This window comes from Orbicella franksi, chromosome 5, assembly GCF_964199315.1.
Source record: "Orbicella franksi chromosome 5, jaOrbFran1.1, whole genome shotgun sequence".
Taxonomy (NCBI): domain Eukaryota; kingdom Metazoa; phylum Cnidaria; class Anthozoa; order Scleractinia; family Merulinidae; genus Orbicella; species Orbicella franksi.
The window spans coordinates 1,992,198-2,136,376 of record NC_138149.1 but is presented as its reverse complement, the minus strand read 5'-3'; the positions used below and the strand labels follow the sequence as shown (position 1 = coordinate 2,136,376).

Genomic DNA, 144,179 nt, shown 5'->3' with positions numbered 1-144,179 from the left:
CGTGAATTTGATATTTTCCCGGCGAGAGTAGGCTTCTAAGTAAAGATTTTTAGTGTGGATCTCGTCTAACAAATCCCCATTTTTCTGGCATTTTGTCGTGAGCTCTGCTAATTGAGTTTCATAGAGTCGATGCACCTTCTCCATAGCTTCTGTCTTATCCTTGAGTTGTTGTCCAGTAAAGTTGATCCCTTCTTTTAGATCGTCAATATCTTTCTTCGCTGTTGTTTGGAAATCTTCTAGCCTTTGGGTTCGTTTCTCTAAGTTCTCGAGATTGGCTTCAATTTTCTTCACGGCGGATTCTATTGAATCAAGCTTTCCCAGCTTTGCTAAGATTGCTTGTAGAGTTGCACCAACATCTTGTGTCATACTGAGAGCTGTCATTATTTCGTCTTCGTGATGCGTTGGCGAGGAGTATGGCTTCGTTTTTTTGATTTCCGGCGAAAGAGATGATTCGTCGGAAGAGTCTGAGGATATGGTTTTTCTTTTGCTCAAAAACTGACCGAAAAAAACGGCCATTTACCAAAGACAGAGCAGAAAGATCGGCGGCCGGCAGCAACGCACGTCTTTACGTCGCCATTACTCGACCCAGTCCCCGAGAGAGCCCTTCCTGGTTTCTAGAAGAAATCGTTGTTATTGACGAACAGGTGAATCACACTTGGGCATTTACCAGCACCCAGTGGCTTGCCCTGGAGCGAGAAGACGGTCGAATTGAGCGAATCATTAAACAGGCGCCAAATGAGGGCACTTTTAGACACGAGATGCTAAAGCGTTGGTGGAGAGGTCTGACTGAAACCCGTCTTTGGGTTTCAGTTCTAGCGAAGCCGAGGAGAAGCCGCTTTACAAGAGTACAGCGAGCGTCGTGCTACCTGTCAGTGCTGCTTACTGCCATGTTTGCTAACGCGATGTTCTATAAGTTGGAAGGTAAATCTGAGCAAGTGCTACAAGTAGGACCCCTGAAATTCTCGTGGGCCCAAATCATTATCACTTTTAAAAGTGCACTTATCGTTGCACCCATAAACATTGTGACAGTATTCCTTTTTCAGAAAGGAGCAAGTGAGACTCTGTGTTGTCGTAAAGCAACCTACATGGCCTGGTTCTTCTTGTTTAGTTCTTGTGTTGTTTCTGCTTCGTTTACCATCTTCTACAGCTTGATTTGGGGAAAGAGCACCAGCGAGCAGTGGCTAACGTCAGTGGTTGTATCACTGGGGAAGGATGTGACAATTATAAAACCTGCTAAAGTGTTATTCACAGCGATATTCCTCGCCGCCATTGTCAAATGGAAAAAGAGTAGATCTGAAGGACGCCAAAGCCACGAAACAGCTAAAAGTAGCCCCTCACAACAGTGACTGTGGAAAATGAAGCTATCTGAAGTCATGGAAGACATGAGGAAACAACAGCTAAAGAAAAAGAACTTGTCGCTTCTTTACTTCGAGCTTGTCGTTTACGTCCTGTTCATCTTCCTGGTGATGGTCTTGTGTTATGGCAACCGGAATAGTTACCAATATCACATGACAAAGTCCATCCGGGATGGGTTACCAAACTTTGAAAAGGTAAGTACTGTCAACAATGAAACAAGTCTGGTTTAACTCCAAACTGAGTAATCATGTGGATTCGTTTGGTTTTTCATTTGTTGAGCTGTTCAGTTCAACATATTTTACAAAACGAGCAGTACGAACAGTAGGCATGATGTTCAAAACCAAAGCGAAATGTTCTTCAATTAATTCAACTAAGTTAGAGTGGTTTTTAATTGAATGTCGAAAAGTAAATTGGTTTTGTCGTATCATGCTACACGATTGGCTTAAAAAACTCGCGCCATTTTGTCATACATAACCAATCGAGACTCGCCCGCATACGTTTTCCCGCGCGTCGCGTTAGCTTCATGTATTTACTTCGATTATCGATTGGTTCGTTGGTCTGTGTCCTTTGTGACTGGCTTAAGTGATTACCTTGGTTTTGGTTTTACGATATTCCATTGGAAACCGGTCTATGCTGTTAGAGAGGTTTTCAATTGAGCATTGAAAAGTAACTGGCTATTTGGATTAATGCGGAATTAATAGTGATATTTTTATTCTGGAATAAGGTCAGTCGAACGCACCCTGAGAATGAGTCCAACCTATTTTAGTGCTTAGAACGTGGCGTCACAAGACATGCGGAATGGAAGCCATTTCGGCTGGGGCCATAACCTTGGGGGAAGAAAGGAGCAAGTGAAATATTACCCCAGTATGGACCTCGTGTTAGTTCAATAACATTCGTATACCGTAAATCCTCGAATCAGCGCTCAGGGCGCTTATTTGAAATTTAGGAGAAGACGGGGCGCGCTTATTCGAAGGGGGGGGGGGGGATGGAGGCGCTTATTTAATTTTTCCCAAATCGTGACCTGCATGATCATTTCTTTTAATACATCATCTGCGCGTAAACAACAACATAAGCTGTTTATTGACATAAAAAGCTGATGCTAAAGTTTAAATCGCGGCACCGTTAGTACTTAACGTGTTCAACGTGTTCACTTAACGTGTTCACAAACTGAAGCAATGTACAAATCTAAGCTCTACATGACGAAAACTATACATCCTTTGTTGTCTCATTACTCGCCCACAAAATGCGGGGGAGGGGAGGGGGGCGATTATTCGAGGGGGGCGCTTATTTTAAATTTCGGCCGATAGGAGGGGCGCTTATTGGAAGGGGGCGCTTATTCGAGGGGTGGGGGGGGGGGGCATTAATTCGAGGATTTACGGTATCCACGGGTCCACTTTGTTTTTCTCTTTCTCTTTTCTCTATGATAGGTTAACGATAAGGAGAAGTTCTGGAGCTTGTTAAATGACGCTTTTATCCCAGGTGTGTCTGCTGGCCGACGGTACAATGGCCAACAAGAGAATCAAACAGTGTACATTGGAGACAAGCACTCAATCCTTGTTGGGATGGCTCGAGCCCGGCAACTAAGAGTTAACCGAGTAAGTTTTAGTCTCAAAGCACAATGTTTTGCAATGGCAATAATCGCCACTTTAATTGTGTCCGGAAGAAATTGCATACAGAGGCTCAGATAATGGCTAATCCATGGCGGTCTTAAAGGAGTTACGTCTCGGCTTGCGCATCTTGACAAGTTTTACCTAAATATTTTAAGTGCGTCCTTTGTAATCCGTTTTAATCTTTTCCATCCTTTACCATCCTTGTTCCTTTACTGTTTATTATTATCTCTTTGGTGTTTCTCTACTTTAATAAGCTACTAGTATCCGGTTTCTTTCAATTTAAAGGTAATTTTACATGTGGCCAAAACTACTTAAAATACCGTGATTGAGCTACTTCAGTCACTATTCTGTGAGCTGAAGACAGATAAACAATAGCCTCCTTTTGGCGCGGAAATACCCTCGGATATTTGTCCTTGGACATTATCTGTTCCGAGAAGCGAACGGTTCTCCAAGAATGTAGTTTGAGGAACACTGTGAGCTTTGATGAAATAGATAATGTCCAGGGACAAATATCGGAGAATATTTTCGGGCCAAATGAAAACTATTGTGTTTATTATCCTTCAAATATTTTTCGCAACACGCGCGGATTTGAAAATTGGAGAATATCACTCGGATATTCCCCAGTTTTTACTGGGATGAGTATTCAGCGCGTTTAGACCAGTCGCGCGCGAGTGAAAATACGTGACGGATTATAAATATATCTTATTAGATGTTTTGGTGGGTAGTGTCGCTGTATATTTTTACGACTTGTGCCGTATTTTGACGAGCCCGTAGAGCGAGTCAAAATACAAACAACGAGTAAAAATATATAGAGGATATTACACGGTGGCGAGAAGATATGAATTTTATGTTCTTGCCACGAGAACATAAAATTCATATCTTCGAGCCAACGTGTAATGTTCTTTTTATTATATGGAGAAACCAATTGAACAAAAGCAAAAGGCGGGAATCGTGACGTCATTGAACGATACGACACTCACAAAGGTGACATACGGAAAATACGCCACTCGGGTCCCGGATGAAGTGGCGTATGAAATCTACGAGTGGTTTAGTTCCCAGTAAAACACTCTTCTCCATATAATAAAAAGCGATACTACACACCAAAACATCTAATAATAGAACTATTATTGAATTCGGTCTGTCACGTTTACTATTGCTTTAACTAAAATTGTCCAAAAGCAAATATACTTGTTCCTTCAACATGTTGTTGGACCCTTGAAGTGTGAGAAAAGCAGTCTATGAGTTATATCTACTTGGAAATTTGTCAAAGTAGGTTAATTCTGATTGTAGCATTAGCTAGTATGTTCTGATTAACCTCTTTGCAGTAGAACAGAGCCTTCTTTAAGGCATGAACAGCTATTTTCTAATACTGGTTTTGTAAACATTTCAGCATCCTGTAAAGTTAACTATATGACGAGAATATTTCCGGTGTGCTACGACGGATACGGGCTAGAAAATGAAGACAGAACCCCCTATAGTAAACCAGCCTGGAAGCCCACCGACAACTCTTCGAGTCACGAGGAGCTACTTCGACTTTGCCCGAAGCCCTGGCGATACCAGAATCCGGGGGAGAGTGAAACTGTGCCCAAGTGGGGACAATTCTCATTTTACCCTGGGGGAGGATTCTTGGCGGACTTAGGATACGACAACGCAACAGGTGTTAGCATTATTAAGAATTTAAAAACTAATGACTGGCTGGACAGACAAAGCAGAGCTGTTATTGTGGAATTCTCAGTCTTCAACCCGTCAGTAAATGCTTTAGCTATTGCAACGTATTTCTACGAAGTTGGGGCGTCAGGACACACGGCAACGTTCAAGAGAATTGATGTTCTCTCTTTGCCCTACACCCAGACCGCCGCCAAACAGTTGTATATGATCTGTGTTCTTTTATTTATCATCTTCGTGCTGTGGTACCTTGGACGAGAGGGTTGTGTGAGTAAGAACTTTATTATGAGTGAGTGAGAACTTTATTAAAGTGTCAAAAAAACCTTATATCCTGGGAATAAAAACACCATACTAATTAGGGGACACTGCTAAAAAAACTATACTAAAACTAATATCAATACAGTAAAAAAATAAATGACTTGAAGGGCATTATGTGCAGCATAGGATGCAGGCCTTACAGCCGGTGTCCATTAAGCGAGTTATATCCATTTTGCGAATATAGTTTGTAAAAGCCTGCAGTGTCTTGGCTGATCTGTCAACCATAGACAGTTTGCCCCATAATTTGGGTCCTACATAACGCAAAGAGTGCTTCCCATAAGTAACAGTGTTGTATCTAGGAGTAGAAAAATCTGATTGTCTCAGGTTGTATGCAGAAATATGCTCATTAATAAGTTACAAGCTTTGCAAGCGAGGTTTCCGGTATTTTAAATCCTTCTGGAACTGGGTAGAACGGTATCAAGTGTTTTTCTCCGTGCTAGCTATTATTATGTATGTGGTACAATCGGAAAAAGTGTCTTCGGTCATCAGAAAATTACAAGAAAACGTGGATGGTCATGTGAGTTTCCGAGAAGCTCTGGTTTGGCGCGAAATAGATAATGTCGTTCTTGGTTTGTTGGTGTTTGTAATCTCTGTGAAACTCTTGCGCCTGATAAGATTCAATAGACATGTTGCTGTGTTTTCCATAACATTGAAGAACAGTGCGAGACATCTCGCATCTTTCAGTGTTATTTTCTTAATTCTTTTCATTGCCTTCTTGCACTTTGGTATTCTGATTTTCGGAGCTGGATTTGAGCGCTATTCATCGTTTCTAAAAGGTAGTGTTTTCCAAGTACAGTTGACTCTGGGTCGAGTGAAAGCAAGGCCAGTCAATCAGTTAGAGCTCACCAACAAAATGTTCGGAAGAGTTTTCGCAGCCATGATTCTGCTGAGTACTACCATTTTGCCGATGAACTTCTTCATCGTCATACTGAACGACGCACTTGCAGAAGCAAAGAACACTGTAAAGGAAAGCCCACTTTACGACCCAAGCGTGGACGAATGCAGCTGGAAGAAAACAAAGCAACGCCATCAATTTTATGATAAGATAAGCAATAGTTTACGCCAACGGAAACTCGAGGAAACGTTAGCTCGGTCTAGGAAAACAGAAGATGAAACTCCCGAAGTTAAATCCAGGAACAGTAGAGCAATTAACTTTCATGTAATCAGCCAGCAAATTAAAGCCTCCAGGAAATAAAAGATCGAAGCATCAGGAAATGTGAAGCAAAACAACTCGAGAAAAGAGTCCTTCTTTGATCAAATGAGTAATACTATTGTATATCTGAAGCGTGCAAGGAATGAGCATCGCTGCCATCTTAATAAGAAGGAAAAGAAAGTACGTTTCTCAACTGAGAAGATTACAGGCGACCAAGAAAGATCTGTTCCAGCGCTTGGCCAGTATAGTCCAAGAATATTCCAGGGAGGCCGAGCAGGAAGAGAAATTTGAGTTGATTATGGATGAGATGGGTGTTCATAACTCTTCGGATCCCATAGTAAATGTTACAGCAACTTCGAATGAGTCATTCAATCGAACTCTTAAACAGTGAATAACGAGCGACCAGTTAGCATTCCCGACATCGTTGAGTGAATGAAGAAAAAATCGAACTGAGACCGTAATAAAACTTTCATTGTACATATTGTAACTGACTGAAAACAAAGAATGATTTCCTTTAAGTAACAAACAAAATATGCTTTGTAAAAAAAATTTGATTTGGATTTCTACTAGTTCGTCCAGAGTATGCATTCTAACTTATCCACTGTACTCCAGGAATTGTTCGACCTCATTAAGCTTTTAGTGGGATCTTTGCAGACATAACCACATTTGTAAATAATTAAATTAATCCTGGTACGGACTGAAAAAAATGTAAAAACTTGACCAAATAATTGTGTAATTTCTAATCATGACAGCATTGTAGCTAACGACTACGTTGCTATTGACAACTGCCCTGTATTTCCAGCCTTATGGTTATTTTGAGCAAACGATACTTTTTAATTTTTCGCTTATTAGTTTAACTTGTGTATAAATATTGAGTAGAAATAAAGTTGTTGTTGTACTTAATTAAACCACATTTTGTGACGAACTACGATTTTGCCCAGTGGGCCGCCAAAGCAGCCTTACTCGCATTTTTTATTATCTTCCAAAGAAACATCTAAGCAACGCAAGTGTGAACATTTTTTGTTTATTTTGAATCTTTCATTCACTTTTTGTTTTCCATTTAATTGATTATTTCTTTGCTTTGCCAATTTTGGTTTTTTGTTTTGTTTTTCGTTCTATTGGAAGATTATAAGGCGATTTTACGTTACAACACGAGGTGACAACCGAGATAATGTCCCTTAAACACGCAAAAAAAATTCGGTTGATGTTCAGCCATCTTAACCAACCCACATTTGGCTTCAAAGGGAATGTTGTTGTATTCCTTGTTGTTGTTTTGTTGTTGTTGTTGTTGTTGTTGTTGTTGTTATTTGGCACTGACCGAACTAGTGTACTTCAGGAAATTTTGTTAACATTTCCCTCAACGACAAATAATTTTTTCAGGATCTTCTGAAAACAACGAAGTCTCCTAAGGATTATGCGCTGAACGTTTCTGAGCTGTGATTTACATCACATTCATTTATCCGAGAGAATTGATTTTTATACGAACTCGCGCGATTGGATGATTCAACGCGTTTTTCTTTTGGCGTACTTGATGAACTCTCGTTTATGCTACATCTTTATGGCCATTTTCCGCGGCTAATATGAACACGGAACGCGCACAATTAGTAACAGCATCAACATCGGCGCCATGTTGTTCGAGAAGTCTCACAATATTAGCATAACCATTTTGCGCGGCGTAATGTACAGGTGTCATTCCACCGTGATTATTTCCCAACTCATCAAACCCTCTGTCTCTTATGACTCGTGTCTTCGAATTTAAGCAGCTACGGTTCTGAAGTAGAAACAGAACGTTCTCAGTCCTGCCAGTCGCCGCAGCGTGGTGAATTGGAAATCGGCTTTTCCAGTCTTTAATATGAATATCTGCTTGTAGTTCTTGAAACAGCAGCTTGAATACCACGCGCGAGTTACACCGCGCCGCATGATGCACACCATGTTGGCCGTCGTTGTCAATATCATGAATGCGAGCTCCCCTCCTTGCCAGAAATTCGAGAACCTCTCGCGTGTTACCTCGGCAAGCGTGGAGAAACGGCGTTTGACCGGAGAAGTCCCTCGCATAAAGATCCACTCCATTGGACAGCAGAAACTTTATGAAACAAAACAAAACCACAGACCGCGTTCGTACTGAACAAGAACGAAAACTGACAACACTTAATAAAGACTTATCAACGTAATAAAGACAGAAAACGACCGAAAACTGACGATAACTGGGTCAGGAATATTTCCTCCTGTCCCTTAGATAAAACCGAGACTCACGTACTGTTCTACGGACTAAAACACTCAGTGACGCCTAACCGGATACCGACCGAGTCTATTATATCTAGTGTTGAGGCGGTTCTGTCTCGTCAGCGAGACTTATCAGAATCTGCCAAGGATAACATCAGAAGCAGAATTGCCTCCACGGTACAATCAGCCCCTATACCTGACAATAACTTGACAAAAGACGAACAACAAGCACTGAAACGATTGAAAAACGATAACAACATTGTCATACTACCAGCCGACAAAGGACGTGTCACTGTTGTTATGGACAAGACTGACTACTTTGACAAAATGGACGCACTTGTTAACGACAAACAAACTTACGAAGAACTTAAACGCGACCCGACGCCAGCACTTCAACGTAAACTTAACAGCAAAATACTTACGCTTAAAAAGACTGACGCTATTGACACTCAACGCTTCTATCGACTGAGGTGCTCAATACCTCAACCACCGAAACTTTACGGACTACCGAAACTGCACAAACCTGGTATACCGATGCGACCTATAGTGTCATTCTGTGGGTCCCCTACGTATCAACTGTCTAAGTACTTGACGACCATACTGCAACCCCTTACTGACAAATCAAGACGCAAACTACAATCTACGGAGAACTTTATTGACGCTATTAAGACAGTACAGATACCTGACGACTACAAACTTATGTCTTTTGATGTGAAATCACTGTTCACCAGTATTCCACTTCAATTGGCATTACAGTGTACCGAGACCGCTATACAACAATCTACTGTTAAACTCCGTTACCGACAAAAGACATCATGGACTTACTGAACCTTTGCCTTACATCGACTTACTTTCAGTACAACGGTAAACACTACAAACAGTTGCATGGAACAGCAATGGGGTCGCCTGGTTCTGTTGTTGTCGCAGAAATTGTGATGCAACACGTGGAGGAACGCGCCCTTGCAACTTGCCGACAAACGATACCGCTTTGGTTACGCTACGTTGACGACACCTTTACCGCCGTTCTCAAAGAAGAAATTGACGATTTTCACGACTACCTAAACGAACAGAACGCCGACATCCAGTTTACTAAAGAGATCGAAGAAAATGGAAAACTTCCTTTTCTAGACTGTTTGGTAAGCCGCGACAACAACGAACTACGAACGACAGTGTACAGAAAACCGACGCATACCGACAGATTACTTGACGAATCATCCTACAACCCGACTTCACACAAAGCCACGACTTTAAAGATTTTGACGAGACGAGCGCAACTAGTTTGTGACACACCGGACAGCTTACGTGACGAAAACAGATAACTTGAACGCGTTTTTCACAAAAACAACTACAACGCTGACTTTATTAGACGAAACATTTACCGACCTACTGAAGCTGACGCTACGAACAGGAACCCTACACCTGTTACTACAGTGTCTATACCTTACATTAAGGGCACTTCTGAGACCATCTCACGGATCCTACAGCCCTACAACATTCGTGTAGCCCACAAACCTACAACTACGTTACGACACTTACTGACCAACGTGAAAGAGAGAGACGAATTCGAACCTAACGACAGACAGGGAGCAGTTTACAAGATCAAATGCTCCGACTGCCAGGCTTCCTACATTGGTGAGACTGACAGAAACCTTAACACGAGACTGACTGAACACAAACGAGCCACGAAATATGGTGATGCCAACAATCACATTGCTGTACATCATCAACTGACAAACCACAGCATTGACTGGGACTCTGCTCAGTCCTTAACCTACAGTGCAAACTATTTTCAACGACTGACTCTGGAAAGCTTGTACACTAACCTAGAACAAGCGCCTCTTAACAGATGTCAACAACTACCGGCGCCTTACAAACGACTTATCCATGACAGAAACGAAACCGACAAACGGACTTCTAACAGACCGACTAAACAATGCACGGACAAAAAACCGACCTATTTGACTAACAATAGACGGATCGAAACCCACCAATGACTGATGACAAACTTTACACGAGTCTTCTAGCCAATACCATCATGGCTATACTGACCAATCACGTTCAACGGACCAGACTTATAACATCATTGACTGACAGACACCATTCACTTGACTCTGAAGATGACTTCCGCTCAGGTTGTCGAAACGTCAGTCACCAACAACACTTCTTTTCAGAACTACACTCACCTGGACGATCACATTATACGAACTACTGATACTCCTGGGTTCAAACCATTTACTGTGAATAAAAAATATGATAGTAAAGGCGGTGGAAAATTTCCTTTTTATTCCTACCGATCACTGAAGATACCGTCGAACCTCCCGCTGGGGGTAACCCTGCGATGGAGTGACATCCCATCCAGAGGGGAGTAGAAATACCCCTGGTCGCTTCATGCTATAGAAACCAGGATAGGTTCCGGCCTAATGAGCCACTAGGTTCGTATTCAGACTTTGCAACTAAAAACTAATCTTGATCCATCGAAGGAGAAATTCTGAAAAATGCTGCAAACCTTTATGAGTTACATAAGTATCATACGAAAACAAACCATGCCACTGTGGGATTCATCTCGTTATAGGGATAATATGGTCTCAAAAAGCTGAAATATTAAATATTCACGCCATGAAATGTCTCCCTCCGTCTTGTAAATATATCTTTTAGCAATGAAATGACGTAAAAAGAGAAATATTTTTTGGTTCTTTGTACACTCAATACGTGACAATTTTATCACTTTTTTTGTCTCCTCTCGCGCGGCGCGTGACACAAGGCACCTAATCGATAGCTTGGTTTACACCGCTAGGTTACAAAAATAACGTTACGTTCAAACAAAATGGCAATTTTTATTTTAAAGCTATGAGAACGTACTTCTTCGACCCTTCACACGGAAGGCGATACGGAAAATTTTCAAAGAATCCAAATGTCACCCGTAAAATATCGCAGCGCCAGAAATTGCACGAAAACTGCACAGATTGAATGGTTGTCTAACGAAAATATATCGCACAATTCAATCATAGGGGATGCAAATAAGTCAAGCAATGGACTAGCGCCTATACAGCCGCAATAACGTTTCATTTTATCCCATCTGCAATACAATTTGCACAGAAGTTTCCCCTTTAATGATTTTAACCAGGGAAACAAAAAGGGTGCTTATTCGTTTTAAACAAGTTCACTTTCCAATACAATCGTGAATTTTTCAATGCATATCGCACTTCTTGCTACAAACTGTTTCTTTACATTTCCAGCCATTCTTTTACGTTATTTTGTGGTCTTATGTTTCAGCGTCGGAGTTCTGCAAAAAACAACCTTTCACGCAATGATTTCAAACAGAAAAAAAAGACTGATGTGATATAATCCATATCCAACAACAACCCACCATGCTCTTACTAAATCTTTCGACTGTTCTTTACAATAACTGTCTAATTTCTCGCGCGCTGATTGGCTCATTTTTATCATCAATAAGAGTACAGACGGGTAAAATTTTAATCTATGCAAGCTTTCAACGGTTCAACTGTCAACTTTTTAACCAATGGCATTTTATTGACTTTTTTATGTTGCCAATCAAAAAGCGAGAAAAGCTATTGAGAATCTTCGCGTCATTTTGAATAAAATTCACTTATCTTTGTTTACGGCAAGTCTACGGCGTCTTTTCCCTCATTTGTTCCCTGCATATGAACATTTTGGGGTCTTGTTATTGTAAAAAACAAATTGACGTCAGTTCTTTTATTCGTCTGTCCTCTTATTGATGATAAATTGCGTCATAACATTGCCAAAGTTCACTACCGAACCACTCGCCTACGGTTCGTGAAGGGTTAGTACTCAGCGCTGATGAAAAGCCCAAAAATAATTTTTACACCAGGTTTTACACTGACATTTCTTGTTTAAAAATGTCAGAATCTTAGGCGTTTCGGTGTTTTACCGGGTAGCGAATTTGCCGATTGAAAAAGTGTGCGTAAATAAGAATTTTGAAGAAGCGAATTTTAATGATTTTAAGCGGCTCATCGTGACCTTGAAAATTAACCCTCAGAAGTATAATTGACTTGTAAACCTCTCAGCAATAAGTTTCCAGGCTCAAACTGGAGTGTTAGTGTGATGTGAATTGAACAGAGCGAAGTTTATGATAAGGTATGAGTCACTAAATTTTGCATGTTTTTGACCAGACGTGGGACCGTCACGAAGTTTTGATTTTTTGACGGGTTTAAAACTATTTCACGAAAAAAAAAAAACCAACCACGTTTCTAGGCTTACCATGGGAGGAATATGAAAAATTTAGATTTTTCATCATGTGCAACATATCTACGATATGGCTCGGTCTTAGTGGACATTCCCTCTTAATTTGCCGATGCCCATTTACTCTCCTGGGTGGAGGGAGGCACCGTGACCAAGAACACAGCACAACGGATTCAGCCGTTGTGCTAGAACCCAGACCCTTCGGTCTGGGTTCGAGCCCTGGCTCTTGGTTTGAGCCAGGGCTCGAACCAGGACCCCTGGATTGAGACTCCACTAACCATGCAGTCACTCTGTCTTCATACAAGTTGAGCCAGCGACGATTATTACAAAGTGCGACAGCACACCATTTTTCGATTTATTTGAATGCCCTGGTTCTAAATCCAAAAAGGTTTTAATTCTCGACTCTAAAGAATGAAAATGAAAGAAAATAGTCATGAGGTTACAAAAACATTTATATGAAATTTTTAACATACTTTATTTGAAAAAAAAAATTAACTAGGTAATGATAATTAGAAACAGCACAAATAGGAAAGAATAATCCCTACGATACAAACGTGTTCCTTTAAGTCTAATTTATGGAATAATTTCAAAATGTTCAATGTTAAAGCTGTACACCTGGTTCAAGCCATTGTCTCGAATTTTCCTGGGAAGATTATTCTATCTTCCTTTGCATCAGGATAAATGAAGTTTGAGACATACCTGTTCTAGTGCTTGACAGGTAAATTAACTTTCTGTTTTCTCAAACGGTCCTTTCAAGAATTTTTGGCTTGTTTTCTAAGTAATAATGAATTTATTGTGAATTGACTGAAAAACGACTCATGTTTTGAAAACAAAACATTTAAGAGCGTAAATCCGAAAATTTCGAGAATCGGCCGACAGAAGCGAAATAACGAATTTTTACTTATTTGACCAAAAGAACCCATTTGGCTAACTATTTTCGGAAATGATATCAAAAGGTTCGATTTCCTTTTCTTTTCTTCGAAATTTGCAAAACTTAAAAATTCGGCCACAGGGCCTTCAGAGGCGGCCATGAGGCTTGAAATTTGGCACATGTTTAATATACTCGTATGGACGTACCAAACGTTGTCTTAACATGCCCTTTACACAGTTTGTGGGGCATCTCTTAAACTTTACTCGGGGCTAAATTTTGTTTAAAAATGTTGTTTTTTACAAAATAGTTACCCTCGGAAGCTGAACCATTTACGGACCTAAAGTGATAAGGCTAATATTAGCAAACTTTGAACTTGTCAAATGCTGTCTGTTATATTACAGTCAAGTAAATAAATATAACCAAATAAAAGCGGGTTCTTTATTCTACTTGCCTGGAAAAAATTACAGGTGGCCCATAGAAACTGTTCCGTTGAGAGAATTTTCCGTGAGGTCACTTTGACGCATATCTGACTTAATTATTCAATTGTTAATTATTGCGCAATTGCTATTGTTCCGAATATTTTTTCATTTTATACATTTCCACTCAATCTTCTAAGGTAAAGAAGTGCAAACAAGTTTTTACAACTCAGCTTATCAATACACCAATCTGTTTGTTTTTTCAATAGCATTAGTACTTTATCGAGAGTCACGCAAACTATTTCACACGGTAGCGAACTTGACTATGGCTTCGATGGATCCTTTCTGACATGGATCTTATGCAATACAGCTAATACTTTTGTTATAAGGAGTACAGATAGCCACTCAAGCAATGGAAATACAAAATTTGTGAAACGTGAAAGGGATATCTTTAAAACATAGACAACAACTATAATTAAATTAAACAAGGAACGTCGCGTTAAACTTTACAGTATCACTACCACTAGTAAACACTTACTTGCTTTGCTGTAGCATTTTCATATGCAAAATTTCCATTCACAAAAGAGTTTGAGATATGGTATATTCGAGAATCGGTGTATATTAGTAAGACGTTATTTATGTTCTTACTTTATCATTAAATATTTCCCTCGAGCTTCGGAATAAACTGAGTACACATTATTAAATTAAACGGAAATCCTTGAAAACGTAAATTAACAGATTCATTCCTTGCTTTGGAATTCTCAATAGGCTGGTCACTTTGGATCTTCATCGCATTGCTACTTTTTTCATGAAGTTTGCCTTGATGAAGATACGATTTTCAGGCCAGTGAAAATACGTGTTCCTCAATCTCACCCCTAAATTGTGTTGCGTGACAATGTGATCAGCAGTTGATTTACCTGAGATGTCATTGCCTCTCTTAAAATATTAAGAGGCCTGTTCTATTAGATGCCAATTTTTTATGTTCTTTCAATCCTTCCTTTAACCGGCAGTCCGCCGCTTTCCGCTATGTTTGTTTTTTGTAAGGATACGACGTCGGTACTGAGAAAATAGTGTGCTGTATTACAGGGCACTCTTGCTTTGCGTGACCTCAAAAATCTGCTAGGAGAAAGGACGAAGGAAATAAGATAGGTAGTGATGCTTTAGTGCCTCTCAATTCCAAATTTTTCTTTTATTAGTCTCCTGTCGTTGATGAGTATACCTGCGTGTCTATTGTCACGTAACAACCCTGAAATGGCAAAATTGTTTGACGGTTCACAATACAGGTTGACGTTTTTGGATTAGCTTTCTAGAATGCAAAACTTTACTCAGCAAGCTAAACCGTCTTCAAATGAGAATCATCGTTTATGTAGGTTCATCAATTTCAGTAGAAAGTAGCAGTACGCAAAGGAAGTGTTACACACACTAAAAGCAAATCAGGGTTGAACGCATCAAGTTTGAAACTGAGTACGCCACTCAAAGTAGTAAATATTTATTGAGTTAAAGTTTGGTTGTCGCTTAAACGTTACTGACTGTCAATAAAGAGATTTAAGTAAACATCTACAAGGATGCTTACATTCCAGTACAGGTCCATGCGATCTTAAAGTAATTCCGTATCGCCGACAATTTAATAAGGAAAAACTGGAAACGACATAAGTACATCCAATAAGTAATTTCTACTGAACTGTGGGTAGATTAGGTTGTTACAGCCCGTTACACCCGCACGGATAGACTAAGCAAGAAACCGAACAGACTTGACTTGTAATGGTACCCCGTGGGTACCCCGCAATAGTATTTGTAGCGTCACGTGACTCGCGTCGTTCCTTCGTGTTTCTTTGCAAGAGTTGTAAAACGATGCATGTCGAAAGCCGTGAAAACGAAGTGCTGTGTAAAGCTGTGAAACCGTAATAAATACGTTGTGTTACCAGAACATACATCACACTAGCCAATTATATGATCAATATGATCGGGAATATGATCAAAGACAAAAAAATATTTGTAAATAAAGTAAACAACTTTGAGCGAAACATTAACAGTTTAATAGTAAACCTTTAAAGGCAGAATATAGACGGAAATACTAACTTACCCTCAGAAACCTTTCAGCTAAGTTCTTTTCATGTTTCATTTTATTTTAATTCCGTTTTGTTATCGCAACTGGGAGATTTATTTAAGTCAGTGAACTCTGATACGATGCGCTGTAAAGGAGCCTTCCTGAAAAATTCTCTCAACGGAACTACTTTTACGGGCCACCAGTATTATTTTCTAGACGGAAAGTAGACAGACCCTTTAGTCATACTGCACAAAATCGGTGACAAAAAGGATCAATCTAGCCATGTATATTTTTGCCTTTTTTTTTTCAACCAGCTGGTCACGTTCGCTACCGTGTAAAATAGTTTGCGTGACTCAGGATAAAGTACCAGTGCTATTGAAAAACCATTAAAGAGATTGAATTGGTCTATTGATAAGCTGAGTTGTAAAAACTTGTTTGAACTTCTTATCTTGTATTTATTTCAATTCTTTACCTTAAAAGATTTAGTGGGAATGTATAAAATAAAAAAGTCGGAAATAATAGCAATTGCGCAATAAAAAATTAAAAGTGAGATATGCGTCAAAGTGACCTTACGGAAAATTCTCCCAACGGAACAGTTTTTACGGGCCACCTGCAATTTTTTCCAGGCAAGTAGAATAAAGAACCTGCTTTTACTTGGTTATATTTATTTACTTGACTGTAATATAACAGACAGCATTTGACAAGTTCAAAGTTTGCTAATATTAGCCTTGTCACTTTAAGTCTGTAAATGGTTCAGCTTCCGAGGGTTGACTATTTTGTAAAAAACAACATTTTTAAACAAAATTAGCCCCGAGTAAAGTTTAAGAGATGCCCCACAAACTGTGTAAAGGACATGTTAAGACAACGTTTGGTACGTCCACACGAGCATGTTGAACATGTGCCAAATTTCAAGCCTCATGGCCGTCGCGCTAATTGTTTCTCCGCATCTTTACTGCGCACGCAAATTCACACGCCACGTCACTCATGAGAGCGCGCGCTAAGTAATAAAATAAACAATGATAGGGCAGACGGCCATTGCTATAGCTTTGCCTACATTTAACGATCTTGGAAGCTCGGTGACCCCTACTTTTCTTTCCAGAAAAACATTTTATCTCCACATTGTCCAAAAAATCAATGTGGGAAGTTAAAAAAAAAAAAATCAAGATTTCTGTCTACACGACATCGAATTCTGCCATCTTGCGGCCGCAAGGCGCGTGAAACTATGGTCGCTAAATATTAGCATTTTAAAAATGTCATATAAGAATACTGTTTTACGTAAATTAATTTTGACGTTGTTTAGTTTAGAACAATAGTGAATAAATAATAGTCTCATAACAATACTATAAAGCCCAAAATTAAGGCAGGCTCTGGTACAAGCTGTAAAACATCTGAATTTCCTTCAGTTCCGGGCTTTAACTACATAACTTCAAACAATATCTTTTCTGCTAAAGTGGATCTACAGTTAGGCTTTTTTGCTTGTTAGGTTTAAACAAGGAAGATATCATTAATTATTCATCACGCAGTTGTGCGTATTCGAATTAAAGAAACCGTCTCTCGTCCACTTTCGTCCAACCAGAAAGGAGTTTACCCTGCAGCAGAACTTCACAGGTTGAGACTGTAGCGTTTGCTCCCAGAAAAAAGAAGCAGAACAAAACAGGTAAAGTGAGCGTAAATTATCAAATACTCTATTTTCTGCTATACGAAATGTATGGTTGAAGTTTTCATATATAATATATCTAGCAGTTTCTTACTAGTCCTGGCTTACTTTTCAGTGTTTACCACAAGAGGAAGTCGCAGTTTGCAAAAGCAAGACAAACCCCTCTGGTAAGCCCTTCCATGTATTGCATGACTGTAAAATGTTTTTGGTGAAATAAGCAATCTTGATTATTTTCGATTCAGAGTTATATATAATGTTTCCAGTGGTACTATTTCATATTAATTGATTGTTGCCTAAGTATTCAGACTTAATTCTTGAAAATAATGGAATTTCCTCTTTGCAGAAGGCACGAAAAGTTGTTCAAAACTAATTCGGTTTTAATGCTTAAGGCATCAAAAGCCTTTCAACAATTTATTTGTAATGTATGCATAGGTTAATAGAATGTGAAAATAAGCCCTCATTCCCAAGTATTAGCCAGGTGTATGTGCAAGTGTTACAAGTAGAACGTGAGGGACTGGGCCCAGCCCCAGGTTACTTATTATTATGGGATCGAAAATCCCACGCGTTGGCGAGAATGAAAACGAAACGAGGATCGATGAAAAAACGTGTTGTCATTGTAGTTTTGTAGTAGTTCCTGTGCGAGATTGAGTAGAGTGTAACATTTGGTGACCCCGACGTGACAAAGAAACCATCGAAATGTCTATAAAAGTCGTCGAAGAGATTCAGATAGAGGTGAGAACAGCAATTTGTCAGCTTAGCGAAGCGAGTCTTCGAGAAATCTGTGCGGGGCTACATATCGAAGTTAAAGAGACGGATACGGGACGTCTGGCGTTAATACAAATCCTAACGAAATATTTAGACGCCGAAGAACTCGGAACTGAAGCACTAACGAATCTCAGAGAAACAATTAAAGAAAAGAAACCGGCAACGAAGGACGCGAAGAGTGAACAAGAGGGTGGTGTGAAAACCGAACATGTGGATCAGAAGTCTGCTGTCAAGTCAAGCACAAATGCAGTTACGCCTAAAGAAACCACAGCGATTCCACCGTTCAGGAAGGAATTTAAAATATCGGGACAGATTGGAGATACACGTCAGAACGATCGCTTGAGCTTTACCAGTCTTGCTCACCAAATTAACGCTGGATTGAAACGAGGCTATAAAGAAGAAGAAATTGTCGAGGCCGTTATTCGAGCCATCAATCCAGGCCTTAGATTGAGGAGCTACTTGGAAGGTAAGCCCGATCTAGATCTTGCCAGATTACGTAAAATACTCCGGTCACATTACCAAGAAAGGGGGGCTACGGAAATGTATCAGCTGCTCAGTTCGGCAGTACAGGAAGCTGGGGAGACCCCTCAGGACTTTCTTGTTCGCCTCCTTGATCTAAAGCAGAAAGTACTGTTTGCGTCTCAAGAAGCAGGATCTGATTTGAAGTATGACCCAAAGCTGGTACAGTGCATGTTTCTGCATTCATTATTAACTGGGTTACGGAATGATAGCATTAAAATGGAGATAAAACCATGCCAAGATGGAAGATGAAGAACTTTTTGAGAAATTGAATGCAGCAGTTAGTAATGAAACAGAAAGAATGCAGAAGCTTGGTTCCTGTCATGACCAGCTCACAAACCGAACCCCCACACAGCTTGTAGCTCAATTGGCCACCCATGACGACAGCCATGCCTCAGTTGAAGGTAAAACCCCAGAAAAGCCACCAAAAGTTAACCTTCTTACTGAAGTTAGAGAGTTGAAAGCGGAATTGGCTGCTATCCGGGAGGGCATGGAACAACAAAGCCGCGCTAGCCCTCACCCACAGTACAACCCTGTAGAGCAAGGGAGGATTCGCCCCAGAGGGTGCTGGAATTGTGAAAGACAAGGAAGGGGTTTCCGTTGCAACCATTGTTTCAACTGTGGTGATGTCGGCCACTTCAGTTACCAATGCCTAAGGTCAAGCCGAAGGGGCTACAACTCAGCAAGCCCCCAGGGAAACAGACAAGGGTTGCCCCCACGGGACAAGGAGCAGCCCCCCCGATTCATGAGCAGTCCCAACAATGCATGAACTGTGAAAAGAGGGAGGATTGGGCACATCAATACTTGCGGTGTTCACAGTGCCATACTAGCCACTATTGTTCAAAAGTTTGTCAAAGGGAACATTGGGAGAAGCATAAGAAACTATGTCAAGCCATTAGCGAAGTTGAACTGATGGAAAGGGCAAGTGTTGAAACATTGAAAACGTCGTTCAGTTCCCACCTAACCCCGAGACAACGCTCTAAACTCACCAAATTAGTGGGAAGAAAATGTGTGGTTTCCTGCTTGATTCAAGGGGAAAAGGTGGATGCCCTGTGGGATACCGGAGCTCAAGTTTGTGTTGTGTCCAAACATTGGAAAGAAATTAACCTACCAAACGAGCCAGTAAGAGACATAAGCGAGTTATTGGGGGAAGATGGATTAAATCTCCAGGCCGTGAACGGTACAAAAATCGCATATGATGGCTGGATTGAGGTAGAGTTCCAGTTGGCTGGGGAGGACGGGTACTCGGAGCCATTGACAGTACCCATACTAATAGGAAGTGAAGATAATCAGGATTATCCCATCATCGGCTTTAATGTCATTGAAGAGGTCATTAAGAGGAGTAGTAGCCCCAACACAACCAGCCTATTGCCCCGAATAGTGAATGACTCGTTCCCATCTGTGAAAGAGGGCGAAGCAAGAGCGCTGGTTAATTTCATCCAAAGTATGGATGATGAAGCTGACACCGGTATGCTCAGAGTCGGCAGACAAGACATACGTGTCCCACCAGGAGAGACTGTGAGAGTCAAATGTCAGGTACACTTTGGACTATTAGAAGAAGATTTGCCTGTTGTGTTTGAGCCCAAAGAGGAAGGGGCGTGGCCTGAGGGGCTAGAAGTTCAGGGCTGTCTCCACCGAATCTCCCCGAGGTCTTCGAGCCGAATGTATGTTCCAGTATGCAACAACACCGAACGAGAGATGACCTTACGTAGGCGGACAGAACTGGGCACTATACAGTTAGTGCAGTCCGTCACGCCACTGCCAGTCGAAGCTGAACAGAAACAAGAGAAAGAGGAAGGTGAAACTTGGAGTGAGGTAACCAGTTATGAGTGGGAGCCAAGTCAGCCCGAACAAAGTAAAGCAAAGTGGACTCCCCCAGTTGACTTGAGCCATTTGTCAAGTGAGCAACGGGTGATTGTCAAGGAGATGTTGAGGGAAGAATCCGGGGCCTTCGCTATAGATGATGGTGACATTGGATGTGCCGAACATTTGAAATTGGAAATCAACCTGAGGGATGACGTCCCAGTACAAAAAACATACAATTCAATTCCAAAGCCCTTGTACGAAGAGGTAAAGTCACACTTGCAGGATATGATCAATCGTGGTTGGATAAGCAACTCAAAGTCACCCTACTCTTCCCCAGTGGTGTGTGTGAGAAAAAAAGACGGCAGTCTGAGACTATGTGTTGACTATAGGCAGTTAAACAGCAAAACTGAGGATGACCGCCAGCCCATCCCTCGCATCCAAGACATCCTGAATAGTCTCAGTGGGAACACTTACTTTTCAGTGTTAGACCAAGGAAAGGCATATCACCAAGGATTCGTAGCAGAAGAACACCGACATCTAACAGCGTTCATCACCCCCTGGGGTTTATACCAGTGGAACCGGATTCCTTTTGGCCTTAAAAATGCACCGGCAGCTTACCAGAGGTACATGGAGAAATGCCTAGAAGGTCTCCGCGATGAAATATGTATTCCATATCTTGATGATGTCCTGGTGTACAGTAGAACATTTTCTGAGCATGTAGACAATGTGCGAAAGGTACTTAAACGTTTGCAGGAGTATGGTATCAAGCTGAAGCCAAAGAAATGTGAGTTGTTTAAGCCCCGTGTTCGTTACTTAGGCAGAATAGTCTCAGCAGATGGCTACACGATGGACTCAGCAGACGTTGCAGCAGTGGCAGCCCTTAAGGAAATTAAACCAAGAACTGTTGGTGAATTGCGCAAACTCCTGGGTTTCATAAGCTATTACCGCCAATATATTCGCGACTTCTCCAGATTAGCCAAACCCCTTTATGACCTACTTTCAGTTAAAGAATGCAGTGACCAGCCCAGCAGAGCTAAAGGACAGAAAGAGCACCCCAAGTGGAAGTTGCCGACATCGAAAGGACAACCGTCATCAAATCACAAAATCCCGTGGAATGAAAGACACCAAGAGCGATTAAACTTCCTAATTGAACTTCTTATGCAGCCAGGGGTAATGGCTTACCCTGACTTTGAACGACCATTTGTACTGCACACGGATGCCTCAAGCGAAGGACTTGGGGCGGTGCTCTACCAAGAACAAGGGGGGAAATTGAGAGTTGTTGGCTATGGCTCAAGGACATTGACGCCCGCGGAACGGAACTACCACTTGCACTCAGGAAAGTTAGAATTCTTGGCCCTAAAGTGGGCAATTACTGACAAATTCAGGGATTACTTATTCTATGCTCCATCCTTCGCTGTTTTCACTGACAATAACCCGTTAACGTATGTGATGTCATCAGCAAAGTTGAATGCCACGGGGCATCGGTGGGTGGCCGAGTTAGCGGATTATAACTTTACAATCAAGTACCGACCGGGCAAGACTAATGTTGACGCGGATGTTCTGTCAAGAATCCCATTGGACATAGACAAGTATATGAGCGATTGTACAGAGGAAGTACCCAAAGATGTCCTTGAAGCATCAGTTAGGGAACAGGCAAAAGGCACAATCCCATGGGTTACGGCAATTGCCGCAGACTTGACAACTCCTGAACCGACATTAAAGGATCTGAATCTAAACCCCTTCAGCCCTAGTGAAATCAAGGAGGCACAGCACTCGGATAGTGCTATATGCCGCGTGCTTTACTACAAGACACACGGGATCAAACCGGGTGGTGGCCAACTGAAGAATGAACCCCATGGAGTTACCAACCTTATGAGAGAATGGAAGAAACTGGAAGTTGATGAACATGGTATCCTGCGACGAAGAACAAGCTCTAAGATACAATTAGTTCTGCCACACAACGTCATCCCAGTGGTACTTAAAGAACTACACACAGAGATGGGACACCTTGGAGTGGAGAGAGTCGCAGAACTTGCAAGGTCCCGCTTCTACTGGCCACATATGTACCGTGACATAGAGTATTTTGTGACACAACGTTGCAGATGCATCAAACAGAAGAAACCAAACACAGTCACGAAAGCACCTATGATGCACGTGATGACATCAGCACCCTTTGAAGTAGTTTCCATTGATTTTCTGCATCTGGACAAGAGCAAAGGTGGATATGAATATGTACTGCTGATTGTTGATAACTTTACCAAATATGCACAAGCCTATGCAACGCGCAACAAGACGGCCCGCACTGCTGCTGAGAAAATCTACAATGAGTTTATCCCAAGGTTCGGTTTCCCAGCACGAATACATCACGACCAAGGTGGTGAGTTTGAAAACAAATTGTTCCACGACCTAGAACGTCTCAGTGGAGTTGCCAGCTCGCGAACCACTCCATACCACCCACAGGGCAATGGCCAGGTAGAACGCATGAACCGAACGTTACTCTCGATGCTAAGGACCCTCCCGGAGGAAAAGAAATCGAACTGGAAAGATTCCTTAAACAAGCTTATATATGCGTACAACTGCACAAGACACGAAACGACTGGGTTCTCGCCATTTTACCTGATGTTTGGCCGTTCCCCACGATTACCAGTTGATTTGCTGTTTGACCTAGACAACGACCTTCAACAGGGTGATTACCAGGACTATGTAAAGACGTGGCAAGCAGATATGAGACGGGCCTACGACCTAGCATCTAGGAACACCCAGAAATCGTCAGCCAGGAGTAAAGTGTATTACGACAAGAAGGCTTCCGCAGCAGTCCTACTCCCCGGCAACCGCGTACTTGTTAGAAACCTTTCAGAAAGGGGAGGACCTGGAAAGCTCCGTTCACACTGGGAAGAGCAAATTTATGTAGTTGAGGAACGCATATCTGATAGTCCAGTCTATCGAGTAAAGCCAGAACTTGGCCGTGGGAAACAACGAGTGTTACACCGTAACTTGCTACTCCCTTGTGATGCTTTACCACTGCCTAAACCAACGAGAGCATCATCCAAGACCACCCAACTAAGACCTAGAGTGCCACCTCAGCCTGAAGACATTGGAGAGAGTTCCGATGATGAGTATGAGATGAACACACTGTCCTCTCCAGTCACCCATGAAATAGCCTTTCCGGCGGAAGTAGACACCCCTCCCATGGACTCACAGGACCACTGTGATAATGAAGATTGTGCCACTATGTCAGATACCAGGGACCAACCTGACCCACAAGTGGACACTGGTGACTCATCAGTGCCAAATTCATCCGTTCTAGATGTGACTGATATGGCCCCCGAGGAAAGTGACAATTCAGATTCAGAGGAACACCTAGAGGGAGCTACGCGACCTAGAAGGGAGAGACGACCCCCTCGGATTCTGACTTACAGTCAGATGGGGGTACCCGAGTACCAACGTTTAAACCCAGTAGTAAACGCAATTCAATGCCCTCAGGTGATACTTCCCTACCAAGTCATGGCCAACTGGCTTGTACCTCACTGCCGGTGTGTTCACTGCACCCCGCACATCCCATTTATTCCACAGCTGCAGTATATACCACAGCCCATATGGACAAACCAGTAATGAACACTCCTGAAGTCACAACTGATTACTCCGAGTATTAACCATGGACAAGCAGACCTGTTGCTCGCCCTCTGTGATTTAACTCATAAGCGAAATTTGTGTTGGATTTTCCTTCTAGTTACAAACTGTTAAAGACAAAACCTGCGGATAATGGAACTGCCACAATAAGTATTCAGTTTGAAACATGATGAGAACTGACGCTCCCTCCTAACCATTGTTCTTTTTGGTTTTGTATTTCCTGTTATAATGTCGGGACGACATTTCTGTTGGAGGGGAGTGTGTTACAAGTAGAACGTGAGGGACTGGGCCCAGCCCCAGGTTACTTATTATTATGGGATCGAAAATCCCACGCGTTGGCGAGAATGAAAACGAAACGAGGATCGATGAGAAAACGCGTTGTCATTGTAGTTTTGTAGTAGTTCCTGTGCGAGATTGAGTAGAGTGTAACACAAGGTATACGGATCCTTTTCTGTGTCCTTGTTATTTGTTGTCTGATAACGGTTATTAAATACGACCGTTGAACTGGCAAACATCAGTGCCAAAGAAAACGTACCGGATAGCATGATGAATGAAATGCTTTTATTCGCGAAAAAAAAGCTGTCAATAACCACGCATCTTCAACTACAGGAAGAGCAGTTAGTTCAAGCCAATTTCTCTCGTATTTTCCTCGAAACTTTATTCCATCTTCTTCTGCATCAGCGCGTATAACTGAATGAAGTTTGGATCAGGCAGTCTTACGTTCTTGGCAAGATAATGGTTCCCTTATTATCTCACGGGCCTTTTCTACACACTGCTGACACAATATTCATGTGTTCCCTAGACTTTAACAAGGACTAATTTTTTGAACCAACATTCAAAACCTACGATAAGTTTGAAAATGAAAATGGATGTTAAAACTTTAAACATTTTAGAAATTACGTCTGAGAGAATTGTCCTGTTTGGGCTAATCTTTGACAATTTATGATAATAGAATTTTAGAATATTGTTTGGCTGGGTTAATTTGACGGTTTGACAGTTTAAAACAGTAGTGAGTGAATAACAACCTCATAAAAATACAGTTTAGTTCTGTTTAGTTCTTGGATCAATTTGTTAGCAAACAAATTGTAAGACGAACAAGAACTAAATATTTTTTAGTCAATCACTATGCTGCTAAAGAGGATTGCTACCGTTAGGCTCTCTTCCTTCTCAGGTTCAATAAGTAAAATATTATTAATTATTAATCACGTTGACCCGTGCGTATTTTAATTAAACAAACTGTGTGTTGTCTTCTTTGATCCTCACAGAAAGGGAAGTTATCGTGTAGCAGGAATCTTTAGTTTGAGACCGAAAAGTTTGCTTCCGAGAAAAAATACAAAAACAACAAATAATCAATTTTCTTTCCTTGAGAATGTATCGTGAGTGTTGTAACATTTTGTTCATCATTTCAGTACAGTCGGTTTACCACAAGAGGAAGACACAGTTTGCACATAGAAGGCAAAGCCTTTTGGTAAGTTTTTCTTAATTAATACTTTTTTAACATTAGGTATTTTTATATAATTCTAATATTTTTTTGATGTAAAAGTCATCTTGTTTCGAGTGGTAGTGTTCCCATTGTTGCCTAAGTATTCAGACATTGCGCTTGAAAATCGTGAATTTTGCTCTTTGCAGAAGGCATCGAGAAAATTTGTTCAAAATGAGTTCGGTTTCAACGCTCACCTTTTAAATAACATTTGAGCAATTCAGATATAGCCTATTGGTTAATAAACTGTCGAAACAATCACAGATGATGTTCTCTCAGATAGTCCCAAGTATTCTCTGAGTCAGGTTTATGTGCAAGCATTACAGATATTTTTTTTCGTTCTTTGATATGTAGCACTATATTGTCTGCGACGTGTGGCCAGAAAGATTAAGCCACATACATTTCATAACTGGATTAGGAAAGATTGGGAAAATGTTGGAGTTATGTGGCGCTTTTTATTTCATCTTGTGTGAACTTCCCAACTCCGTTAAAAGGACATATACAAAGTATAAAATGTTTTTTTTATACATTACTTAGATTTGGCTAATTTTCTTTCGCTATGTTCGAAATTGTTCTTTAAAAAACTAATAGATTCCGAATTCATGACCGTCATTCATAGCAATGAAAAGTCCATACTTCGTAATAAGATGAAAAGAAAAATATATAATCTTAAATCTTGGACAGAATTTTAATCCACCATGCCTTGCATTGAATTCTCCCTTTGTTTTGTCGATTATATCAACACCCTGGATTCTTCGCGTCAAAGCGCTGGCCCTGTCGGGGCGTCTTTTGAATTTTTTAAAACAGTTTCCCTTAGGACCTTACTCAATAGAATACAAGAGGAGCAGTAGAATACGAGCTCGAGGATACTGGCGTGGAAGTGAAATACGTTTTTTCCTTTTGAACGTTCTGAAACCTTTCTTGAAATAATTATTCGCTTGCCGAGGGTTTGATATACATTAAGGCATTTTGCAAGCTAATTCTGAGGTTCACCTTAAATATGTACGCGGATGGCCTGCCAAAATTCTTAAAATTCCAGCTCTAGGTCCTTTAGCGTATGAAAATGTGCGTGAATCTTTTTTGATACCGAATGAACAAAACTTTGCGTGTGGGCGCCGACTTGAAGAGCACAGTTACCTTGCGTTCAAGAGTGTACAGCCTTACATGTTACAAGAATTTGTCTCTCGTATTATGGATTTGGAGGTCTTGAGGAGTTGCTCGGGCAACTCTAGCTTCTAGAGTGCTCTCCAAACTTTCCAAGGGTATCATAAGTCGACAGACGCAAAGCCAAAAGCATGAACTAGTTCTTCTTTTGATAGATATTTGGAATAAAAGAGAAACAACGTTAATTCGATGATACAGTCAAATTCTCTTTTATGTGTAGTTCAAGTGCCTCTTTGTGAAAACGTTGTTGGGATAGAAAGATCGCCAACGAAAGGTAAACGCTATCGTTCATAATTTTCCAATAAACGGGGAATTTTTCTTGTTTAAGACGAGTGGAAAATCTTCTGTTTCAGTGAAGCGCGCTAACGTTCGACAAAAAAATTCGGTTGGTTATTTGGGACATGGGACTTCACGGCAAATATTTTTAAAACAGTAACAAAAAAAACAAGAATTTCTATAGTTTGCAAAAGGATATACAGATCCATGCAGTCAGAATTACTGCAAGACCTGTTCTGGGGCAACACATTTGCCGTCGACAAAGAGTCCGGGTTTGCTTTGCTAAAATACTACATATGGCCTCACTTTCCAGCTTTTTTTCTGTCTGGCTGCTCCACTTGTTTTTTGTGTAGCTGTTATAGGTCCTACAGGATGTCCTCGAAGACATGAAAGTCTTGATGACGTTTCAGGTTTTTATGTGCATGATCTATTACGGGATCTCTATCAGATTACTAGAGGAATATTGCTATTATTGGGCGAGATTTTAGCGGATTTGGCCTTCCAAAGCGGTTTATTCTCTGAAATTCAATTTTTGTCGCGGGGGCGATGACTTTTTAGATGCTCATGCAGGAATTGCGTGGTAAACGACTTCTTCAGTTTGCTCTGATGTGATTCGCTGTGTGGTCCCTCTTCCATATCTTTTCTAGTATTTTCTGGTACGCCGAAGAACGTTTCAGGAAGTTTTCGTCTTGAGCTTGCTTTGAGTTTCCCCACATTCCTTTCCAATATTATTACTTTCCATGAACCTCGTAGAGTTGAAGTTCGATGACGTTAAGCTTGTCTAATTTTTTTTTTTTTTTTTTTCAGAACTGCTTTGATTTTAGCGCCGAGGTTCTCCGCCATATCGAGAGGTTCGAAAATTTTGTCACACTCGGCGCTCGACCGATCGTTCTGCAGATAAAGACAATGAAGGAAACGGGTTATCCGTTCCATTTAATGGCATGAAAATTTTCATATACAGTTTTAAGAGCGACCAAAGATAAGAGCTCAGCAAAACGGGTTAATTTGAAAACGCCGGCGTTTCGTTTTCGCGTCGACGGAGAACATTTTAAAAACGGAGTTTCTCGGAAACGATGGCGTCACGATAATCATCAGATTTTCTTGACCAAGTTTTCCTCAAACACAAATCCAAAATGACCGGTGATTAATGCGTTTTCAAATTCTTCTGGCGTAGTCGTCGTCCCGTGGTATGTGTAAAAGATTCAGATCCTTTTCGCGTTCTTATTATAAATTGTCTGAGAACGTATGGCAAAAATATTAACTCACACCTAGTTCATAACTGTATTGAAAAAGATGTTGAAGTTATATATGGCGCCCTTCTTATTTCATCTCGTGTAAGTTTCCCAATCCCGTTAAAAGGACATGCACCTTACACAGTGTTTTATATATTACTTATATATACTAATTTTTTTTATAAATTAAATATATATTAATTTTTTTTTATATCTTAGGTTAATTTCGTTCCGTTAGAGACCGTCCTTTAAATAATAAACTAATAGAGACATTCGTGAATAACAGTTAGAAGCTCTCCCTTCATCACAAATCAAGAAATTGGAAACTAATTAAGAAGAGTTTGAATCCGCCTTGTTATGTCGTCGTAAGTTTTCTTTTTGTTTTTCCGATTCAAACGCCCCCAGTGTTTGTTTTAAACTTGACTTCATGGATCAGGTGTTTATTTGACTTCTATAGTTAAATCGAGAATGAAGTTTATTAGATCTTTCTTTCATTATTTTGAAAGCTAAATACATTATGATTATACCTAAAGTTTATATACCTCGAATATAAATTCCTAAAGGGTCTTATGTACAAATCTTTTTGGGACACCCGAGTTTTGTTCAATACCCAACGTTTAATCGAGAAAATACGATATGTTTACAGCCCGGATTCTTCCCATCAAAAGGCTGGCCGTGTCTGTGCGTTCACCTCGATGATTTAATCAAATTCTCTTTTATACATAGTGGAGGTTATTAAACTCTGGTACGTTTTCATTGTCTTCGTCTATGTGTTGTGGAGACAGGAAAATCCCCATCGAAAGGTTTTCTCAATTAACGAGGATTGTTCTTGTTTAAGGCGAGCGAAAAAATCTCCTGGTTGAGTGGAGCGCGAGACATTCGACCAAAAATTCCGGTTTAAGTTTCCGTCATTTTCGCATGTCGTATATGGGTGGCAAATGGTCTTTCAGAAACTCTGGGTCTCGCAAAATTTTAGTCGAATTTCACGGGTCTCGCAATCTCGTTTTTTCAGCGGTTATGTGCGTCTCGCAGTCTCGATTTTTATACGAAGCTCTCTCGGACTCTCGACTTTTTGCAAGGTTAAGGATTTCGAAGTTCCGATTCGTTTGTTTTTTTTTTAATAAATGACGTCTTCTCGTCACTTGATATTGAATTTAAAGCAACTTTCAAATTTCCGAGAAAAAGTTAATCTTAACTTCTGCCAAATTGTCTGAATTCCACAAAAAGCTACAAAACTTACAGCAAGGTCATTTTGGGGCCAAAAAACAGTTCTTTTGTTCTAGGATATCCTTACGTAGTGTGTCGAATTTCCAGTTCCAGCTTGTTCGCAAAGGCTGGCTAAAAGGCTAAAAGGGGAATCAAGAAGCGACACATGCACAACCCACGATAGTTCATGATGAAACCCACGAGGTCGAAGAACTCATCTGTTGTCCCCTGTGGAACTGTGTAAAGGCACAAGCATTTACGACAAAAGGCTCCTTTGTAAAACTTCTGTACAAGTTCATTCTCGCTCATTCTTATAGCTCTCAACTAAATCTGGGGCTCGAATTTTAAGAGTCTGAGCCCCTCGCGCTCGCACTCAAAACACTTTCAAGTCTCGGTCTCGCAATCTAAAAAGTCAAAATGTCTCGGGCTCGCAAAGAAAAGCGCTGTACTCGCCGTCTCGCAAAGTCTCGCATTTACCATTCACCACCCCTTCGTATGGCATTGTCTTTTCCACTTGATTGAATAGGTCTCGTTCGTGAAGATCGGGCACATTTCTCGCCAAGATGTAAATTGGCGGAGTGGGCTCACTGTTCTCGGGTTTTGAGCTTGTCAATTACTTCCACTTACTCGTTAATATTGTGGAGGACAACGATTTTCTCAAGCGCCATTCTTTGGAGCACTCATACAACCCCAACATTGGGATGAGGTTGAGTCCATAACTGGTGTTGGTTCTTGACGGCAGGTTCTCTCGTGAGTCCCTTCCATAAATTTCAAACATCAGAGTCGTTTAACTGTTTTAGTTTATTCTGTCTAAAATAATTCTTTGATTTAAAGAACATCATTTCAAAGCTAGGTTAAATAAGAATGCGCATTAAAACACCTAGCATTTTGAAAGTTGCGTCTGCAAAAATTCCTTGTTTGGGCTAACCCTTCACAGTTTACAGTTTGACTAACAGCGAAAAATTTCCCGATTAATCTACTTGCGATATTTGTATAACAATACAGTAAAATGGAGAGGCGAGACAGGTTCTGACACAAGCTGTAAAACATATGAAGTTTCCTCAGTTCCTTGAGTGACTCAGCTGCTCCATCGTTTTGTAGTGTACTCCAAAGAGGAAGTCACAATTCGCAGTCGCCCTCTAAGAGGAGTGGTAAGTCTATTATAGAATTGTATTTTTTTATCAAAAATAATCTTGCTTTTTTTTTACGATTCAGGTTAACATTTCAGCCATTACTGTTTTCAAAGTTAATGCTCTCCCATTGTTCTCCAAGTGTCCAAACTTTGGATCTATATGACATGACCGTAATAAACTCTGAAACAGAAAATCGAACGGTACTGCCAGGTGTGCTAGAGATAAACGTTTTAGGTGATGCACGTTTTACCATGATCTGAGTTATCATTGCAACATTATGATGCCATACCCCATTGAGACCAAATATCTTATTAGGCCTGTTTTTAATAAGGGATAATTTTGGAAATACGACGTCGGCATCTTAGTGACACGTAGTTGTCTTAACGATGAAACAATTTTAAAAGCTTTTGTGGGAGAAAATTGCGGGTGAAGTTTCAAGGTGACAGAATACAACTGACAAAAACAAAACTATTAAAATTACAGTTGTCCGAGGTTTATATGTTTCGAACACTATTTTTCAAGGCAAAAGTGGAAATATCGAGGTGACATAAAAATTTGTAACGGTATTGAGACTGTGTCCACAAGACTTGACTAAATTGTATTTTGGTCTCATAAATCTTATAACATACGATTACCTTCAGTGAAAATTTTAAGAAACATTGGCGTGAATATTAACTGGTTTCCATCTAAAATTAAATTGGTCGGGAATCAACCCGGAAGCTAAATGAATCTTTTTTTTTAAACTTGGCCCTCAAAAAGAACAATTGATGCTGTATTCAATGCAGGTCACTGAGTTTCAAATTCATTGAAACATTTGAAGTCCGCTAATTTTTAGCCTCGGACTAGGAAACTGCCGGGCTGAATTTCACGCTTGTAGTTTTAATTTGCACATTTCTATATATTATGTATTCATAAAACGCTGAAGAATTATTATTATTTCTTGTCGCAGGCATAAAAGATGATTGCGACGATAATTCTCCGGGCCATTGTTCTTTTTGGCACAGTACAGACAAGTAAGCCATTCGCTCATTTAATCTTTGTGCGGTTGTGTTTGGTGGTTTTGTGTTCCCTGTGGCCGTACGTGATCGTCTTGTTTAAAACTGCCGGTTACCGTGACAAATTCATGGCCTATGACAACTTAGAGCTCCTGTATTTTAATGTTTGTCTTGGCATCATATTAACCGCCACATTCTTATGACAATCACTCAGATCTGCGATGAAGCAGAATTCTGTCAAACACAATGGACAATACAGTATCATAGAATTGCTTATATCCAAGCCCTCATGAAAAACTGAGTCAATTAATACTCATGATTAGTTACAGTAGTTAAAAAACCGTTTTTGATCTTTTACAACATAATTGGCTGCTACCAGCAAAGGTCGTAGATTCCCTTGAAAGTTACCCTTGCAGCGGGTTCTCGCGTCTCAACCCAGTTTTATTAATTGACTTAACGGTATAGTCACGCGGACAAAACACTGAAAACAATTTTTAAGCCTGTAACACGTTCTAAAAGCAAACGGGATATTCTAAAACGCAATTTCCGGAACAAATAAAGGAAATCAGCTTAATTTTTTCCAGATCATAAGAACAAATCTGGCAAGAAATATCCTTTTTGGCTATTATTTTGCCAGGGTGGTCAAAGTTTTGGCACAATTTCGCATTAACTGCTTAAATTTTGCCACGAGTAACAAAAACGTCACTTGGTAAGAAATGGGTGGATAACTGAAAACTTTACCAGCACCAGAGCTTTAAAGACCGCTATGGTAAAAATGTCACGAAAAGTTAAGGTTTTGCCGAGATCTAGTTGCAAGAATCAGCTTAAAAAAGCAGTTTTCTGAAACGAAGGCAACGAACATGGTAAAAACTATGACCAAATGTTCATTTTTGGTAAAAAGGATTTAAAAGACAGCTTTCTCCTGGCATGAAACAAAGCGAATCGTGTTAATTTTGCCAAGTTTGGCAAATTTATCGGCAATTGGGGTAATCTCTGTCAATTTGGTACTTGCAACAAGACATAACGCAAGGTACATGGAAATTTCCATGTACCTTGCCATATGTTTGTTTGGGAGGTACATGGAAATTTCCATCTACCTCACAAGCAAACATATGCCAAGTTACATGGAAATTTCCATGTACCTCGCAAGCAAACATATGCCAAGGTACATGGAAATTTCCATGTACCTCGCAGTTAAACATATGGCAAGGTACATGGAAATTTCCATGTACCTAGCAAGGATACATGTACATTTTACATGTATATTGTACGTTGCTAGGATACACAGAGTACAGCCTCGTCTTATGCACCTTTGAAACTTATCGCTTTTATCTTTGTTAAGACAAATTTTAATTGCAAATTTACTGAAGAGGTGACGGTTCTGCATTTTGGTATGCTTAAAACGTAACGACTGTTGTTTATTAGTGCAGGATAAAAGTTAACAACAATGTAATTGATTTAACTTGCCGATTTGTACAAAATCAACTATACAAGTTCTTGCAAAAGGCATATAAAACAATAATTTCAGGTTCAGTTTAACTTTCTTTTAGTTTTTCATACGTGTCCTTGAGATACTTATACGTCTCATTTGCAAGCTAGTTGTTCTCATTCAACTGAAAATTAACCAACAGAATACACTCCTTTGGCAGTGTGTCTGTCCATACGTTTCCACCTGCCACTTCCCAAGGTTTCCATTCCGTCTTCCAAGAACCTTTCCAGTACTCTATTTCAAACGAAGACTCGTCTACCGCGATTACTTTCCCTAAAACAGGAACTTTCTTGTAGCCATGAATATTAACTGCCACCAAAACACCCGGCCTTAATGCTTCTAAAGGATTGGAAACTCTATTGACGCGAGTAGCCAACGCTTGTGGATTCTGGTATCGACCTGTATATACCTGCGGACAAAAAAAGTTACAAAACATCTCATTCCTGTGTTTGTAGCAAACATTGTTTTTAATTTTGGTAAGGCTATTGAAATATTGCATCCTCAAGTCAAACCATTAGATGAAAACCAAACATGGGATAGATTGTTTGGTTGGGTGAGTGGCCACATGACATATGTTTCCCCTGAGCGGCCACATGTTTCTCCTGAGTCAATCATTTGCAATGTCCAAGTTACATGTTTGTGTTTTTTAAATTACGCAAACCGTACCAATAATGAGTATTGTTCTAGTATTGCAGCCAGTTGTTAACTTTTACCTCAGGTATTTCGTCCAGCTGCTGTGCTACAAGGCGTTCACCTTCGGGCTGAACATTTGCGGGCCTCGCTATATCCGGAGGATGTCTCGAATCGCTCGGCTCATCAGCGGATGAAAGTTGTCTTTCTTTTATGCGGACTGTATCCTCCAAAGGCCAGGTTGTTGGTGGATCTGGTGCCTTGAAAATAGCTTCTTTATCACCGAGGAAGTCCATCCACCATTTTTGATGGTGCTCTTCAAATGACCTTGAAAGGAAGAACTTTGGGATCTCATCCTTCAGCCTTTTAACGTCAATCTTTTCGTCTGATGGAGGAACACAATTGGGCACACCACGAGGCACTTTGTTTACCTATTGCAAAACATTAAAAAATACTTTTTACCAATGAAGGGAAATTAAATCAGATTTAGTATTTGTCATTACAAAATAAAACAAAGAAACCAAATATTTTAATAGAAATATTTGCTTCGGCTTTCTGTACATATTACGAAGCCCATCCTCTTGCCGACTGGCCCTTTTGTTTATGTACAAACGTACAATCGCACACTCTATTTATGGAAAAAATATCACGAATGTGGCCGCCTAGGAACAAAATAATTGTAAGTAACGAACCTTCAGTATCACCAAGCCCTCATCAGTCAAATTACTTGGCTTCCACATCTTATCTCTTGACCAATTTCTGTATTTCAAAACGACATCTCCATCAGAATTTTCCTTCAACACAAAGCAGTGGGGCTTGCTAATATTGTGCAATTCTGTTTCTGCGGCGCGTAACCATGAGCGGACATCATAAATGACATCAACGAACTCTACATATGGAGAAGGTGTGTACACCTGGCTCACCGCTGTCATCAATTCTAAAATTTAAACAATTATCATAACGTGGTGAAAACTTGAATAACCAAAATAAAAGATGAAAGATTCTCTTTGATAAATACTTTCACGTGAATCACGGGTAGGGGGACAAAGATAGCAAAGAGATCTCAATAAAGTAAGCAGCATAAGAAAGCGATATTACGTACGTTAGTAACAATAATCATATAAGCAAAAATTACAGAAAAGAATGTTTTCCTTAGCAACGGCCTTACAATTATGTTGATGAGAGCTTCATTAGGTCACAAATATACCAGTCAATATCCTTATGTTGTTCTTTGCAATGTTCCCAGCAATCCGACTGAAAAGCTGGTCGATATCTTCATGGGTGTGGCCAGGCATGAGGAAGTTAATTTTCACCTACAAAGAAGGAAGGATACACATTACATAAGCTTAATGGAGATCCATATACTCAGTAAGATTATTATGGACAGGACCCTATGCAAGAATGCGGTGCTTACATGAGCATACATTTCATGCTGAACATGGATATTAAAGTTTACAAGGGCGAGAGATATGTTTCAGTGGTAAAATATTTTACTGCTCGATGCGGAAACCAGACATATCCTTTGAAATGGCCCACTACAGCGAGAATCTAAATATGCAATAATTGTGTTACTTGATTACCTTTTTAAACACTTTGTACTTTATCAAGACCGCAAGGAAGATGATGACAAATTGATTTTTGTTTTCTCGCCAGCAGTTATCCATCTGTATGTAGAGTACATCTGGAATGTATTCCATACGGGACAACGTTCGAAGCAGAACGTTAATGGTAAAGTTTGAATCATGTCCCCACTGGTGAACGTCAATAAACGCAAGTACCTCCCTACCGTGGTTGATAACACCTGCAAAAAAAAAGAACCAGTTATTATAAGTGCCCGTTTATTTGTATAAAATCTTACAAATTACTTTATACACTATAGATAAAGGTCATTTTTAAGCTAACCTCCGGAATAAAATATCCAATTCCATAAAAAGACCTCAGAAAATAAAACATCTATTCTGATAAACACTGTTGTTTAAAAGGTTTTTGAGGTAATTAATAGGCAATCCATCCATTTAGTTCATCTATCAATGTCATGAGTCATATAGAATACTGAATTTCAGCAATAATACATACTGGTACACGAGACCTGTTAAATGCGTTTTCAGTCTCCAGGCACTCGCGTAAGACTTGGCTTGATTGAGTAGTGCAGGAATAAGAAGCTTGTTTTGATCCATTCCGTCAATAATGATGCACATGCAATTTTTAGAAGTCACTCCATCTTTAGCTTTCCCTCTACGATAATAGTACGTTTCTCTTTCTTCCCTGTTAGGCAAACATATACATCGAAAAGTTCTTGAATTAACCAAGAAGTGCCCGTGAAATCATATTGCACGCATTTTTAATTTGAGAATTCTGATGATAAGGCTAGAGATACCTCTGTAGATCGTTGTGGTACTTATATAGGTTATCAAAGTACTCTCTCTTAGTCTTGTCCATGGTCTTCTGTTTTTCTTCTTTTAGGAAAGTACAGATGTCACATTTCGTGAGCCTGTTTACCTGCCAAGAAACATCAACAACAAAAATATGTCAGTGAAAAGGAAAAGAACTGACTGATCATATAGAATTTGAGATTAAGCCTCGAAAGGAAACCAATAAGGGTGTGGCTCGCTAATTTGACCGCTAATAAAGACCTCTCAAAAACGGACAGACAAGTATTAGCTAAAATGATTTAATGATGGTATGAACTTTGTCATTGAATACTGTACAGCATTTTTGCTTCGAGTGCAACCCTTAAGAGTGTTCTTTGACGACTAAAAATAGTGGATTTAGGTCCTTGACACCTTAAGCGAGTGCAAAATCCGTAATTTACACCCCTGAGCGAGACGGCGATTATTATCACCGACCATTTCATAAGGGAGTCCCCACCTGGGGCATTAACTACATTATTGTCCCTTCTTTTACTGATCAAGAGCGGTTGGGTTTGGCACTAGCTTACCTTCGGGATGAGCACATCTGGAAAGTCCGAGTTCAGGATACGGCAAAATTGGGAGTAGGAAATAACTTGTTCACCAAGTTGTGTTAAATCATCCTTTAGGTAACCGAACAGAATTCTATTGTCGAGGTAACTGGGAAGATTGATGACCAAGGTGTCGGGCATTTTATCCCCAATTCTGCTGAATAACAACTGCATCCAAGCTTTTGCTACGCTCGTCTTGTGTCGTTGCCCCACGGAATTGTACTGATTTTCATTCTCGTACACTACCAAACCATTCAGGAAACATTTCACGACGTCTTCTAGCCGCTTGCTGTTGATGCCATAAGCTGCCTGCCATGCAGCTCTACAAGTTTTGTAACCACGCACAAAATAAGACACTTAGTTCAGACTGCGTTGTAAAGGGCTTTTGTTAATGGTCTTATTGATAATGATGGAAAAGTAGCTTCTTCAAAAAACATACCGAATTCAAGACTAGAGTGCAAACATCATACCCTATTTGAGACCAAAACGCCCAGAATCAAGCCTGCAAATGACAGTCGGTCATCGGACAATTGTCCGGTTAATTTGAGGTTTTGACAGGTAAAAGCTTAGCCTGGTCGGACACTCTGAGCGGGCATTTCTGCTAAAATCAAAAATATTTTAACTGGAAATTTGTGGCCGAATATGGGACAAGTTATTTTGTTATACTGCCACACAATGCTACGCAAAAAAGCATTGTTATCGGTTTTGTTTTATTCTAATTCTGAGGATTTTATCACGCGCAGTGCGCCGTTTCAAATGTTATGTCGAATTGTAAACACATCACAACTGCGCCACTATTCCTGCGTGTTAATTTACGCATTTTGCGGTGGCGTTGTGAAAGATCGTGAAGCCCCATTTAGTCTGAATTACGTTCGTCTGAAAAACTACTTAGAACTGAGGTCTTATGTAATCACTCGTTGTTTGTTACCACCAAGTGTTGTGGAATTAATTTTCAGTGGTAATACATTATGGAAATTATTATGGAAATTGAATACACAGCCCAAATACTCACGTTTCGTTATCTGAATGCAATCGCTTTCAAAAACTTTAAAACCTCTAAAACGTAACCAAATGTTTTTCTAGTCCGTATGATCAAAACTCAGTTTAATTTTTAACCTTTTGTAGTTTTTTTACGGCTGCCAGTGTGGTTGAAATATAGTTTCCGTACCACAGACATGTTTTTGTGAAAAGCGTGAATGTACAAATTGGTCACGCTTTATAGTCACGACCGCCTCCAATTCCACATTTTAAATAGTTACGCAAATTTTTCATTCAATTGACCCCGAAAGCTTTCAGAGGAGACTTGCTTTCAGAAAAAGTCGAAGAATTCATTTCAGCCAATTTTCAAGTCTCTGAATGTTATTGTGAGGTTTTATACTGACAAGCTGTCCACGCGGGAGATTGTTTCATCCCTTTTCCCGTTCAGTCCCTAAACGTCGTGGGAAATTTGTTACATTGGAAACGCTTGTGTGACTAGAGGTATAAACGTTTGTAAATTTGTCAATTTTCAACAAGTAAATTAATACCAGACGTAATGTAAAGGTCCTCTTGCTGGTGCTAGTAGCGATTTTACACTCAGTTGACTTTTAAGCTATTCGAATTTGCAACCAATATTTTGGCTAAGAGTCTACACTGAAACACCAAAATGTCTCAAATGTCTATTTTTAATTTCTAATGACAAACAATTTTTTTTGTCCGACCAGACTGGCTTTTTGTCAGGTCAAAACTTGTCTTTGTCCTGACAAATGACCTGCCTATAGACAAAAATTATTTGCAGGCTTGCAGAATCGAAACCTTATTGACCAAAACGGCTAAAAAAGCCATACCCTTGGGCCCGCACATACCTATATAGTCCACACAACCTAAGTTGTTAAATTAAAGCCTGAAAAAAATTCAGGCCTGAACGGGATTCGAACCTATCACCAATGCGATACTGGTGAAATGCTCTGCCAACTGAGCTATCAAGCTAACTGGGAGCTGGGCATATCTACGGGCATATTACGAACTCACAAAGTGACCCCGTTTCTCGAAAGCCCCGGAAACTTTTCGGGCCCGGAAAGCCATAGCAAAATCTCGAACCTTACGATTACAGAGCTGTTTATTTACGTATTCTTAATGTGTACAGAGGTTCCCTTCACACAAGAAGATTCACGCCTATACAATTCTCTGTTTTTAGATACAGATGAACTAAAAATAGCTTTACGGGCCCGAAAAGTTTCCGGGGCTTTCGAGAAACGCTCCCAGCTCCCAGTTGGCCCGAGAGCTCATTTGGTAGAGCACTGCACCGGTATCGTAGAGGTTATGGGTTCGTATCCCGTTCAAGCCTGAATTTTTTTTCACTGCTTAATTTATGTGTGTAACTGCAATGATCAATAATGTCTTCATATAGTACAACCGTTGTCTTCCACTTTTTGTAAAACAATCTGATTTATTCGGCGCTCTATTTTATGACTTATCTTGTAGCATGTGTTACCCCCGGAGACTTCCTCAATGGATCGAGTGGATTCTTCTCAAGTCCCAATTTCCCAAGCAACTTCCCTAAAAACAGTGATTGTACCTGGAACATCACAGTACCTGCAGGGCGAATCATTAAAGTCACCTTCCTCAGCTTCGCTTTGGATCCATTTCAAAAGCCGAGTTGTCTCGGAGCGTCTGGGGGTCCCCATGTTTTCATCACCAATGTCGCTTCTAATGATGGAGCTCCAGAATTTAAAATTTGTGGAGCAAGACTTCCTTATCCAGTGTACTCTGTCGGAAATTTTATCCAAGTGAGACTGCGATCTGCTGCCACTGGTTACAAAGGGTTTAATGCATCGTATGAAGTCATAGATAAAGAAATACGTAAGCAATACTCGATAACTTTAAGAACTTTTGCCTGACAGACCAGGGAGATTTGAAAATGAGAGTCGGCCGATTTTCCTAAAAATCCACTTATAAATTCCTTATGTAGACTTACGTTATATGCCAAAGTTTCAGCTTCACTGGCCATTATCCACCCCAGTTCTGGACTGATCAGCCCCATAGGGTTAATTTTCAAGCCAATTTTGAGCACTTTTTAGCAACTCCCTCACAGATTAAGACACAATTTCAAACACAACAACGTGGTGACCTAGCCAATCAAATCATGTGTTTTTCCTCTGACTCGTCGCAGTCCTTTATTTCTTTCCCGGAGCGAACTTTCTGAACAAACAAGACAGAGTTGGCGTGTCATTGAAAGGTCCATAGAGAAACTCCATCAGGGTTAGATAAAAGGCAATGATTTGTTTTGTTTTGTTTTGTTTTGTTTTGTTTTGTTTTTCAGTATGTCCTAAAGCCGTCGCCCTTAACGAGACATCAGGTGTTTTTACGAGCCCTTTCTATCCAAGAAAATACCCAGATGATCAAAGGTGCGCCTGGAAAATCTCAGTGGCCCAAGGAAACTATATTAAGCTTGACATCCGCCCCAACATCCAAAGGTGCGACACAACGTGCCCGTGCGATTACGTGCAAATTCAAGATGGTTTCTCTGATTATCGGCCGAACGAACATGGAAAAGTGTGCGGTACAACTAATACAAAAACATTTTATTCAACTCATAGCAGCTTAAAGGTGCTGTTTGTCTCCGATAATACGAGTTCCAAGCTCTTCGATGGATTTAAGGCAACCTACACGCAACTGGGCCACACTCCTCCAAGTAAGTACACGCATACATACATACATACATACATACATACATACATACATACATACATACATACATACATACATACATACATACATACATACATACATACATACATACATACATACATACATACATACATACATACATACATACATACATACATACATACATACATACATACATACATACATACATACATACATACATACATACATACATACATACATACATACATACATACATACATACATACATACATACATACATACATACATACATACATACATACATACATACATACATACATACATACATACATACATACATACATACATACATACATACATACATACATACATACATACATACATACATACATACATACATACATACATACATACATACATACATACATACATACATACATACATACATACATACATACATACATACATACATACATACATACATACATACATACATACATACATACATACATACATACATACATACATACATACATACATACATACATACATACATACATACATACATACATACATACATACATACATACATACATACATACATACATACATACATACATACATACATACATACATACATACATACATACATACATACATACATACATACATACATACATACATACATACATACATACATACATACATACATACATACATACATACATACATACATACATACATACATACATACATACATACATACATACATACATACATACATACATACATACATACATACATACATACATACATACATACATACATACATACATACATACATACATACATACATACATACATACATACATACATACATACATACATACATACATACATACATACATACATACATACATACATACATACATACATACATACATACATACATACATACATACATACATACATACATACATACATACATACATACATACATACATACATACATACATACATACAAACAAACATACATACATACATACATACATACATACATAAATTACATTATTTACCTTCGGATTTGAGAGTAGCTTATGCAGCTAATATCTCCGAGCATTTAACCAGCAGATGAGAGAGATAGACCGCCACACCGGATGGTATGAAGAGTTGTGAGACGGGGCCTACGGTTTATCGTCCTTATCTGAGAAGACTAGAAAGTTTAACCATTTGCAGATGTCATAATAAAGACAGCACTTTCTCCTCAATTATTTAAAGATCCTGAGTGTTGGTCCGGCCGGGCTTTCAACCCGCGAGCTCCCGCACGCTAGTCTAATGCTCCACCACTGAACTAACCGGTCGGCGGTTGCGTGATCGCTGATAACGCATCACATGATCGCTGACTGGTTGATAGTCTTACGCGCATGCTTATGCTTATGCTAACATGTCCTCACTGGACACAATGAACGACTCAAGCATAAGCATAAGAAGAACGCAAGGTTTGATATTCTTATGCTTATGCTTATGCTTATGTCGTGGCCGTCTTCACTAGCGGATAAGCTTCTTATGCGTGCGTCGCTAGTGGGGATCGGGTTAGAAAACACTGCGAGAAAAAGAGATGGGCCTAACCATCAAGCGCCGCGCTACCGGTCACCAGTGAAATGCAGCGGTGCCTGCGCACGAGGCAACTTGGTTTCTTTTCTATCGACTTTTAGTATTAATCCGCTAACGTTGTATCACGAACGCCGTCCTCTTTATAATCACGCTACTCGCCATATGTTCTGTTGTAGATAGTGAGTAGTCTAGCAGGTGCGGCTGTTAACAAAATGGCTGCCGTTTCTTTGCGTTTTCGAAGTGTCTGTGCAGAAGAATTAGATAAAGTTTTAAAGGATTGGTAGATTTATACTAAAATAATGTGACTGAATTTATGGAAACCGTGTTAAGACTTTGCACCAAAATAAAGTGGGTTAAATTAGTCAATCATTGCGACAAGAGGATGGAAAGCATTCACATCGGTTATTTGTTTCTATATTTCAGCAAAAAAAGTTGGCCTTCCATGACATTCAATTTCAATATCTGTATGTATTTGCAAACACAGCTACAGACTTGTCACTGATAATATCGATACAATTCTGTCCTAGAGCTAGCTTTCCACAAGGCTTATCGTGGCTCAAATAAAAAGGAAATAACTCTCCTGTGTGCCTTTTGAGACCAGGAGGACTAAATTCACCGTCTTTTCGTTGAATCATGAATTGTACAATTTAATTAAAAGTGCTTTTAACATGAAATTGGAGTCTAAATCAACACGAACGTACAGATATCAAAACCGCGGCCGAGATCTGATCTATAGCTTTCTAAAACATGCATCGTCCTAAATGGAACAAGCAAGAGCTTCCTACATCGAGAATCGATTGAACTTCAAACAAACTAGGCCATAATTATGAGTTAGCGACCACTCAACATGCTGTCGTTACGTCAATTATCGACCGGAAGCCACGCAAATAAATTTCTTCAGCGCTAGCGAATCACAGACAGTTCTGATAATAAGCTAGGCCGAGAACGCCTAAAATTGATAAAACAAGGAAATTCTACTCACGATCAGCGCTCGACCAAATATTCTTCACTCCGTTCGTAGCCATGTTTTGCTCGCAAATAGCAATGTCCCGGATGTACTTGAATTTTATCGAGCGGGAAATGCCATATCCAGACTTCAACAGATGTTAATTCGAAGTCTTTAGCGACATCAAACGCCAACAGCAGTTAGTGATGCCTAGTCCATTGTACGTCTAAACCCTAAATTGATGTGGCTAAAGCTCTTAAAGCTTTGCTGTCTTAAGCAAGCACAACATTAACGGCCTACTATTACGGGGCTAAATGACGTCCCGTTTGATACATCTCAGGCCCGCCTCATGTACGATAATGAACGACGCTTGCTAGCAAATCGTTAGACTTGCGCCTTCACTGGACTTAATGATGTCCTCGGGCAGACTTTCTTTAGACAGCATTTATAGAACGCTAATCGGTCGGCTCCTTCCCATAGTCACCGCGCGAACTGAAATTCAGAGGAGTGTAGCCTGGGCTAAACTTAACAGGAATTGAAAAAGGGAGGGGGGGAGCGATAAATAAGTAAAAAACAAATAGACAATTGAATGAAACATGCGGCAAGAAGTTCTCTACATTTCATGCTAGGTAATATTTACAAGCTGCTGCCATAGCGAAAGCATAAAAATAAGAATTAAAAATAAAAATAAAAAATAAATAAATAAATAAACGCTTGATTCATTCTTTAACACTGTTTTCATAAATCCAGACATAATTAGATTAGTTTCAAAAACATATAAAAACCCTCGAACTTTGTTCTTGAGCTATAATTTGATTTTTTGGACATTAAATTACCTCCACTGTCTTGCCTTGGGTTCGCCTATCGTCTAGAATAGAGTTATTAGTGTCCTTCACTTTTTGGGGTTTTAAGGCCCACCTTCCGTGATACTTAAAGTTATGTGATGGAATTATATATTTTAATTTTTTTTTCCCAGTTTGTCCAACTGAACCAATTTCTCTCAATGGGAGCGGAAAATTCAGCAGCCCTAACTATCCTATGAGCAATTATCCTGCTTCCAGAGATTGTTCCTGGAACATTACTGTGCCATCTGATAAACTTGTCAAGTTAGTATTCACTGAATTGGCCCTTGGTTCATGTGGGTTTAATTGCAGCTGGGATAATTGCACCTATGTGGAGTTATATGACGGTTCTTCAACAAATTCTTCTTCGCTGGGACGATTTTGCAACGGTTCAGCCCTGCAAGAGATGTTCTCAAGTGGTAACCAGATGTTCGTGATCTTCCATTCCGGTTCTTCCCTTGATCGCGGATTTGAAGCGCAGTATTCTATTTTTTCGGGAAGACCAGCAACAACAACAACAACAACAACAGCAGCAGCATCACTAGGTGAGCCATCTCACATAAAGTTTATTTATGTATGTACGTGTATGTATGCGTGCATGCTTGTGTGTATGTAGGTAGGTAGCTTCAACTGTAACAGCATTACCGAGTGAGCCAACAGCCAGAGGTGAGGCGTCTATTAAGGAGACCGTTTACAGTTGTGGGGACGGACTGACTCCATGGACGAACTGACGAACTGACTGACGGACTGACTAGGGACTGAAGGACGAACTGACTGGCGGACTGACTGACGGACGGACTGACGGATTGACTTACTGCCTTTCTGTCTGCCTGTCCGTCTGTCTGACTGACTGACTGACCAACTGACTTACTGACGGGCGGACGGACGGACGGACGGACTGACTGAATGACTGACTGTCTCTCTGACGGACTGACTGACTGACTTACTGTCCTGTACAGTGTGGACGCTGACCATGTTTAGACAATGTAGGGCCGGTTAACACTTATCCAGGACTAAAACTGAGTTGACAGAAATTATATAGGTATTGCTTAAAAAACGTTTTCATTGCTAGTGTTTTGTTGATTTTCACTTTAGTCGACGTCAAAACTCTGTTGGATCGATCCGGGGCTTACTGTTGGGGAGTATCTACGATCAGTAAAGACTTTAACGTTGGGCTGTATTTCTTTAGTGTCTCCATTTATACCATGATTACCTTCAAATTTTGTCGTATCTCAGTCACAAGTTTTTTATCAAGTTGTCATGTAATAGTTTAGGCATTATACATAGAACGATATCTAAGTAGATCAAGATCTGAAGGTTTTAACAATTTCCTCGGAATTGTTCAATTTTGTTTTAGTTTGAATTTAATCCAAACTTTATGATTACTTTCAGCACCTACCGGATCAGCCATAAATAGTAAGTAAATAGGAAAAAACAGGAAAAAATTTAATTTTTTTTAACAAAAACCTCAAACAAGGGATAAGGAAAAAATCATCAAAGTTCGTGGCCATGTGCGTTGAACTCGATTTTCAGCTTTTCATACCAAAACGGTTCAACAACAATACAACAAAGTGGCAGTACATCGTCTTGACGAACACGTATTTTCAAGACTTCCGCGGAGACCTGTCACGCATTTCGTGGCGTATAATCTCTGTGAAACACCCCAAGCAAGCAAGTTTTTGTCTACTTATCTGCTTGTTTGGCTCATCCTGTTGCTTGTTCAGACCAAGCATTCTATAGGTACAGAAAGTTCAGTGCTCGGTTCCGCAACTTTCCTGATGCTTTTCGAACACTGGCTGTTAGTACTTCGCCATCTTTACTAGAATGAGCTTTCCAATAATTCCTAACTTGTTCCATGTATCTTGTGACGAACTTTCTTTCAGAAGTACGATATCTCCCTTTACGGCTTAATTTGTAAGTTGGATTCTATGAGCTTTTAAGTGTTTCTTGGTTGTTTCACGCAGACTCAATACGAATTCGTTTTACCACACTTTTCAAACATGGCAAGTTGTCTGTGAGGAACGTAACCTCCCAAGGAAGTCCGATCTTGATGTTGATCTTTTGGTGCTGGGAAAGTACACCAAGTTTTGGATTTAGGCCGCATAGGAAGTGCAAATTTGAGTTCAAATAAGCTCCCACATTCACAATGGTCCCGAGCTAACGACAACTTTGACTTCTGTAAAAAGTGTTTCCAACTGGACAAACAAATTCTTTCAGTATTCTTTCGAAAAGACTGTTTCACAAGTACGTCCCACTAGACGTTCATAAAAGCCTCCCATCCAGGTTGCCAGTTAAATGATTAAGCTCCATTCAATTTCTTCATTGGCTAGATAACTTTTTGCATCAGGACTAGTGGTAGAGAACTTTCATGCCTCATCAACGGCCAACTTCTCAGGTTTAAGCTGTGGAGCTTTGTCAGATATTATCTGTTCTGGTTTGCCTCGCTTAGCAATATAAGTCTCAAGGATCCCAGATGGTCTAAGCGTGTGTATGGAAAGGGGAGTTCTGTATGGGCCTCCTTGATGTCGTCTACATCTTCGGAAGTTGAGGAGACGTTTTTCACTGTTGTGCTTCCCAGTAAGATCCAGAATGTTTTTCTGATATTTAATTTTGTCTGAGATACCACTGCATGCGTCAACTTTAGCTGTTTGGTGATGCAGGTTTTTTGGCTGCCTGTATCCAGAAGTAATCTTGTGGTCACTTTTCTAGATTTTTCTAGATCATCTACCTCGATGGTGGCAATTTGCATCAGCACTTGCTCATCAGAGACCTCTGAGGTGACGATTTCTTGCTCTGCAATAAACACACGGCCTACTATTAGTCCTGGAATCCCTTCGACAGAAACTTTGCTTTAGACATATAAAACAATTTTCCTTGACCTTTCCTCTTCTGGCTGTCACGGCAGGGTACTTGCCATATTCATCACTCCAGTGTTCTGCATTGCAATAGATAGACCTCTGTCTTTCTGATCAGATCTGAAACCTTTAATTATTCCATCTCGGAACATAGGCCACTGACTGGATGGTGTGGTCTGTGTCTCTCCTCCAGCTGTTGCGCGGTCTCCCTCTCCGTCTACTTCCCTGCGGGTTCCAATAAAGAGCTTGTCGGGCAATGCACTTATTTGGTCTTCTGATTGTGTGGCCAATCCATGTCCATTTTCTGCTTGCCATCTCTTGTCTCAAAGGTGCTTGCCCTGTGGTTTCCCGCAGGTTAACGTTGCTGATAGTGGCAGGCCAGTAGATGCCAAGGATTCTACGCAGGCATCTATTAATAAAGGTCTGTAGTTTTGACACGATCTCCTCGGTCATTCTTGACTCATTCTTAACACTAGAGTTGAAAATTCTAATTTTGGTGGTTGTTGTTATTTCCTTGGATCTCCAGATGCTTGCTAGGGCATAAAGTGTCATTGTCAGAGAAAACCGGGCAGTACCAAAAGATCGAGGTCGGCCGTTCACCTTCATCTTTTCACAGTACAAAAGCTACCCAAAAAGATTAACAACTATGACAACTATGACATTTGCCGAGGTAGGCGTTCGTTTTTCTTCGAGATATCCCCACATCATGATTTTGGGCTCTCAAACGGTCGAAAATGGCCGAAATTTCGGGCAACTTAGGTCAGCCTAAAAGATACCTCGTACAAATTCCAGAAACTCTTATTTTCGCGCGATAGTATTTGTCCCTTTATTAGTTGACTGAAATTTATTTGAGGTCTGTCGCTTTAATTCGATGGTTTTTACGAGGTGCCAAATATCGCCGCCGAATCGTTAATTAGCGTGACCGCAATTTTAGTCACTTTCAGCGAGTCGTTTTTCAAAAGTGCGGCAGTTTATTTCCACAGAAAAACAATTTTGTGATAGTCTCTTGCACTGTTATCAATATTCGGTTTAGTTGAAATTGGTATCTACAAGCAAATCGGAGTAATTGGTCTCGCAAAGTCCAAAAAAAAAAATCATTAGTCAGAAATATTTCCCGCCAAATATTTAGCGCAAAATATCACTTCATTCTGACTTTCTGCTGTTGTTATTCATGATTTAATGAAAGATCTGCAAAAAAATAGTTAGCTGGACTGCAGAAGAGAATTTTTAAGCTGTGACATTTAAGCTGTGAATTTTTAAGCTGTGGATCCTCAGTTCGATGGTCTTTTTTGCTGTTGTGTAGAACAAAGTGCAAGTTAATAGTGAGCGAACCTTTACCCTTGTTTTTGAAAACATTAACTGTTCTTTCGGATCAGAAATTCGCCTTGCATTACGGGTGGTGGGTCAGTTTTTCTTCAGTTATTAGCGTGCAAATAAGAGGGTCGAGTAAAGACGTCAGAGGTGGTATCTATTTGGCGCAGCGGAATGTAAACAATGAGGAAATACACAGGTTACGACAAAACTTCGTAGCTATCCCTGAGGATATCCTATTTCTATCGCTGAGGATCCCCTTTATTTTTCCATGCAGCGTGACGATAAAAATAGATTTTCGCGGGAAAGTTTAGCCCAGGCAGTGGTAAGGATTTGGCGAGTTTCAAATGTTTACTTAGGTTAACAACGATGTCACAGCTTAAAAATTTTTTTCTGTAGTCCAGCTGACTATTTTTTGCTGATCTTTCAGTAAATCATGGATAAAAATAGCAGAATCGAAAGTCGGAATAAGGTGATATTCTTCGCTAAATATTTGGCGGGAAATATTTCTGACTAATGATTTTTTTTGGACTTTGCGAGACCAATTACTCCGATTTCCCTGTAGATACCAATTTTAACTAAACTAGATATTGATAACAGTGCAAGAGACTATCACAAAATTGTTTTTCTGTGGAAATAAACTGCCGCACTTTTGAAACACGACCCGCTGAAAATGGCTAAAATTTGAGTCACTCTCATAACTGATTCGGCGGCGATATTTGGCACCTCGTAAAAACCGTCGAATTAAAGCGAAAGACCTCAAATATATCTCAGTCAACTAATAAAGGGACAAATATTATCGCACGAAAATAGGAGTTTCTGTAATTTGTATGAAGTATTTTTTTAGGCTCATCTAAAGTTGCCCGAAATTTCGGCCATTTTCGACCGCTTGAGAGCCCAAAATCATGATGTGGGGATATCTCGAAGAAAAACGAACGCCTAGCTCGGCAAATGTCATGGTTGTTAATCTTTTCGGGTAGCTTTTGTACTGTGAAAAGATGAAGGTAAACGGCCGACCTCGATCTTTTGGTACTGTACTTAAATGCGCTGCGTGCTTTCCCTATCCTTGCCAATACGTCTTCATCTGTTCCTCCCCTGATATTAATAATGCTACTAAGTATGTGAAGGATGTTACATCTTCTATGCCGAGATTATTGATCATGATCTCCTCACTCGCACTGCTATTAATCCTGATGGTCTTTGTCTTATCTGTATTGATCTTAAGCCCTAGTTTAGATGAGATAGCTTCAAGCTTAGTGGTTTTCGCCTGTATCTGAGTATGAGTATGTGCTAGAAGTGCTAAATCATCAGCAAAATCCAGATCTTCAAGTTGGTCTACAAGGGTCCATTGAATTCCATTTCTTGAGCCAGTTGTCGTCTCTTTCATAATCCAATCAACAGCAAGAAGGAGGAGGCAGCCCTGTCTTACGCCTGATTTGACACTAAAGCTTTCAGTTAAGTCTCCCTCATGAAGAATATGGCAGTTTGTTCCCTCATACGTGTTCTTAACAAGTGATATGATCTTGCTAGGGATTCCGTAGTTGGCCATCAGGTCCCACAGGACATTTCTGTCCAGGCTATTGGAGGCTTTCTCGTAGTCAATGAAATTTATACAGAGTGCCGTCCTCCATTCAAGCGACTGCTCCGCGATTATGCGCAGGGTAGTTATTTGATCTGCTGTTCATCCCATCCACGGCTTCCCTCATTCGTTCCAGGATTATACGATTGAAGACCTTTCCAGTGGTTGACAGGAGCATTATTCCCCTCTAGCTCTTTCACAATCTAAGGTCGTCTTTCTTAGCTAGCTTAACCAGGACCCTCTCTCTCCATTCTGATGGTATCAATCCTGATCCCAGATCTTTATCAGAAGGCCATGTAGCATGTTCACTGAGGTACTGATGTCGGCTCTCAACACCTCCGCAGGAATGTTGTCAGGACCTGCTGATTTTTTGTTCTTTAGGGATTTGATCGCTTTTTCAACTTCAGCCCTGGTTGGGGTTTCACAGCTTATATCGAGTTCCTGGTTAGCTGGTAGCGGTATTGGAGGTTCTATTGGGGGAGGCCTATTGAGGAGCTGTTGAAAGTGCTCTACCCATCTTTGTGTTGCTCCTCTGTTGTTATTAGACGGCCATTTAAATCCCTAATTTGGTGGTTTGTTGCCTTAAACTTCCTTGAGAGTTGCTTAGTTGTATCATAAAGTATCTTCATGTTGTGTTGCCTAGCTGCAGCTTCTGCTTCTTTTGCTAAGTCATCAATGAACTTTCTCTTGTCCTTCCTCACACTTTTTTAACATCCTTGTTTGCTGCAGTGTACTCGGCATGGGCCCTCTCCTTTTGCAGTCTTGTGCGTACCCTGTTGAGGTTCTCTTTCTTTAATCTTTTCAGGATTACCTTTGAGATGGTGTCTTTTGATATCCAAGCTTTGCTATGTTGTTTCTTTCGCCCAAGTATTTCCTCGCTTGCTTCTATCCATACCTTCTTCAGGCTATCCCAACTTTTGTCTATTGGATCTCCGGGGTCCTGCATATCTTGGAGGGCTTGGTATTTATTCCTGGTCGGAAAAGAAAATTGCTGGGCAATAAAGGGATCTTTCAGTGAGTTGATGTCGTATTTCACTCTACTTGTCATGTATCTACCTGATTGTTTCAGCTTAAGTTGTAGTTTACCCACCAGGAGGTGATGATCCGAACTAGCATCTACTCCCCTCATCACCCTCACATCCAGCAGTGTTCTTGTAAACTTTCGTGATATGTAGAGGTGGTCTATCTGGGTTTCAGCAGTATAGTTGGGTGAGACCCAATTGGCTTTATGTATTCTTTTGTGCGGGAAAACGGACCCTCCTATCACCAGTTCATGCTCGGCACACAATTGAATCTGCGAACTTTTCCCCGTTATTGTTCACGTCCCCTAGTCCATGTGTACCCGTGACTTTTTCATAGCCGGTGTTACAGCTTCCAATCTTGGCGTTCATATCGCCCAGTAAGATGGTCAGTTCTTTCTGTGGTCTTTTGCTGCCCAACACGCTTTTGAGTTTTCCATAAACCTGGTCCATTACCTCATTACTAGCCTCATTTGTAGGTGTATAACACATGATCAATCGAGCGAGCATCTTTTTTTGTTTCGTTCTAAAAGTGGCTGTCCTAGAGCTTACTGGCTGCCAACCAATGAGAGCCTTCTCCGCCTGCCTAGATAGCATGAATCCTACCCCTTCAGTGTGTGGTGCCCCATTATGGGTATGACCAGAGTATAATATCAGCTCTCCTGTGGAGAGACGGAATTGGCCCGTTTGAATCCATCTTGTCTCTGCAATCCCAAGAAGGCTGATGTTATGCCTCTTCATCTCCATCGCAACTATGGATGCCTTTCCCTGTTCGTACATCGTTCTTACATTGCAAGCTGCAATTACTATGTGCTGTTTTGAAGAAAGGAGAATCGATCATGTAGGTATCCGATGTTGCTCGCTTTGCCTACGCGACGTCATGCGCTGACAGAGTGAACTCCCTCCCACAAGACAGCTGGTGCATGTTTGGTGCTTCATCTGTGTTTCTGTAACAGTGGTATTTTCACTGGGTGGGGTTGTTAGCCCAACGCTAAACCCCCAATAACCTGGAGGACGGTGTATTTTCTGTCAGCGTGCCTTCCCTTAGCCATGGGTTCCGGTTATTAAGGCGCCGGAATCTCGCCTTCCACCATTTCCAGTCAGTTGCAGCAACATTGCCACATTACCAGGGTTACCAGAGCCTATGATTGCGGTGGGCATTTCTTAGTATTTATGAAGCGCACCTGATGGCCTCAGTACGCTTCCTGAGACCCCTTACCAGCCTTCAACCCTGACCTTTCTCTTTGTCACATTCAAATCTTTAAGCGGTTTTGGACCAGAAAACAATGCCTCAGTAGTAGTTAAGGCTTCACTGACCAGGAAAAAGGACCACATGCTCAACAGGATGTGTACTGTCATCTTTGCTGGAACATTTTCTATCAGCATTTTCTCAATTTGTGATATATTTGTACAAGTTATTTCTGAACAGCCTAACAATCCATTTATCATCATCCCCTTTCTGGTGAGTTAGGTGAGTTATTGCGTCTTTGAGTAACTTGGACATGATCGGGGATATGAGTATTTTTGCAATGACATCCTCCACCAGGAAAGAGCCGGAAAGTGCACACAAAAAAAAGAAAAATATTCGGAGGAATCAGTGCAGTGATCGTATATCATTTACCCTATGTGTCTAAACGAAACAGTCATGATGTCAGACCTCTAAGGAAAACATACTTTTCAAAGTGTTTTCCCTTTACTAGTACAATTAATTAGCTCATTTCAGACGTTTTTAACCATTAGTGTTTGAGCGATTTTAATCTGTTACCATAACCAAATTGGAAATTAGCTAACGGAAAAGCCGCTTCTCCTGACTTGATATCCTGCGATATCACGTCACTAAACTGACACATATGGCAGGATTTTATAGCCAATTTGGAGACGAATAAAGTTTACTCTTGCCAAGGGTACTTAAAATGAAAAAATGGCTAAACGAAACCCACCTGATTTGCCGCCGAAGCGTAAATTTTCTGCCAACGCATACCCTCTTAAATATATACCAAGCTCTTATAGCTCCTTATTTAACATACGGTCTGACAGTATGTGGTCAGGCTTGTAAATCGTACCTTGACAAGCTTTAAAGTTGCAGAAACGAGCTCTTCGCTTTATCTATTTGTCTGATCATAATGAGCATGCAATTCCTCTATTTGTTGACGCTCATGTCTTACCGCTAAAATTCTTTTATTACGAATCTATAGCTAATTTGATGTTTGACGTTCGAAACAGAACAGCTCCGTCTAATCTTCAAGATCTGCTTCAAGATATATCTAATGTTCATTCTTACAATACACGTTCTTCTGCCTTTAATAACTTCTATACCAAACCTTCTAGGCTATCCGTTCAAGCAAATTCCTTCTCTCGAATAGGATTAAAAGTGTGGAATTAAATGCCAAAAGCATTAAGAAATCTTAGGTTTACAAGACTCTTATATAGATTTATCTCAGATTATACAAAATGTAAAGTCCTAGTAGTACTTCTCCTGATCTGTCCTCTTCCAACTAACATAAACAGTAGCTGTACCTTTAATATTTTAAATCAGGTCAATGAAACGATTTTTCTTGTTGTTATTTCATACTGTATTTTTTCCCTTCTATTTCATTAGTTAATTTCTCGTTTCGTATATTTTTTGTAATTCGGCTATTAAGGCATGGCCAACCTAGATTAGCCTTTGCTAATTGCGGGCATGCTCTTTTTTGGCAAAATATAATTTGAATTAAATATTATTGCATAGAGTGTAAAATAAATAAATAAATAAATAAAAATAAAGTGCATAGGGTGTATAGAGTGTACCAAAAAGGTGCGATTAGGTATAAATGTCATTCAACGGAAATCAAGTCTCCAAATCAAATTTTAGCTTGAGGTTCACGAAATGACTTCCTTACCTTCTACCAATGGAAACCAATTTTCTATTTTTAGCCATGATATTGTCACTAAAATGTTAAAAGCTTAAAACTGTTGTTCTTTTTGTTTTTACTTCCGGTTCAAATTTGTCATTTCATTTCAGGTGGTGGTCTTACACTCAAAAGTAATGAAGTCCTTGAGATCAACACGACTGCTCCGTCCATTAATTGTTCATCGAGTTGCAATTACAACGCCTCACATGAAAACAGAAGCTCCTTAGGTTACACTTTTCCAGTTGCCGTCATAACATTCACTGGTGACCTTGTGTTCGAGAGCGGCTCAATAGTCAAAGTAGTCGGGGAGTATGCTCTTAGTATAACAAGTCTGAAGGGGAGCATTGATATACAAACTGATATCAATATGACTTGCGGGGAGACGCGACTCAGTACAACATGTCTTGGTGGATTTACGCAGTCGGCAGCTGGAGTGCTGGTTGGTATACCTGGCCTAGCAAATAACCTAGTATATCAAGGTAAGGGCAGCATTCCGATATCTTGTTTTCTCTTTTAGTTGTGTCACTTTTGCATGCAATATCTAATCATGGCATCTATACTGCATTTTATGATCTTTACAACCACGTTCATGTTATTCTGAAAGGAATAATAGGACCTAGCCTGCTATTTGTCCTTTGTCTTTTAACCGAAACAATGATTACTGACTTCGGCATACATACCCAAATACTATCTCTTATAACTCCAACAGATAACCTTTCGTTCATTAAATCTTTGGAATTAAGTTTCTCCTCCATTTGATTAAATTATATTATTAAAATTTGGATAATTGGATAATGCAATTGAAGAGTTTTCATTGGCTTAGGCATCATGGTATATGAGCAATTTTACCGTGCTCTCCAACTGAATACATAGTATTATTTAGCGATGGCGTATATTTTTTTGGCGTTTTCATTTTTCTTTTATTAATTTGCAAACCATATACAATCATTCATTACCATAATGCAAAGTAACAAACAAAATTTGTAGAATGTGTCGAAATTGCAAGCGACCATGCGTTTCTGTCGATAAAACTGTCATAACTCAAATGATAAATTCAAAGATAGTTCAGGTAAGGTTCACCCAAACACACACCATTTTTCAAACTTTTCTCGTGGTAAGATTTAATTCCAAACCATGACAAAGCATACATTTTTAAAACCAGGGGACTGTAAATATCGAGAATTGATTTTCAAAACTGAAATCACGGATTTCTTCATATTTTGCCAGGAGAAACCCTTTGATGAACTATGTTCGAAAATAAGACTTAAACTTGCCAGAGAGTTTTTGATTTTGAGAAATCCAACAAAAAGGAGAATTGCGGTTTTCGCGCTACGGCCGCAATAAATCCAGCCGAAAATTCGAACATATTCATATCAGTCTCAGAGAAAGACGGCTCGGTATATTAAAATGATTTTTAGCTTTTACAAGTATGTTTGGCATCACAACTACAACACAACGATGTAAAAATATTGTCAAGAAATGCATTTTCACGTCGATTTAGGAGCGCCCGAAAATTGCTAGGTTTTGCACTTTGAAGACAATATAAAAATATGGCATTTTTGAAGGCAATTTTCGTACCTTGGTACACCAAAATTATAAATGAAAAGTACATTTTTCCAAAGCCCTGTTATTGTTTTACAACTTACAAAAAATTCAGCTTGGGCAATTGAAAAGCTGTATAGTAAAACATGTGTAAGAAAAGGCTTTTTACGCGTAATTTACACTAAATTAATGAGGGTCACGCAAGCACAATTTTTACCCGGGTCTAGACGAAATTCAAGGCTCAAAAAAGCACTCTGGTACATGGCATCACCCAACGAGATCACACTCCGGGAGAGATCAATCATTTCAACTACACATCAGGCGAAGAAAAAATGGGGTAAATAAAACGGCGAATTCTGAGAATATTTTCAAAACAGGTCACTTGAGTAATACGGGCGACCCTTTGACCTTTCATGTCATTCGGAAATCAGCACACGGCAGCTCTTTATTTGACTTTCATTCGTCGGAATAACCACGTTTCTTTTCTTTTGTTTGCTTTGCTAACATATCCTCAAGTAGAAGACGTTAGGCTTCTGAATTTGGAGGCATCTACCCACAATATAATAAGAACAGCCACAGGCGGTCCAAGCTGTCAATGTTATCCTTTTTTTTTTTTTTTTTTTTTTTTCATTTTTATACGAACGTTCAGGCTAACGTGACATATGGTATGTACTATTACATAACGACCGAATTTGACCACGCGAAACATGACTCTCGCCTTGCAGCATATGGAGGTGTTGTGTTACAACGGTTTGAATTTATAAAGGTTTGTATGGGAATGCAACGGCTTTGCTTGAAAAGCCAATTATTCTTATATTTTGTGAATAAAATCTACTTACCCTGTTGCTGTGTTGTATTCTTTGTTGTTTGCCAGCTCCTCGGGCAGATCTAACGCGATTTCGGCGAGTTATCGTTCTGTGGGTTCCACTACTAAAAGAAAGACAAGGCCGGACACTGATTTCCTGAGTGCCCGCCGCTCGTAGCGAATAAATCCACTGAAAATAACCCTGCCGGCTCAATTCCTCCGTAGAATCGAAGAAGAGATGTTGAAATTCCATGTCAGTTCACTCGCTACGCGACTCCGTCCACAACGCCTTCGCAACGATACATTTACTTCGAGATTGCTTCGCTCGCAAATTCGAAAATAGCCGCGTCACAAAAGTTAGGACACTTTCGTGGTGTTGGGTAACAAATAATTAGCCCAACTGGGGTTAGTCAGTAACGATTTGTCAACATTCAAACCAAAATGCTCCCCGGGTACCCTCGTGCTTTATTTGTCAAACCCACAAAGGGAGTGCCCGGCTACCCGGAGAGCATTTTGGTTTGACTGTTGACAAATCGTTGCTGACTACCCCCGGTCGGGCTAATTATAGTTACCCAACACCGCGAAAGTGTCCTAACTTTTGTGACGCGGCTATTTTCGAATTTGCGAGCGAAGCAATCTCGAAATAAATGTATCGTTGCGAAGGCGTTGTGGACGGAATCGCATAGCGAGTGAACTGACATGGAACTTCAACATCTCTTCTTCGATTCTACGGAGGAATTGAGCCGGCAGTGTTATTTTCAGTGGATTTATTCGCTACGAGCGGCGGGCACTCAGGAAATCAGTGTCCGGCCTTGTCTTTCTTTTAGTAGTGGAAACCCACAGAACGATAACTCGCCGAAATCGCGTTAGATCTGCCCGAGGAGCTGGCAAATAACAAAGAATGCAACACGGCAACAGGGTAAGTAGATTTTATTCACAAAATATAAGAATAATTGGCTTTTCAAGCAAAGCCGTTGCATTCCCATACAAACCTTTATAAATTCAAACCGTTGTAACACAACACCTCCATATGCTGTAAGGCGAGAGTCATGTTTCGCGTGGTCAAATTCGGTCGTTATGTAATAGTACATGCCATATGTCACGTTAGCCTGAACGTTCGCATAAAAAGGAAAAAAAAAAGGATAACATTGAGAGCTTGGGCCGCATGTGGAACAGCTGGAGTGTTTTTGAAATTTGACCCACTTCGCATTTAGACGGTTACGATTAGCTGAAGTGGATCGTCGAATTACACATGAAAATTCGCTTTTAGAAAACGGCAATATTAACAAGGAAGCAGCAATCAAAAAATGTACTTAATGCTTAGGAATTATGCTTTACCTTAGAGAGTTTTTCCTGACAGGGAACCACGGCAGTTTTGTAAAAGCACAGGGCGAAAGTTGCACGTGACAGTAACGTAACGTAGCGGGGAGGTAGTGGAGGTTGGAAGGAGGGAGGGGGTGGGGGGTGTCTGGGAATAGGGCAGCATTGTACTGGTGGTTGCTCATACTTTCACTGCACGTTTTGACGGGCGAGTGCATTTGTACGATGTGTCTTGAACAGGCAGCTTGAAAACGGTTTGTATAAGTCAAGATCTGTTCATGATATCCTGGAGTCCTGGACTGAATCAAAGAAGTAGATTGGCGAAGCAGAACGTTCATGGCACAAATTTTCACTGCGTTGGTTGAACTCCATGACAATCATTTAAAATCGCTCGGATAATGGAGCATGAAAGAAAACGATTAATCCGTTCTGAGCAAAGATTTATCGGTTCGCTTGATGTAGATGATGATATGGGCCATGTGCACATGACCACTACACAAAATGTAGGCGCCACAAAGTCGATTGGCTGATTTAGGGTGACTACGTCATTCTTGAGCAGCTCCAATAGGCCAATAGCAAGTCAAGTGAAATCTGTGTGAAATTCAGTTTATATGCTAGCGGCGTTGTAATGCGACGGAAAAAATCAACTTCCCTTCAGCCCTCAGGGATCGGAAGAACTCCCTCTAATACACGGGGAGGCTTGACCCGAAAAAGGTGTAGCAAGTTTCTGAAAAAGAGAAGCCTTGTGCCGACTTCAGGTATGTTAAAGGGCAACACTTTTTTATGGATGGTATATGAAAGAATTATCTTGTCAGTCAAAACAACAGATAGTGAATCAAAGTTTAGATGTCGGGTGGGAGGCTGGGAGCCTCCCCCTGTGAAACTTCCCTCGGATTCCTCCTGACCTCTCCTTATCCTGGGCGGGTGAAGAGTGACCGGTTGGTTCAATGAAGCTGAAAAGAAGTAACTGGAGGAAAATTCCAACCTTGGACAGACAGCAAACCGTTAGCTAGCAAAACCCTGAGAGTGTGGCCGCGAAAGATATGCGTTTTGCAAACAAAACAGATAGATGGAAGCTGTTCTTTACCGACGCGTTCCCTCTGCAGAACAGATACAGTCATTAATTTTAGGAATGGCATCTAAGATACACTATGAATGATTTCAACTGTTAAAGTTGCGCAGCATAAGCGAGAGTTCTGTGATACCCGCCAGGTTGTACTACACGAAACACAGTTTTAGCACTCCTCGGCTCTGTCGTCTTGAACCTATACAACATGCATAAGGAAGGAACTTCCGAGTAAAACCACTTAGCATGCCCATGCTTAAGACTACAAATATTTCATATGTTACGTGAATACAGTTTCTAACCAAGGCGCAAGGTGGGGAACATTTTTGCATAAGGGGACTATCAAGAAATGAAGACCCGGCTATGTTCCGAGTCAACTGTGTGTTAATAGTCCTCATGTCCTAAGTTGGCAACTATTGTTAGCAGCCAACAGTAATGTGTTAGCAAAGTTCACGTGGTAGTCACTTGGAATTTCGCAAAATTCACGTATCACATATATAAACTTCTAGCTGCTTTTATCAATTTGACAATAGTTTTTTCACAAATCCTTACGCATGTCTTCTAGTTGCTTTTCACAAACCATACACTAATTTTTGCCCACATCACGTGTCACCCATAAGCCGGCAACACTCCACGGGGGCCAATCCTATAGGGAAATTCATTACCTGACGAGGTAATTCCTTGTTAAATTTCACGCGAAAAACCGATATTGCACTTATCGCTAAGCGATGAGTGCGATATCGGCTTTTTCAAGTAAAATTTAATGTGGAATTTACGAGTCAGGTTGTGAATTTTCCTTGAATCGCATAGCCTCTTTTGAAATGAAGAAAACCCCGTTTCATTTAAGTCTGTGTGACTGTTGCAATATTTAACGCGCAATCGAGAAAAGCCATTCCAGTTGAATCAACTGTCAAGACTGTCAGGAGCCAGCCAATGGGAATCCTGCTAGAATCAGAAAAAAAAAGACTTGTGTTTGTTTTAAATTCGTGGACGGCGACAATGGTTTGAAAAGCATGATTGAAAGTTCATTGCTACTAGTTGCTTTTGAGTTGTTGTTTTATTGTCGCTCCAGTGCCATATCACGCAAAGCCTCGCTGTCAAGAGTCGCAATTCCACGCTGGATACCTCGCCTAGGTCACCAATCAGGATACGAGAATTCTCTGAGCTATGCCATTCTCTACTAGATGCACCCGGTAATGACCTTAGATAAAATATTATATTACACGTAAAGCACGCAGATGCCCTCATACTGAGGGTCCTTATTTCCCTCAACATTTGCCTCTGTTCCCTTGTTCCCGCAATTATCCGTACTTGCTCTCTGCTTTACCCAAATGTTCTTGCCCATGTTCATGTTCAGTCCCATGTTCGGTTTGTTCCAGAAATTACTAGCAAAATGACCAGGTGTTCAGTTCGGCCAACACGAATACAAATTTGTGACGTAGACGTTGAGCTTCTTTAGTATTAGACTTAAGCTTGTTTGATCCAATCAAGGATATACAAATCTTTACATGCACAGACAGTTTCAAAGTGCTTGTTAAAAGACACATCGTAAAACTGCACTTGCCCGTCAAAACGTACCACGCCCCTGCAGTGCTGCATCTACTCCCCACCCCCCCCCCCACTTCCGGTGCCCACTACATGTTCCTCCCGGCTTACGCTACGTTACGCTACTGTCACGCGGTGCTTTCGCTCCGTGCTTTGCCAAAACCTGACAGGAAAAACTCACTAAGGTGAGGAATAATTCCTAAGCATTAAGTACATTATTTGATTGATGCTTCCTTGTTAGTACTGCCGTTTCCTAAAAGCGAATTTTTGATGTGTAATTCGGCGATCAACTTCAGCCAATTGTAACCGTCCAAATGCGAAGTGGGTCAAATTTCAACAAGAAGCTATTTCTCAGAAAGAAATATTGTTTCGTTTCCGCAAAGATATTCAAAGTCTGAGAAAGGCCGGGGTTTTGATATCTTGTGCATGAGAAGTCCTGGGGTGAGGGGGATATGTGCTAATGCGCCGCTTTGCACCGCACTGATCTGCTCAGTTGCCAGAGCCTGGCGGTTTTCGTCCAGGTGAGGTTTAGTATTGAACCTATTGTAAAAGAGAAAAGGCGAATTAATTTAATTTGTCTATGTATCAGTTATTACAGTCAACGCGCTTCGAAATGTAGTTACTTGTGATATTTCACTTTGACTCTGTCCTAGGGGAGAGGGGTGCTCCCCTATATCATCTATATAGGTATGTCCAGCGTCAGAGGGACATGTTCTTTTAAGACATTTTAGTCAGAAGTAGAGTATCGATATTGGTCATTTTGGTCTCAAACTGGGTATGGTTTTTGCACTCTAGTCACGAATTAGGTATGTTTTTTTAGAAGAAGCTACTTTTAGCATCATTGTCGATAAGACCAGCAACTAAAACCATTCACAATACCTTTAACATCATTCTGAACTACGGTAGGAGAACTACGGAGAACTACGGCAGGTCTGAAACAGGGTATTAATTTAAGGTTCAGGCCATAAATAAGTTAGATAAATCGCAGACTGGTCTTAAACAGGGTAAACGTTGCTTTGGGAAGCGGGCCGCACAGCCCCGCCAAAAGTATTGTCTGTGAGGCTAAATAAAGCTAAGAGGCAAAAGCACCTGACGCATAATTTTTCCATTTCTGTGCTGGGCAGTCCTTGATTCGAATGGATGCGGCACTGTACGTTTCGTTGTCAGTGACGCAGTATATTTTACTTTTCAAAAAGGACGCCTCGTGTGTGACGACAGTTGTGCAATTATTCCTCCACTTGCGCTTGAATATTATGAGGCTGAAATACAAATGCTATCGGTGTTTTCATGGAAACCAGCTCTTGAAATGTCGAAATACAAATTTACTTATCTTTAAAAGCGCGCTCTAAGACGTAAAGCTACTGGAATTGTGGCGGAAATTCGAGAAATTCAACTAAATCTGGAAAATGTCGACACCTACGATACGAAGAAAACCTCATAAAACTGCCATATTGTGCCTATTTTGCAATACACCAACGTTAATTAAATTACAATATGATGAATTAGTTACCTTCCACAATATATCGTATCTGTAGTATCGTCCAAACGCACCAAATTAAATGCGTGTTCTTTTCCCGTAAACAGCCACAGAATGGGGGCGGGATTGTTGCTCCTGACAAGTGTTCTGATTGACCAAAATTATGTCGCCGTAGTTGTGATCTTAATCACATTTAAATCAAGCACGGAGACAGATATCTTCGTTTCTCTAGAATACATCGTTTCAGTAAGACTTAGGAACATTTCAGTCGCCAATTATTTCTACCTGCATGACATTTTAATTCCCTTTTCTTTCCGTGTCACGAAATAAAATTTAGTTTCGAAAAGTTACTTTTGCTGAACGTGTTTACCTTGTGAATTACATGCGTTTACCCCGACAACATTCATACTCACTACGTCAATAAATCACTCTGAAAAGGAAAACTGTACCATTTCTTTGTTGAACTAAACAAAACTAACTGCTTCCATCGGCTTAAAATATCGCATTGGTGGACAATTCGCGTGGTGTGGCGGTGTCTCTACTTCGAAAATATATTTCTTTTTCACTATCACTAACAAGTCCAGTTCGCAGTTTTCTTGTGTAAGACAATACCGAGAAATGAGAGTTTCACTGAAATGTTGCAAATGACACATTTTGTTGCGATGCACCGAGTTTTGGCTGAAATTTTGCCGCCGTACTTACATTAACAATTACGAACTTTACTCTGATTGGATATTGCAAATCAGTATGTAAATAGTTCACCCCTGAACTGAAAACAATACCGTTTCGTTTCTGAGGAAACGAAACAAAAACACTCCAGCTGTTCTTATTATATTGCGGGTAGATGCCTCCAAATTCAAAAGCCTAACTTCTTCTACTTGAGGATATGTTAGCAAAGCAAACAAAAGAAAAGAAACGTGGTTATTCCGAAGAATGAAAGTCAAATCAAGAGCTGCCGTGTGCTGATTTCCGAATGACATGAAAGGTCAAAGGGTCGCCCATATTACTCAAGTGACCTGTTTTGAAAATATTCTCAGAATTCGCCGTTTTATTTACCCCATTTTTTCTTCGCCTGATGTGTAGTTGAAATGATTGATCTCTCCCGGAGTGTGATCTCGTTGGGTGATGCCATGTACCAGAGTGCTTTTTTGAGCCTTGAATTTCGTCTAGACCCGGGTAAAAATTGTGCTTGCGTGACCCTCATTTAGTGTGAATTACGCGTAAAAAGCCTTTTCTTACACATGTTTTACTATACGCTTTTCAATTGCCCAAGCTGAATTTTTTGTATGTTGTAAAACAATAACAGGGCTTTGGAAAAATGTACTTTTCATTTATAATTTTGGTGTACCAAGGTACGAAAATTGCCTTCAAAAATGCCATATTTTTATATTGTCTTCAAAGTGCAAAACCTAACAATTTTCGGGCGCTCCTTAACCGACGTGAAAATGCATTTCTTGACAATATTTTCACATCTTTGTGTCGTAATTGTGATACCAAACATACTTGTAAAAGCTAAAGATCATTTTAATAGACCGAGCCGTCTTTCTCTGAGACTGATGTGAATATGTTCAAATTTTCGGCTGGATTTATTGCGGCCGTAGCGCGAAAACCGCAATTCTCCTTTTTGTTGGATTTCTCAAAATCAAAAACTCTCTGGCAAGTTTAAGTCTTATTTTCGAAAATAGTTCACCAAAGGGTTTCTCCTGGCAAAATATGAAGAAATCCGCGATTTCAGTTTTGAAAATCAATTCTCGATATTTACAGTCCCCTGGTCTTAAAAAGCCTGAAGACCAAAGATTATGAGAAAAAAATTTGGTACCCTAGAAATGTATTGTAACTTGACATTGGCTGGTTAAATCTGCCACCTGCTGAGGAATGCCAGGACTTACTTGAGAAAAAATAACTCCTACAAGAACTGATCAAAATTATTATATTGACAGATTTTTGAAAAGTTTAAAACACATGAAATGGTGACCAGTTAAATCTGTTACAGAAAATCCAGCATACGTTTCGTTGCTTAACTTCGACAAAATGCAATGGATGGAACAGTTCTATACTTAAAACACAAAACGTACTCAGAAAAACAAATCCGGGACATTTCAGCTCAATTGGACAAATCCTTCTCAAAATATCTTTTCTAAAAGGCAAAAATAACTCCTTTTGAGCAAACGACCTTTGAACTTACAGTAACAGAACTTCTCAAAATAAAACTTCAATATCTTAAGATTCAAATTCCGATAACCCCCGGTTTGTATAGTTAACCCCCGCCTTTTAAGGCAAGGGTTAACTCAAAAAAGGATACAATTTTAATTGTATCCTTTTCAGCATCCAGTGTATAAGTGGTATCATTGCGTATAATGTTAGTGCTTCGTAATGAGAGATGGCCGAGATGATGATGCCTAAGACGCCGAGTACATGTCTCTGGTGGAGACCAGAGCTTTTGCGAGGGCCAGGTTTCTGATAAGTAAAGGAGTAATGACTTCGCACCAGAATGTAATGTCCTCCACTTCCACTTAAGGGAGAGAGTTGTTATTTTCCAGTCCCGACATGGAAAGTAACGCTGTGATTTCCTTATACGTGTGGTTATGTCTCTTATCTTCTTTTACACTGTGGATCGGATAAAGCTATCTATTATCCCTGATCTGGATTCTCGTTTCTCGGGTCTTCCTAGCATTGATCTTAGGTCCTCGTCTGTAAATGACACTCGCAACCGGAGCAACAGCGAAAGGGGAAAAGTTATCTACGACTACCCGCAATAGAATACTCTCTACTTGCGTTGTTTTGTTTGCAATTCAAACAGCAAACTTTAAAATAAAGTTAATATACCTGGTGTTTTTTTTTTTTGTTTGTTTGTTTGTTTTTTTACAAATTCTCAAATGCGCCTTACAAGAGTAAAATTAATTAACAGCTTGATTTCGAAGAAAATCTAACTAATCTATCATATAGACCAGACCTCTAAAATCCATCCCCAGCTTATTTGGTCCAAAAGCCCGTTCTGTTCTTGATATCACATCCCTATGGAGGAGAAAGTAGCTACAAACTTTCCCCTCCTTGAGTTTTTCAAGTTTTCTTTAATGTTTTCATAGGTCTTGGTCCTGGAGGACTACTAGACATAGTTGATAAGGATTTTTATGTCTATCGACAATGTGTACCTGGCTCAAGCCATGGAGGAAGAGGGTCCACTGGCCATTTTTTAAAAGCAGGCCCACCATACAATAAACACAATATGACGTCATTATTGGGAGGAAGCGGAGGTGAGATTGTAATTGTGTTCTATCTTTTTGTATAATCCAGCCTACTTTTTTCCTTTGCACTAATTCGTCAAAATCACCAGGTCATACGGTCGACCGGACGATTATCACGCCATAAATGCCGTTTCAGACCTCACCCGATCAATTGAACGTGCTGACGTTTTAACCGCTATTAGAAGAATTCTATTTGTACACTTATGAAAATGCTGCAATCTGATTGGCTGAGCCAGTCAGTATGAGGGGATTTGATTATGTCAACATAATGGCCACGTTTTTTCGTTTCTTCGAAGTTTCGGAGGAAGATTAGAAATATGAGCGATAATTAGATCCTCGAGAAGACAAAATAAGTAATTTCTGACGGCACGATGGAGAGGCTCGCGGGGTGATTTAGGGGAGATTTAGGTCATTCTAGCTCAGCAGTCGGCAGTCTTCACTCTAGGTCGGCACTCTGCACGTCACTCCACTTTCTTTATTGAGCTTTTGTCATGACAGCTTGCATGTATAGTTGAAAATCATGTTCTACGTTACTGATTTTGTACCCTTTCCACGGGGTTTCGTGCTGGTGCATTAGGTAAGGAATACGATTCCACATATTTTTTTTGGCCACATCTACAGGACAGTTGTAATTTGCAAAGATACAGCTTATCTTATCAGACAGAATACATCTGCGTCAGATGACTGACCGACCGTCCGACCGACTGACCCACCAATTGACCGACTGACCCACCAACTGACTGACTGACGCATCCTCAATAAGCTATTCACACTGAATGTCTCGTGTTAGTGGAGTCAGAATGAAGAATATTCGCCGTTACGAAACCCTGATACCTCAAAATTGTTGCATAAACTGATGACCACGAGTTTACAGCTAGTTATAGCTGCAATTCAGTCCGCAAGTGTTCTCGCTAAAACGTGAGCATTGCACCGGTATCACAGTTGCCGTGAGTTCGAATTCCGTTCAAGCCTGAACTAATTAAGACATGATTCATCATCGCAGGTATACACAGAGCTTAAGCAGTTGTGAAATTAAAGCCTGAAAAATAAAATTGAAACAAACACCTGAACCCATAACCTCTGCGATACCGGTGCAGTGCTCTACCAAATGAGCTATCAAGTCAACTGAGAGCTGGTCACGTTGTGGGTTCGTTATATATTCGTAGATGGTGAAGATACAAGTGAATATATCAAAGATCATATATTTGAATTGCGGAGAAAGATATGAAGACATGGTTGATCATCGCAGTTATACACACAACTTAAGCAGTTGTGAAATTAAAGCCTGAAAATAATTCAGACTTGAACGGAATTCGAACCCATGACCTCTGCGATACCGGTGCGGTGCTCTACCAACTGAGCTATCAAGCCAACTGAGAGCTGGTCACATTGCGAGTTTGTAATATACCCGTAAAGGTGAAGATACAAGTGACTATATCAAAGATCAGAGATTTGAACTGCGGCGAGATATGACGACATGATTGATCATCGCAGTACAGAGAGTTATATACACAGCTTAAGCAGCTGTGAAATTAAAGCCTGATATGAAGACATGACTTTTTTCAGGCTTTAATTTCACAGCCACTAACGCTGTGTATATAACTTTAATGATCAAGCATGTCTTCATATCTTTCTCCGCAGTGCAAATATGTGATCTTTCATATATTCACTAATACTACAAAATATGTACAGTAATGATCGTATTCAATAAAGAGTACTGCTCGCGTTAATTAAAACAATGTTGACCTCTTGGAAAGCCCAAGCGTTGTAGAAAGCGGGACAAATTTATTCCCTATACTTAAAGGCAAACACCGGCTTAAGCATAAGAATAAAAAGGTTTGGAAATGGAATAATCTATGCCATGTTGTGAATGTTCGGCTCGAAAAAGACTCTAGTCTCTTCTGGCACGTATGTACGTAAATTAGAAAGCAGAATCATTTAGCGCGCTTGAAGCGCTTTCTAATATTAATTAACCGATTGACTCCCATGCCGCCCGAAACCGGCCGTGACGAGCCTTAGCCTTTGTTTCACTTCTGACGTCATCACCTTTGACCAAAATTGGCATCATTTATGCTCACTTTCTGCAAGAGGAAAAGATCTTTCCAATGATACCTAGATCAGAGCGATCAGCTCAATGGAGCCTGAAATATGCACAAAAATGCTCAGAAATTTTGAGTGAAAAACTCTGAGCAAAATTTCCTGCAACAGCACATGGCTACCCCTTGGTAAAAATTGCCCGTCTTGATGATGCTTTCTCAGAATTTTTTGAACTGGAAGCAAGGCCAATAGAAGGTCGATCACTGCAGCAAAAAGATAAGAAAAGGAAAATCAAAAGAAAACTATGGCCAAACTCGTGGATTTAGTAATCTGGAGATGAAACATGTTGGTGAACTTGCAATTACTGGTTTATCATTAAAGGCTGTTAAAACAAGCCGGGTTAATTCGTACCACGCAAGGTCGCACTTATCTCACAAAGCGTAGGCTTTTCTCGTTGGCTTTTGTTGTGTACATAGTACAAAGACATACGTCCAGAGTAGCTAAGGTGGAAAAATTGCAGCTGAACATGGAGTGGTAAAGGTTAAGGGTTCATGGATCACAGAGGACACTCCTGTCCAAACAATCATAGAGTACTCAACGTGGACAACTCAACATAAAAAAACTTAAGTGCTATAAACTGCAAAGCTCCTGCTTGATTGAACGTTGGATCTCACAGGAGATCTAATCAGCCAAACTTGAAAAGTGAAACGATAATAATTAGGTCAAAGACTACTGCGAGGCTGACACAACGTGGTATATTTAAAACAATATTTCGGCTGGTCTCAGGTATAGATGTTACTAAATTAAGAAAATAAAATTCCAATATTATGTAATGGTGCTGATGTCTTTCCTGTTTTCAATAGCTGTTTCGTTCATTAAAAGTTGCTTGTTTCGCTCATACATTCTCATCAAAGCTTACCACGTTCACTTTCCAGCAAACAAACGCTCATCTCCTAGTCATGTTTAACGCCTAGACGAGTCTAATGCTCATGAATTCTGCCTTCAAGTTGGCCATAGTACTAATTCGAACCTTCGAAGTCAACTGCACTTGAATTTAGCGAAACACCTTATCGTCGTGTAAAAGCTACGATCATCAACACGATGCAGGAGTAGTAATCGCGCAAAAACGATACTGACTGCACGGTTACTATTGCGATATGGCGTCGGGCTCGGTTACTAGTGAGCTTACGAATCGACGACTTTCGCACGACGGCGCCGTTGGGTCACCTTATAGTCCCGCGTCGTCGTGCTGTAGAAATTTGAATTTACGATTCGCGGTAAAGACGACGACGTTTATGCGCGAAAAAAATATACAAGACAGACCAACAAAATGTGCCAGCGTGGCAGAAAAGAAAGCGCAGCTGTAAGTCGAGAAAAATTTGTGTGCTAAAAGATTAGGCTGGCTATAAGACCACTCAAAACAACAGAGGAAAAATCGCCAAGCTCTGTGGTTGAGCTATCTAGTCCTTGTTTCTAACTGTCGACACAAATGCTAAAAAGCAACTTTTCAGTCCTTACAAATTCATTGTGCACTAGAAAGTGTCTTATATTTCAGTGAAGCGTGATTAAAATGAAAGATTTTTCATACAGCAATTTACTTTTCATTCATACCGTGTCGTGCTTTGACCGCTTTCAGTGTTGGTTGAACTCATAGCGTTCGCCATGGCACTGTAGAAGGTCGTTTCTTGAACGAAAACAGGCAAAAAAAATTAAAATCAACCGTCAAGTACATGCCCCTAATGTGATACTTAAATTATCTGGCAAAAATACCCGAAGTATCGAGAGAAAACTTTGAAAACTAACCTCACGTCCTCCTGATTCCAAGACGCCGGCAAATCGCTCTCACCAACGTCGTCGACTTTGGCGCGAAGCTGGCAAGTACTCAGAAAGGCATGCGCAGTGAGCATGTCACGCAATCTAACGGCGCCGTCGTGCGAAAGTCGTCGATTCGTAAGCTCCCTACTATTCCAACATGGCGTCGGACTCGGGTGCTCTCGTTCGAGAGTTAAAACAACATACTTTTATACAGCCCTTTTTGCTACCAAAGATCACACAGGAATGAAAGCTCAGTGGAGACAAATTTGCGCTTAGTGTAGAATCTAGCACTCTCTCTTATTTTGGGTTCATTAGCCTTCCTTTAGGAATTCGTTTTGTGTTACTTTCCCGCGCGTTTAGTATAATTTGCATCTTGTTTTAGTATTCTAGTTTTTTAGTTTTCGCGCACGCTGCGGTTTTTAGTTTCACCGTCAGGTTGATCTCAGCGAGAATACATCTAGTGTGATAAACCTATATAGAGTTGCCCTTTCGCGGTCTACAGCGCCAGTACAACGTAAGGTTTGAGTTATTTCGTTCATTGCGTTTCGCTATAAGTCGCCTTTCAGCGGTATATTTCTCCATTTTGTAAGTTTGTATTTTTTGTTGTTTCTTAGTTCAAACCTCTTCTCGTTTGGGTGTTTGGAACCAATTGCTGTATGTGGCCAAGGAAGGATTCGCTCTTTGGCAGTAACACTTAGCATTTTCCCGAAATTTCTTCTCATTGTAAAAGATTTCTAACGGGGAGGTGAAAGGTTATTAGGTGGGGTCGTACAGGTAGACTAAGGAAAACTTCATTGAAACCACTAGTGCCCAGTCTGTTTTAAGCAGCTAGTTGTACTGTTAAAGAAAATAGACAAAACATCTGGAACATTTAATAAAGAGGTAGAATTTGGCTTCTTTTACTCACTCAAAATTGTAGTAAGCCACCTTAAGTCATTTATCAGGGTTTCAATATTTTACTCAGTTTATTTAAATGCTTTAAACATGTCGAATGAAGACATATTTTTTTTAACAAATGAAGACATATTCCTTTCGTCTTGTTCTCCTTGTGCCGCTATGGACGCCATGGTCAAGCTGTTACGTTTCCTGACCAGCTTTGGCGAGGCACCACTGTCTGAGTTGTTTTTGGCTTTCCTCGTTTTTCCCTGGTTTACTCACATACAGTAATTTCCATAACAAAAACCTTCCCTGTGGCGGAGCCAAGCAAAACGCGTCCACTTTTTTTTCCTCTTCTTTTCTTTATTTTTCTTACAACCGATTTAAAGCTAACTACTCAGCTCGTTTAGTTCTTACTATTTTGAGTAGTTTTTTTCCTTATTTAAGTTTAATTTATTTTCTTGCTGTATAATATTCTGTGTATTAAGCAAAATAAAATGTTTGTTGTCCATCTTCTACAACCGCTCAACCCAGTCTTTGTCTAGTCTCAAAGTGTATTTAATTTGCGGAGTGAGCTCCTTTTCTAGATCTTCAGCACCAGTTAACTTCTTCTCCTGAAGCTGAGAATTTTTTTTCAACTACTCTATTTCATGGGCTTCTCCCAATAAAAAGCAAACAACCAGTATAACTCTATTAAGCCCAAACTTGTTCCCCGAAGGAATAATTTATTTATTAGCTGACTATTTTAATATAAGGACCTACCTAGCTTTTGCTGTTATGTATTTGTTCTTTTACCTCAGGTTCGTGCTTAGAGAATCCGGGAAGTGTCGCTGGAGGCGGAGCCATAGAACTTGTGGCTGAAAAAGGAGACATTTTAATAGGTACTGAATTGATATGTTTTAAATTCACGCAAACTAACATTCTTAGATTGTCATATTACCTAGAAGGGATTGAGTGTGTTTGCATGTACAGTGGTACGAAAAGATAACGAGGCAGCTTGGCCGAGTGGTTAGGGCCCCGGATTTCAAATCCGGAGGTCGCAGGTTCAAGTCCCGCCCTGACCGCTAAACTGGAGTTGTTTCTCGGTAGACCCCAGTTCAACTCCTCAGCCACGCTTGTAAATAGCCAACTGGTCTGCCTTCCGCCAGTTGGGATTTTTAACCATCTTATGTTCATTTGCATTATTTGGTTTCATTGGCCCTGAAAAGCCCCATTGGGGGAGTGGTTAATTAAAACATTAGCCTGCCTACAGGCTCCCCCACTTTGAACTCATCGTTCTTTTCTCGAGAGCTGCTCGAAACTACTCGAAAGCTTTAGTCTAGTTTGTAATTGACAGCTGTCGCTTCGTTGGCCAATCAAATTATTTGAGCAATTCTAACAAGGATTGTGATTGGCTTATTTTAGCGTGCTTTATCGGAGAACAGAGCACGGCTAACGCCACTTTTACTCGTTTAGAAAATAAAGTTTGGTTTGAAAATTCAACCGAATGCATGGGGAAATTATTGGATTCTTTATCATAAAACAAATAAAGAAGCCTCGACTGTGTTCTGTTCTGTTGTAAAGCACTTAGGAAGCGGTAGAGCACTCAAGAAGTAGGGAAAAACACTTGACTACGTCTCTTATTTTCCCCTCCACTTCTTTCGTGCTCTACCGCTTCCTGCGTGCTTTACAACGAACAGAGCACAGTCGAGGCCTCTTTATTTTTTTAACACTTCGGCAGCATATCAGGCGAGGCTGATGGAGCCATGCTTGGTATCAGTTTTGGGAGCTACTGCAAAGAGGAAAAACAAAAAAACGGATTAGCTCATGAGAGCCAAGTTCACTTGCCTGAAAGAGAAATTCGAGTCTCAATACAGTATCTTCAATGCTAAAGTGAAATAATCAGATAGCGCAGACAAAAACCTGAATGACAAACTTGCAAGAGAAGCGGAGGTTGCTGGCCATCATCAGGCGCAAGCCACAGTCTACAGGATCACAAAGCAACTTTGTGGAGGTCAGCGAAGGTGAAAGGCGTCTAATTCTGCGACAAATAACTAAGAAGGAACAAGAGGAGCGATGAGCTTTCAGGAAGTACTTGACAAGGAGTCCCCGGAGGAGCCTGCTGTTGCCCAGGAAGCTGACCAAGACCTTGATTTCAGCACCTGGCCACCTACTAAAGAGGAAGTCATAGAAGCCATTACAAATCTTAAGAACGGCAAAACACCTGGACAGGATCAACTTAGCGTTGAGCTCTTAAGTGTCATCCAGAGGTTGCAGCAGCGATATTACTCCCACTCTTTGCTAAAGTATGGGATGTGATGGAATACCAAGTGACTGGAGCTAAGGGAGTGGTCAAAAAGTATTGGGGGGTTTGGTGGGCCGGGCCGGAGCAGAGAGGGGGGTGGGTCATCAGTTTTTGAGCTCTTGGTAAGGGAGTTAAGGGGTGAGCCGTTCAATTTTCAGCTACCCATGGGGGGTGGGTCATCCTGTTTTATAACAGGAAGTGGTACACGTTTGACACAACCGACAACACAGGTAACACCCTCCAGTTGCAAAGGACAAAACTTTTTCGACCCGTGGCTAAAAAGTACACGTGGCTGGACGTGTACTATAGAAATGGCGATTTCATGTATTGTAAATCTGTACCAAAGCTAACAAGTCTGAGCAAACAGTCCCAGGGAAGAAATTTTCAAAATACTGAGAATACTGCGCTCTTTCGACATGCTGGTCTTCAAGAACACCAAATGGCCAACTTGTGTCCCCAAGGATACGGGACACATGTTCATGGAACTGGGACTCATAGTTAACTGGCTGCTCACTGCAGTCCTTTTCAAGATGGATCACTGTTCCACACCTAGCGAAAGGCTTACAGTCAATTTTTTAGAGTTTATGGACATGACTTAAAGTTGCAAGAGTAAAGTAAGACAATATTGTTTTTGAATGATTTTGTATTATTGTTAAAAAATAAATCTAAAACGTGAATAATTTCTTACACAAAATGTGATTTTGCTGTATTATGCTACCAAAACTGTCATGTTTCATAGGGGGTAGGTCATGTAATTTTCAACCCTAATGTAGACGTGTGGGTCACTCAGTTTTGTGCTAAATGGAAGGGGTGGGTCATGTTTTTTCTAACCACCACATTTTCAAATGCTTCCGGCCCACACCCCCCACTCCCCCTGTACTTTTTGATCAGTCCCTAAGGTGTCATGATACCAATTCCCAAGAAGGGCACACCGTGCACTTACTGTAACAATTGGCGGGGTATCGCAAAGTTATCCTTATCGAATAAAATCAATCAGGTAAGGTCATTATCAAACGTCTCTTTTGGTGCTAAAATGCGCTACGAAAGGAACAAGCTGGTTTCAAATAAGACCAGGGCTGCGCATAACACATCTTCACCTTAAGAAATATCATTGAACAATGCCATGAATGTCAGGGAGGATTCTATAGTGACTTTTGGTGCTAGGTTGGATGCTCTGATCTGAACTTCAAAGTTAAATCGGGTGTCCAACAAGGATGTGTTGTGTCGGCGTTACTGTTCAACATTGTCATTGACTGGGTGATATTTCGAACCTACTGAAAACAGAAGGAGACGAATACGCTGGACATTATCAACTGTTCCGGAGGATCTCAATTATGCCGACGACAGAATGAGTCGTAGACGTGCAGGAAAAATCCGACATGCCTAGCAATTTCGCGAAGCAGGTAGGGCTTATGATCAGCCCTAAACATCCTAGCACTTCTTGGTAAGAAGAGGTGAAAAAAAAGCTAAACGAAAGTTGACTTGACTAAACTAGAAGATCTATTTGAGATTGCAGATTTGCGTCCCTTGTTTGATTGTGATGAACACGATGAAATTTTGAATTCATGCATTTGACACGTTGCAAAAACAGTCGATTCCTCACATTGGGACGACCTATAATCGAGACGGACATGGGTTAATTGGTAAAAGGATTTCGTGTAGTCCATTTCTGTCTGCAATCACACTGGTAATAAAATAAATCGGAAATTTTTATTCATTTACGTAGAATATTGGACATTTAACAAACGCGAGGCATTTCTGGAAATCAAAGCATTTACATAATTGAAATCAACCAACCTGATATATTTGATATATTGCATCAAATTCCGTTTTTTAGGCAGCGTCCACATTACGCCGGAGAAATTTGAAAATGCAGCTTTATTTCTACAGTTAGGCCTCCTCTAAGGCCATTCAGAAATACCCTCCGCCCATCGCGGTCTCTCCCAGACGCTGTTGCGGCCCCAATGACTGCCATCCCATCTCCTTCCTCCTTCTCTCTACATTTCTCCTCCAGGTCATTCGTGGCCTACCTGGTGCTTCTTTTGTCTTTCTGGTGCCCTAGCGTGCACACTTATCCTTCATGCTTTCCTTCATCCTTTTCAGGCTCTTGAAACTGGAGGAATTTGAAAACGCCGACTTTTCGTTTTCGTGTGGACGGAAACATTTTGAAAACGGAGCTTTTCGAAAACGACGGCGTCACGATAATCATGTGACTTCCTTTACCGAGTCTTCTTCAAACACAAATACAAAATGACCGGTGATTGCATGTTGCGTTTTGAATTCCTCCGGCACCGGTGTGGAGGTAAAACATTTGATGCGTTTTCAGAATGCAACCTCTGTTTTTAAGAGTGTACAGGGCCTAGGTCACTCCATTAAAAATGGTTTTCTAGACACCAATTACAGTCAAAGTGATAGATGTAAAAGCTATATATATGAATAAATAAATGAATAAATACCTAACTAAAAAATCTCCAAAGCACGACTTAAAATGGCCTTTAAAAGTTTAAAGTATTTACAGCTGTTGGAGTTTGTGAGAGTTCATTCCAAAGCCTAACGGCAAAAGACCAATCTTTTGCTCTTTAACGCTCTTTAACGCCCGAACATTTACAGTACCTTTCCTTTCGGTGTTCACTAACTCGCGAAACCTTACACTATAGGCAAGTGTTTTAAACCTTATTTCGATTGGTTGATGTATCTTGTTCACCAAACACTGAACCTTAGCAACTTCAAGGCGAAAACATCGAACTCACTTAGGCCTCATCTTAATCGACTTGTACATGTTCAATAAATTGTTAAAGGAAAACGCGGTTTTGCCAAACAATCTAAGTTGTTGTCTTAAAGCAGGACTTAAAGTGTCCTTTATCTTTTAGAAGAGCTGCTTCCTTAGTATAGCTCTAATCTTGAAAACATCTTCTGGAATCTTTATTCAACTTTAGCTGCATCCATCAGAGCTTCAGCTCAAGTGCCGACACATCACTCAAGTTTCTGTTCTGGGGGATCAGGAGGACTTATTCGCCTTAGGGCTAACAAGGTAAGGTATCTAAATTTCATAATATCAAATAAACATGAGTGTTTAGTTAAGTGTAACGGCAGACGCCAATTTAGTTCTTTAAATTTTTTATTCACAAAATCTACAAAACCTCTAATCACCACTTAAGAGCGACTCTCTATAGGGACTGAGTGAGATTGAAAAAAATTAATGTGGCACAAGGTTAGAAAAAGGGACTCCTTGATATTTCGTCCAGAGATAACCTATGGGATGCTAAGAATCGTGATATAAGTCTTAGGTTCTAGAGTTTTTACATTTTTGAGAAAATTACGAAAAACCGTCGACAACCCGTGAAGCCGAACAATCACAGAAATGAGGTCAAATTTCACGATCAGATAATCGAACTCGCGTGAAAGTGCATAGCAAATTATGGTTTTCCTTAGTTTATAGTTTTATTTAGGAGGTATTGCTAAGCTGCTTTGATGATATTTTAGACTTACACCTGTAATTCCGAATTCCTGGAGAGCAAGCAAAGAGAACCGCAGTTTCTAGACTTTGAAAATCAAAAATTCCATACCGTTTTCAAACATCTCAAAACATACTCGGTATCATGTGGAATTCTTTCAAAAATTCCATACCGTTTTCAAACATCTCAAACCATACTCGGTATTATGTAGAATTCTTTCAAAATTCGATTCTAGCAAGTTCAAGAGCTGTTTTGAACGCAATATAATTTTTTTCTCGGCAAAAGTTATTTCTGAGGCGAGCGGCCCCATCCAAGTTGACCTAATTTGACCTTTCGAAGAGATTTTGTGTAATCAGGAAATGTAAACAATTCGACTAGCCTTAGCTCGCTTTCTGAGCAAACCATTGAAAAACCCTGCCATTTCCCATTAAAACTACCCAGTAAACCTGAGATAATACTTCGATGACGGCTTACCTTCCAGATGGGTGTTTGAAGGCAAATAATTTTGATGCTCTCAATTAATTTTTCCATTGCTTTCTTGTTGCCGCGCTTTATAATTTAGGGTCATATCGAGCTTGTACGCCGGTTCCAGGCTTTTCCGGAAATGCAATCCATATGTTGCAATATCTACCTCTCAGTGAGCAACCTCTTGATTTTCATTTAATTTCTTGTATAATAAAAAAAATTCCTAAGCGCAAGACGTAAATCTTGGTCTAGTGAGTGTAATGCAATCTTTCCTTCGTCACTTCCGGACCAAGTGATTAATTTTTTTCTGACGGGGGAGGGGGAAAGAAGTTTTCCTATTGAGGCAATTTCTTTTTCTTGTTGATGTTGCACACAATGCATTTAACGGTTCATTGCATGGCCACTGCAACAATTTAATTAAGATTTTCCATCATGATATAAACATACACAAGACTTTTTCATGTCTTTAGTTCAAAATATTTAATACAGTAATTCACACAATTGCTTTCGCTCAAAAAAACATTTTTCTTTCAAGTTAAAACGGGACAACTTCCCGTTTTTCTCCTTAGCGCACTCAGCTATTGCTAAGCCCAGTGGGTAGAGGAAAATAGCTAAGAGTTCGTAACCACACCCTATTCACTTCCCTTAGTCCCCTACCCCACCCTTGTGCTAACTTTGAATTAAGTGAGTGAAAACAAAATGTATTTGGGGTAAAGGACGGCCCGTTCCATTGCGTTCCATTCCGTTCCAGTGCTTCGAGGGTCTTGACCGCACTGGCCACCAACTAGCCGCTGAAACGAGCAATTTCTCTCCATCTTCCAATTTTTCAACCGATGACTCAGAGCAACTGACCCAATTTTGGCAAAAGTAAACACATACGTCCTAATTACTCGGGAGCCGAATTGAAGATAAAGTTTGCTTTGAAAGTGTTCTTTTTTTTTTTTTTTTGACAAAGTGAGCGCTCAAGGTTATACAATACACTGTTCAAAAGACCTGAACTCTCTTTCCTGCACATATCTTTGTATAGTTGTAAAGATTTTACTCCAGTGGAGTTTGTCCGCGTAATAAGGTTTGCCGAATTTAAGAAAAAGTTAGGAGCCTCGCATGTGCCAGCTTCGCTTATCGGGCGACTGATCGAAAAGTTCGATTTTAAAAGATAACAGCTCGAGAACGCCGTGAGAATTCTATATTTAGAATTTTTTAGAGGTAAACAAACCGTTTGCCGCGGATCTATTTACGTTTGGTAATAATCTGTTTTAAACTTAGATCTCTCTCGATGGCAACTCTCAAAACAGTTTTACGTGCTCTTTGCTCGTACGAAAAGAAACATGTTTTGTGCGAACCCAAAAGCAGAATCATTTTCAGTTTCCGAAGGGATAGTTTTCGAGAATCATGTAAAAGCGTGCGTCTACTTCTACATCAAAAGGTATCTTGTTGAACATAATTCCTAAAAAGTTAGGTGCGTCACGAAGGGGATCTATTGCTGGTTTTCAGTGTCACGCAATTCAAAATAGATCAAAATAAAAATCAAAACCGGTCAATAGATAAAGTCCAGAATCTGGGAAATGAAAGAAGGTAAATATGCAAAGACTCTCACCAAAAATTCTGGTCGCAGCAATTTTTCTTATGCGAGATATGCGGAGAAATTTTTTACCCAAATTTATAGAGATTTGTATGGAGACGCCATGTTGGTGCCCACCCGTATGGGCACCAACATGGCGGCCGGAAACCAACAGAAACAACTGTCACTGAGTTTTGCTACAAAAGCGTAAGTTTATCCCTCGAGGAACTCTAAAACATTAAAATAATACTTTTTCTAAGACATGAACTGTTCAGATAGCCAAGTTTTCTGAAATAAGTCGCTTTTTTAACCATCATGACAGCTCTCTAGGCCGCCATGTAAATGCCGCGTCACGCAAAAGCTTAGAAATTCAAGCGTAGTATATCACAAAACCAAGAACCCATTCGGAGCGAAAATTTGTATGAATATTAGTTTTCAGCTGTTCTTATACATCATTTAAGTAAAATCTCAGGAAGATCAATAGTTGTGTAGTTCGAATTTTAGTAACGTCATGTGAAAACCAGCTATTTGCGTGTTCACCTGCCATGGGCAAATTGGTAAATACAATTACATGTAATGCAAATTACAAAACTCGCTTTGCGGCCAGTAACTAGCCCTATTTCAGATATATATTACTATTCCCTTTTATCTAGCTTTAGGAAATCATTAGCAATGGACCTGCCCAGGCATTTGACTTTTGGAGCTAAAACTAGATAGAATTTCTAGCTTGTTGCACCGTCACTAGAAAATGGGAAAAGCAAATGTGTCGCGTGTATACACACCGATTCAAAGTATTGCATACAAAGAACTCTCCTTCAAAATAGCTAGTGATTACAAATAAAAAAGTTACAAAAAACCAAAGCGAAAACTTTGTATGCTAGTAAGGAAGAAAATGAAGAAATGAGCAAGAGCAAGACAAAAATATCCACGCGGATCTATTTGCGGCACGTGATCACTTGGATGTAAAGATTGCGTGACATCGATCTGGGTCTATTTTTCAGTTCAATTAGTTCCTTCACTTCTCGCCTCTTTTCATTAGAAATATTCAATACAAAACTCAATAGATACCCAGAAGACGCTTTATATGCACGACATGGATCCAGGTCCTGTAAAAATATTGCAAAAGCCAGAGAAAGGTGACACTTAGAAAATGCCGTAGCCGTATGAAAAGCCCGGTGGCTGAGCACGACAGCAAGACACAGGAAAATTAGCGAAGAACATAAAAATTGTTTGCCTTCAAACATCCATTTGGAAGGTAAGCTGCCATCGAAGTATTTTCTCAGGTTTACTGGGTAGTTTTAATGGGAAATGGCAGAGTTTTTCAATGGTTTGCTCAGAAAGCGAGCTAAGGCTAGTCGAATTGTTTACATTACACAAAATCTCTTCGAAAGGTCAAATTAGGTCAACTTGCATGGGGCCGCTCGACTCAGAAATAACTTTTGCCAAGAAAAAAATTATATCATGTTCAAAAACAGCTCTTGTACTTGCTAGAATTGAATTTTGAAAGAATTCTACGTAATACCGAGTATGTTTTGAGATGTTTGAAAATGGTATGGAATTTTTGATTTTCAAAGTCTAGAGACTGCGGTTCTCTTTGCTTGCTCTCCAGGAATTCGGAATTACAGTCGTAAGTCTAAAATATCATCAAAGCAGCTTAACAATACCTCCTTAATAAAAATATAAACTAAGGAAAACCATAATTTGCTATGCACTTTCACGCGAGTTCGATTATCTGATCGTGAAATTTGACCTCATTTCTGTGATTTTTCGGCTTCACAGGTTGTCGACGGTTTTTCGTAATTTTCTCAAAAATGTAAAAACTCTAGAACCTAAGACTTATATCACGATTCTTAGCATCCCATAGGTTATCTCTGGACGAAATATCAAGGGGTCCATTTTTCCGACCTTGTGCCGCGCCTCACGCGGTGGTTAGGGAGAGTTGCTCTTAACACCGTAGCGAGGCTACCCTATGGCTGTTTATGCAATGTAGGCTGATTACTAAACAGCTAACCAGTGACCCAGAGTCATCCTAAGATACCCAGGGGTGTTTAGTTTGGGGCGAAAGAAAATCAAAGTGATAAGGGAAATCGTAGACTGCGAGTAGTCCCTCTTTCGCTTAGTCCGTCGAACGAGACCGTAAATAAACAGCGAGGAAAAAATGCCGCGTGAAATCCTTGGGGCGAGACGCGCTCGAAAGGAGGGACTACCGACCAAGCCAGAGAGTTTGAATTACTTTCGGGTACTTCTCGCCCCTAGGAGTTCGCGCGGCCATTGTTTTCTCGCTGTTTTCTTTCGCGTTACGATGGACTAAGCGAAAGGGACTACTCGTAGTCTAGGGAAATCTGCAAAGGAAAGTTGGGCGAGAAATGAGTCGAGGAGTCTAGACGGATGCCAGTCGTTTCGCTTACAAGTCGTTTCGCCTACATCGAGGTCGTTTCGCCTACACGACCGAAGTCGTTTCGCCTGCACGGTCTGAGTCGATTCGCCTACATTTAAGTCGTTTTGCCTACACTTAAGTCAAAATATTTTGCGAAGATAGATGAACATCATTGCCCACAAGTAGCAGAGGAGTCGTATTTGACCGTATTTCCAGTTTAATTCCGAGATATTACAGCGTTTCACTGAGGAGGGGAACGAATTTTGCTTCGAGTACTTGAATAAACAACATATCGATCCTCTGCTCCCTGCGCCCTGTCAGACTTCTGTCGGTGAAAGGGAGGTCGAGAGGAAAATCACACAACAACAATGTATAGTAAACAAACAAATTCAATCTCTTACTCTCTAGCTAGTCACAATGTGTATGTGTGTGTGCCCGTACTTTCTGTATCATTTCATGACCCTAAAACTATATATTATAAGTAGAATTCTACTAGTATACCAATGCAAATGCTATAATCTGATTGGCTGAGCCATTGTACACTATCAGCCATTAGTAGAATCCTACTAGTATACTAATACAAATGCTGCAATCTGATTGGCTGAGCTACTCCTATACTATCAGCCATTATAGTTCGCCCCTAAATTTTTTCTCCGATCCTTAAAGGTTTAAACTGATCACGTGACGCGAAAGTGTTCATCCGCAGAGAGACACTATCAGCCCATAGTGCCCGTCCGAGGAAAGTGCTCGATGGATAGTACTCGTCCGTGAAAATTTCTCTGTAAACAAGCGGAGTTATAGAAAATAAACATTTGAAATTGTATTAAGTAGGTTTTTGTCTATTTTCTTTTTCAAATTTTACATTTGACCGTCACGGCGCAAAAAGTTGAAAATAAATCAATATGATTTTTGAACTGGCGCGCGGAAGAAAATTCAGTGGTAAACAATAAAGGCAATAGAGTGTTTATGTCTCGGAACTATCGGTCTGATAGTTGCCCCTTGGAAATTTGATGTTTTTAAAACTGGCATATTTGCCCGTGAAGCTTTGCTTCTCGGGCAAATATATTTTTTAAGAACATCAAATTTCCGCGGAGGCAACTATCAGCCGATAATTCCTCGACAGTGGACACTCAACACTCTATTGTTTAATTAGAGAGCAGTAGCTGTCGGTCGTCCACGAAATGCAATGTTTTCATCGTTTTTCCGAAGTTTTGGAAGAAAGTTTAGATGCAAACGGGTAATTAAATTCCTATGAAAACTAAAAGAAGGACATTGACGGTTTCTTGACTTTAAAAACTTGAAGTTATTGAAAAACGGTGCGCGCGCGTAAAAAAAATGCAAATTTACCAATTAAAGACAATTCAATACGTGCGATTTTGTCAAGGCGTAAAATTCAATAATACGTAGAAAAATAATTGGAAACCGTTATTTACGTTTATTTCAGTTAGAATTCTACTAAAACAATTAGATTCGCTTTCGATCTCACCTCATAGAAATCTCAAGCTCATAATCTAATTGTTAATTTGTATTCAGTGGCTGGAGGTCGTCTACGAAATGGCGAAGTTTTTTTCGTTTTTCCAAAGTTTTGGAGGAAAATATTTGATGCAAGTGGTTAATTAAATTCCTGAGAAGACTAAACGAAGGACATTTACGGCTTCTTGACTTTTAAAAAAAGTTGAAATCATTGAAAAAACTGATGCGCGCGCGCACACAACTTTCAATTTTAAAAATGACAATTCAATTCGAACGATCTTTTTAAGGCGCAAAGTTTAATAATACGTGGAGAAATAATCGGAAACCATTGTTTGAAGGAAATGTTAGTAAAAATTGTACTTAAACAAATATATTATTCGTTCTCAATTTCTATGAGATGATAGTCTATGAGGTCGAACGCCGTAATAACTATCACCCCATAGAAATCTCGAGCTTATAATCTAATTGTCAATTATGCTATAGCGCTTTTACAAAAAGTATGGCTTCTCTTTTTTCTACCCCTTATGGTTATTTAGGGCAGCCAGTTTTTTTGTAAATTTTTATAAGCTTTACTAAAATGAATGCGGGGTGCAAATAAAGTCGTTGAAGTTGTTGAGGGTACACAGTCCGTTTACGTGTGTTCTCATACGACGCCCACAAAAAGAGTAGTAAGTTCGTCACATTTATCTTACGTGTTCGACGAGATTTTATTCGAAAAGAAAAGTTTCGTTTATAGTTTGTCTCAATGGCCGAAAAAGTAGAAAGTTTGCCTATTATCCCCTCGATGATCGAGAGTTTTGATAATTGAGAGTTTGCATCTATCGTAGGTATCAAAATACTATGGCGTGTTAAGCAATATGTTCGATTTCATGCGATTCACCTATGTGATAATAATAATGATAATAATTTATTCAAGAATCTGATCGTTAAATAATTTTGTAAAAAGAGAATATTGTAAGGGAATACAGGTGTTATCTATTTAAGATTTAACTTAAAAAGAATAAAAAGGTAATATGCACACGTAATACTTCCGAACTGAAACTTTCCAAACACAAAAATACATTTGGACACAGTTGCCGAGCACACAGCCGGCTAGGCAGTGCAATTCAATTTTTGTTTGTTTAGTTGGGTATTCGCTGTTACAAATAAAATGACAGTTTTTTTACTAACAGGTAGAAATAAAGGAGACAGGAAAACTTATTGTGGATGGAGGACAGGCACATCAACCAAGTTTTAAGTCCCATTTGGGTGGTGGAGGAGGAGGGGTCATTCAGATAATAGCACCTAGAGGAAGTCTTGCTAATGACACATTGTCAATGAAGTATGGCCCGCGTTCTCGACGATGTTATCCTGATGCAACAAATGGCCATTTTCTTCTAAAAGGTAACTACAGCTATATCAAACTAAGCGCCCGGGCGTATAGATTTTAATTATGTCCATTGTCATAATTAACTGAAATAATTGATTTTTCAAAAAGGCTGAGCTGGTCAATACAAAGCAGATTTTGCCACAATGGCTACTAATCTCGCAATCTGATTGGCTAATTTGCCGTTGTCGATAAGAGTCCAGACAACGCTGATTGCGCCAATGTGTCACGCAATGCCTTTTTCAGCTCGCGCTCTGAAAAAATACTTTCTTTGACGTTGATATTGTAGTAAAAAACAAATCGAGTGTGGTTTAGCGTTGTCTGTACTCTTATCGACAACGATATGCGTCATCACAGTAGTCATAAATTTGTTGTGGACTCACGAGGCTGCGCCTCGTGAGTCCACAACATGTTGACACTGTGATGACGCATACTCGTTGTCGATGAGAGTACCTTTCGCCTCGTTTGTATGTCAAACCGCTGATAACTGTAATAACATTTATTCCCTATTACGGACATGGTAAAGTTATTATGTCGCACGGATCAAATTCGTGTATGCCAAAATAAACTGTCTTCAAAGGTTTGTGCACAAACCCTTTCACAAATTCAACGTTGGAAATGCAAGCATAGAAAAACAATATTGACATGGACAAAAGTCTTTTCCCAAGCACATCTGAAGGAGCTATAATTTCCACCAAACTGTACAAAAGGCCTTGAACTCAATATCATCATAAAATTATCGGTCGCGTGTGCTACTTCCTTTGTGCTAATACTCTTAAATAAGACTGCGAAAACAGAGAGGTTACAGATTGCACGTTAAATGCTGCAAGTAGATACTGGGTAATACCCGGGGGGGGGGACTCCCATAAAAAAAGAACGGAGGTTCTCGTCGTAATTTTAGGGATTAAAAACGCTGTTCTGGTAGCTCTTAGGGTGTTCAGCCTTGAAAAGTCTACAGTGGGAGCTTTTGCGGTACCTTTTAGGGTACTGAGCCGAAAAAAACATCACAGGAGACGATGTGTTGTTTTAGAATTGGTACCTCTTAGGGGTGAAAAAAGCCACGCCCACAAAAGAGGATTTTAGTACCTCTTAGCTAGGGGTGCTGATCAAAAGGTCCGACCGGCACCCCGTCCTTTTTATATGGGATTCTCCCTGAAGGCAATACTTACTACATCATAACAAATGGCATACACTCATTTTTAGAACTTCAAACAATAAATCCACTGAATCGATACAAATATGTGATCTTCGCGAATTGTTCTTAATAACAATATGAGTTTAGGGAGGCGGCGTGGCCAAGTGGTTTAGGGCGCTGGATTTGAAATCTGGAGGTCCCTGGTTCAAATCCTCCGCCCTACCGCTATCTGGAGTTGTTCTCGGTAGCCCCGAGTTCAACTCCTCAACCGCGTTGTGTAAATAGCCAACTGGTCAGCCTCCCACCAGTTGGGATTCTTAATAGTTTATGTTATATTTGAAATATTTGTTTATTTATTTACAGTGTCCCCAATTAGCACATTAGTGCTAAATACATCGACACTTAAATAAAGTGATATTATTATTATTATTATTATTATTATTATTATTATTATTATTATTATTATTATTATTATTATTATCCCTTGTCGAGCGTGACGCGAAAATTCAATAGAAATGGGCACGCAAAATCCTGGGGACAAGAAGCACGCCTTTCATCCCTGGCATTTCGCACAGCTATTTCTCTCTCGCGCTTTTTCTCGTGTTACACTCCACAGAGTAAGGGAAAGAGTAACTACTCTTAGTCTATAATTACAATGATAACTTGGAACAGTAAATCTGCTAAATGAATCCAAATAAGATTTCTCCGCGATTTGTACTTCAGAAAAACAATAACAATAACTTCAGACAGAAAATATACTGAATGGATACGTTTTCAGTCTCATTAAACCAGCGAGCCACAGTGAGCAGATAATTCAGAGACTGATTTACTTTCAAGAGCATCAAGATAATGTCGATCTCGTTCAGCAAGAATCTGATCTACACAACAACGCCGTCCTATGTTGCTGACTCGTTTGTAACCTTGATAAATATTACCTGGAATGTTTCCAGTTACAAATAAGTTTGAATTTGGCATAATTAATAGCGAATACGTGCTCTGAACCAACCCGAAGCAAGAGGCGCATATCAATGTCATGTTCGCAGACAGCACTGGAAACACTCACGCTCAAAATCATGGCAACTGGCTGACAAAATCTGGCTGGCAACACAGGGATCTCATCAGAAATAGTGTGCTGTTCGCCAGCCTAAAAGCATCCGATTTTAGCAATATTCATCAAAAGGGTAACACACATCAATGTTTTGATATTCACAGAATGATAATTGAGCCCGTCTTAATACTAGAGACCCATTACCAGACGAACTACAAATGTTTGCCGAAGTTCGTCCAGATGGATAATGCGTCCTTAGTATAAAAACGGCCATTTAGCATGACGGCAGAGGGGTTATAAGCAGTGATATAATGAAGGTGGAAGAAATGCTAATCTTACAGTTAGCTTCGTTATGTCCTGCCGGCTCACAGATTCGGTTGCTGAAACACCCAAATATTCCTGAGAGTTTTTCGTTTTTATTCAAGTGCTCCATAAAGATGTACGTCAGTTATGTCTTCAACAAGGCATTTTGGAAGTGGAGTGCGTTATAGAGGATGCACGCTCAAAACGAATCCCGACGTCTGTCCCAACAGTACCGACTCCATTTTTACTCCTGTTTTTCAACGAAAACTTGGAAACCCCCGGGGCTGTCCTTTTCCTTGCCCTTTCTCGTGTCCTGAACACGATTTGCGATAATGTTTCTCGCATTCAAGTCGAGTGTTTCACGCCGCGTAACTGAACATGTCGAATTCGTCATTTGAACGAGCAATTTAGATCGTTTAAATTCTAGTGCATTCGATAAAGTTTACAGGAAGTGCTTATGTGTGGTATTTTTAGAGACGTTTTGGCAAAAACCCCTTCATCAGTCGCAAATTTCCCGAGACTTCTCTAAAAATACCACAATTAAGCACTTTTTGTAAATAATAATAATCAATCTTTATTTGTGCCCATTCTTGCTAAAGAAAAAATTACAATTTCAATGAAAATATTACAAGTAATAATTTGAGTACTAGCTGCATGGAATAACCAACTTTGTCGAATGCAACTCAATTTAAAGTGCTATACAGCAGCAATTTGTTTTCAATTTAAATCCTAGCGCCGTGATATCAACACCACTCTCTGATGTCCACCCTGATCGTGCGCATGCAAGTTATCCTGGACTCGCTTTTCTCTCTGCTGGGCTTCAACCCCAATAAAGAGCAGTGTAGGGAGAGTTAACTGACGGATCATAGTATCAATGATAAGTGCTTTCGTTTTATTAATTACAGTAAATAAAACTGCGATTCCAATGTTCAATGAGTCAATGCCACAATGGCCTCCATCTTTTTACGCATGGCCTCAAGCATCAAGTAACGGTGGAAGCACTGTTTCATCTCCATCTTCAGCATCACCAACAGGTTGGTAATTGTTTTTGAATTATCTTATTTTGGTCACTTTAATTGCATCGAAATATAACAATGTCCACCATTCGTAGCTTAACATAACTAAATATGATAAGTATTTTATTTTTTAACCTCTGAATAAAGTCTTGTGTGTAATATAAGCACTAAGACCAGATATTGAAATGCCGCGAGATCTTTATGAGATCTCAGTGAACTACAAACAGTCAATCCAAAGAAAACTTTTGTTAATTGCATGGAAATATTTTCTCTGCGAACTTCGATTCTGGTTAATATCAAAGAAAGCACTACTCATTTAATTTGCAGTCAATGTTGAAATACTAAAATCTACCTGCTGACAGAAAACAGTTGCAAATAGCCAATAAAAATCGTTTCCCTCTCTATTTTTGACCAATCACGAAGCCTGCTTTATCTGACAAGAATCACCACGACAAACAAAGTCAAGAGCAATGACGTCAAGACCATTTGGCGATATTTCGAACAAAGACATTGAAAATTTGACAGAGAGAGGAATTCCACATAAGATGAAAGCGGCCACCTAATAAGGATGAGTGACCATTGTAATGGTAATTTAAGATACATATGCACTTGACATACAATTCTGTTTCGAATATTTTTTTGGTTGTTGCGTCAGGATTGCGTGACAGTGCAAAATGTACAATAATTCGCTACATGGGTTTCATTCTTGTAAAGACACATAACTCTGTTACAAGAAAATAACAGATCGAGAAAATAGAAAATAGATCGAGATTTTAACTTTGTTATACTTTACGAAGTTTCTCAGAGCGTTTTACTTAGGTGTACTCGAACAGATACATTCGTAAACAAATTCTCTAACTTTTCTGCTCTTGTTGTTCAGAATGAGTTCGTGATTCTACTTGGTTCACGGTCACGTCTAAAAATACGATGACGCCTCTGAAGATGCTTTTTATCAAGTTGAAGAATTGATAGCCCCGGTTGATAGCTCCTTTGGTATAACATGATTCTTGATAAATTCACTCAAAATGTTTGTTCGTAAATTGATCTCTCGTAAGGCTTGCAGACCGACCCGTTCCGAAAACGTTTAACGTCCTTTAGTGTTGGTCTACCGCGAACGGTGTGTTCGTTTGTACTGATTTCATCGCCCTAGAAATCATGGAATCCGTGCTAAATTTTCACGACGACGAGAAAAAATTTAAATTCCATATGTTGTACGCACGCGCCGATGACGCATGAGCTTAAGAGACCAGACGGCGATTTGTGACTGAACGCGCAAAAAAAAAAAAAAAAAGCCGAAATTTAAACCCAGGCCTCACTGCCTGAGTATTAAAGCAATTGTTCTTGACAACATTAGTGCTCGTCTAATGAAAGACGCTTCAGAAGTCTTGTCGACCTGTTTAGTCAATCTTTGTCTTCAAGTACTTTTCCTTCACTATGGAAATGTGGTAAAGTGTCAGCTCTCCTCAAATCTGGGGACAGGTGTGACCTAAATATTTATAGACCTAATCACAGTCTTACCAACACTGATTCTCGCAAAGGCTGTACATCCCCGGGGGTACTCCCAGAAAAATTGGGCGGGGGTGTGAGGCCCGCTTCCCAAAACCCTTACCCTATTTATGACGAAAATCTGCGATTTTCCGTACCCTATTTATGACCTGACCAAAAATCTGATACCCGATTTATGGCCGTTGCGGCTGCCATAATTGCTCTAAACATAATTTATTAAGTGTTTTTGTTGATGGTCTTATCGATAATGATGAAAAAACAGCTTTATATATAAAAAAAAACTTACTCGATTCAAGGCCAGAGTGCAAACACCATACCTCATTTCCGACCAAAATGGCCAAATCGATACCCTATTTATGACCAAAACGACTAGAAAAAACATGCCCTTTGGGGCTGCACATACCTATATAGCTCATATCAGGTAGTACCTCTCCCCTCCCCCCGGGCTGTACATAAACAACTGTATACACCTATTTGAATGAACATGAGCTCATTACACCAAAACAGTTTGGCTTCAGGCCTAAACTATCAACTGGGATTACGCTCATGCATTTTGCGGATGAAATTCTTTCAAATATGGAGGACAGGGAACTGTTAGGGGCACTTTTCCTTGACTTATTCAAGGCCTTTGACACGATGGACCACCAGCTATTAATATAATCAAGAAACTGAGATCTCTTGGTCTTGATACCACGTCAGTTAGTTGGTTTCAGTCGTATCGGCAGAGTAGATGCCAAGTTACATCTGTTGGCAGTGCTTTGTCATCTGCTGCTCCAGTGATAATCTCTAGCGTTATTAGTAACTAAAACATTTACTAGACATTTACTTAGAGCCCAGTGTCCGATATATCGGACAGCAGAGTAGCCTGCACTTCCTATAGTCAGCAGTCTCCCCCTTAATAACCATTTCTCAAATATACACATGCAGGCACCATGTTGGTCAGATAAGAGCTATTTTCGTTCAGTTTTTTTCCAAAATTTTTGCTTTTGTCAACAAGACACAATTTAAAGTCCACTTGTGAACATGAGCAGGAGGTCTGTGAGGTATAGTGATCAAGAAACACTTTACTATATGGATGGAAACTTTGCTATTCTAGTACCCTGGGTGCCAGATGTGCTGGATTGTGATCGTTCGCCAGGATCTCAAAAAAAAAAAAAAAAACTCTCTGTCACTATTCTGGACGATGGCTTGAAATCTGACATCAAAGTATTCCAAAGTAACAATGACGCCTTGGGAGCCAGATTGATTTGAGAAATGCCATTATTGAGAATGAAGAAGCAGAGGAGGCAGATGTTAACAATTTAAGAGCAGCAGGAAGGCCAAATAACTATTCCTTTGATGGTTTTGAGTGGACAAAACCAGCTCAAGTTCAGGAACAATGAGATTCAGTGACATGTTTTTAAGACTAAGTGATTTGTCACCCAACTACCTAGCCTTGTGAAATCTGGCATAGGAAGTCATACAGTTAAGTGAATATGTTAAGTGAGGTATCAAAATAATCCTTGATAGTTATTCTGTCAATCTGTGTAGTTATTGGAATTTTCCGTTACATTTTTTGCCCTATTGGTTAATAATTGTTTGCTGTTTTGAGTATGGCGTGACACAATTGTTAATAATTAAACTCTTATAATGGTTTCATGTTACATCAGACACTTTTTGAAGAACCTGGCTATATTAAAAAGGTAAAAACTAAATAAATGTTTTTAATTATCTGGTTTGGAATTTTCTGAAATCCTAAAAACAATTAATTTGGGATCTATTAAGAGTCTTTGGTCAAAAATGCGAAGAGTCTAGTAAAGGAGGCAATCAAAAAGAGGTGCTTGAGCCAGTGGTGTATGTGTGGCAAGTGATTGCAAGGGATTTTATTAAAAGTCCAGCCAAAATTAATGTTGCTAATGATAATAAGACTCACTTCCCATCCTTCGATATCCTCTCTCATAATATTTCAAGGCTTTTTTCTGTTAAGTGTTCTTCTGTCTCCTCATTGTCTAGTTTTATCGAACTTAATGATTGTCTGAGTATTGCCGGTATCACGAAAGCAATGTATGCTCCAAAACATTGATGGATGATACTTTAAAACTCAATTTTTCACCCTCAAATTTGACTTCTACAACTTTTAACTCAATCCGTGATGTAGAACAACAATTTATTAGAGAAAGCATTGCTGATATCCTCTCGATTTTTTGTTCGCAAAAAGTACCATAAGAGATAGAAATCCCCAGTAAAATTTCCAAGTGTACCTGCAGAATTATTTTCTGAGTAATACTTATCAACACAGCCTAAATTGAAAGTGGATATTGTTGCCTTCTTGCTTGTCTGTATTTTGTTTTTAATTTTCTTTTCTTAGATAATTGTTTCAATTATGTAAGTCGAAAAATTTGCTTTTTGAATTTCTCTTTTTTCTGTTTTCAAGAACTTTGCAGGCTGCAATAGCTAGATCTTGACTCTGGTGCCTTGTTTACAATACAGGTTTATGTGTCTTTATGTTTGATACAATACATATGATATGTGTAAACTAATGAAAGTTGTTATTTGATGGTGTTTAGATGGAAAGCCCATCCAAAGAAAACCGAACCTCATAGCTATCATCTATGGTGGTGCCGAAATAATCCGAGGACGAAACAAAAGCATCACGATGAATGCATCACTTTCCTATGACCCGGTTGTTGGACTAGGGAACCACTCCGGTATGAACTTCACCTGGCATTATGGTGAGATCAAAGGCAACTATTCTGGTCTGCAGACAGCAGCAAGCGACTCCTTCACAGGAATAAACCAGTCAAATGTTCATTACATTGGGAATGATTCTGGACTTGAAGTTACACTCAATACTGCCTCTTCCATGTTCCAGGACCTGACGACCTTAGTAGTTAAACTGGTGGTGGCAAAAGATTATCGCAGCTCAAGTGATCATCAAGTTATACATTTGGAAAAAGGGGATCCGCCTCAAATATCTCAACGGTATGAAAGTTGTTTCATTGTTTATAAACCCTGCCATTAGCCCCCTGGTCTGCAGTCTGCCTTTGACCTCCGGTCTGCAGTTTGCAGTCTGCAGTCCGTAGTCTGCAGTTTACACTGACTGCTCAAGGAACTATAATGTTGATTCTATTCTCTGCATTATTACATGGTACAGGTAGTGGCAGATGTCCAGCTGATAACACCACGACCTCACACCAAACAAAATAACTTAAGTGGCTATTAAGTCCAATTGGAGCATAGTTGGATAAATTACCTAATATTCAAGAAATAAACAGAATTGAATAATTAATAAAACATTAATTTATTAAAATGCCAGTACACCTGAGAGCAGTGCATTAATTAACAGCACGTGCTTCAGAAGACACAAGAGACATACACAGGGCATTAATAGATTTTTCAGTTATTTTACTTATTTATTTATTTTTTTTTTAATTCTGCACGGGTTACTAGTGGTCCCAAACCAATGCTTGTCACTGGTTCTGGATGCAGTTGGTACAGTGGTTCAGTTCAGTACTTTTTAGTTCTTATTTCTTCTTTTCCTTAAAACTTCTTTTGCCATTAACCGACAAGATTCTTGATGCTAATGTTAGAATAGCATGACATCCATGAGAAGAAAGAATCGCTTATTTTCAGATAGCCATGAAATAAACAAGTGCAGTTACTCAAAGATTGTTTGTTTGTTTCATATGATAGGTCTGTTCTCCTTCCTAGAATAACAGCTGTTCAAATGCATTTTTCGTGACATAATATTTATTTTCACTTGATTTTCAGATGTATAATAAATTGTGAACCTAAAATCAGTCCATCAGTTAAACTAAGTATCCAGTCACAGTGCTATGGAGCGCAGTGCTCCAAAATATCTGCGTACCAATGGATACTTTATGAACAATTCCCATCTGCCACAAATAATGACACTGTTTGGAGGAAAATACGAGATTTGAAACTTATCACAACTACATCCCTCGATTCTAGCAGTATTGTAATCAAAGAGGACTCCCTTGATGGCGGAAAGTACTACCGGCTGGCAGTGTTTGTTAAAACTACGGACGGTCAACAAGGAATGAGTGCTCACAATATCTCCACTGCATCACCACCTATAGGGGGAACATGTTCCATCACTCCATCAAATGGTACCTCACTGAAGACTGTTTTTAACCTGAGCTGTAGTGACTGGGAAAGTGAGAGCACCCCCCTGTCTTACTTGTTTCGATATCAACTACAGAATGGTCTGCATGGGCTGTTGTACTACGGCTCTAGTAGCGATGTTAACTCATCGCTGCCATCTGGAAAGCTGTCTTGGAATTATACTGTGAAGTTCGATGTCACAGTGACTGATAAAAATGGCGTGTCCGCTCCAAGAGTTCATTTCTCTGTGCAGGTACAGTATATCCTTGATTATTATTAACTCTTGCATCACATTACATGCATATTAAATGACAGGTTGCCACTTTTAACAACCAGCTCCGGTATGTTGTCACATATTGCACATGAATATTCCTGTAGGTTGAACCATTTCCAGAGCTCTTGAGACCAGATCAAATCAGCAAACGTATAACAGCAAATGACAGCGACTTTAATAATGCAATCAAAGATGGGGATCTCAGCAAGGCAGAACAGATAGCAAATGCAGTCCTTCAAGCAGTTTTAGAAGATACTACAACAGATTCAACAAAAATATCCCAGGTAATGAACTAGCTTTCATTAAATTGCTATTTATTTAACTACATGCAGTTTTTTCTACACCATAGTTCCAAAGTTATGATTTCATCTAGACTATGGGTAGTCCCTCTCGAATTGGTCTTGCTTCGTCTGTCGAGTGTGACGCAAATAAGAACCGCAAGAAAAAATGGCTGGGTGAAATCCTGGGGGCAAGAAGCGCTTCTCGACCCAAGGATTTACCACGACCATTTTTTCCTTGCAGTCTATTCATGGTCTCGCTTGATGGACTAAGTGAAAGAGGAACTATTGGTAGTCTACATATGATCAGCATAAATTTAATTATGAGTTGAGTTCTGTTTCTGTACATTTTAAATCAGATTCACACAACTTATACAGTTGTTATAAGTTGCCACTAGTACAGGTATTTCATAACTTGATTGGTTGATTGTTTTTTGATCCTCTCCTTACTTTGCTCTATATCAATGACCATGTGGTTATGAACATTTGATTTCCTTAAACAAAGTAACCTCTGTTCATCATGTTCAAACATGAGGTAATCAAAACTATATGATTTGTTCAAAACATAGCCTGTGTGGAGGCGTCTATTTTCACAAGGGAACAGTGAGGTCTGTAATGGTAATGGTAACTTAATTTATACACGGTAAATCCTTCAGCAAAGATTATAAAATGATAAAAGATCAACTTATTATCCCTAACTAATCTAACTGACCGAAACTACATACTTATAAGAGCTGCTTTCCAAGGATGCTGTGTTTGAACTCATTCAAAACTGTGGTGACGTATGTTAAGTTTAAAATCATGTAAAGATGTTTTTGCATGAAGGTCACTGGATAGGCTATTCCAAAACCTCGCTCTGCTGCAAGAGAAACTCTTCTTCAAATAATTGGTACTGGGCTGTGGAAGAGCCAATTTATTTTCAGTATTCCTTAATTGATATGATGTTATGCCGTTTCGAAACACAAATCTAGAACTCAGATACACAGGGGTCATCCCATGTAAAGATTTGTACGTCATAACAGCAACTGATTTAAATCTTTGATATTTGAGTTTATGCCAACACAGTGCCCAGAACATTTCATTGATATCAAAGACATAATTGATTGGAACACATTAAAATATGGGCTGCACAATTTTGGATCTTCTGAAGCTTTTCAGAGAGACCACTGCTTCAGTTGCCCCAGACCACACTACAGTAATAAAAATATGGTTAAACTAGGCTGTCATGTACAGTAATTAATATATTAAAGGGTATCAGATGTTGTATTCACTTAATTGCACCCAATGCAGAAGCAATCTTTTTGCAAATGTTTTGTATATGACATTCCCAGTTCATATTTTGATTGATGTGCACACCACGAGATTTCGTAGATGATACCTGCTTCTCTGGATGGTCATTAATATACTGAAAGAAGGAATTTCAAGAAATGTTGATATCTTCTGTCTCGAGGCAACTAATATGAACTCAGTTTTTAAATGGGTATGGTACGCTGTGTTATTAAGAGGAGTTCAAATGAAGTGTTATAAAGAGGAGTTTAAATGAAGTACGGGTATCCGTGTCGAATCCATTTGACTACGGTGTGATAACAAATGTTTATAGCTCATAGCTAGGTCTGCATGCTTTCCAATTTAGTACCTCTGTTCTGTAGTTTGGCATAATTATATTTTGCTTAGCGGTTTCCCTCCGGTGATCAATAACTTTCTAGAGCAAAAGGCTACAAATAAGGGACTGGACACCGTACATGATTTCCCAATAGGGGTCTGGCACTAGTTTATCAGACCAGTGCGCATTCTCGTCCCCATAGCCCTTTTTGCTCCTCTTAGCTGGCAGGGCCTTGGCATGAGAATCAAAGGGCTCTGGGGACATAGGGAGCGTTTTCCATTTACCAGAACATTCTGGAAATTCCGGTTGGGATGTAAATGGAACACGACTTTTTGGTTCGTTCCACTGGAAATTTTCCCGAATAAACGGAATTCCTGACAAGGTAGTCCCGTTTTCCCTGTAGAAACTTCCCGATGGAAAATTTGTGTTCCATTTACAGATTTCTTGTCTTAATCACCAGTTCCATGCCTTTCATGGTCTTTTAAGCGGCCAGGCCTCCCTCGGCTCCCTGGTGTTTCAACAAAAATGGCGGCTGATCAGGGTCAGAAAACTTCCGAGTTTGAAACAAACCACACGAACGCCGATACTTGTCTCTGGAGCGGAATTGGTGGTCTAATCCAAATGAATGCCGTTGTGGCACTCTTCCTGTAGCTTGGACGACTCTACACAGACCTTCCATTGTGCCTCTTGTCAGTCGAAAATGAACTTTAAACTCATTGAGTGAATATCCTGGTAACGCGTGTTCAAAATAGCCTTCAGTTCGTTGCAAATTCCGTCTCATGAACGTCGAGGCCGCTGAAAAGATATCTACTGCATCATCTGAATTAATCAAACTTTCTTCCTGTATAGAGACTTCTAACATTTCGCACTTGTATGCTATCACTGATCACAAACTAATTATAACCATTGCCGAAATTAGCAAACATTTGCATACATTGTATTTACAGGAAGAGCTTTTGGCCTGCATATGCCTAACTAGTAATGCCAGGTGCCATATTTGCAATGGTGCCTGTAGTTGCACTAACTGCAACAGTAATTGAGCAAACAAAATGTATACATATTATTGCTGTTATTATGTCATACATGTTATACAAAGTTCCCTTGGAATGATCAGGATCCAGAAATCATTGCAGTGAACCCCAACATATAGGCAGAACATTTTCTACACAAGTTCAACATGAGCACACACTGGTGATGACAAAATCAAAGTGCTGCTTCTTCTGTACATAACAAAAATACAAGTTTATGAGAGAGAGGATGCCCCTACAGTGATTTACTCCAATTTGTATACTTTTATTGTGGACATTGTATATTGACAATATAATTAGAAAATGTGACCTCAAAACAGTATCCCTAGGTTGATGATTTTCTTAACTTGGCTTGTCTACATGAAAATGTATTACTACTACAGTAAGGAGAAATCATAGGTTGACCACTTGTTCTTGAAAAGTGAAAATTTCATTGCTTAGCCCCTATTTTGTAAGTGATGAACACATTGTATATTTTCTAATCCACGGCAAACTTTTAAACTTTATCCATAAGACTATTAGAGTTTACATTTCCTCAGTTACTAATTTTTTAAGTACCCATAAAATGAGAAAATCAAGTCATTTATATAGTAAAACTCAAATTGCTCCAAATTTTTTAGATGAGACTTGAAGAAACAGATATATTTTTCTACCCTCAATGTTGGTAAAAAGGTCTCTTCATTTTTAGGGGTTGATTGTAAGTCTCTCAGTGATCAGTTGTCAGGTGGTAAACACAAACAATATCTTAATGTCTGTTTTCAGTTGCACATATATCAGAGTTGAGAACTGAATGTGTATAGTTTTATGCAGTGACAGATTTGTTTTGAAATTGATGCCTTGCTGAGACCTGGTTTGTCAAACCCTAATTTCATCTAAACCATTTAATTATACATGACTGCAAAAGGAACACATCCTAACTTTTTGCATCAGTACATAGCTGAAACATCATCCGCTTATCATCATTATCATCAGTTCCACTTCCCCGTTTGGAGATTGGGGCCAGCAAAGAAAAGTGGAAATCACTTATTGGCCTTCCCATGGTTCTTTCCATTGATGCCAAAGCAAAAAAATATGCTAACAATTATTCGCCAGGAAACAAAACCATTTACACACCGTTTTCCTTCAAGTACAATACAGTAATATATTTTAGACATATTTTCTGAAACACCAACCCTAAGCCCGCATTTATAAAAGGTTCCAACTTTTTAAAATTGTGGAAGGCGCTGCAGTGCAGTCGTGTTATTTTTGGAAGTAATAGGTCTAAAGTAAAACTGAGGGGGATTTTTGTTGTGATATTGATCGCCCTCAAGTTGCGTCAAGGAAAAGACACATCCGACCACTTTCGACACTTCCGCGGTTCACTCTTCGTTGAGTGCTGACTCGACGAAGGTGATTCTTCAACCTGTTGCGAGCCACAAACTCTTTCCACCCAAGACCCTACGATCGACAATTCCTGCTGTGATTAAATGAGTATTTTAGTGAAATGGATGGATTCCTATTACTCACGATTGTCAACAGTATTCTGTCATTCTGCTACCAGGTGTCGTAAAAAAATCAGCACTCATCTGGACGTGTCAAGTCAATAAGAAACATACCAAACATTAAACCACATATTAAACGCCACATAAATAATGTCGAGTATCTTGTGTTGAAACACAGATAGCCAATCACAGTCAACTTTTAACGAGGCTAATTGTCGAGCAACCAATTAGCGCATGGTCTTGAATTCTGGAGAATGAGCAGAATACTGAAGCTCAATTAGCGATGGTGGTTCTTAAATGTCAATTTTTCTGCGTGAAGGAAAATTATAGTAGAATTTTGCATGCAGGCTATACCTACACAGTGGTCTTGATATGCTTAAATTAGCCAATCAAATTAATTTGCACGTGATTATCTATATAATATAACTAATTATATTATAATAATCAACTTTATATATCAAGGGTAGCACCGAACAGTAGTAACTGAAAAAACAGTGGCCCTCATATAAATATTTACAGAATAAAAAGATGAACTATTAAAAATTAAATAACATATTATTATTATTATTACTATTACTATTATTATTATTATTATTATTATTATTATTATTATTATTATAAGTCCTTAAAGCCTTGCCGCTTTTAACTTATGGTGCCGAGTTCAATCCGTGAGCCTAGGGCAGTCATAAGTCTGCTGGATTACTTGATGGATAGAGTCCTCCTAAGTATGTGAGCAGTTCCAAGGAGGACGGTCTTCTGTAGCTCTGTTATTCTAGTATTGCCTGGGATCTTGCCAATTATTATAATTATTATTATTATTATTATTATTATTATTATTATTATTATTATTAACAATAAAGATTAGCGAAAAAACTGAGCAACGACGTTTCAGTGTCATCCTGGCACCATTTTCAAGTTAAAAAATATTTGTGCGAAAAGTAAACTAATTTATACCAATGGTAGAGGTGCGAAATTGAATAAATTAAGATTAAGATAGCTGTTCAATGTTCATGTTCATTCCAATGAGGTGTCAAACACTGGTAATGAGTTCAGTGTCTGTTCAAAGCCTAAACAAATACTTTTGCGCGAATGGAGTCTGACTGTGTGTTAAGGCTCGGTTTCTTCTTGCGAATCCACAACATTTCGTGGATCAAGCAATCAAACTTTCCCTGCTTGATCCACGAAATGTTGTGGATTCGCAAGAAGAAACCGAGCCTTAACACACAGTCAGACTCCATTCGCGCAAAAGTATTTGTTTGGGCTTTGAACAGACACTGAACTCATTACCAGTGTTTGACACCTCATTGGAATGAACATGAACATTGAACAGCTATCTTAATCTTAATTTATTCAATTTCGCACCTCTACCATTGGTATAAATTAGTTTACTTTTCGCACAAATATTTTTTAACTTGAAAATGGTGCCAGGATGACACCGAAACGTCGTTGCTCAGTTTTTTCGCTAATCTTTATTGTTAACTGTATTTCCAAATTTAATCTTATAAGAATTATTATCATTATTATTATTATTATGTGTAATTTGTAATTCGTTTGTAAGTTAGTATTTCCCTGACATATATATTGTCCTAAGAATTTTTGCAGTTGTAATTTTTTTATAAGCCGCTAATAAACATTATTATTATTATTATTATTATTATTATTATTATTATTATTAACGTATCAGGAAATATGCTTTAAGTCAAATGCTGAACAATTATTTGTTTCTGGAATGTGCTGAAAAAATGTCCATACAGAAACTCATCTGGCAATGTTCTCCCTACAATTTCTATATATTGCAGATTCAAGATTTCATCATTGAAAAGATTGTCTCACTGCAAGTGAAAAGTCTTCCAGAGCTTTTGCAAAGCTCCTCCATTATAGGGTCTGCTATTCATGATACAGAAACAGTGTCTGACACATCACTGGTGAGCAAAATAAATGTTGAGGGAGGGTATAGCAGGAGGATGCCTGGTTGTGGTAAGGGGAGATGAACAGAAAAGGGGATTCCCCTTTCCTGGTTTCTCTAAATATTTCAATCTCAGATTTTTTCACCTTGAGGAATATTGCATGATCACAGAATGTTTTAAGATCAAGCTTATTTCCCTTTGTTCTAACTAACTGATAATATTTATAGATGTTTTATCATTGCCATCCATGAATGTCAATTAATTCCAAGAAACATTTACTTTGACTGTTAAATGCACCACAGAGATGCCAACCTAAAAAAATCAAAATCCGGGAGATCGCCAAAGTTACCTCTTTTGACCCTAAAAAATGTGGTTCAAAGTAATGATCTTCAGATTAAATCTTAAAAATTCCTCAAATATCAAAAATACTTTCCCCAAAATACAAAAAATCGGCCGAAATACATCAGAAAAATGTATTTTATGCGCTTTTATTTCTTTTTCTGGGAGATTTGGTGACTCGTACAGGAGAGCGGGAGATTAGGTCCGTATCCAGGAGACTCCCGGATAATCCGGGAGAGTTGGCATAGATGGCACCAGCTGGGTTGTTTCCGGCGATTAACTATCCAGTTAAACAGTGGCATAAGTTCTAAAACATTATCCCATAAACGCTATCCCATCATTTCAACTATACATTCAATGTTTCTTAGCAATGGTCCTGATGCAAACTACGATTTGAGTCGCCTTGTCCCACTTGATGCGCTTACATAATCATTAAGTTTTGATCAATGTCTTGAATTGCGAGTTTGGGACGTCTATAAAGAGAGAATCACACTCCGATATCTAGTCACGCATGTGTATAAGCCATTGTTAGTTACAACAGGCTGTGAAAAGCTATTGTAGCCTCAGATTCAGCCAAGCAGATAACAACTCATTCTGTTGCTGATTTTGATAGGGATCCTCATTGTCTGCTATTGATTCAATGGCATCATTCTTATGGAACACTACTCAAGCAAAAGATGTGGTCAAGATACTGCTGGTCACCCAATCTGCAGAAAACTTAGGTTTCTGTCTTAACAGCTTGCTGAAGGCAGGAGCAGTCATTGCGTCAGGAGATGATGGTTCTGATCTTCAAGAAAAGGTTAATATTTGCCGTCTTGTATTTTTAACGGCTGTCAATTGTTACTTCATTGAAATGTACAGGGACACACTTTGATCTATAACTTCGACGATAATTACCTAACTTGCATTTTTCAGTAATAATTAAGTGACAAATTCTTACACTAACACTCCTTACATGCACAGTGGTTAAATTTTCCCCAACCTTGGCACTGGCTACATGTTTTCCCAAACATGACTTGCCTTACATGTTTTAATATTCCTATGTTTGGTGCTGGTCACATGTTTTCCCACTCATGACTCGGCTTTCATGTTTTCCCACACAACTCGCCTTACATGTTTTCCTATGCTTGGCACTGGTTACGTGTTTTCTTACACATGACTCGCCTTACATGTTTTCCCATGCTTGGCACTGGTCCGACATGTTTTCCCACACATGACTCGCCTTACATGTTTTCCCAAGCTTGGCACTAGTTACATGTTTCCCCACACATGACTTGCTTTACATGTTTTCCTATACTTAACACTGGTTACATGTTTTCCCACATGACTCACCTTACATGTTTTCCTATCCTTGGCACTGGTTACATGTTTTCCCACACATGACTCGTCTTACATGTTTTCTCAAGCTTGGTACTAGTTACATGTTTCCCCACACATGACTCGCTTTACATATTTTCCTATACTTAACACTGATTACATGTTTTCCCACACGACTCACCTTACATGTTTTCCTATCCTTGGCACTGGTTACATGTTTTCCCACACATGACCCGCCTTACATGTTTACCTATGCTTGGCACTGGTTACATGTTTTCCCACACATGACTCCCCTTACATGTTTTCCTATGCTAGGCACTCAGGTTACATGTTTTCCCACAGATGACTTAGCTCACATATTTCCACACATACACTTGGCACTGGTCATACGCATGTTTTTTCATTGCTTAGCTCTGAAGCAATCGCCAAGCCTTTCCCACCTTTCTACTAATGTTATAGGTTTTGCAGCTGGTCACATGTTTTCCCAAGCTTGACAACATCTGCTTCAGTTTTTTGGCTTTGCCTGGATTGATTCATTGTGTAAATTGTTGTTTTTCTTGTGATAATTGTTGACCACATGTGAGTACTTTGGAGTTTGATTTAGAAAACAACTCTTTTTTTTTAGGGTAAACAATTAGTCATGAGATCCATGGACATCCTCAGCTTAGTTGGAGATGCAGTGCTGGCCCTAAGGGTTCCAGATGAAGAAATGATATCGATTGAGACAACAGGACTGACCATGACCTTAGGACGCCATAGCCCGGATAAACTTGTAGGATTAAAAATTGGAGATAAAGATGCTGGATTTTTTTTGCCGGCTGAAAAGAAAGCACTGGAGTCCAGCGGAATACAAGGAGCAAGTTTTGTGGACACTCAGGTATGCATATTGTATCAAGCACCAGATGATGACCATCCTGAGGGAAACAAACTTTACTTAATCCTGACATTTCTGAAAAGTGTGGTTTGAGATGTTTCCCTCGACTACATCTCAAGAAACACTGAGAAACTTATTGTTCCCTTCATGACCGGAAATAAAGCATACAACATCCACACTAATAAGTTATTATTAAATTATTATCAAATTATTATTAGTAGTACTTCATGGAGTTTCAGAAAGTCACTAAACAGAATGTTTTTTGAGTAGCACCATGGCCTTTCACATGGTGTTTAAATCTAGATACATTTCTTTTGTATTGTAATGACGGATTTGACTCCTTATTGAAAGCTCTAGATCTCTTTCCTAATTTCCCTGACAACAACTAGCTTTGTTTCCCCTTGGACTGACAAAAATGTTTTTACAAGGTTATATATTAATAGAGTTAGGGACCAGGCTGCCTGAAATAACTAAAGAATTAAAAAAGGACAGGCAGCTAGGTCTACAAATGTTATTTGCCATACATTTTTAAACACAAGTTAGTGTTTTTATATTTTATATTTTATGCGTTAGTGTCGCCAATTAACTATTGTTAGCTAAATATCTCCAACGCATTAGTTAAGTCTATGTATGCATGCATGTATGCATGTACGTACGTACGTACGTATGTAAACAGGATATCTCATATAGGACACCCGTTAAGAGTGTGTCCATGAGAAAACCAGGCAGGAGGTGACACAGCTCAAATCACTGATTTCGCTCAAACTTGCCACAAATGTGGGGTTTGGTGAGTGAATTGTTGTGGGAAAAACATTAGGACCCCCTGCAAAAATGGCTATTTGACACTAATTTATGCATATTTAATTAGCCATCTTTGGTATAGTATTTCTACAACAAGAAAAACCATGTGAAAAGGAAATCCACTGGATCATGTTCTACTGTACAACTATCAGTCTGAGAGCACAGATATTCATTTCAACTGGGTAATTTGATTTCTCTCCGTGGCTTCATCTTAAGTAAGGTACATATTTTGTAGTGTTGTGAATAGCCTCTAATTGATGGCAAGTATCTGCCATGGGCAAAACCAAATACACATTATTCTAACCTGGATAGTGAGAGCAATCAATAAAGTTCTCAAAAAAGCCATAAAATGTTTAGGGACTTCAATATTTTTTTCTGTGCTGGCGTACTGTTTACATACAAGTTTACCATTTATGGCCATTTCATGAACATCCACTAAAACACAAAAAGCCATTTCTCTGTCTTAACCTAACTCGAAATCAACAAGAAATATCAAGCTAAGCATTTTCCTATCGATTACGAGTAAAAATTTGGTGAAAAGAAGCGCTTGGGACACTTCTTTCAAATATTTCGTAACTTTACAACAAAATGTATGTATAGTACGCAGCTCTTACAAGGTCTCTCCTGATTGGCTCGATCAAACAATCGGAAACAATAGGGTACTTAAGATTCAACACGGCGGACGATAATCGCGAAGCGCAAAATTGAACAGAGTGAGTTGTTTTGGAGCGGTGTGTTTTCCTCTTCAGTTTTTAAAAGCCTGGCAACGGTTAATCTATGAACAAAGAATTATAACAGGTTTGCATCACGTTTCCATTTGGGCGTTTTTGCGTTTTGAGTGCAGATTTTCTCCAAGCATTACACGTTAAGGGCCCATTAACCGATCTTTTCGAGCCGTTGCTAAGGAAAATTTAGTCTCATCTAACCTCCTCATTTTTAGTTAGTTCAGAGTTATTTCATGTGTTTCAACTTTTTCATGACGAGTAACACTAGGATGATGTCATCAGGCCATGCCCATCGTCATGTGACTAATACAGAAAAAATGCAAAGGCTCTCAGGCAAATTACTTTCTCGGTATTTTTTACATTGATTTAATATTTGAAATTAAATCCTCATTACGTTATGCATCGATTTTGTTTCATTTCTAAAAGGTCAGATTTTGAGAGCATTTCAAAATATTGAAAAATTTGTAATTTTCTGAAAAAAGCATGATTTCGAAAAAGGAATGCATAGCTATGTTGCCAACGTTGGCTTTATTGGAAATTCGTTGAAAAAGGCTGGATTTAATAAAAAACCGCGTTTCCTTTAGCATTTAAAGAAACCGGAAGTGCGCGCGATATCTATTGGAAGTTCCCCTATCAGTGCATGCGCAATTTACACTACCAGCGCACTTCGGTAAGATCAAACAAAGCCACACAGAGTTAGTTTTTCTCCTTCTATTGCTCTTGTTTTTCTGTCTTTCTCTTATTTTGTCTTTGCTTGTACTTTTTTACTTTGCATTTTGCGAAACACAAAGAAAAACATCTAAAATGTATTCGAATTTGCAAGTTTTTGAGTTGTTGTTATTTTCCGTGCTCAGGTTGACGTAAGTGACCGGAAGTGAAATTTCACCTCTTTAGCAACGCGTGCGAGTGCGCGCATGAATCGGTTAATGGGCCCTTAAGAATTGAAGCAGATTATTTCCCACGAATTATCAAAACAGCTCTAAATATTTTAATATTTAGAGCTAAGTTTAAAAACTTATTTGCAGATAATTCTTGCAAATGTTAACCAGAAGTATTATTTTAGTTTAAGTAAGCTTACATTGGGAGTACAAACATAGTAGAATTTTAAGCTATTGATGGGTCTGTTTGATCAGAGTGACCTTATTTATTTTTACCAGATTTGACTGTCTATTTTATTTGTTATTTGATTTGTTTACAGCAGTTTTCAATAACTGAGTGTCGTAAAACCAAAACTAAACAGTTACTCACCAGTTAGACTAATCAGCCAATCTAAAACCATAGCAAAACCAAAACCTTATTATTGCCTGATTACTTTTGCCACTCAATTGAAAACCACTCTATTCTATTTAACATTTAATTTGTTTTCTGGTTCGGTCTGTTTTTTGTGATCAAATGCCCTTGTCCCTACGTACTAAGCTGGGCGTTAACCAAGGCATTTTCTCATGAATAGAACTGAAATTAGGTGGAGTAAATTTGGAGTAACTTTGTACTGTTAAGTTTGATGCAATGAATTAATTTTAAAAATGTGATAAGAAACCAAGGAAATATAAACGAAGCTGCTTAAGCTTAGCTTTTGAACTGTTTTTTCTAAATAGAGACCTGATGCAATATTAGCATTCCATAGACATAATGTTTCAGGGGAACAAAACCTAAGGTGGGAAGTAACATGATTGTATTCAGTGAGGGATGCTCCACGAATATTTTGATGTCCATCATTTCCAATATTTTATATAGCAAATCCCCTGCATTTTCATTTGGTGGGATTTGGTGGGTTTCTGACATGGACAAACTAGTTTCATGTCTGCCAGTTGACTCTGGTGCCCTGGGGTTTGAGGGATTGGATATGGGGACTTTGCAGATGAGCTCCCAGTTGAGGATCTTGGAGGATCTTCTTTCCTTACCATCACCACAACTCCATCTTCAAGACTATCTTAATTTTATTTCTCACTTTATCATTATCATCTGTTCTCATCACGCCAGTAGGCGCATAAGGCTGCCATGTTCTCAGTCCAACACTGTCCATTTTGCACACCTAGCCTTGTTACTTTGTTTCTACACAGTCTTTCTTCCAAGTGGTCTCAGTTCTCCTTCTCACCCTTTTTCCTTCTGGTACCTATCCCAATGCTGTGAAGTAGTCAGTCATTTCCACCCTCTCTCCTAAGTACTTGTCCTAACGAATTCTACCTTCTACGTTGTACCTTGTAACTTACGTCATTCTCCTATCTCATTTAGTGGATGTTTTTAAAATTGTTTTGAAGGGGGGGCATGTATACACTGTTCATCAGTCGTTGATTTACTGGTGGTTGTCGAGAAGTTATTTACAATTGGCAGTTGTAATGCGTTTAAGCGGCCGTTCCCGTTGTGGACAGGTGGCTGTTGTGAATGTATGGACTGTCCGCTGGGACAACAAAAAGTGGCTGTTGTTAGAGAGGGGGCCGTTAGTGGAGGTTCAACTGTAATCATGCTGTTGTTAGGTGTTGTAATTGCGCCCTGAACACCTCACTGACTGGCAAACAGTGTTAGGTACTTTTCCATGTCGATGTTAACGTATTCCAGTACTAGCTCTGCAAATTCATTAAATTGCAGTCCAACCTTTTCCAGCAATTCTATCTTGGATTGTATCATTAAGTTTCCCGAGAATTTCATCCTTTCTGAGAACTGGATTGATTCCAATTACCTTTAACCTTTTCCAGTATTTCCACCCACTTGTTTCTTAAACTGTCCAGTGTTTCTTTTTGGCTTATCCAAATGATCAGACAATACCAGATCAAAGTTTTCCAAGAGCATGTATGCTCGCTTTTTAAAACCAAGGGCATTAGATAATCTCTGAAAAGAGAGCTATACTCTATTTCAAGAAACCATTCACAAGAGATTAGTTCCTCGGTTAGAGAGAAATTTTCCTTTGCTTCGCTATGATGGCAGGCAATTTAAAGCCAATTATAGCGGCCAGACAACACAAAGCTTAGGAACATTTAAATGTCTAGGGTTGTCCAGGTGCGTCAAAAAGCCCGCCAAAGTGCTTGATGGAAGCCGAGTCAAAATAAACATAGTATAAAACCGGCATAAATCAAGGCAAACATGAAAAAAAAAAAAAAAAAAACACAGTATCTTTAACACTGTTTGAAAAATACAGTAAACACAGTCAACTATTAAGCGGCCACCCGTCAGCATCAGGCGGCCTTTGTAATTTATCGAAGTCCTGAAATTATTGTTTGTAAACGACTGCAAGAAAACCCTATTAACCGGCCACCTCTATTAAGCAGCCGCGGCCACCTTTTGGTCATTCCAATTTGAAAGCCGGAGAGCGGCCATCCAAAATTGAATACACGTATACAGTTTGGCGAAAAGGCGATGAAAGATGGCGGTCTGGGATAGGGGTAACTCGAAAACACGCGGACCCCCACAATGGACCGGGTCGCGGACTACCCTACGGAGCGGTCCATGGACTACCTCTATGGACCCCCTCTACGGACCATCCCCCAAAATAAAATAAAAATAAATAAATATTTCAGTTGCGGGTTGTCTAATAGATTACTCGTGACGGCGAAATTTCGAACGTTACATTGTGCAAATGGGCAGACCTGGATTCAGGCTTGGGTGCAATTTATATAATTACACATTGCCATTTCCTTTGCTTTGGCCATAAAGTATACGAAAGATGCGTACGGGGAAGCCTCCAGGAAGCCTCGAAATTTGTGTTCTTTCCCCTCTGCCATTTTATTCAGCCCATCCTCCCGTGGATTCGTGAACTCGTTCCAGGCTTCACAATTTACTCAGCGGAATAACAGATACAAACAAGAATAAACGGCCTAAAAATATATCTTCCATAGCCAGATTGAGCCACGAATGGAAGGTAAGAACTTTCCTTTTTAACATTGGCATCTCCTTACGCTGAAAACGGCTTTTAGGCAATTTCTTTCTAGGAGGGGGGGTGGGGTGTTAAAAATCCAAGTCTGTTACATTTGCACAGTGTAACACTCGAAAAATCACCGACACGAGTTTGAATCTATTAGACAACCCATAAGTGAAATCTTGATTTATTATTTTTACACTATTTTGGGGTGGTCCGTAGAGGGGGTCCGTAGGGGTAGTCCATGGACCGCTCCATAGGGTAGTCCGCGGACCGGGGCTCAGTGTTTTCGGGTTACTCCTGGGATAGAAAGTGATGACTAATAACATCATCCAAGCACACATTTATCATGATTGTCTTGACGTGATTCCATGTCCATTAAACAATTAACAGTATACGAACCCCTATCAAGCCACCTCCCATGGCAGCTTAAATTCACGAAGTAGTCGAAGTAATTTTCCTGCCCATTGGTCGCAAGTCTCCCAGAACAGATGTCTGCGAAGTGTTAGGGGAAATTATTGCTTTCAATAAGATTAATGTTCACATGGACTAAAGTAGCATAAAAGTAGGATTTTTAACGTTTTAGGAGTTTTCTTTGAGTGGAAACCTGTAGAAATAGTACACTAAATAATTTACCTTCAGCAAACTTATAGCAATTTTTGACAGCATATAACGACAAATAACAATTTGCATTCGCGGTTAATAGAAAGAATGTATTTTACGCTAAACAAACTGAAATGATTAGGCAAAAGAAACCTCAATTTTCAATTTATGTTGTAAATTAATGCTGGCTTTACACAGCTTTCTAAGCTAGGCGTACACTCTCTGGATGGACATTACAAAACACCTTTCTAGAGACCACCAATCAGCTGTATTTATCGAGGTTTCAAACTGACTTTAGTCAACATGTAGATGAGTTTAATCAGGCTCTTTCAGGTTTCAAGCTGACTTTATTCCGGCAACCTTCTTTAAAATTGTCGAATGATGTAACCACGTATTTTGTTAGTATAAATAGAGTGCTCTTATCCATGCAAGACGAGTTACATGGAAGATTTATGTTGAAGATGGAGAAAAGAATAAACATGAGCCATCCAATTTCAATGGGTGTCCTTATTTCAGTTGTAACAGATCCAGTTGGTACCTTGAAACCCACAGTCAATCTCACAAGTTTCCAGCCTGTAGGCCTCTCAACGTCCATTTTCTTAATTTAGAAGTTAGCGACAAAACCCGTCACATATTTTGGTTGAATAATATCTAAAACCTAAGCCCAACATGGGCCACAAGGGCAACAAGGACAACATGGGCAACGGGGCAACGGGGCAACGGGGCAACGGGGCAACGGGGCAACGGGGCAACGGGGCAACGGGGCAACGGGGCAACGGGGCAACGGGGCAACGGGGCAACGGGGCAACGGGGCAACGGGGCAACGGGGCAACGGGGCAACGGGGCAACGGGGCAACGGGGCAACGGGGCAACCGGGCAACCGGGCAACCGGGCAACCGGGCAACCGGGCAACCGGGCAACCGGGCAACCGGGCAACGGGGCAACGGGGCGACATGGGCGACAAGGGCAACATGGGCAACATGGGCAACAAGGGCAACATGGGCTACAGGGCAACAGGGCTAGATGGGCAACATGGGTAACATGGGCAACATGGCTGTAGGGCTACAGGGCTACACGAACACAGGGCAACAGGGCAACATGGGCAGCATGGGCAACATGGGCAACATGGCTATAGGGCTACAGGGCTACAGGGCTACAGGGCTACAGGGCTACAGGGCTACAGAAACAAGGCAACAGGGCAACATGGGCAACAAGGGCAACATGGCCTACAGGGCTACAGGGCTACTGGGCTACTGGGCAACAGGGTTACAGGGTTACAGGGCTACATGGGCAATATAGGCAACAGGGGCAACATGGGCAACATGCGCAACATGGCTATAGGGCTACAGGGCTACAGGAACACAGGGCAACAGGGCAACATGGGCAACATGGGCTACAGGGCTACAGGGCTACAGGGCTACAGGGTAATAGGGCTACAGGGCTACATGGGCAACAAGGTTAACATGGGCAACAGGGCAACAGCGGCAGCCGCGCAACAAGGTTAACATTGCATGGGCAACAGGGCAAAGAGGGCAACAGGGCAACAAAAGCAACAAGGGTAAGAAGGCAACATGGCCAACTGGGCAACAAGGGCAACTGGGCAAATCTTCATCCTTACTTTATACATTTGCATGAAGCATTTTTTATTTCAAGAAAGTAACAAAGAATTTCAAGGCTAAACTAACTTAAATCAACCTATGCATTCGACCTACGCTCTTGATATCCTTTCCCATCAATTTTTTTTTATATTTCCTTCTAAATTTATTTCTTGGTATTCATTTCTTAATATTTCTTTAATTAATCCACTTCTGGTTGATTATTGTTTCATCCTAAAACTACGTCGACCAATCAGAGCGAACCTTGTAAGAGCTGCGTACCGCCTGAATGTATCTTCAGGCCCGGTCCTGAAACGCCGCTCCACTCATGTGCCGAACCAAACTTGATAAAGTTCGACTTTAGAGCGACTTTGGAGCGACGGCTGGTTCAGACGGCGTACTTGCGTCGCACTCAATTCGGGAAGCCGGAGGTAACATTTTTCGACGCGAAAATATGCGCTCTAAATTCACGAACTCTGTCCAAATAGAAAAGCTGTGACTAACATTTCGCTGTTATCATGCTGTTATAGCAATATTTAGGGAAGCAAATTCAAACTCGAGGTTCAGTCTTTGTATTTAGACAGGTTTTCGCCCGGTTAAATCGACTTGTTAAAGGGAAATCTAATAAGCTGGGCTATTTTCACGAAGGAAAAGCAAAAAAATGAATTTGCGCTAAAGAAACTCGCTTATACAGTCCCGTTTCTCATAAATCGAAGGCATCCTGGTATTTTGTTGTCTCTATTTTCAGCGACGACTTTGAGCTTCATGGATGACTGGTCACGTCACTCAATTTTGAGCCAATCACGAGTCCCGTTATATGAAAATACATTACAGTAATTTATGCATTAGGTTCGACACATGAGGAGAACGCCGTATGAATCAGCTGCCGCTCCAACGTCGCATAGTGCGACAGACCCTGCCGAATTTAATGTTGTTTGCCGCACCAAATACGTAATTTCCGTAGTTAGGGGGACTATCCAGGTTAGAATAATGTGTATTTGGTTTTGCCAGAAGCATATCACCTATTCTAGGTGATATGCTTCTGGTTTTGCCCATTGCAGATATTTGCCATCAATTAAAGGCTATTCACGACACTACGAAATATCCACCTTACCTAAGATGAAGCCATGGAGAGAAATCAAATTGACCAGTTGAAATGAATATCTGTGCTCTTAGGCTCATAGTTGTAGAACATGATCCAGTGGATTTCCTTTTCACATCGTTTTTCTTGTTGTAGAAATACTAAACCAGAGATGGCTAGTTAAATATGCATATTTAGTGTCAAATGGCCGTTTTTCGCAGGGGGTCCTCCTAACTTGAAGGGAATAAAATATTTTGACCTACTTTTTCGCAACAATAAACTCAACATTTGTGCCAAGTTTGAGCGAAATCGGTGATTTTAGTTGTATCACCTGCTGCCTGGTTCTGCCTGGTTTTCTCGCGGACACACTCTTAACGTTATTAATGCCGGACAGTTGATGAAAGTTTTTGTCCTTTTCGCAGATGCTATCAATCCCATTCAATCCTTACACCTGGGACAGTACTAAGCAAAGAGTCAACTCTGATGTCTTAGCTCTGGACTTAAAAGATGACTCACGCAAGCTGATCAAAGTATCAAATCTCTCAAACAACGTTATCATCGTTGCACCATTACAAAACCAGACGGTCTCCTTCGAAAATGGGCAGTATTTCACCCAGAATGATAATCTGCGTTTTCATGTAATTGATGTTGAGTACGAAAATACCCTGATGATGCTGGAAATCACGCCTACTGAGGCAAATACAAATCTGTTTGTGTACTTGCGATATGGTCAGCGGCCAACCACCCAAGAGCATGACCTCAATGCCACTGTCTCGAAGAGCGAGAAGTGTGTTTGGTCACCAGGTGCGCATGGCAGAAAGGATGGCAAAACTAAATGCTCCCAGCTAACGAGTCCAATAGAAACTCTCGCCAAGCGACCAGGGAAGTACTTTCTTGGAGTGCAAGGCTATGACAGAAGTGGAACAAACTCTCACAAGAGGGAGAAAAGATCATGTTTCGGAAACAGACGTCAAAAGCGTTCATGTGTCGAGGTCAAGGACCCCCCTCCCACTCCCCCTCAGGGCGAAAATGTAACTGTGGTGCCAGTATACGATTCTAAATCGGATCAAAACTATACTCTGAGGGTAGCCCTTGGGAGCTGTGTCTTCTGGTCAGAGGAGAGGGAAAAGTGGATAGCAGAGGGCTGTCGGGTGAGTAGTATAAACGTTCTTTAGTCAGGTCTCATTTGTCATTTTCAATTTTGCAATCTTGTGATCTTTAGAAGCCTCTGCTTCTGAAATTCTGGTATGAAAGAGTAATCCGCGGCCACTGTCCAGGGCATTTAGTAGTTTTTGGACACAGGCTGTAGCACTCTAGAGCTTGTTTACGACAAATTTGCCTTCTATGAACCAATCCGAAATGAAGTAATTATTTCAAGCCTGTGGTGAAATTCTTTTTATGATGAAATTTTTAACAGACTGGCAGAGAAAAAATTAATTTTGATAGGACGTTTTACAAGCAGCGTGATCAGCTTTTGCTAGCCTACGTACTACAAATGATAATGTGGAGAATTTTAAATGATTTAATTTAATTCTGTTTTCTTTTTCCGTTTATTTTTTACCAGGTTTTATCAGCAACATTGAACGGATTTATTAATTGCTCCTGTAATCATCTGACTTCATTTGGAGGAGCTCTTTTGATTAAACCGAATCCCATTGATTTTGACAAGGTCTCAGTGGAGTTCAAGAATCTTCAAGAAACTGGAAACGTTGCAGTTATTGTGACGATCTCTGTAGTTCTCCTGTGTTATATTGTCGTGCTGCTTATCGTCAGAAAAGCGGATAAAAAAGACGCCAGAAATGTAAGCATTGAAGAGGACAATTTCTTTCAATAGAGTGCATAATTACAGTCAAGGCTGTAGTCTTCCTTACGGCCCTACATATGAAACTAAGTTACAACATGACTTATTGCAGGAAGTTTAACCATATCGATTTATAAGAATTAATGTTGGGTTCAACTGTAAAATCCGCTGTTTTGAACATTTTACGAACTTGCCGGGTTCTACCCTGGAATCCAACCATTTCAGTTCAACAATTTTGGAATTCATACAAAAGCAGCTTGTAAAAAAAGGTGTTTTTGTCCTGCCGAAACGCCCGTACATATTTCTCATAAGAAAACGCGTTCATGCGGCCACCCTGTTAATACGGCCAACGATTACGTTCTGAAATTCCAACTTACAACCAACCAAATACGCATTTGTGTTTTTTTGTTTTTTTTGTTTGGTTAAACAAAAGAAAAAATATTGAGCGATTCTCTTGTTTATTCAAACGCCTGTAACATGTCATTGACCTCTGTCGTTAACAAATCAAACACAATTTCCTTCACAAAGATGTCACTTAAAATAGATCCCATTAATGCTGTGAAATTTTCATGGCCCATTGGTGACCGTTTTAACGGGGTTCCAGTTTATTCGTTATCATGATCTTAGCTTGAGCCGTTAAAACTTCAGGTCTAGTATCTCACAGTACATATATTAATGAAATCCACTTTGATTCCTAGACTAGTCTGCCAGTGCATCTACCCTCCACAGCAAGCTGCTCACACATCTATCGGATAATCATTTCCACGGGCGTGTGGAGAAATTCAGGTACAACAGCTAAGGTTGCCATGGAGATATACGGTAGTGAAGGAAGCAGCGGAATTGTTCAGCTCAACTTAGACGAGCCTGGCGTGGATAATTTTCTCTTTACTCGTGGAAACACGGATGTGTTTGTTCTTAATCTTAGTCAGTCTCTTGGTACGATTCAGGCAGTGCGAATTGGTCATGACAACTCTGGTGAGAGCCCTTCCTGGTTTCTAGAAGAAATCGTTGTCATTGACGAACAGGTGAATCACGCTTGGGCATTTACCAGCAGCCAGTGGCTTGCCCTGGAGCGAGAAGACGGTCGAATTGAGCGAATCATTGAACAGGCGCCAAATGAGGGCACTTTTAGACACGAGATGCTAAAGCGTTGGTGGAGAGGTCTGACTGAAACCCATCTTTGGGTTTCAGTTCTAGCGAAGCCGAGGAGAAGCCGCTTTACAAGAGTACAGCGAGCGTCGTGCTGCCTGTCAGTGCTGCTTACAGCCATGTTTGCTAACGCGACGTTCTATAAGTTGGAAGGTAAATCTGAGCAAGTGCTACAAGTAGGACCCCTGAAATTCTCGTGGGCCCAAATCATTATCACTTTTAAAAGTGCACTTATCGTTGCACCCATAAACATTGTGACAGTATTCCTTTTTCAGAAAGGAGCAAGTGAGACTCAGTGCTGTCGTAAAGCGAAGTGGCTTACCTACCTGGCCTGGTTCTTCTTGTTTAGTTCTTGTGTTGTTTCTGCTACGTTTACCATCTTCTACAGCTTGATTTGGGGAAAGAGCACCAGCGAGCAGTGGCTGACGTCAGTGCTTGTATCACTGGGGAAGGATGTGACAATTACAGAACCTGCTAAAGTGTTATTCATAGCGATATTCCTCGCCGCCATTGTCAAATGGAAAAAGAGTAGATCTGAAGGACGCCAAAGCCACGAAACAGCTAAAAGTAGCCCCTCACAACAGCGACTGTGGAAAATGAAGCTATCTGAAGTGGAAGACATGAGGAAACAACAGCTAAAGAAAAAGAACTTGTCGATTCTTTACCTCGAGCTTGTCGTTTACGTCCTGTTCATCTTCATGGTGATGGTCTTGTGTTATGGCAACCGGAATAGTTACCAATATCACATGACAAAGTCCATCCGGGATGGGTTACCAAACTTTGAAAAGGTAAGTACTGTCAACAATGAAACAAGTCTGGTTTAACTCCAAACTGAGTAAACATGTGGATTCGCTTGGTTTTTCATTTGTTGAGCTGTTCAGTTCAACGAGCAGTACGAACAGTAGGCATAATGTTTAAAACCAAAGCGAAATGTTCTTCAATTAATTCAACTAAGTTAGAGCGGTTTTCAATTGAATGTCGAAAAGTAAATTGGTTTTGTCGTATCATGCTACACGATTGGCTTAAAAAACTCGCGCCATTTTGTCATACATAACCAATCGAGACTCGCCCGCATATGTTTTCCCGCGCGTCGCGTCAGCTTCATGTATTTACTTCGATTATTGATTGGTTCGTTGGTCTGTGTCCCTTGTGACTGGCTTAAGTGATTACTTTGGTTTTGGTTTTACGATATTCAATTGGAAACCGCTCTATGCTGTTAGAGAGGTTTTCAATTGAGCATTGAAAAGGAACTGGCTATTTGGAATAATGCGGAATTAATAGTGATATTTTTATTCTGGAATAAGGTCAGTCGAACGCACCCTGAGAATGAGTCCAACCTATTTTAGAGCTTAGAACGTGGCGACACAAGACCTGCGGAATGGAAGCGATTTCGGCTGGGTCCATACCCTTGGGGAAAGAAAGGAGCAAGTGAAATATTACCCCAGTATGGACCTCGTGTTAGTTCAATAACATTCGTATACCGTAAATCCTCGAATCAGCGCCCAGGGCGCTTATTTCAAATTTGGGAGAAGACGGGGCGCGCTTATTCGAGGCGGGGGGGGGGGGGGGGCGCTTATTTAATTTTTCCCAAATCTTGGCCTGCAGGTCATTTTTTTTAATACATCTGCGCGTAAACAACAACATAAACTGTTTATTGACATAAAAAGCTGATGCTAAAGTTTAAATCGCGGCACCGTTAGTACTTCACGTGTTCAACGTGTTCACTTAACGTATTCACAAACTGAAACAATGTACAAATCTAAGCTCTACATGACGAAAACTATACATCCTTTGTTGTCTCATTACTCGCCCACAAAATGGGGGGGGGTGGGGGGCGAGGGGAGGGGGGCGATTATTCGAGGAGGCGCTTATTTTAGATTTCGGCCGTTAGGAGGGGCGCTTATTCGAGGGGTGGCGGGGGGGGGGCGTTAATTCGAGGATTTACGGTATTTACCGGTCCAATTACCTTTTCTCTTCCTCTTTTCTCTATGATAGGTTAACGATAAGGAGAAGCTCTGGAGCTGGTTAAATGACGCTTTTATCCCAGGTGTGTTTGCGGGCAGATGGTACAATGGCCAACAAGAGAATCAAACCGTGTACATTGGAGACAAGCACTCAATCCTTCTTGGGATGGCTCGAGCACGGCAACTAAGAGTTAGACCGAGTAAGTTTTAGTCTCAAAGCACAATGTTTTGCAATGGCAATAATCGCCACTTTAATTGTATCCGGAAGAAAGTGCATACAGAGGCTCAGATAATGGCTAATCCATGGCGGTCTTAAAGGAGTTACGTCTCGGTTTGCGCATCTTGACAAGTTTTGCCTAAATATTTTAAGTGCGTCCTTTGTAATCCGTTTTAATCTTTTCCATCCTTTACCATCCTTGTTCCTTTACTGTTTATTATTATCTCTTTGGTGTTTCTCTACTTTAATAAGCTACTAGTATCCGGTTTCTTTCAATTTAAAGGTAATTTTGCATGTGGCCAAAATTACTTAAAATACCGTGATTGAGCTACTTCAGTCACTATTCTGTGAGCTGAAGACAAATAAACAATAGCCTCCATTTGGCGCGGAAATACTCTCGGATATTTGTCCTTGGACATTATCTGTTCCGAGAAGCGAACGGTTCTCCGAGAGTGTAGCTCGAGGAACACTGTGAGCTTTGAGGAATAGATAATGTCCAGGGACAAATATCGGAGAATATTTTCGGGCCAAATAAAAGCTATTGTGTTTATTATCCTTTAAAGTTTTTTCGCAACACGCGCGGATTTGAAAATTGGGGAATATCACTCGGATATTCCCCAGTTTTTACTGGGACGAGTATTCAGTCACGTGACGCGTTTAGACCAGTCGCGCGCGAGTGAAAATACGTGATGGATTATAAATATATCTTATTAGATGTTTTGTTGGGTAGTGTCGCTGTATATTTTTACCAGTTGTGCCGTATTTTGACGAGCCCGTAGGGCGAGTCAAAATACAAACAACGAGTAAAAATATAAAGCGATACTGCACACCAAAACATCTAATAATAGAACTATTATTGAATTCGGTTTGTCGCGTTTACTATTGCTTTAACTAAAATTGTCCAAAAGCAAATATACTTGTTCCTTCAACATGTTGTTGGACCCTTGAAGTGTGAGAAAAGCAGTCTATGAGTTATATCTACTTGGAAATTTGTCAAAGTAGGTTAATTCTGATTGTAGCATTAGCTAGTATGTTCTGATTAACCGCTTTGCAGTAGAACAGAGCCTTCTTTAAGGCATGAACAGCTATTTTCTAATAATGGTTTTGTAAACATTTCAGCATCCTGTAAAGTTGACTATATGACGAGAATATTTCCGGTGTGCTACGACGGATACGGGCTAGAAAATGAAGATAGAACCCCCTATAGTAAACCAGCCTGGAAGCCCACCAACAACTCTTGGAGTCACGAGGAGCTACTTCGACTTTGCCCGAAGCCCTGGCGATACCAGAATGCGGGGGAGAGTGAAACTGTGCCCAAGTGGGGACAATTCTCATTTTACCCTGGGGGAGGATTCGTGGCTGACTTAGGATACGAGAACGCGACAGGTTTTAGCATTATTAAGAATTTAAAAACTAATGACTGGCTGGACAGACAAAGCAGAGCTGTTATTGTGGAATTCTCAGCCTTCAACCCGTCAGTAAATGCTTTAGCTATTGCAACGTATTTCTACGAAGTTGGGGCGTCAGGACACACGGCAACATTCAAGAGAATTGATGTTCTCTCTTTGCCCTCCACTCAGACCGCCGCCAAACAGTTATATATGATCTGTGTTCTTTTATTTATCGTCTTCGTCCTGTGGTACCTTGGACGAGAGGGTTACAAGCTCTACAAGCGGGGTTTCCGGTATTTTAAATCCTTCTGGAACTGGCTAGAACTGTGTCAGTTGTTTTTCTCCGTGCTAGCTATTATTATGTATGTGGTACAATCGGAAAAAGTGTCTTCGGTCATCAGAAAATTACAAGAAAACGTGTATGGTCATGTGAGTTTCCAAGAAGCTCTGGTTTGGCGCGAGGTAGAAAATGTCGTTCTTGGTTTGTTGGTGTTTGTGATCTCTGTGAAACTCTTGCGCCTGATAAGATTCAATAAACACGTTGCTGTGTTTTCCATAACATTGAAGAACAGTGCGAGACATCTCGCATCTTTCAGTGTTATTTTCTTAATTCTTTTCATTGCCTTCTTGCACTTTGGTATTCTGACTTTTGGAGCGGGATTTGAGCGTTATTCATCGTTTCTAAAAGCTAGTTTTTTCCAAATAGAGTTGACTCTGGGTCGAGTGAAAGCAAGGCCAGTCAATCAGTTAGAGCTCACCAACAAAATGTTCGGAAGAGTTTTCGCAGCCATGATTCTGCTGAGTACTACCATTTTGGCGATGAACTTCTTCATCGTCATACTGAACGACGCACTTGCAGAAAGAAAGAACACTGTAAAGGAAAGCCCACTTTACGACCCAAGCGTGGACGAATGCAGCTGGAAGAAAACAAAGCAACGCCATCAATTTTATGATAAGATAAGCAATAGTTTACGCCAACGGAAACTCGAGGAAACGCTAGCCCGGTCTAGGAAAACAGAAGATGAAACTCCCGAAGTTAAATCCAGGAACAGTAGAGCAATTAACTTTGATGTAATCAGCCAACAAATTAAAGCCTCCAGGGAACAAAAGATCGAAGCATCAGGAAATGTGAAGCAAAACAACTCGAGAAAAAAGTCCTTCTGTGATCAAATCAGTAATATTATTGTATATCTGAAGCGTGCAAGGAATGAGCATCGCTGCCATCTTAATAAGAAGGAAAAGAAAGTACGTTTCGCAGAAGTCGTCACTAAGTCTCAACTGAGAAAATTACAGGCGACCATGAAAGATCTGTTCCAGCGCTTGGACAGTATAGTCCAAGAATATTCCAGGGAGGCCGAGCAGGAAGAGAAATTTGAGTTGATTATGGATGAGATGGGTGTTCATAACTCTTCGGATCCCATGGTAAATGTTACAGCAACTTCGAATGAGTCATTCAATCGAACTCTTAAACAGTGAATAACGAGCGACCAGTTAGCATTCCCGACATCGTTGAGTAAATGAACAAAAATCGAACTGAGACCATATTAAAACTTTCATTGTACATATTGTAACTGACTGAAAACAAAGAATGATTTCCTTTAAGTAACAAACAAAATATGCTTTGTAAAAAAAATTTGATTTGGATTTCTACTAGTTCGTCCAGAGTATGCATTCTAACTTATCCACTGTACTCCAGGAATTGTTCGACCTCATTAAGCTTTTAGTGGGATCTTTGCAGACATAACCACATTTGTAAATAATTAAATTAATCCTGGTACGGACTGAAAAAAATGTAAAAACTTGACCAAATAATTGTGTAATTTCTAATCATGACAGCATTGTAGCTAACGACTACTTGCTATTGACAACTGCCCTGTATTTCCAGCCTTATGGTTATTTTGAGCAAACGATACTTTTTAATTTTTCGCTTATTAGTTTAACTTGTGTATAAATATTGAGTAGAAATAAAGTTGTTGTTGTACTTAATTAAACCACATTTTGTGACGAACTACGATTTTGCCCAGTGGGCCGCCAAAGCAGCCTTACTCGCATTTTTTATTATCTTCCGAAGAAACATCTAAGCAACGCAAGTGTGAACATTTTTTGTTTATTTGGAATCTTTCATTCACTTTTTGTTTTCTATTTAATCGATTATTTCTTTGCTTTACCAATTTTGGCTTTTTGTTTTGTTTTTCGTTCTATTAGAAGATTATAAGGCGATTTTATGTTACAACACGATGTGACAGCGGAGATAGTGCCCCTTAAACAAGCAAAAGAAAACTCGGTCGATGTTCAGCCATCTTAACCAACCCACGTTTGGCTTCAAAGGGAATGTTGTTGTATTCCTTGTTGTTGTTTTGTTGTTGTTGTTGTTGTTGTTGTTGTTATTTGGCACTGACCGAACTAGTGTACTTCAGGAAATTTTGTTAACATTTCCCTCAACGACAAATAATTTTTTCAGGATCTTCTGAAAACAACGAAGCCTCCTAAGGATTATGCGCTGAACGTTTCTGAACTGTGATTCACATCACATTCATTTACCCGAGTGACTTGATTTTTATACGAACTCGCGCGATTGGATGATTCAACGCGTTTTTCTTTTGGCGTACTTAATGAACTTTCGTTTATGCAGTTAACTAAGACATCTTTATGGCCATTTTCCGCGGCTAACATGGACACGGAACGCCCACAATCCGTAACAGCATCAATATCGGCGCCATGTTGTTCGAGAAGTCTCACAATATTAGCATAACCATTTTGCGCGGCGTAATGTACAGGTGTCATTCCACCGTGATTATTTCCCAACTCATCAAACCCTCTGTCTCTTATGACTCGTGTCTTCGAATTTAAGCAGCTACGGTTCTGAAGTAGAAACAGAACGTTCTCAGTCCTGCCTGTCGCCGCAGCGTGATGAATTGGAAATCGGTTTTTCCAGTCTTTAATATGAATATCTGCTTGTAGTTCCTGAAACAGCAGCTCGAGTACCTCGCGCGAGTTACACCGCGCCGCATGATGCACACCATGTTGGCCGTCGTTGTCAATATCATGAATACGAGCTCCCCTCCTCGCCAGAAACTCGAGAACCTCTCGCGTATTACCTCGGCAAGCGTGGAGAAACGGCGTTTGTCCGGAGAAGTCCCTCGCATAAAGATCCACTCCATTGGACAACAGAAACTTTATGACATCAACACTGTTATTCAGGCAGGCCCACATCAATGGTGTTTTACCTCTTTCGTCTGTTTCATTGAAGAATCTTTGAACATCGACACAACTGCGTCGATTCTGTAGAAGTCGTTGTAATTGCTGCACGCTTCCGCGTCGAGCAGCTTCGTGGAGAAGAGAGCTTGTCTGAAAATTACGCGTTATATGACCAATGCAGCAAAATAATTCACGTTGTGTTTGGTTGTCAATAAGGTCCTTAAGAAATGAATTAATTAGCTTTTCTCCAAGAGAGATAGCGGCGTCAAGGTTTGTTGGGCTACAGTGAATTAGGACGCCAAGAAAATCTAAACTCACTTGATCCCAGATGCCTTGTCGTAAACTCGATACAAGAAGAGCGCTTGTTTCGTTTATTTTACCAAGAGCAATTGCTTGAAGAGAAACCTGTAAAAAACATTTTGGTATGTCTCTCAGTATAAATATGCTCGGATATTTGTCCGCGTATATTATCTGTTCCGACTAGAAGCAAACAGTTTTCCGAAAGCGCGCAAAACTCAAACTGTGAGCTGCAATAAAAAATATGATAGTAAAGGCGGTGGAAAATTTCCTTTTTATTCCTTTTATTTAGTTTGATACGATCGCTACCGATCATTGAAGACACAGGCGAACCTCCCGTAAGCGACAAAATGTCAAGCTTAGGTGGTCGCTTATGGGAGGAAGCATCATTAGCATATGGTCGATAGGCTGAAAAATGATGACGTTCAGGAAAAATGCAATTTTTAAAGAAATATAAGATTTAATGCCCTTGAACACTTGTACCAGGCATTTGAAACGATCTTGCTGAATTTGCCTCTAGATGAGTAAGCGACCACGACCGTTTTTATAGCTAAAAGTTTGAAATTTTCTTCTGTTTTTAACCTCCCATAAGCGACCACTTGACAGATAGTATAGAGGAAATTGGATAATAAGGTGTTGTAACATTATTGTATTCCTGGTTAGTACAAGAGACGGAAATTTCTGAATGGCAAGAAGCGGATTTTTTTCGGGAAATTGACTTTTCACACGAATAAAACATTGCAGCGGCATTGGCGCATGGGGCAAGTCTCAGCAGTTACCGTATGTTAATGAGGCAAAATTTTGACTCCATATGGTCAAAACTCTCGTAAGTGACCACCTCCCGTAATCGACCACTTAGGCTTGACATTTTGGGTGGTGCTTATAGGAGTTTCGCGACTGTATATTTCGCAGACAAAATTCAAAAAAGCGACTTGACACAATTCGACCTTGGCAACCATTCTTAACGATTGATTTCTAGTTAATAGATATTGGGCACTGACTAATAACGAATGTTATGGGTTAATCTTACGATTAGACAGGTGTAGATATGACTAGTTTTAAAACATCAAAGAACGGTATATGTATTCTACTTTGGCAATCCTCTCAGCTGTTAACTGGTTACGCTGTCAGTGAAAAGTAAAACCTGGGGCTCTTGTTTTATTTTTCCCAGAGTGTCAGTTTGCATTCAATGCGTCCTGCTTGAACAATCAAACTACATCTGAGTCAGAAACAACTCCCGTATACTCCTGTCAACCGCAGAAAATTATATAGATAAGACTTTTACCAAATAAAGTTTTTTCAAACCCAGCTTCGAATTTTTTCGCGATAGAGGTTCCAAAATGACAAATAAAACTGTGTACAATGTCAAAACAAGTCAGCTTACCGGATCCATCTACAAAAGAACCAACAAAAATAATCTGGAGTGTCTGTTTCGCCAAATATTCCTTCCCCTCGCTGCGCTGAGTGACTACATGTAATGGGGCGGAAATGAGTTTCTTTATCCAAAAACCTCTTTGGGCGGCACCATACAGTAAGCGACAGCCTTTGTGATTTTGATTTAGAGATTTTTGATATCACGGCACTCATTTGCAGTTATTTACATATTTCAACTGAAAGTTGTTTTAAGTCAGTCTCAATTTAATAGTTGTTCATTAGGGAGGAAGATTTGTCTTCGGAGAATGAATGTAATTGATGCTGAAAAAATATTTCAACATGAAGATCATCTGGTTGACATCAAATTCCTCATTAATTCCAAATTCTTGTAAACTAGCTGCCCGTGTCTTGTCACTGCCGCTAAGCACACTCAAACAAAAGAGTAAAGACGTACAAAGACACAGTGGTCTGGACTATACTGTAGAGAATAATTACACAAAATTACATTACAGGTAAGCGTTGGTTTGCTTGCCGAAAATATCTATAGACCCTCATAGATCTCAATAAAGGAAATTTAAATCAGAAATAAAATTTTGACCGGAAGTGGACCACATACATGTGTGTTTTGCATCAACTGGGCTCTTGAAAGTCACGTGCCTGATGATAATAATAATTTTATCCTTGATTTTCTCGTTCCAAGGCCTCATCGGCTGATCTGAGATGGACAGGCAGCCTGGAAACGAGAATATCATAAATTAACGACACAAATATTTTGACCTTCGTTGCCAAACAATGTTTACGAGACTTTGCAGACTTTGCACCAGAAGTCAAAGCTAACATCAGAGCTTTAAAATGTGCTTTGGAATAGATCCTTGCAACTGAATTGCCCAGAACTTCAAGAAGTTAGATTCGCTCTCGTGTTGGAAAGAAGACTGACTTTCAACAGCATTTTACAGTGACTCTTGCTTAGAGCCGCAAAATGGCGCATGTCCTGTGTTTCGGTGAAGACTTTTGAACGGCAACGGACATATAACTGCGTTGGTTTTTCTTCAAATGGCTTCAAGTAGTGGATCAGGAGGAAGATCTCCCAGAAAACTGAGAGAAGTAGTCAATTCTAGCAAGGTAGGAAATGTTTAGTCATAGGTTACAGGTGAACCTAACTTCTGGCCGGCTTAAGTGAGTAAAACTCTGCTTGCAGCCTGGCAAATAACATGGAAGCTTTCTGACAGTTATTTTCACCACTTCCCATGAAATCAAGTTATTTTATCTTTCATTGTTTTCACCAAAGATGAAATTTTATTGTGCTAAAGAAAAATAGGGACTAAATAATATATAAAGAGCGATTATGTCTACTGTTTGTCAGTTAACATTTTAATTAGCTTTAACTCATAGTGCGCTCGAGGAAGCGGAGTTTTGATCGGTTTAGCATGGCAGCAGCCGTGGTATAAGGAGAGTCGAAGGACTCTTGTTTCTGGTCTTTCTGGCTCTAATTCCCACCGCGGAAAAGACGTAGGTAAAGTTGAGAACATTCTCCAGAAGTTAATTCTACAATGTCAAGAATTAGCTAGTACTGACTGACTGACTGACTGACTGACTGATTGATTGTATTGCATAGCAGTTTAGATTTGTTAAATTTATTGATAAATTAACTCCTGAACATTTTATTGAACAAGCATGTAGAACTCAGATCTATAAAAAATTTGCATCAGCAATTCAAAGATAATTCCACCTGAAGGCTGTTTTTGTAAAAAAAATATTATATTTTTTTTGTTATTTTAAATTCAGGCACACAGTACATACTTGCAAAATATTTGTATGGCCTCTCTTTACAGCAGCACTTTACAGACAGAAAATCAAATGTGATGCCATTGACTATACCAGGTTACTCACAATCCAGCCTTTCTGTATTAAGCAGCCATATCGTAGCTCCTGTACAGGATTTCAAAGTACCTGAGTATGATATTACTTCCTATTTTGGTGTGTCATAATCAAACATGTATTACTTCGTTTATACATTACAGTGATCATGTATACGACATAAAATTGATATATCCACATAAATTGTCACAGCAGTGTTGGAAATTAGTGCTTGCCCAGTCGCCAATGTGAGTGTGAAAAGTGTTGGGCAAATACAAATCATCGCTCACTCGCCCATTTGGCGAGTACAATTTTCCTGTCATTTTCCTAAGCTTAAATATTGATAACACTCCTTTTTATTTGCCATTTTGGCGAGAATATCTCTTAAGGAAAACTTACCACTGCATGGATCTTTCAAGATGTCCACAATAATAATTAGCCAGAAGAGATAATGTTTGCCAATAATACAAAACATAGTGTTTCATAAATACAGCTTCAGCCAGTGATAATTTACATGACTGTTACATGTCTTGAGATAAAGGGACAATGCTGGTCTCTAGTTGAGTCCATAGTAATTAGGGCATTAATTTGCATGCTAGGATATGAATTTCATGAAGATTCATCTTGAAATAGAAACTGATTTTGAAAATTGAAACAAAAAACGTCAGTCTTGCACATGCCATCAAGTTGTTTACTCCAATGGCTCGATGCTACAGTGTGTATATATACATGTGAATTTGGTAGCACCAGCTGTTTGTTTAGCTGTTTTTCATTTAAAACTACGGAAATGTGGAAAAATTTCCAAGGAGTGTAATAAGTTGATAAAAAAAATGAGGATAAAACCGTAAAATAGGTCTGAGATCTAAGGAGGCATCTCGTAAATAGACCAGAACAAGAAAGCCCAACACGAAGTGGCAAGCTGTGATTACGAGATACCAAAAAATTGTATGGTTTGTGAATCATTCTGGAGATTTTCCTGGGGGAGGGGGTGTGTTTCTGGGTGAGAGAAAAATTACACTGGATGAGTAGATTTTGAGATTCACTTGTCTGAATGGCAAGTGCTGTCAAAATTTCCAACACTGTACTGTTAAGGTGTATGTATGATGACAAGCTGTTTTCTCTGCTATTGAACGGGTGTTTTTAAAATTGTTTTCTATTAAAGCTACCTGCAGTAGCTGAAGGAATTTTAAGGGCTCTCACCTATTCATTAACACTTTGTGATGTCTTTGTCACCTGCGTAGCATTAATTCCGCTAACCATGGCTGAGGTCCTATTAGTCGTGGTAATCACGATACATATAAATTCTCTCAGAATTGCATGTTTTGAACATTTAGGCAAATGCAACTTACAGAATTTTAAATATCATTATAAGCAATTTAATCCTTAAATCCCTATTTGTCAGGATAAGGCCAAATCAGGATGGTGGGCTGCCAAGAAAAATATTTGTAACTTGCTCTTCAACAACAATCATTATTTGTCCTCTCTCTTGCCTTATACCAGTAACTGATTATAGAAAATAAAGATGGTAAAATTTAGAGTACTAGCTGGGTGGAATAACTGTAGGGGCTACCTGAGCCAGGCAGCCAGCTGACATGAACATCTTCAGGGTCAGGTTGTTCAAAAGCTGGTTAAGGATACCAAAGTAACTTACAGTTTTTCTTGTATATTTTGTTTTCAGTTGTGTAGGTTGACATAACTTGAGCTGAAATCTGAAGGGCAAACAATACACCAAAAAAATACAAAACTGAAATCAAAATTCTTACTAATGCTGGATTAGTCTAATTGGTCATTGAACAAAGCAGCCCAGGCAAGCTATAACTAGGCCTGACAGTCATTTTCTCTAGGCTGAAAACACACTTAGTCTAGTAGCATGATAAATAAAGCAAGCAAGCACTCGTGGAGCTCGCGCGGGTCCAAGCATGATCTAGGCTGCATGAGCAACAGGGAATCAGCAATTAAATAGCCTCCTGAGTCCATGGACCCCAACATCCACCTACGAGATGCCCAGATCCTCGAACGTAGTGTTTAAACAACTGCCACAAGAGGCTTTTCTTAGAGTCTCGGCACCTAACTTTGGACAGAGCGGCTATCAACGAGAGGAAACTGCGCCCTTGGGCTTACTTGCTGTTGATTTAAAAACCAAGCGATAACAAACTTTTACAAGTCTGGTGAATGTGGACAGAGGCCACCAATAATTCATTAAAGAAAAATCATAGATCAGATTACAAAGAAAGTTTAAGAGCATGATAAATCAGTTAAAAAGTAAAATTATTACAATAGCTTTATCACTTACAACACTTTCATTGTTTGAATTTTCTAAAATTTCTACCCCACATTTTTACTTTCCCGATGGGCAAATGAATGATAGAATCCATTAGGTCAACTCTAGAATCTGCTAGTTCTGGCCTACATGTGCTGGACACAACTTTCCTTGCACACTGCGATATCATAAGCCCACCAAACAAGAATAAGTCTTAGAGGCTTAAATTATATCAGTCAAGAATATTTCATTTTATAGTACTTTCCACCAGCAGTAAAGAAACAAAGTGAATGTAGCTGACCCTTATAGCACAGCAGAATGTGATGGGGGACTTACATGCAGTACATTTACTACTACAATACTTAGCAAGCCTTACTCAAACTAGTAGGCACATAGAAAGTCGTAGTCTTTGCAGAATTTGTCCCTGTGTTGACTACATTGTGCATGCTCCCTTTGAAGTTTTTTTTTTGTCGTTGTTATTTTTAGAGACACCTGACACTTTACCAGAGCCAGAACTACCAGCCAGAACACAAACCCATAGTCTCTTGAAACTGACAGTTGCCCTTTAGTTTGAAACAGATTTGAAGATGTTTAATTAGGATGTGCTACAGTTGTTAATTGAAATGCCTTTAATGTAATACTACTCTTCATTTTCAGTTTGACAATGTGGATTTTCCAGAGGAAATGAAAGCAAATTTGGAAAAACTAAGGGCTTTGTCAAAAGATGATTTATCAGAAAATGGACTGCTCCGCTCACGCATAGATCAGCAGTGTGAGCTCATATGCATTCTGAAACAGAGGGCAGATGAATCTCTGAAAAAATCCACATCTTTGGAAGAAGAAACCAGTGAACTTAAAAAACATAGGGATGAAATACTGACTGCCTTGCACAATGAAACAAGAAAATACACTGTTCTGGAAAAGAGATTCTTTGTGCTTAATCAGAACCATGAGGAACTGATCAAAATTAAAGACAAATATAAAACAGAGAATGAAAAGCTACGGATTGAAAACAATTGTCTCAGAAAGGAAAATGAAGGACTTTTTGGTAACCTTGTGCAAGAGCGAGATTCACAAATTCAGCAACTTAGAGATGAGGTGAGAAGTCTCCAAGAGAAATGCCAAGCAGCCAAAGCAAAGGAGAGGTGATGCTTTAGCAATCAGTTTTACACTACTGTTTTTTGAAACATGCTGTTGAACCCCACCGTTTTGAACTCGCAGGGGAAACGAAAAATAGTTCGAAATAGTGACAGTTTGAAATAGCTGATAGTAAATGACTGAAGGGAAAATCCAAGGGAAATGGTTTTGACTTTGAAGTAATGGGGAATTCAAAATAACTGAGTTTGAATTAGTGGGGTCCAACTGTATATAGTCACAGTCACATGTAATTGTTAAATTCCTACATGTAAATTTACACCAGTTGACTAAATTAGTTTGAAGCCATGCACTGCCTAACACAGTGGACTCGGAGCTGAGCAGTCTAACTTTCAAAGCTGACCTAAACTGTGGTCATACTTTTAATTCTTGAACAAAGCTATATTTACTCTCGCAGCACTTCTCTCCAGCCGCGGTAAAAGTGGACTGCACTACCAAGTACACTCACTGTAATTGTGGAGGGGATTAGTTAGTGCAGTGATGCAGTGAGCACAGGCAGGAGCTTTTCTAGTGCTCCTATTTTCTTCATGCTGCTGAAACAGAGATTTTCAGAACAATGGGAATCTTTGCATACTTTACCTTCCATGTATTTGGCATACTACACCAACCAAAAGACTGTTGACTTGTGTGAAGGATGCCGGGATACTCAACGCACTTCCTTAATAAAGTTTGTGAAAAGTCTTCAACAGAACACGGTCACCACTCTTTATGCTACATGTTGACTATTTGTTTGAGCTTTAATTTAAAATTGTTGGTGCTGTTGATCAATATTAATGTGCAGAGTGTCTTCACTGAAAAAAAAAAAAATGTTTGGTCCTTAGGATAGCATTGGAAAATCTGTCATCTTTGGAGAAGAAGCATAATGAACAAGCTGAGAAACTACAAAAAGAAATTACAACATTACAAAAAGAGGCAGAAGGTTTGTTATCAATGGATGTTTTCTAAGCTAGTTTACGGCTCTTTAACAACAAGTGCCCCTTTTCCCCATTGCATTTAGGAGGAGCCAGTGTGGCTGAGTGGTGAGTATGGCTGAGAGGTTAGGATGCCGCACTTGAAATCCAGAAGTTGCAAGGTTAAGTCTGATCCTGACCACTTGCTGGAGTTATTTGCCAGTAGACCCAAGTTCAACTCCTTAGCCAATTGATTTGTTCTAATACCAGCTGGCATTTCTAACCCTGTTATGTTAAAACTGAATTACTCATTTCTGAAATTTATGTGTCATTGCTCTACCCTACCAGCCTTTGTGCTAGAAACACTAACCAAGTGCAAATAAAAGACATTATTTATCTTTATTTGTTTTGTTTTTAAATTTCTTTAGAACAGCACAGGAAATCGGAAGAAAAATTTAAAATATCCACTTCTGAGAAAGACGAAAGCCAAGTGAAAGTGTTGGCAATGACAAAAGAGAGAGATGAGTTTGCAAAACTAGCTTTGGAGAGAGGAAAAGCTTTAGAAGTGAGTCAATTGCTTGTGGTCGGTTTAAACATTGAACTTGAGATCAAAATTTAATGTCTCTGATCTGATCCGGGAACTGGAACCTGGCCATGATCCTTGCAACTTTGAGATGATAACCAAAGCACAGATAAACACAGAACTCTTTCGTTAAACTTTAATTTCTTCTCTTTTGGGGAGGGGGGCTTTCGAGCACTACTGTCACATTTGAGGCCACCATGCACAAATTGTTTGAGCAGCCTTTTTAAATGGTGAGGGAACTGCAACAACAACAATGACTAGTATGTACTTTCTATGACGTCTTCCCTTCTTGACTTCTCATTGGATATTCACTTCTCTAGGAGAAACAGAGAGAAATCAAGGAACTTTGTCTGAAACTCGAAGAGACTGAACGATCACTTAAAGAGACAGAAGACAAGTTTGTGTAAGTTTAACAAAAATAATGTTACTTGTTACATTTGTACTTACAGTTATTATGATGACATTGATGAGGATACATGTGGTGCATTTTGGTCGAATCGAAAGAGCAGCAGAAGTCAAGCCTAAGCTAACTGACAACATGACAGTTGCAGGAAAAAATGACAGAACACACTGACTTTACGTTAATTAATTCTTACATCAAAAGGAAAACTAGATTATTGTAATGGTACAAATGTGTCTTTACTCAATAAAGGTGTAAAGGTTAAGGTGTATAAGAAAATAAAACTGAACTCTCACTGAGCAGCCACCTTCCTTGAAAGAAGTCATTAAGACAGGGAAATTGAAGGGGTTGGAATTTTTTTTTAATTCTTCATCACAGGTCCGAGTTACGAACGATGTCAGTAAATGCACAGGTTATAAGACTCAAGAAGCAACTGGAGGATGCAGAGAGGAGGCAACGAGAGAGTGCAAAGGTGTGTTATTTTAACTGAACTTTGATGACAGTTCTCGGCAGCCTACTAGTTTCACCTCAGTGGTATGTTTTGGGGGTTTACCAGCCTGCTTCTTGGTTGGTCTTTGTCTAGGCTTCTTGAAAATATCCCTTCTTCAACCTCAACCTCAGGCATAAGTGAAAAATATTTTTCAAAAGGCAGCAAAGTCCTTTTCAACTATTTCAATTTGTTTAAAGCTATCCACTGTATTTCGGATGGAGACCCTTGTAGAACGAGACATATTTAAACTGCTTTGTCGACGCTATTTTGTTACTGTGTGAGCTATATTTCAGCTATACATAGCTCAAGACTAAAATCACCATATAACTCCCCACACTACATAGTCAAGTGTAAGCAAAGGTTATGTTCAAACTTTGCCAAACCTATTAGAAAAAATAACAGTGATTAAATACCGATATATATATTATAACGCCATTTGATTTCTTCACATAGTTTTAAAATAGCTATTTATTTTATATGCAATATATAGCCTTGGGTGTGGTTCTGATATATATTGTTAATACACGCAATTTACGTATTGTAGCGATGGAAGACACCTCACTAAGATTAGGAGGTCATTTCAGAGCTTGTACGATACAGAATAACACTTGTTTATTTCACAGGAGTATGATGCATACAAGCGACATATGTCGACGCTGCTGGGCAAGGAAAAGGAACTGAACACCAAGTTAAGGGTTCTGATTGGATGAGACCAGCAGCGTTATGATTCACAGTGCCACATGTCAGGTGCAGCGTGTGCAGCTCTGATCAACCAGTGTGTAACTGCGTACATGTGTATGCGTCAGGCCAGCCGAGATAATAATAACAAAAAACGCAAACCAAACGATACAGGGGATCTATCGGTCTCGCCAAAAAAAAAAATTCGTGGTACTATAACTATTTCTGTCATCAACACGGAGACTTTAGCACTTTCTTTTGATGGAATAAGTGATAATAGAAAAAACTAATAAGTGATTTTTATTAAATATTGCTGTCTTCAAAAATAATGTTTCCATTTACGCTTGGATTGATGCGTATTTTATTTGTGAGACCAAAGGTGTAATTAAAGAAATGTTAAAAAAAAGACTTTTTTTCTGTCGTAATTCTTCTTATTTTCTATGCCGTTCTATTTTTTGTTTCTTTGTTTGTAACTCTTAAATTCTTTGCATAAGTTATTTTGATAAGTTAAAATTTCGTGAAATTGACATATTTTTCAGTACAAAGGAAGGGGGCATTTCTCTGCAGCATGTGTTTGTTCCCAGGGTCCTCCCAGGGACCCTGGGAACGGAGGTTGTCACGGTACCACCAGGCTCTCGCTATAAAGTCTGAACTGCCTTGCCACTGAACTAACATCCCATCGAACGACCGGAAGACAATTCAATTCGTGCTACAGATCAAGAAAGGCTCCAGATTCCCAGAATGCGCGGGTGGATCCAGGTCTGCAACAGATCGCTTTGTGACCGCTATGAAGCTTGGGAAAAGTGTCCGGGCGAATTCACATATAAAAAGGACTGGGGTGCTTGTCAGAAATTTGGAAAAAAAACCCTAAAAGGAACCAGGATCCTGTTTTGTGGGCGTGGCTTAAATTTTTTTCCCCTAAGGGATACCAACTCTTGCATAGCACATTATCCGCCCTGTCTTATTTTTTTGCCCCAATACCCTTAACGGTACCGCAAAAGCTCCTGTGGGCCTTTTTAGGCTAAACACCTTATCAATAGGTACCAAACCGGCTTTTTTAACCCCTTAAAGGTACGACGAGCACCCGCGTCCTTTTTATGGGAGTTCCCCCCGGGGGGGGGGGGGGGAAGCGTGTTACAGATGCACTTTGATAAACGCTGTATTTTGTTTGTTTGTTTGTTTGTTTGAGTTTTTTTCCATAAATGATGAAATCCACGACCATTGTGGTTTCCTTTTCTTTCTTCGCGTTGCTGAAAAAGTCTTTTTAGACCTTTCTACTGAGAAGTTGCGCGACTTAACTGGAGCAACTTGCCGCTAAATATAGTTGCGTCAGACACTATGCATGGAAAAAGTCAGGCGAAAAATAAATGGAGGAAAAAAAAAATTACCGCCGGAACTAGGGTACACGGAAGCTGACCAACATCACGTGACTAGAAGGAGTTCCCGGCGGCCATCTTGGATCTCGTCAAATAACTTCAGTGTCTGGGAGAAAGCTTCGCGAAACTCGCTGTACTTTTCATTATCTAAGATGATTCTTTTAGAGATAAACAACAAAGTCATAGAAGAAACATTGAAAGCTAAGTTTACGGGGTAAGATTGCAGTTTATGCTCAATTTTGCGCATGTGTAGGCGATCGATTCTCGTAAGCTTAATTTTCATATTTAAGCTTACGCTTAGCTTATCTTTTCCTTTACACAGAGGAAAGTTTGAATATAACAGTGGCAGGTTTGTTTTGTTTTGTATATATATATTTTTCAATATGATACTTTCTTTGTTCACTCCAAGGGATTCGACAAAACACTGAGCCCCGGTCAACTGACCCCCTACTGACCCCCTACTGACCCCCTATAAACTCAACGGGAAAAAGAAAATTTAAAAAAGCCCAGAACTATCTGTGTGACCGATTCAAGTTCGTCAATAAATTTAGCTTACCTGAAAGTTCTAAGATGGCGGACGCGTTGCAGATTTCCGACTCCCTTCTCATTTGACTGAAGGATTTGTCACGGAAAATCGAGCACAGAATAAGTTGAAATATTATCAAGTATGGTATTTGTACCCATTAGAAAATTAAGCAATGAAAATAGCGAGGAAATTCTGGCAAATTAACACGCGCGCGACTAACCGCGAGTGACATGAACATGATCACATCAACCGGAAGTTTATTTTGGCAACCTTGTAGCCCCTCTCGCCTTCCGCATGCACAAACTACGTTGCACATTGCTCTAGTCATGGATGGTAAGTGGCATTAATGTTTTTCATCGATTTGCCTCTTATTTTGCACTTTTGTATTATCCGAATTATGCCATGAATACATTATGAGATTTATTTTTGTTACTTTTCGTCTTCCGGTTGAGGTTTACGTGCGTGTTCGTGTCGCTCGCACGAGCAGTCCATCACGAACCTTTCGCGAGCTTGCTCGTTTGTCAGCGTTTCTCTTTGCTGCATTTTCCATTGCGTACGAAAACAATATTTGATGATATTCAAGCTTATTCTGTGCTCGATTTTCCGTCAACAAAACCTCCACTAAACAGTCAAAGGAGAACAAGAGAGTCGGAAATCTGCAACGCGTCCGCAATCTTGGAACTTTCAGGTAAGCTAAATTTATTGATACACTTGAATCGGCCCCATTGATAGTTCTAGGCTTTTTAAATTTTCATTTTCCCATTGATTTTATAGGGGGTCAGTAGGGGGTCAGTAGGGGGTCAGTTGACCGGGGGTCAGTGTTCTGTCGAAACCCGTGGTAAAAGACATAAATTTGAAAATATCGAAGAAACTGCCTTTACAAACCCTATTTTTTTCGTGTTTAAAATTTGTATCCCGCTGCAGGCGATGTCATGTAAAAATTTTGGAAGATTTCACCGAAGGAAATTCATGAAAATCACAAATAAAGCTATAAATACAGTAAAAAACACTTTTGTTTGGGCATTTATAATTTAAGACTAAATCTCATAATTTTAACAGAGGTTATAGGAAAACACTATTTAATCATTGCTTATTACATGTAATAAGTTGAGAGGACTAGGTGTGAAAGCGAATGTGAAAACAGCATTCTAAACATAACACTTGCGCGCGCAACGCCATAAATGATTACCCTATGAAGCCACCTTAAAGAGAATATCCATCGCCAATCCGCTTTCATGGTCACAGATGCTAGCAACTTATCGGCATCGCTACTCAAAAGACCGCTCAAAATCCACAGACAGCCATCACTGCTGCTATAACGTAGAGATCTCTATCAAAACAACCCGCCGCACACGACCACTCCACCACTCCGCCATTTTTGACGACGTTGAGCCGACGCTATTACGCCATTACCGGTATTGAAAAGTAAGCGGTTCAGTAGGTAGTTCATGTATGGTAATGTATGGTAATAAAAATTTTGCCGCATAATATCGTCAAAGATGGTGGCATGTTTTGTGGTGGCGTTTGAAAGAAATCTATACGTTACAGCAGTAGTGATGGTTCTCCCTGTATTTTGAACGGCGTTTTGAGTAGCTTTCTCGACAACCTGTTGACTTCTCTGGCGATGAAAGCGGGATGGTAATGGATATTTTTCTGTTAAAACGTGCGTCGAAGTCAACGGAAGATGGACTGAACATTTTGAAAGGGCATCAAAATCCAAGAATCAAAGAGCGGGCAAAATCGCGTCTAAGTGACCTGTATGAAGTAGTTATTTCTTGTTTCCACTCTATTTTACACCTGAAAGCATAAGTTGAGGGAACTTGTGAGTTGAATCTTCTGCTGCGGTATTCATATCCATAGGCGTACAAGAGAAGACAAGAGAGGTCTCTTGTCTTACCGGTAACCGACCAAAAGTAATTTCGTAAAAGGACCCTTCAGACGGTCCAGGAAGGCGAAAAAACACCACACGAGTCGATTAACGTTTCATTTAACTTCATTGGCATATACAGACCGAGATGTAATTTAGATATGCAATTTCCAAAGCATTATTCATAACCTTCATAGATTCTCTTCGTTTCTGTAAACAATTATTAACCACGAACACATAGGGTGGTCTGCCTGTGGGCGTACGGGCACCTTCGGACTTAAGGACGCGGTGACCTTCTTGTCGTGAAACTTATTAGCCCACATGGGGTTTTTGTTTTTATTTTGTTTGTACAGAGTTCAAATGTCAACACCTTTGCATACGACCTGTCTGCTTTCTTGGCTAATGTATTATCTCCTCTTGCAGGTAACTCGAACTTCACAGTGAAGAACTCAACTGACTTCGCCTCCACCATCGCCAGTGAAGAGATCCAGGACCACGAGATCATGGTGTCTTTCGACGTAGAGTCACTGTTTACCAACGTACCGATCGAGGGCGCCGTACAAGCCGCGCTACAAAAAATGGAGAACGACGCAGGCCTGGCTGACCGCACGACACTTACACCAGTTCGAATCGCGGACCTCTTGAATTTCGTATTAAGATCTACGTACTTCCAGTACAACGGATCGATTTACGAACAACGAGACGGCCCAGCCATGGGGAGCCCTGTATCCGCAGTTATTGCTAATCTCTACATGGAGATATTTGAAGAACAAGCAATAGAGTCCGCACCTTGCAAGCCTAAGATCTGGAAACGCTACGTAGATGATACTTTCACCATCCTGGATCGGGATAGAGTTGACGTCTTCCTGCAACACCTGAACAGTCAACAACCATCAATCCGTTTCACCATGGAGATCGAGAACAACAACAAGATCGCCTTTCTCGACACGTCAGTTTACAGAGAACCTGATGGCCGCCTTACCACCAGTGTCTACAGGAAACCAACACATACTGATCAGTACCTAGCGTATGATTCACACCACCCTCGTTCAGTAAAGCGCGGTATTGTGAAGTGTCTGTACGACCGGGCTAAACGTCTCGTCACCAAACCATCAGTAATCGCTGGAGAGAAGAAACATCTGTCATCTGTACTTGTTTCTAACGGATATCCCTCCTCTTTTGTACAGAAGATCACAAAGGCACGAACAACCCCAAGAAGAGAGCCTGTCGCGGAATTTAAATCCACCGCCGTTTTACCTTATGTTCAAGGAGTTTCGGAGTCTCTCCGCCGCTGCCTAGAACAACAAGGCATTCGCACCGTCTTTAAGTCCGACACGACACTTCGGTCACACTTAGTGCGACCAAAGGACACCGCCAACCCGGCTAAACAAGATGGTGTTGTCTACAGGATTCCCTGTGGGTGCGGCAAAGTCTACATCGGGGAAACAGGGAGATCTATGCAGGAGAGGATCAAAAAACACGACAGGGATATACGACTCGTCCGCACCCAGACCTCCGCCGTTTCTGAACACACCCACGAGACCGGCCACTATCCTATCTGGAATGAGGTCAAGTTTATTGATCGAGATCCTCACTGGTACACACGTAGGGTCAAGGAAGCTATTCACATAAGACTTCACCCTAACAACATCAACAGAGATAGTGGAATTGAAATTCCTGAAGCATGGATACCCACGATCAAGAAACACAACAACAGGAGAACGGTACAACAGCGGACCACTGAGGGAACAGCTACTCGCCGGAATAATGGAACAATAGGAGGATCGAAATGCACCAATCACAGCCGACCTTTGTGATATAAATGATACCGTGCAATCAGTCGACCTTATCGCCTGAAGAAGACTAGCAGTAAGCAGTCGAAACGTCGCGATCTACATCTCAAGTGACTACATCGTGAGACAAACGATAATACACTTTATTAATGACATTTATGATTGACAGTTGATCACGAGACTTTTAATATAATATATATCGCAAGTGCTTTTATGATTGAGTTAGTTGTGAATACGAGTCATCGAATAAACAAGTTTCAATAATCAAATGGACTGCGAGAATGCTTATTCGATACTTGCCTGAAAAAAATACACAATACCCGAATGCGGGAGTGTTGAAATCGGGATGCAAACGCATTCAAAATGTGTGAAAAACTAAAACGTTCACAAAGATATTGAAAGCTTGCGTACTGAGGTGTGAACTCTATCAACAGTCTCAACCTAGTAAATCTAAAACTGATCAGTAACCTAGACATGGGCCGTTTGGACGACCGTTATAAAAGCTATCCTGTATTCGAGACGAGCGTCTCCACGTACACGTGACGTCCAAAGAACAGCACGAGGCATTGCCAGAAGTCCTTCGAGATAGTCTTGTTTTGGCCACAGCAGACTTGCAGCCTACACTGCAAGCCTTCCATGAATTCAAAAGCCACGTAAATAAGATGGTAAGCAACATAGACGTACTAGAGAAACACCTCCAAAGAAAAATTCAAGAAAAAATTCAAACGCTCCATTGTTAAGACATTCCAAACGGCTCTTTTCAGGGCTTCCACAAAAACAAAACTCTTGGTCTTCGTTCGCTTTCATTCGTGTCCTTGTTTTGTTGATGGAAAATTGGGAAAGGAGATAATATCCTTATGGTAGATTTCCACGATACACATTTAACCGACTTCTAGCCAACAGAAAACCCTAGGCTACTCAAATCATTTCAGTCTAAGTCCTTTTTAGCAAGGCAAATGTCAGAGAAAGTAGCTTACAAGCCTTGAAACCTAAAAGGAAAGGCGCGCCGCTGTCCGGACTGATTACCACCGGACACACACTTTTAACGTTATTAATGCCGGACAGCTGATGAAAGTTTTTGTCCTTTTTGCAGATGCTATCAATCCCATTCAATCCTTACACCTGGTACAGTGCTAAGCAAAGAGTCAACTCTGATGTCTTAGCTCTGGACTTAAAAGATAACACACGCAAGCTGATCAAAGTATCAAATCTCTCAAACAACGTTATCATCGTTGCACATTACAAAACCAGAAGGTCTCCTTCGAAAATTGGCAGTATTTCACCCAAAATGATTATCTGCGTTTTCATGTAATTGATGTTGAGTGCGAAAATACCCTGATGATGCTGGAAATCACGCCTACTGAGGCAAATACAAATCTGTTTGTGTACTTGCGATATGGTTAGCGGCCAACCACCCAAGAGCATGACCTCTATGCCACTGTCTCGAAGACCGAAAAGTGTGTTTGGTCATCAGGTGCGCATGGCAGAAAGGATGGCAAAACTAAATGTTCCCAGCTAACGAGTCCAATAGAAACTCTTGCCGAGCGACCAGGGAAGTACTTTCTTGGAGTGCAAGGCTATAACAGAAGTGGAACAAACTCTCACAAGAGGGAGAAAAGATCATGTTTCAGAAATAGACGACAAAAGCGTTCATGTGTCGAGGTCAAGGACCCCCCTCCCACTACCCCTGAAGACGAAAATGTGCCTGTGGTGCCAGTATATGATTCTAAATCGGATCAAAACTATACTCTGAGGGTAGCCCTTGGGAGCTGTGTCTTCTGGTCAAAGGAGAGGGAAAAGTGGGTAGCAGAGGGCTGTCGGGTAAGTGGTATAAACGTTCTTCAGTCAGGTCTCATTTTTCATTTCTGATATGAAAGAGTAATCCGCGGCAACTGTCCAGTGCGTTTAATAATTTTCGTAATTTGACGTAGGCTGTAGCACTCTAGTGCTTGCTTACGACAAATTTTCCTTCTATGAACCAATCCGAAATGAAGTAATTATTTCAAGCCTGTGGTGAAATTCTTTTTATGATGAAATTTTTAACAGACTGGCAGAGAAAAAAATAATTTTGATAGGACGTTTTACAAGCAACTTGATCAGCTTTTGCTAGTCTACGTACTACAAATGATAAGGTGGAGAATTTTAAATGATTTAATTTAATTTCGTTTTCTTTTTCCGTTTATTTTTTACCAGGTGTTATCAGCAACATACAACGGATTTATTAATTGTTCCTGTAATCATCTGACTTCATTTGGAGGATCTCTTTTGATTAAACCGAATCCCATTGATTTTGACAAGGTCTCAGTGGGGCTCAAGAATCTCCAAGAAACTGGAAACGTTGCAGTTATTGTGACGATCTCTGTAGTTCTCCTGCGTTATATTGTCGTGCTGCTTATCGTCAGAAAAGCGAATAAAAAAGATGCCAGAAATGTAAGCATTGATGAGAACAATTTCTTTCAATAGAGTGTATAATTACAGTCAAGGCTGTAGTCTTCCTTATGGCCCTACATATGAACTAAGTTACAACATGACTTATTACAGGAAGTTTAACCATATCGATTTATAAGAATTAATGTTGGGTTCAACTATAAAATCCGCTGTTTTGAACATTCTACAAACTTGCCGGGTTCTACCCTGGAATCCAACGATTTCAGTTCAACAATTTTGGAATTCATACAAATGCAGCTTGTGAAAAAAGGGTGTTTTTGTCCTGCCGAAACGCCCGTACATATTTCTCATAAGAAAACCCGTCCATGCGACCACCATGTTAATGCGGCCAACGATTACGTTCTGAAATCCCAACTTACAACCAACCAAATACGCATTTGTTTGTTTTTTTTGTTTCTTTTTTTTGTTTAGTTAAACAAAAGAAAAAATATTGAGCGATTCTCTTGTTTATTCAAATGCCTGTAACATGTCACTGACCTCTGTCGTTAACAAATCAAACACAATTTCCTTCACAAAGATGTTACTTAAAATAGATCCCATTAATGCTGTGAAATTTTCATGGCCCGTTGGTAACCGTTTTAACGGGGTTCCAGTTTATTCGTTATTATCATGATCTTAGCTTGAGCCGTTAAAACTTCAGGTCTAGTATGTCACGGTACATTAATAAATGAAATCCACTTTGATTCCTAGACTAGTCTGCCAGTGCATCTACCCTCCACAACAAGCTGCTCACACATCTATCGGATAATCATTTCCACGGGTGTGTGGAGAAATTCAAGTACAACAGCTAAGGTTGCCATGGAGATATACGGTAGTGAAGGAAGCAGCGGAATTGTTCAGCTCAACTTAGACGAGCCTGGCGTGGATAATTTTCTCTTTACTCGTGGAAACACGGATGTGTTTGTTCTTAATCTTAGTCAGTCTCTTGGCGCGATTCAGGCACGGCGAATTGGTCATGACAACTGACTCTGGTGAGAGAGCCCTTCCTGGTTTCTGGAAGAAATCGTTGTTAGTGACGAACAGGTGAATCACGCTTGGGCATTTACCAGCAGTCCGTGGCTTGCCTTGGAGCGAGAAGACGGTCGAATTGAGCGAATCATTGAACAGGCGCCAAATGAGGGCACTTTTAGACACGAGATGCTAAAGCGTTGCGGAATGGAAGCGATTTCGGCTGGGGCCATAACCTTGAGGGAAGAAAGGAGCAAGTGAAATATTACCCCAGTATGGACCTCGTGTTAGTTCAATAACATTCGTATACCGTAAATCCTCGAATCAGCGCCCAGGGCGCTTATTTCAAATTTAGGAGAAGACGGGGCGCGCTTATTCGAAGGTGGGGGGGGGGGGGGGGGATGGGGGTGCTTATTTAATTTTTCCCAAATCGTGGCCTGCATGATCATTTTTATTAATACATCATCTGCGCGTAAACAACAACATAAGCTGTTTATTGACATAAAAAGCTGATGCTAAAGTTTAAATCGCGGCACCGTTAGTACTTAACGTGTTCAACGTGTTCACTTAACGTATTCACAAACTGAAACAATGTACAAATCTAAGCTCTACATGACGAAAACTATACATCCTTTGTTGTCTCATTACTCGCCCACAAAATGGGGGGGAGGGGAGGGGGGTGATTATTCGAGGGGGGCGCTTATTTTAAATTTCGGCCGATAGGAGGGGCGGTTATTGGAAGGGGGCGCTTATTCGAGGGGTGGGGGGGGGGGGCATTAATTCGAGGATTTACGGTATTCACGGGTCCATTTTGTTTTTCTCTTTCTCTTTCCTCTATGATAGGTTAACGATAAGGAGAAGTTCTGGAGCTGGTTAAATGACGCTTTTATCCCAGGTGTGTTTGCGGGCAGATGGTACAATGGCCAACAAGAGAATCAAACAGTGTACATTGGAGACAAGCACTCAATCCTTGTTGGGATGGCTCGAGCACGGCAACTAAGAGTTAAACCGAGTAAGTTTTAGTCTCAAAGCACAATGTTTTGCAATGGCAATAATCGCCACTTTAATTGTATCCGGAAGAAAGTGCATACAGAGGCTCAGATAGTGGCTAATCCATGGCGGTCTTAAAGGAGTTACGTCTCGGCTTGTGCATCTTGACAAGTTTTGCCTAAATATTTTAAGTGCGTCCTTTGTAATCCGTTTTAATCTTTACCATCCTTTACCATCCTTGTTCCTTTACTGTTTATTATTATCTCTTTGGTGTTTCTCTACTTTAATAAGCTACTAGTATCCGGTTTCTTTCAATTTAAAGGTAATTTTGCATGTGGCCAAAATTACTTAAAATACCGTGATTGAGCTACTTCAGTCACTATTCTGTGAGCTGAAGACAGATAAACAATAGCCTCCATTTGGCGCGGAAATACTCTCGGATATTTGTCCTTGGACATTATCTGTTCCGAGAAGCGAACGGTTCTCCGAGAGTGTAGTTTGAGGAACACTGTGAGCTTTGAGCAATAGAAAATGTCCAGGGACAAATATCGGAGAATATTTTCGGGCCAAATGAAAGCTATTGTGTTTATTATCCTTCAAATATTTTTCGCAACACGCGCGGATTTGAAAATTGGAGAATATCACTTGGATATTCCCCAGTTTTTACTGGGACGAGTATTCAGTCACGTGACGCGTTTAGACCAGTCACGCGCGAGTGAAAATACGTGATGGATTATAAATATATCTTATTGGATGTTTTGTTGGGTAGTGTCGCTGTATATTTTACCAGTTGTGCCGTATTTTGACGAGCCCGTAGGGCGAGTCAAAATACAAACAACGAGTAAAAATATAAAGCGATACTGCACACCAAAACGTCTAATAATAGAACTATTATTGAATTCGGTTTGTCGCGTTTACTATTGCTTTAACTAAAACTGTCCAAAAGCAAATATACTTGTTCCTTCAACATGTTGTTGGACCCTTAAAGTGTGAGAAAAGCAGTCTATGAGTTATATCTACTTGGAAATTTGTCAAAGTAGGTTAATTCTGATTGTAGCATTAGCTAGTATGTTCTGATTAACCTCTTTGCAGTAGAACAGAGCCTTCTTTAAGGCATGAACAGCTATTTTCTAATAATGGTTTTGTAAACATTTCAGCATCCTGTAAAGTTGATTATATGACGAGAATATTTCCGGTGTGCTTTGACGGATACGGGCTAGAAAATGAAGATAGAACCCCTTATAGTAAACCAGCCTGGAAGCCCACCGACAACTCTTCGAGTCACGAGGAGCTACTTCGACTTTGCCCGAAGCCCTGGCGATACCAGAATCCGAGGGAGAGTGAAACTGTGCCCAAGTGGGGACAATTCTCATTTTACGCAGGGGGAGCATTCGTGGCTGACTTAGGATACGAGAACGCAACAAGTGTTAGCATTATTAAGAATTTAAAAACTAATGACTGGCTGGAAAGACAAAGCAGAGCTGTTATTGTGGAATTCTCAGCTTTCAACCCGTCAGTAAATGTTTTAGCTATTGCAACGTATTTCTACGAAGTTGGGGCGTCAGGACACACGGCAACGTTCAAGAGAATTGATGTTCTCTCTTTGCCCTCCACTCAGACCGCCGCCAAACAGTTGTATATGATCTGTGTTCTTTTATTTATCATCTTCGTGCTGTGGTACCTTGGACGAGAGGGTTACAAGCTCTACAAGCGGGGTTTCCGGTATTTTAAATCCTTCTGGAACTGGATAGAACGGTATCAAGTGTTTTTCTCCGTGCTAGCTATTATTATGTATGTGGTACAATCGGAAAAAGTGTCTTCGGTCATCAGAAAATTACAAGAAAACGTGGATGGTCATGTGAGTTTCCAAGAAGCTCTGGTTTGGCGCGAGGTAGAAAATGTCGTTCTTGGCTTGTTGGTGTTTTTAATCTCTGTGAAACTCTTGCGCCTGATAAGATTCAATAAACACGTTGCTGTGTTTTCCATAACATTGAAGAACAGTGCGAGACATCTCGCATCTTTCAGTGTTATTTTCTTAATTCTTTTCATTGCCTTCTTGCACTTTGGTATTCTGATTTTTGGAGCGGGATTTGAGCGCTATTCATCGTTTCTAAAAGCTAGTTTTTTCCAAGTACAGTTGACTCTGGGTCGAGTGAAAGCAAGGCCAGTCAATCAGTTAGAGCTCACCAACAAAATGTTCGGAAGAGTTTTCGCAGCCATGATTCTGCTGAGTACTACCATTTTGGCGATGAACTTCTTCATCGTCATACTGAACGACGCACTTGCAGAAGCAAAGAGCACTGTAAAGGAAAGCCCACGTTACGACCCAAGCGTGGACGAATGCAGCTGGAAGAAAACAAACTAACGACATCAATTTTATGATAAGATAAGCAATAGTTTACGCCAACGGAAACTCGAGTTAGCCCGGTCTAGGAAAACAGAAGATGAAACTCCTGAAGTTAAACCCAAGAACAGTAGAGCAATTAACTTTGATGTAATCAGCCAGCAAATTAAAGCCTCCAGGGAACAAAAGATCGAAGCATCAGGAAATGCGAAGCAAAACAACTCGAGAAAAAAGTCCTTCTTTGATCAAATCAGTAATACTATTGTATATCTGAAGCGTGCAAGGAATGGGCATCGCTGCCATCTTAATAAGAAGGAAAAGAAAGTACGTTTCTCAACTGAGAAGATTACAGGCGACCAAGAAAGATCCAGCGCTTGGCCAGTATAGTCCAAGAATATTCCAGGGAGGCCGAGCAGGAAGAGAAATTTGAGTTGATTATGGATGAGATGGGTGTTCAGAACTCTCCGGATCCCATAGTAAATGTTACAGCAACTTCGAATGAGTCATTCAATCGAACTCTTAAACAGTGAATAACGAGCGACCAGTTAGCATTCCCGACATCGTTGAGTGAATGAAAAAAAAATCGAACTGAGACCATATTAAAACTTTCATTGTACATATTGTAACCGACTGAAAACAAAGAATGATTTCCTTTAAGTAACAAACAAAATATGCTTTGTAAAAAAAATTGATTTGGATTTCTACTAGTTCGTCCAGAGTATGCATTCTAACTTATCCACTTTACTCCATGAATTGTTCGACCTCATTAAGCTTTTAGTGGGATCTTTGCAGACATAACCACATTTGTAAATAATTAAATTGATCCTGGTACGGACTGAAAAAATGTAAAAACTTGACCAAATAATTGTGTAATTTCCAATCATGACAGCATTGTAGCTAACGACTACGTTGCTATTGACAACTGCCCTGTATTTCCAGCCTTATGGTTATTTTGAGCAAACGATACTTTTTAATTTTTCGCTTATTAGTTTAACTTGTGTATAAATGTTGAGTACAAATAAAGTTGTTGTTGTACTTAATTAAACCACATTCTGTTACGAACTACGATTTTGCCCAGTGGGCCGCAAAAGCAGCCTTACTCGCATTTTTTATTATCTTCCAAAGAAACATCTAAGCAACGCAAGTGTGAACATTTTTTGTTTATTTGGAATCTTTCATTCACTTTTTGTTTTCTATTTAATTGATTATTTCTTTGCTTTGCCAATTTTGGTTTTTTTTGTTTTGTTTTTCGTTCTATTGGAAGATTATAAGGCGATTTTACGTTACAACACGAGGTGACAACCGAGATAGTGTCCCTTAAACACGCAAAAAAAATTCGGTTGATGTTCAGCCATCTTAACCAACCCACATTTGACTTCAAAGGGAATGTTGTATTCCTTGTTGTTGTTTTGTTGTTGTTGTTGTTGTTGTTGTTGTTATTTGGCACTGACCGAACTAGTGTGCTTCAGGAAATTTTGTTAACATTTCCCTCAACGACAAATAATTTTTTCAGGATCTTCTGAAAACAACGAAGCCTCCTAAGGATTATGCGCTGAACGTTTCTGAGCTGTGATTTACATCACATTCATTTATCCGAGTGAATTGATTTTTATACGAACTCGCGCGATTGGATGATTCAACGCGTTTTTCTTTTGGCGTACTTAATGAACTCTCGTTTATGCTACATCTTTATGGCCATTTTCCGCGGCTAATATGAACACGGAACGCGCACAATTAGTAACACCATCAATATCGGCGCCATGTTGTTCGAGAAGTCTCACAATATTAGCATAACCATTTTGCGCGGCGTAATGTACAGGTGTCATTCCACCGTGATTATTTCCCAACTCATCAAACCCTCTGTCTCTTATGACTCGTGTCTTCGAATTTAAGCAGCTACGGTTCTGAAGTAGAAACAGAACGTTCTCAGTCCTGCCTGTCGCCGCAGCGTGATGAATTGGAAATCGGCTTTTCCAGTCTTTAATATGAATATCTGCTTGTAGTTCTTGAAACAGCAGCTTGAATACCACGCGCGAGTTACACCGCGCCGCATGATGCACACCATGTTGGCCGTCGTTGTCAATATCATGAATACGAGCTCCCCTCCTTGCCAGAAACTCGAGAACCTCTCGCGTGTTACCTCGGCAAGCGTGGAGAAACGGCGTTTGACCGGAGAAGTCCCTCGCATAAAGATCCACTCCATTGGACAGCAGAAACTTTATGAAACAAAACAAAACCACAGACCGCGTTCGTACTGAACAAGAACGAAAACTGACAACACTTAATAAAGACTTATCAACGCAATAAAGACAGAAAACGACCGAAAACTGACGATAACTGGGTCAGGAATATTTCCTCCTGTCCCTTAGATTAAAGCGAGACTCACGTACTGTTCTACGGACTAAAACACTCAGTGACGCCTAAACGGATACCGACCGAGTCTATTATATCTAGTGTTGAGGCGGTTCTGTCCCGTCAACGAGACTTATCAGAATCTGCCAAGGATAACATCAGAAGCAAAATTGACAAAAGACGAACAACAAGCACTGAAACGACTGAAAAACGATAACAACATTGTCATACTACCAGCCGACAAAGGACGTGTCACTGTTGTTATGGACAAGACTGACTACTTTGACAAAATGGACGCACTTGTTAACGACAAACAAACTTACGAAGAACTTAAACGCGACCCGACGCCAGCACTTCAACGTAAACTTAACAGCAAAATACTTACGCTTAAAAAGACTGACGCTATTGACACTCAACGCTTCTATCGACTGAGGTGCTCAATACCTCAACCACCGAAACTTTACGGACTACCGAAACTGCACAAACCTGGTATACCGATGCGACCTAAAGTGTCATTCTGTGGGTCCCCTACGTATCAACTGTCTAAGTACTTGACGACCATACTGCAACCCCTTACTGACAAATCAAGACGCAAACTACAATTTACGGAGAACTTTATTGACGCTATTAAGACAGTACAGATACCTGACGACTACAAACTTATGTCTTTTGATGTGAAATCACTGTTCACCAGTATTCCACTTCAATTGGCATTACAGTGTACC

The 144,179-nt window shown here is 40.0% G+C and overlaps 7 protein-coding genes and 2 pseudogenes across 10 annotated transcripts in view; 6 read left to right on the top strand and 3 right to left on the bottom strand.

Moving 5' to 3' along the window:
• Positions 1 to 559, bottom strand: part of LOC145488527 (uncharacterized) — a 971-nt gene extending 412 nt beyond the window's left edge. The window contains exon 1 of the mRNA XM_081467410.1: positions 1 to 559. This exon is cut by the window's left edge and continues 412 nt beyond it. Coding sequence (XP_081323536.1) covers positions 1 to 516 — 516 coding nt within the window. The 5' untranslated portion in view covers positions 517 to 559.
• An 84-nt stretch (positions 560 to 643) lies between these two features.
• On the top strand, positions 644 to 7,032 carry LOC145486722 (polycystin-2-like protein 2; annotated as a pseudogene). The gene is made up of 4 exons (XR_014049330.1): positions 644 to 1,550; positions 2,784 to 2,955; positions 4,357 to 4,920; positions 5,228 to 7,032. The product of XR_014049330.1 is annotated as a polycystin-2-like protein 2 (transcript).
• Positions 7,033 to 33,338: 26,306 nt separating this feature from the next.
• LOC145486921 (uncharacterized) lies at positions 33,339 to 36,962 on the bottom strand. The gene is made up of 8 exons (XM_081465629.1): positions 36,801 to 36,962; positions 36,240 to 36,361; positions 35,952 to 36,127; positions 35,443 to 35,663; positions 35,070 to 35,175; positions 34,555 to 34,799; positions 33,946 to 34,293; positions 33,339 to 33,641 (listed from the first exon to the last, which is right to left on the bottom strand). The coding sequence occupies exons 1-8, from the start codon at positions 36,960 to 36,962 to the stop codon at positions 33,339 to 33,341; spliced, it is 1,683 nt and encodes a 560-aa protein (XP_081321755.1).
• A 1,741-nt stretch (positions 36,963 to 38,703) lies between these two features.
• Positions 38,704 to 45,971, top strand: LOC145486919 (tolloid-like protein 2). Its single transcript, XM_081465628.1, has 5 exons — positions 38,704 to 39,662; positions 40,123 to 40,542; positions 44,009 to 44,419; positions 44,970 to 45,051; positions 45,839 to 45,971. Exons 1-5 carry the CDS (start codon positions 39,269 to 39,271, stop codon positions 45,969 to 45,971), a joined length of 1,440 nt encoding a protein of 479 aa, XP_081321754.1. The 5' UTR covers positions 38,704 to 39,268.
• Positions 45,972 to 50,890: 4,919 nt separating this feature from the next.
• Positions 50,891 to 51,385, bottom strand: LOC145486917 (protein CFDP2-like). Its single transcript, XM_081465627.1, has one exon. It carries the CDS (start codon positions 51,383 to 51,385, stop codon positions 50,891 to 50,893), a length of 495 nt encoding a protein of 164 aa, XP_081321753.1.
• A 12,994-nt stretch (positions 51,386 to 64,379) lies between these two features.
• Positions 64,380 to 82,485, top strand: LOC145488537 (uncharacterized). Its single transcript, XM_081467424.1, has 4 exons — positions 64,380 to 64,538; positions 70,058 to 70,138; positions 74,478 to 74,572; positions 82,045 to 82,485. The coding sequence occupies exons 1-4, from the start codon at positions 64,511 to 64,513 to the stop codon at positions 82,300 to 82,302; spliced, it is 462 nt and encodes a 153-aa protein (XP_081323550.1). The 5' UTR covers positions 64,380 to 64,510; the 3' UTR covers positions 82,303 to 82,485.
• Positions 82,486 to 85,381: 2,896 nt separating this feature from the next.
• Positions 85,382 to 117,125, top strand: LOC145488508 (polycystin-1-like protein 2). Of its 3 annotated transcripts, none has more exons than XM_081467389.1 (12): positions 85,382 to 85,758; positions 89,793 to 90,207; positions 90,997 to 91,603; positions 91,729 to 91,908; positions 97,814 to 97,939; positions 98,874 to 99,059; positions 100,203 to 100,454; positions 109,529 to 110,257; positions 110,671 to 110,907; positions 111,606 to 112,844; positions 114,052 to 114,220; positions 115,357 to 117,125. In XM_081467389.1, the coding sequence occupies exons 1-12, from the start codon at positions 85,599 to 85,601 to the stop codon at positions 117,102 to 117,104; spliced, it is 6,048 nt and encodes a 2,015-aa protein (XP_081323515.1). In that variant the 5' UTR covers positions 85,382 to 85,598; the 3' UTR covers positions 117,105 to 117,125. The 3 variants fall into 3 exon arrangements, with proteins under 3 accessions (XP_081323515.1, XP_081323517.1, XP_081323516.1); XM_081467391.1 differs by lacking the exon at positions 85,382 to 85,758 and adding an exon at positions 88,185 to 88,289; XM_081467390.1 differs by lacking the exon at positions 85,382 to 85,758 and adding an exon at positions 88,185 to 88,710.
• Positions 117,126 to 121,310: 4,185 nt separating this feature from the next.
• On the top strand, positions 121,311 to 128,929 carry LOC145488522 (coiled-coil domain-containing protein 89-like). The gene is made up of 7 exons (XM_081467403.1): positions 121,311 to 121,619; positions 125,272 to 125,759; positions 126,591 to 126,688; positions 127,088 to 127,224; positions 127,563 to 127,645; positions 128,021 to 128,114; positions 128,756 to 128,929. The coding sequence occupies exons 1-7, from the start codon at positions 121,551 to 121,553 to the stop codon at positions 128,840 to 128,842; spliced, it is 1,056 nt and encodes a 351-aa protein (XP_081323529.1). The 5' UTR covers positions 121,311 to 121,550; the 3' UTR covers positions 128,843 to 128,929.
• Positions 128,930 to 135,206: 6,277 nt separating this feature from the next.
• LOC145486915 (uncharacterized) lies at positions 135,207 to 141,681 on the top strand (annotated as a pseudogene).
• Positions 141,682 to 144,179: the final 2,498 nt, after the last annotated feature.

Coding starts and splice junctions, on each gene's coding strand:
- LOC145488522 (XM_081467403.1), top strand. CDS start 121,551: ATGGCTTCAAGTAGTGGATCAGGAGGAAGATCTCCCAGAAAACTGAGA. Junction 125,760..126,590: donor GCAGCCAAAGCAAAGGAGAG/GTGATGCTTTAG, acceptor TTTGGTCCTTAG/GATAGCATTGGAAAATCTGT. Junction 128,115..128,755: donor GGCAACGAGAGAGTGCAAAG/GTGTGTTATTTT, acceptor TTTATTTCACAG/GAGTATGATGCATACAAGCG.
- LOC145486919 (XM_081465628.1), top strand. CDS start 39,269: ATGACTTATCTTGTAGCATGTGTTACCCCCGGAGACTTCCTCAATGGA. Junction 39,663..40,122: donor AGTCATAGATAAAGAAATAC/GTAAGCAATACT, acceptor TTTGTTTTTCAG/TATGTCCTAAAGCCGTCGCC. Junction 45,052..45,838: donor AAAGACTTTAACGTTGGGCT/GTATTTCTTTAG, acceptor TGTTTCACGCAG/ACTCAATACGAATTCGTTTT.
- LOC145488537 (XM_081467424.1), top strand. CDS start 64,511: ATGACGTCATTATTGGGAGGAAGCGGAG. Junction 70,139..74,477: donor AAAAGGAGACATTTTAATAG/GTACTGAATTGA, acceptor ATTCAACTTTAG/CTGCATCCATCAGAGCTTCA. Junction 74,573..82,044: donor TTCGCCTTAGGGCTAACAAG/GTAAGGTATCTA, acceptor TTTTACTAACAG/GTAGAAATAAAGGAGACAGG.
- LOC145486917 (XM_081465627.1), bottom strand. CDS start 51,385: ATGGAGATGAAGAGGCATAACATCAGCCTTCTTGGGATTGCAGAGACA.
- LOC145488508 (XM_081467389.1), top strand. CDS start 85,599: ATGATAAGTGCTTTCGTTTTATTAATTACAGTAAATAAAACTGCGATT. Junction 91,604..91,728: donor GAGTTCATTTCTCTGTGCAG/GTACAGTATATC, acceptor ATATTCCTGTAG/GTTGAACCATTTCCAGAGCT. Junction 100,455..109,528: donor CAAGTTTTGTGGACACTCAG/GTATGCATATTG, acceptor TCCTTTTCGCAG/ATGCTATCAATCCCATTCAA.
- LOC145486921 (XM_081465629.1), bottom strand. CDS start 36,962: ATGCCCGACACCTTGGTCATCAATCTTCCCAGTTACCTCGACAATAGA. Junction 34,800..35,069: donor CAACATAAGGATATTGACTG/GTATATTTGTGA, acceptor TTTAAATTTTAG/AATTGATGACAGCGGTGAGC. Junction 33,642..33,945: donor AGCTGGACGAAATACCTGAG/GTAAAAGTTAAC, acceptor TTTTGTCCGCAG/GTATATACAGGTCGATACCA.